Here is a 141451-nt window from a genome sequence, read left to right as displayed (position 1 = left end):
ATCCATAAAATCCCAATTTACACACTCACTGATCAAACAGCCCATCTACTACCCCAGGAGGTGGGGGGTGGCTCCGGGACCTCCCCCACCCCACAAGGTCCAGGAGAGCTGGGAGCTGGACACAGGGCACAGGCTCCCAACATTTTACTTGCAGACTCAGTCCTCAGTCCCACCCCTAATCCCCATGAGGGGCATCCATCCCAGGGCTTGGGGACCTGCCTGTACCCCTATGATATGGCTGCCTTTGAGGGGTGCGCGGCTCAGCCTGACAGCCATCTTTGTCCGCCCTCTGAATAACAGCTCTTTTTTGTCTTGTGCTGCCTGGGGGCTGCCAGGCCTGACTTCAGCCTCATCAGAGCTGCTAATCACTTTTCCAGCTCTGAAGCCCTACTCTCCTCCCCACCCCCTTCTTTCCAACAGCCCCTCCATGTTTTTGCTTGACCCTCCGCCTGGTGCTGTAGCTGCTGGGGGGGCTGTGCTCTAAGCCCGCTCTTTGCGACACCCCATCTTGCCCCTGAGGCTAGGCAATATCCAGGAACACAGGGTGATGGGAGCCTAGTTCTCTACCGCCAACCCATTTCTCCGTAGAAACCAGGCAGGTTGAAGTAGCCTAGTTATTACCCTTGTCCCTTCCCCCAAAGAAAACACAGTTTGTCTACATCCTGACTCAATTTTGTTTGCTTCACTTGGTTAGATTGCCTAAAATTTCAGCAAGAGAAACCATTCTGATTAAAAAGAATTTCTCTTTTAAACCAAATAATGCCTCTGGGAGGTTCCAGGCCATCAGGCACTGGCGCCTGCAAGGATTAGTAAGGCTGATGTGGTGCTTCCTCATGCTCGTGCTCGGGCAGCTAGAGGTTGTCATGGAGGCCTGGTAAGGTGAGTCTTTGGGGCTGGGAATTGCTCCAGGGGCAGCAAACCCTTTTCTCACTATACTTGAGCTACATTGGAGCAGGTTAGGGATGGACTTCAACTCCTGGGCCCTGGGGAAAGGGCAGAAAGGGACATAAGGGTAACTCTATCTCGCTGCTTCCTGGAGGGCTCCAAAGAGCAGGCAAGGGACTGGGGGCCTGACCTCCATGAACTCATTCAGTCCCCAGCATAGGCTGGGGGTGGGGGGAGATTACTTTGTGAATCCATCCTGCAGTAGGCCACACTCCTTCTCTTGTCCCCTTCCCTCTCCCTCACTGCTCCTCCTAGCCCCCCACCCCCATACAGCCTGGCCTCATTAGTGACTTGAGTGAGGCAGGTATCTGAAGCCCAGCCTGAAAGACTGACTCAGGGCTGGGGGTCCCCGAGCCCTCTATCCCAAGTCCAGGGGGGCCATCTGGAGGTCACAGCCTCCTTCCCTCCCATGGCTCAGATGTTTCAGGGAGTGAGCACTGACTTCGGAGTCAGCTTCTGAGATGTGCAATGAGCGTCTCAATCTCTTTCCTTCAGTGTGAAATGGGGGACCAGCATCCCCCTCATAGGTTGGCCTGAGGGCAGTGAAGGACAGGCAGTACTTTCAAGACTAGCTGGAGGGAGACCTGGGACTAGGGCAGGACACCAGGACAGGACCTGCGGTAGGCTCCAACTCAGCTCCTAAGAGGCTGACTAGATGCTTCAGCCTGGGAAAGAGGTGGTGAGGGTGGTGCTCTTGGGGCCAGAAGGATCCATTGGGTTTGAAGGATGACTCCAATGAGAGAAACACAACTTCTGAGCTGCCTGCTGGACTCCAAGAGACCCTGCCCTGCAGGAGCAAGTTCTCTGTCCTGCTCCTGCCTGGCTTTCTATCACTGAAAATGCAGCCTAAATCTCAAACCACAGCTTCCCAGGACGTCCTAGCCTGACCCTTGGCCGTTCTGACCTGTGTACTGGGACATGTCTCACTAGCTTCTCCTCTGCCAATAGGAGGGGCCTCAGGGCCCTGCCGTGACCCATCCCCCACCCCACCTTCTGTCACTTAGAAACTGCCTGGGCAAGGTCACATGCCCTCTTGAGAGAACACAAAACCCAGACCCAACTTCATCCTTAGCCACATTTTTCACTGTTTCTGGGAATCTTAAGAGAAGGTTTAGAAATCTATTGGAGAATCTGTAGGACCCCCTGGAGGTTCTACAGAGACTTCAGACTCAACATGCCCAAGGAAAGCATCTCTGCCTTCTCTCTCCAGAGTCCATCTATTCACTAGGCTGGAAACTTACAGCCCCTACATCTCTACCTCTTGTGGCCTCCACCCATCCAGCTGATCGCTAAATCCCATTGACACTCTCTGAAATGACCCACAACTCTCACATCCCCACCACAGCCAGCCCTACAGCTAAACTCACTGCCTCTGCTCTCTGCCCTCCTTCTTCTGCATAGCTGCCAGGGTGTCCTTCTGTCTAAAACACAGAATCAATTTCTCACCAGCCACAGAGCGGATGCTATACCCCTTGGCCTGGCACCAGAGGTGGATCAGTTTGTGCTTCCTGCCATTCCAGCTCTTTCTAGTCTCTCCAGCCACATCAGTCCAGTCTATGGGCCATACCTGCTCACACTGCCTGGCCTCTGCCCTAACTGTCCCTCCACCCAGAAATCCTTCTCCCCAATCCTGCAGCTGAGGCATTCTGACTCTGAGGCTGTTGCCAGCTCCCTCTTTGGGGCACCTCTGTCCTGACAAGCCAATGCCTTATTTAGAGGTGATATCACATGTTAATCTGGGCTGCCCATTCCCTGCCCTGCTCAGCCACTCTTGCCTGTGAACGTCTGCACAAGCCCAGCAACCCCTTTCCACTCTATTCCGATCCTGTCCTGTTCCCTCCCAAAGTCCTCTCCCTCAGAAAAACCTTTCCAGATACAATGACACAACGGTGGTGGAAAGAGCAGGGCCTCTGGAGCCAGGCTGATCTGTAGTTTTTCATGATAGTAATTACTTTTTTCAGTAATTAAAGATCGTTCACTTTTTCACTGAGGTACAAAGATCTGCAGTTGAATCCTAGGTGCTGCCCACCTTGAGTCAACTCCCTCCCTGGGGCCCAGTGAGCTGACCGTGCAGGCGAAGGTGCTCAGTGAAGGGGCTGTTGGCTGTCCTGTCTAGCTGGGCACCATTGTTACCTGGGACTAGGCGAGACCCTTCCAGTGTCTATATCATCAGGGGTCTGTACTTGGGGCTCCTCTTTCCTTGGGACTCGGCCCTGCATGGGTGTGAGATGGAGGATGAGGTCAGAACTCTTTTTACACCATAGACCCCTTTTGTAGTCTGGAAAACTTGTGGCCTGTTCTCAAAAATACTTTTTCAAGGCATAAATAAAAAGACATGTACTACTTCCATTTGATGAAAAAGAAAAAAAAAAATCTCTGTATATATTCTTAAGTAAAAAAGAAAAAAAGGCATGGGACTACAAAGGAAATTCATAACCCTGGGATACAACTCCATCCACGAAGTCCTGTGGGGTCCTGGACCACAGGTCTCAGCCCTGCAGCCTAGAGTCTCCTCCAGGGCCCCACATCGCCCTTCCACCCAGCCAGGCCTGGGATCCAAGGTTGACTTGAGTCAGTTTGGGCAGCATGTGGCCTCCAAAAGGCTTAAGCTTTAAATTCTGGGTGATGCTATGTTTCCTGGCCCCAAATATGTCCCCCTTCCTGTGGTTGGGGGAGGGTGGGAGACCAAACCCACAGAGCCAGGCCTGGCTAAAGGTGAGAAGACAGGCCCAGGCAGCCCACCTGGGCTTCCCCAGTGGCTGCCTCAGCCCCCTCCTATCCACTTCCCAGCCCTGGGGTGCTGAGTGGAGTAACTCCAGCTATGCAGCCTGGCCGGTCTACCTGGGCCTGAGTGGGCAGGGCTGTCCTCAAGGGGGTGGCCCCCCACACCTGCAGGGCCATAGGAACAGAGGGAGAAAGAGAACTGGGGGGAGGGTGCTGGGAAAGACTGACGACTACAGCAGCTCCTCTGTCTGTCTGCGCCTGTGTGGGAGTCTCAGCACAAGTGCCAAGTGCTACTCTAAGAGTTTTACACATATTGCTAGTTCTGCTAGTTCTGTTAATCCTCACAAGGACCCCAGGAAGTTATTTCCACGTTAAAGGTAAGGAAACTGGAGCACAGTTAACTTGTCTAAGTCCCCAAGCTAGGACAGAGTGCCACCTGCCTGGGCAGTCTGGCTCCAGATGCTTTTCTGTCTCCCATGTGAGAAGCAGATGTTGTTCCCATTTAATAGCTAAGAAAACAGAGGATCCATTGATTCCCACCCTCCTCATCAACCTCCCCTACCCCCCTAAGCCCACCTCCCTTAAACCCCTTCCCATACTTAGCCATAAACCCCAGAGCTTAGCACATTTCAAAGTTGTTTTCATGGGACCAAATAAGACCTTGCCCAGGTCTGAGGGGCTCTGGCCTCAAGATTAAGCCCCCGGATTCTGGCTAGGGTCACTGCCACACTCTGAGGAGAGTGATCAGAGAGACTGGGCAGCGAGCTGCTTGAGACCATGCCTGGAGGAACGGGGAGAGAACCAGACATGTGAACAACTGTCGGGTGAGAGCCTGTGCAGCTCTGCACGGCTGGTGCTCTCCCCACCCTCCACACCCTCCTTGAAAGAAGCAAACCCTCCATGAAAGATTTGTGGCTTAACAGAAGGATTGGCTCTGTCTGGGAACATGTGGGCTGTCTCTAGAAGTGCTGAGCTCCCCACCAGGAGAGGCATTCAGCATCAGAGGCTGTACTTTCTGGGAGGGACACCCCAAGGCAGGCGCGAGGGTTCTTCCCCTCCTCTCGGCAGTTTCCCTGGGCCATTCCACTTGGATGTCCAACCAACACTGCAAACTCAACTCCTGGCCTCACCCTACCTTGACCCCCACCACTGCCTTCCCCACCCTATTGAGGCAGGCCCATCTTTCTCAGTGAGGGCTTCAGACCCCAAAACTCAGGCCTGAAGAGGGCTACAGTGTGGAGGACGGCAGCATAAGAACGGCCACCCTACACAGGACATAGTCTGCTTTGAAAAGCCTCTTCCTGGAGGGGCAAGAGTCCAGCCACTAATGACATGCTGAATCTCTAAGGAGTTGGGTGCAAGGAGCAATTTCTCCTGGTGGCCAGTGAGTTCCCAGGGAGTCCCTCTGCCCCAACAAGAGCCAATAGACAGGCTGGGAGGGAGCCACATTACGGGGAGGCATAACGGGGTCCTTTTTCAGGTATAACCTAACTCCTACCAGTTTCTTTTCCCCACTGGCCTGGAAAGAACAAACAGACTCTTGGGTCATGGGTCTTTTTGACTCAGGGGTCAATTAGGACAGCTGCAGGTAGACTCTCCTTAATCAGTGGCCCTTGTCCCAGTTTCCTACTAATTCCCCAAGACACAGCCTCCCCCCCTCAAAAATGCAGTCTCCTCAGGACTCCACTGATGCAAAGCTCTGCCATCAAATGATTGGTCTTCCCCTTCACCCTCCGCCTCCAGCCCATCCAATACACTCTCCTCAGCACTGAACATGCCACTCCCCAGCTCACACACCCTCGGTGGCTCCCTTCTACTCAGGAATGCAGGGACAGTGGTCCTGAAAGTGTAGCCTGTCCCTTTGCCTCTTTGCTCTTGCCAAACATCTTGCAAGCTCCTTGAAGGTGGCATCACATCAGAAAATAATGGCTGTTGGATGAGTGGTTACCTGGATAAAATATCCAGGGCCTGGCACAGGGCCCCACCAAGGATGTGGCCATACTTTGTGCCAGGTGCCTGTGGCAAAGCAAACAATGCCGGGGCTGGGGACATCCTCTGGCTCTCCCTGGCCATGTGGGAGGCTGAGGATTGTTAATGGAAACTCCAAGAGTGAAAGCCCCAGCTCAGGGCCTTGTTCTGAGGCGCTCAGTGAGTGTACGGGAGTCTCAGGGGCTGAGGAATCCCGACCCTGGCTAGGCACCCCTTGGAGCCCGGCTGAGGCATACCCAGGACCTACCTTGCACAATGCTGGAACATGGTAGGTAGGGGCACACACAGACTTGCTAAGAGTACAATGCAGCCTCTTCCTCACATCTTCCCATCCATCTCTGATGAATCCCAGCACTGGGCTGGAGCCCAGGTGGCCTAAGTCTGCCCAGGCAGTGAGAGGGGATAGAGAAAGGTATGCTCCTCCCTCTGATTCCTGCAGGGAGCTGAGCTGGCTCTCCTCTCACCTAGCTCTTGACACCCCTCTCTGCCCTGACTATACTTTGGAAGTGGCTTCAGCAATGGCTTGGGCAAGCCCTGCCTGCCATGGGCCAGAACTTTCATACGCAAGTCCTCTTCCTCCTTACTCCTACACTGGGAGGTGGGTCTCTGGAGTCCCTGGGCTCTGAGTCACTGAGCAAGTCACCAGAGGTGGGAGTGTGTTCCAGAAACTAAGGGGCAGACTATTTGAAACCAAGGCCCATGTCACCATCATGTGAGGTTACTATCCCCATCTTGCAAATGAAGAAAAAAAATTTTTAAGTTTTGGATTCGAACCCTTGACCTTGGTGTTACAAGACTGCTCAAATGAAGAAATTGAGATCCAAACAGATAAAGTCATTTGTCCAGGTTACCCCTGATTATCAGCAAGATCACTGTAGCTCAGGGTTTGGTCTCTAGAGTAGGGGCTATGATTGGTTATCATAAAATGGGGTAGGGGGCCACAGCCCTACAGAGGCAGGCCTGTGGCCATTGCCCAACTCTCCCCACCCCACCTCCATCCCCTAAGATGAATTCCGAAGGCTGACGCCGTCCACGCCTCACTACTAAAGAAAAAGACAGCAAAGCAATGGGTGGTTCCATTGCCGTCTCCTTTCCTTAGCTGGGCAAACCAGGGAAACATCAGCAATCACAGCTCTGAGCACTTTCACCTGTGTTTTCGAGCAGCCCTCACAGACCCCCAAGTCATTCAATGCTAAAACTCAGGGCTCCCAGCTCCCCGCTCCTGCCTCATTTGACCCTTACAATAATGCTTATGAGGAGGACACCACTCTTAGGCCCATTTCACAGATGAGACAAAGGGTGTTTAATACGTGCTATATAACTGTGAGCTATGATTCATCAAGATTCTTATGAAAATGCTTGGAGAAGAAGCTAGGCTTTCTTGCCACTCAACCTTGTTACTGGGGACAAGTAGACCCTAAAACAAGCAAACAAAAATCCCTGGACAGCCTCTCTCCAGGCCACACAGTCAGAGACCAGACGACCAGCCCAGACTCCAACCCAGAATTATGAACCCTTCCCACTCAAAGGCTGGCTGAGCACCTCAATCACCTACCCCTGGTCCCTTGGCTCCTGCTGTCCCCCTGCCAGTAATAAGGCCATGGAGCAAGCACTGAGTGTGGAGGTCAGGAGACCAGGCTTCAGGCCTGACTGCCCTCAGCACATCAGAGGAGCCTGGGCTAGGATGAAGGTTTCTTGATGTACAGTCCCCATGGGCTTCTGGGGGTCCAACAACCCTCTAAAGCAGAATGTGAAGTCTGGTGTTGATTACTGGAAGTGCATTTTTCTGAGGATGGCTTTCATCAGTCCTTCCCAGGACTCTGTAAATCAAAAAAAGTTATGGACCCCCATTGTGGGTAATCTCGAAGGCCCCTTCCATTCCTGGTATGGTTATATGTTTAAACACAAACTCCACTCCCCATCCTTCAAGGCCAACTCAGCTGCTGTTCCAGGAAATTCTTGCAGATTTCTTGCTTCCTTGACTGCAGAGAAAGGCTTGGGACCCAATGCCACACAGCCTTGCAGGGTCTCTCTACCCTGATCTCCCTCACTAGCCCGCAAGCTCCCAGAAAAAGGCAGGGCCAGCCCAAGGCTAAGATTACAGAAGATGCCAGCACACCCATCATCTACATAGCGTGGCTCAATCCTGCCACAGCCTCCGTCCACTGGGAGGCAGGGGCTCTCAGTGTTGCAGACCACAGGTGCACCCAGGCCTTGAAATACTGCAGCCCTGGAAATGCACTGACCCATGCTCCTATGAGGAACCTGGTTTTCATTAAATCGGGTAAAGGAGTCGTTAACTGCCAAGTCAAGAAGAGGCAAAGTTCTGCTAGAAGGCACAAGGAGGGTGAGGGAGACCAGCCTTTCCCCCGCCCTCCCTGGATGACCAATGGTGGGAGCAGGGGGAGGAAGGGCTCCTGAGGGTCCAACAACTGCAGCAGTAAGAGCTGGGGGTGGAGAGTTGGGGGAGTCTCGGCCCAGATAATAAGCAATTGTTAATGTGATCCATATGGATCCTGACTGGCCTCTCTGTTTAACAGGATGATAATGGCAGGGAAAGAATGCTGGTCTGTGGGGAAGGGAAGGGGCAAAGTCCTCTCCGGACTTTGGGTGGGGGAGGGTCGAGAAGGAGGAGGAGGAGGAGGAGGAAACAGAGGAGGAGGAGGAGACCCACCCAGGGGTCTCTAACGTCCAGGGGTCCAGAGCTATTTGCCTGAAGGTGGCTGGATTTCATGCTTTGCAGGTTGATTGGCTAAAAGCCCTTACAAAACCTCTTTTATTCAGCCAACTAATACTTATGGAGCACCCACAAGCCAAGCCCTGTGCCAAGCCCAGTGGGGGCAGGGAGCAGGGAAGTATATGCTCAACCTCTGTCCTCCAAAGGCCAAGCCAAGTGTGGACTGAGCCACAAAGGTTGAAGGGAGGCGCAGGTGCAGGGCTAAGACCATGAGGAAGGAGCAAGAGACAAGAGCTGGGGGCTCCGATGAGGCTAGCTGCAAGAAGTGTGGCGTCTGAGTTGGATCTGGAAGAATGAGGAGGCCGTGGAAAGACAGAGACAATGGGGAAGGCATTTGACTGAGGGAACAGCAGGAGCAAAGGCAGAGAAGCGTGAAATTGCGTGGACAGTCTGAGATCTCAGCAATAAAGCTGCGGGTGTGTGTATGTGCAGGGGGAGAGACTTTTGATCCATAAAAAGCTGTGGGCATGGAGGACCGGGAGGAAGGCAGGTAAGGGCTCTGGAATAGCACTCTAGGGTCTGGGTTCCTCTCCCCTGCCTCCCTTCATCCTGTGTACTGTAACTGTCCAATCACTGCACCCTCAGCCCAGCCCAGGGCCACACGACAGCCAGAGCATCAGGTAGGGCCTGGGAGGCCAAACTCATCCCTGTGTCTCAGACCCCTCTTCTTCTCCTGAGAACGTGGGGGTACCCATGAGGAATGGGGGACATCTGGGCGTCACCAGGAGCAATTCCACTGCCCCACAAAACTAAATTCCCTTTGGCCCAACAGGGCTTCCCCCAGAACACTTTACAGCGAGGGCATCAGGGTCGCTCTTGTCTGCCGCGGACACCAATGAAATCAAGTGGAAATAAATGAAACGGTGTTAAAGATGGGAAAGGGGATTTACGAGGCCTGTCACCCGGTCCGGCACAGCCATCGCGGCAGGCCCCGCCCCTTTCCTCGCCCACCCCAGGAAGTGCTGCTCCGCCCCCTGCCCCGCAGTTCTCGTGGCCGCCGGGACCCGCGCCCCGCTGCTGGGTCGAGTCTGCACCGCAGCACCGAGCGGCCCGGAGCGTCAGTCTTTGGGGGGCTACAGCATCGCAGAGAACAGCGTTCGCTCCCAGGCTACGAGGCTCGGGGAGGGGCCGTTTCCAGGAGGATGCTCGGGGGGTTCGGTTGGATCTGGAAGGGTCTGGGACTCCCTGTGCAGGGTCGGAGGTCTTCGGACCGCGGCATCACCGGGCCCACTGCAAGGACTGGACGGCTCCAGAAGGACGGCTCCAGGCCCGGAAATCGAGAAGGCCTCCCAGGCCCTGCGCCCAGAGTGGGGTTGGGTCCCCGCTCCTCACTGCCCGGCTGAGGGCAGGAGCCCCCTCGCCGCCGCAGCCCGTGCGGACGACAACACAAACATTCTTTCGTCCTCTATTCTCCTCCAAATTAGGTATCCATGGAGACAGGGCCGGCAGCCTGACAGCCCCACGGCCTAATCCTGATTTAGTGACCGTCCCTTTAACAGCCCACCCACCCCTGCACTCCGGGCCGCTGCTGGGAGCAGGCTCCAGGCGGCTGGCACTCTCCCTCGCAGACCCCTTCCCAGGCTCCCTCCGCCAGTAGAGGCGCGGGGACCGCGGGGGCCGGGGAAGGGGCCAACATTTGTTGAGCACCTACTGTGTGCTCAGCACTTTGCGGAAGACCCTCTACAGGGGAGTTCCTAGCATGGGAATTTCTGTGTAAACTAGGAGAGGGCTCTTGGAGCGGGGAAGTTTAAGGGGCTTCACTAGAGAGCTGGGAGCCCCGGGGGGGGGGGTCTCCCTTGTAGCCTGGGTGAAAGTAAGTGCAGCTTCCTGCAGCACCCTGATTCTGAGATGGGGGCTCTGTTCTCCCGGGCCAGAGGAGAAGACATGAAGGGGTGAGCGTTAAGGGCGCAGGGACCCGAAGTAGCCCCAGTCTGCTGTCACTGGCCCGTCACGTTGCTGGGGAATCTCCGGGCCAGTAACCCAGCCCCCACCCCCTCCCACACACACAGGGGCCGCTGGACAAAGACCTGACGGAGTGGGAGGGGCCTGCGGGCCAGCCTCGGGCTCCGGACGCAGGATCCTTCTGGGACCCGAACCCGCGAATCCTGCTCCCTACCCCCCATCCCGCAGACTCCCCACAGAGCCAGCTGCTCGCGAATGCTGCAGCCTCGGCACCAGAGCGGGCTGCGAAGCGGGTGCCAGTCGGCGATCCCCTATTCTGCCCGCCCCCGTCCCCCGCGAAGTGACCCTCGGCTCCCACGCACCCGCTCGGGTCTCTCGACGGCTTTGCCCTCCGACCCCCGCCCAGGTGAGCCCCGCGCCCCAAGGCCCCCGCCCTCTCTGGCCCTCGTACGACCCTGCACCCGCGGACAAAGCTCCGAACACCCGGACCGAACGGTCACCACCTCCTGACCCCGGCCCGCCCGCGCAATCTCGTGTCTGCGCCCGTCCCGGCCCGTACCTCGGCATCCCGGCCGGGTCCTAGGTGAGCGTGCGCGGCCTGGGGTGGCGTCCGACCCAGGGACTGGGGCGGGGGCGCGGGCCGAGGGCGACAGGCCGAGGCTGGGGGGCAGCGGCGCTCACCATCCTGGAGCCGCTGGTGCTGCGGCTGCTGCGGCCACCGCGGCCGGGAGCGGGACTGGGCAGTGGGGGTGGCCGGACAAGGGGCGGCCCCGGCTCCCCCGGCAGGCAGGACCCCCACCCCCACCTCCCCTCGCCCGCCCCCAGCGCCCTCCCTCACGGGCCCTCGTTCCCCTCCCTCTCCCTGCTCCTCCCCTCCCCTAGTGCCCCTCCCTTCCCCCACCCCCGCCCCTTCTCCAGCCCTCTCCACCCCGGCTCCTTCCCCGCCCTGCCCCGCCCCGCCCCCACCTCTCCAGGGCTCGCCCAGCCCCGCCCCGCGACCCTCCAGGCTGGCCCCGCCCTCCCCCCAAGCTCTAAAATAAATTAGCCACAGAGTGGGAGAAAAGAGCAAATGACCCTTGGTGTGGAGAGTGTCCTTGCGCCACTCTCAGGCCCGCCTGCCCCGCCTCCCCCGGGCCGTCGGAGCGGGAAGTCGGGCTGGGGGTGGAGGCTGGGTCGGCCGGCAGGGGTGGGAGAGCGGCGGGGGAGGCCGCGACCGAGCAGCCCAGCCCGCCGAGCGTGTCCGCGGGGAGTGAGCGGCTTCCTGGGTCGAAGGGCAAAGGGGAAGGCAGCCGGCCCCGGCCCGCCCCGTCCGCCAGCCGCCCAGACCGCCTCTCCCGGGACTGCCTTGCCCCTTGGCCGAAGCCCTGTTGACTCACGCCGACCTCCCCCGCCCCCGAGTGAGCTGAGCGCCCACTGCGTGCCGCCGGCCTCCGCCGCGCCAGTCGGCCCGGGACGCAGAGCGGCAGGACGCAGGCCGGGCACGCACACGGCTCTGCGCGACGCCACTGCGGGAGCCGGTGGGTGAGGGGCGGGGCGAGCCCTGGACCCAGGCGGCGGGCTTCACTCGAGGGCTTTCCCGAGAGGGCGGCATTCACTCCGGGCCAAGCAGGGTGAATGGCGGGAGGCGAAGACGGAGAATATGTCTCAACCATGTAGCCTGCCTAGAAGGGTCCAGAGGCATTCATTGATCGGTGTGTTCATCCAACAGATACATATTGAGCGTCTGCTTTGTGCCAAGCATCGGGCTAGGCTCCGGGGATATTCAAGAGAGTCCAAAAGGCAGAGCCCTGCCCTCGTGGAGCCTCAAGTCGAAGGGTAGACAGACTTCTGCCAGATACACAACTCAACGCTTCAGCGGTGATAAAGGCCAGAAGCCCACTTTGCCCCAGAAGGCGGTAGGAGGAGGGGTTGCACTTATGGTAGAGGGACCAGAGAAGTTTCCTGGAGGAGATGTTGAGCATCCAGGGTGTCCCAAAGCCATCAGTGTTCTCACCCAAGAACAGCGCTTACGGGTCCTTTCTTTTGACGTGTTTGTTTCCTTTCAGGTAGCTGCCCAGCCTGAGTGTCAGTGCGGCAAGATTGGCTCTGTGCCCTTCACCCTCCAGCCTGCAGAGCAGGGCTCTAAACACTACCCTGTCCCTTCTTCTAATGACTGTTCCTCTGGAAGCTCTGATAGGCCCAGGGGGTACCCCTGTAGGTGCCACTCAGGGAGAGGGAAGGGGGAGGCCCTCAATAGCTCCCATTTTTTCCTGCAGCTCACGTTTGGAAGCAACACCAGCACCCAAGCAGGTTCTGGAATTCACCAGGGTCAGGGTCTTTTCCACACCCCCAGGATCATACCCTGGCACAGGGGAGGGATGTGTCAAAGTTCAGAGTGCTAGGGCAGCCCCTGGCTTCAGAATCAGAAAGGCAGGACAAAGGGTGCCACAGCCACCATCTTAGGGGAGCAGAACCCCTTGCTGGAAGGAGAATGCCAGGATAACAAGTCCTTGAGTATTTCTTTGCTGAGGGAGCATCTGAGACCCAGAGAGGGCATACAGCAAAGATGGATCTGGAATCCACTGCATTTTCCCACCCACCTGTCAGCCTCCTCAAAAGCCAGAGGCAGAATTTAAGGGAGAGGCCAATGTCTACATGAGCTGAGCGACTCAGCCAGCAGCAGGATTAGCGCATTGCCACTGGGTGTCCCTGGGAGCCATACTCCACCAGGCTCCAGGGTGGGGATGGATGACAGGAATGGGGTTGGACTGAGGGTCCCAGCTTGAGGAAGGAATTGATAATGTGCTCCCCTGGAGCAGGGATCTAGTTCTCCTTCATCCCCCAGGAGACCTGGAGAGAAGGACTTTCCTGTTCTGACAGGAAGGACAAGGTATAACCTAAGGAAGGCCTTGCTAGTAAGATAGTAGGATGGATCAGCATGCTGGAGAATAACTTTGCTGGGCTCCATGAAGTGAAGTCAGCATCTTGACAGTACTGAATTATTTCTGATGGGCAAACTGCCATGGGCCACATTAAGGGGTTTAGTTAGCAAGTTAGCAGGTGGGAGTGAGGTTGATTACCCCCGCACCCACCTCCTGCATAAGTTGGTGCTCAGGCAAGGAAGTGCCCTACCCCCTTCATTAGAGTCCTGTTAATACATCATCTAGCCTCCTGGGCTGACAAATGCTCAATCCTGGCAAATGGTCCTTCATCATATCTCTACCTTTTGCCCTCCTGGGTGGGGGTCTGATCTCTGAAGACTCTGGGCTGACCCCTCTCCTGGCTGTTCCCAGTTCAAGGGACCTGTGCCCTGAGAGCCCCCGTTGAGGTCTTTGTGGTTATCCCCAGGCAGGTCAAGTGCTGAGCAACGGATTAGATAATAATAGTGGTAATGATGGCAGTAATGCGAGGCTTCTGCAGAGAGCTGTCCATCCCTTTCCAGCCCTTTGCTTGTATCATACCCAAGGTGGAGAATCCCACCCATACCACCGTGCCCCAGGGGAGGCAGGTGCTGTGCTAGGGTGTGCAGTTATGCTGTAGGTGTATGCTGGGTGAATACATGTGGATGGGAGGCATAAGCGTAAACAGATAAGGGTATGTGTGACCTCCTTGTCCAGAAACTCGCAACAAGGGCTTTCTGAAAACATTAAGAAAAATAAGCTGCTGGTCTCTGGAGAATCAGCTCTGAAGGTTTCAGAGGGAGGGAGGAGAGTTATAGGGAGGAAGTGGAAGCCAGAGACGGAGGGAGGGAGGGAGGAGCAGGTGGGTGAGGAGGAAGGAAAGAAAAGGGCCCCTGGGAAGGATGGCAATGCGGGGGGGGGGGGGGGGGGGGGGGGAGGAAGGGAGAAAAAAATGGAAGAGAGGAAGAGGAAAGGGCAGGGAGACCTCTCTTTGTGGTGCTCTGGATCTGTCACTCAGGAGTCATTATGAGCAGGAAAGGAAGGAAATGTGTTTGGGCTGGGGGTTGGGGTATGTGCCCAGAGGATGCCACACCCGGCTGGCTGCTGTCCCCCACACAACCCGGGCTCAGGCTGCTCTCCCCACAAATGTAAGCACTACCTCTTCTCTTTCTGGCTGTTTGGACTAAAGGCCAACTTCCCAATGCTTCCCGAACCCTGCTCAAACCTTCCCCCACCCGTACAGCTCTTACTGTTTATGAATTTATACCAGTCTTGCCTTCCCGTTGAGCTACAAGCCGTGTCTAGGCCCAATTCCCCACCCCACATCTAGCCTAGGAGCCCATAAGAGCCTCTGTGGGAATTAGAAAAAGGGCTCCTTCCTCTGGACGAACACGGCTTTGTGCCAGACCATACAAGACTTGGGAGGAGGAGCTGGAACTGGCTATCAGCCCCCACCTCACCCCCTGGGGCCCAACATTTCCAAACCCTGATAACCCACTTCCAAAATCCTCACTCCACACCTGGCCTTGCTGTTTGGTCTGTAAGCAAAAGCACATCTATCTTACTCCTACCCTGCAGCACATCTGTTGGACTAGCACCCCAAATTGATCCTACCATGTCCCTTATAGTTCTACAGAACCTCTTGCTAAACACCATTTTAATACCTCAGAGTCTTTCTGCTTGGTGAGCTCCTTTTAATTGTTCAGGACCCAACTCAGATGTGCCCTGCTTTGTAAAGCCTTCCCTAACTGTCTCCCACCCTCAGCACAGCTAGTAGCTTCACTCTAGAGCCCTTCTAATCCTTTTTTCCCCCTAGTTTCCAACAGTGGAGCCCAGAACCCTGCTTTCTAAAGCCCATCCTACCTTGTCCAAAGTCAGAAAACTCCATCCAGTCCTGCCTGACCTACCCTCTAACATGCTAGCCATCTGGAACCCCACTGGGCTTCTCCTCTCCCTAAAGCTTACAGACCAGGGCAGAATGGAGAACTGGAAATCCAAGTGGCCCACAGGTCTCCCCACCCCCACCCTGCCCTCAGTGAGGCTGGGCCTGACAGGAGATTCCCAGCACATCTGGTTGTACTTAAACCATCCAGCACAGGACTGCCGGGGCAGGTTCGCTGCTTCTCTCCCCTCTGCCCTGGCCTCCTCGCCTTCCTAAGCCAGCCTTCCAGATCTCTCTCCTCCAGGATGCCTTCCCTGAGTGGCCCAGCCTCTGTATCCACAGCCCACCCTTGAACCTCCATTTCTCTGGGTCTGGGGTCTGTGAGGGTGTGGAAAGGAGGGCGTGTGCTCAGCAAGGCTCAGTGTGTGAGCGCCATCCTTCCCAGGCATGGGTCCTGGCTAGAAGCCCTCGCTAACCAAGGACCTCCTCTCTGTTCCCTTGGCCTCAAGGGTGGCTACCTCCTGTCACTGGTGTGTGTAGCAGCAAGGGGATGAGTTCCTGTCCCTTTGATGCTTGGTTCAGATCCAAACAGAGAGCTGTTTGCACAGCAACTCTTGCTGTCAGCCATTTTCCAAAAGGCTTTGCACAATATTAAAGAAAAAGGGGGAAATGAATGCAGAGAATATAGCAAGTATAAAAAGGCTACAAAGAACAAGTTTGTGGATCTACCGTGACCAGCTCCACCAGGATTCTAGGTTCAAATGTTCATCCATCCTTTCACTCAGTAGCATGTCTTGCTGCCCACATGTGCTGAGTTCTGGGACTAGAGACCTGCATAAGGGCCTGGTGCTTCCCAGAGACACTCAGCGTCAGCAAGGGAGAGGGGACGAACAAATGCTAGGTGCTGTGATGGCCATAAGTGGTGGAAGGTCACACACCCTGGGCTGAACCCTGGCTCCATCACTGTCCTGACTGTCCCTGAGGGAGCCACTTAACCTCTTGGAGCCTTTCTCCTCACCTGGAAAAGGGTGATGTGACCTCGCACGCATTCACATAAGTTAATGTGTGTGGAAGCGCTTTGTGAAGTGCTAAGTGAGTTGTTGCTATTATTACTAGGCACAGACATGGCCTGTCTGATGCTCATTTTTCTAATGCTTCCACAGCTGCCTCTTCCTATCCTCTGAGGGCAGCAGCCATGTTGGAGAAAGTTCTAAGAGAGACACCCAACGCAGAGCAACGGGCAATTAGGGCCCCCCCCCCCGACTTTTGTTATACAAGTAAAACACCTTTTTATAAAATTTAGAAAATATAAACACAAAACAAAAAATTTTTAAATCAAACACCTTTAATCCCACCATCCAGAGAACCACTGGTAACATTTTGGAGTCGGCCAGATATTATTACATATATATAAGAGTACTTCAAAACGCTTTTGGAAAACAGAATCAAAAGATAATACGAATCTTTCCATGAACTTTTTGAAGTAACCCTGGTGTGTATGTGTGTGTGTAGACAGAGATCTCCATACTGCTTTTCTGAATAGACAAATATTTGGAACATCTTTTCCTGTCCACAATACATTTATACCGCGTGTGTTAATGACAGCTTAATATTCCATCATGTGAACGTGCAAGAATTAACTTAACAACTTTCCTTTGTTGTCGATTTTTTTCCCAAAAATAAAAGCTTCATGAACAACTTTTTTTTTTTTTTTTTTGTGGCCCATTACTGAAACCTACCTCCCTCCCAACAATGTCCTTTCTGTTTGCTTGTCATATCACCTTCAAGGAATTGCAATTGTTATGTCTTCTTCCCCACGCCCGGTTTTTTTTTTTTTGTTTTTTTTTTTTTTTGTGTGTGTGTGTGTGTGTGTGAATTTATTTACTTATTTTTAGCTCCCACCCATAAGTGAGAACGTGATATTTCTCTTTCTGTGCCTGACTTGTTTCACTTAATATAATTCTCTCAAGGTCCATCCATGTCATTGCAAATGGCAGTATTTCATTCTTTTTTATACTTAAGTAGTATTCCATTGTGTAGATATACCACATTTTCCATATCCACTCATCTGATGATGGACATTTGGGCTGGTTTCAACTCTTGGCTATTGTAAAGAGTGCTGCGATGAACATTGGGGAACACGTATACCTTCAACTTGATGATTTCCATTCTTCTGGGTATATTCCCAGCAGTGGGATAGCTGGGTCATATGGTAGATCTAGCTGCAATTGTTTGAGGAACCTCCATACCATTTTCCATAGAGGCTGCACCATTTTGCAGTCCCACCAACAATGTATGAGAGTTCCTTTTTCTCCGCAACCTTGCCAGCATTTATCATTCACAGTCTTTTGGATTTTGGCCATCCTAACTGGGGTGAGATGGTATCTCAGTGTGATTTTGATTTGCATGTCCTGAATGCTGAGTGGTGTTGAGCATTTTTTCATATGTCTGTTGGCCATTTGTATATCTTCCTTAGAGAAATGCCTATTTAGCTCTTTTGCCCATTTTTTTTTTTTTTTTTTTTTTTCCGTGACCGGCGCTCAGCCAGGGAGTGCACTGATCATTCTTATATAGGATCCGAACCCGCAGCGGCGGGAGCGTCGCCGCGCTGCTAGCGCAGCACGCTACCGAGTGCGCCACGGGCTCGGCCTTTGCCCATTTTTTAATTGGTTGCTTGTTTTTTTCCTGTAAAGTTGTTTGAGTTCTTTGTATATTCTGGATATTAATCCTTTGTCAGATGTATATTTTGCAAATATTTTCTCCCACTCTGTTGGTTGTCTTTTAACTCTGTTGTTTCTTTTGCTGTGCAGAAGCTCTTTATTTGATATAATCTCATTTGTTTATTTTTCCTTTGTTTGCCTGTGCTTTTAGGGTCATATTCATGAAGTCTGTGTCCAGTCCTACTTCCTGAAGTGTTTCTCCTATGTTTTCTTTAAGAAGTTTTATTGTTTCAGGGTGTATATTTAATTCTTTAATCCATTTTGAGTTGACTTTAGTGTATGGTGAAAGGTATGGGTCTAGTTTCATTCTCCTGCATATTGATATCCAGATCTCCCAGCACCATTTGCTGAAGAGGCAGTCTCTTCCCCAGTGTATAGGCTTGGTGCCTTTGTCAAAGATCAGATAGCTGTAGGTGTGTGGGTTGATTTCTGGATTCTCTATTCTATTCCATTGATCAGTGTGTCTGTTTTTATGCCAGTACCATACTGTTTTGGTTCTTATAGCTTTGTAGTATAGTTTAAAGTCAGGTAGTGTTATGCCTCCAGCTTTATTATTATTTTTTTTGCTCAGAATTGCTTTGGCTATGCATGGTCTTTTGTTATTCCATATAAATGTCTGGATAGTTCTTTCCATTTCTGATAAAAATGTCATTGGAATTTTGATGGGGATTGCATTGAATTTGTATATCACTTTGGGTAGTATGGACATTTTCACTATGTTGATTCTTCCAATCCAAGAGCATGGGATATCTTTCCATCTTCTTGTATCCTCTCTAATTTCTCTCAGCAGTGGTTTGTAGTTCTCATTATAGAGATTTTTCATATCCTTGGTTATCCCAATTCCTCATGAAGAAACCTGTAACAATCACCTTTGTGCTTCTGTCTGATTATTCCTTTAGGATAAGGTCCTAGTAAAGGGAGGCTGGGAATGCATATTTTTAGCTTTGAGGAGCCACTGGCGCAGGCCTCTGGGCGGTACTCTCACCTCTCCTCCAGGCAGCCCTCCCTGACTGGCCTTCCAGGGTCGAGTACATCTCCCATAGCCCAAGCCTCTCCGAGTAGCTTCATCTTTTACAGACCTGCCCTTAAAGCCCTGGAAAATGCTAGGAAGGCCTGGCTGGTGAAGACCAGGAGGGGCCCTGGGAGGGCAGCACAAAGCAGGCTTGTCTGGGGCACGTTGGAGGCCCCGCCCCCCGCGCTGCTGGCCGAGCATTCCTCCCTGACAATGGCTGCCTGGGGAATCCCGAGAATGAAGGAGGCCGGGGCTTCCCGAGTCCAGACCCCCTCCACCCCCGCATCAAGTTGTCCCTTTCCCAAAATGGAAAGTAGGGGCACTTTGCGTTAGGGGCGGGTCGGGTCAGCTGCAGTCCACGCCTACAGCCCCCGCCCCCTGCTTTTACCAACGCTAATCCACAAGGGCCCGCCCAGCCACCCCGTCCCTGTGCGCGTAGGCAGGTCCTGTTCCCTCTGTAGGCCCCTGCTTCTTCAACTATATATTTAGGGGCTTGGATTCAGTGGCTGCTAAATTCCCCACAGATCTCAAATGCCAAAATGTAGTGGCTAAGACATGCACAGGCTTTTGAGTCAGATTGCCTGAGTTTAAATCCTGGTCTGCCCTTTACCCTGTGAACTTAACCCCCTGGGCCCCAATTGCCCCCCCGTGTGAAGCATGCTGGTGATAGATACCCACTCTCTCCCGATGAGAAATTGCTCGTGAGGGTAGTGGCTGATTTGTCAAAGTCTTTAAGAATTGTGATCCATTCTTTACTCAAAACACTAACTGGATCCCCAACCCCCGTCCCCTCCCCCTCGCATGCCCAGTGCAAATTTTGGCCCCGGACATTTACTCAACAAATGGCCACACCCTGGGATCTAAGAGCGGCCCCTGAGGCCCCTGAGGCCCCTGAGGAAGCACCCCCGTCCTCCATGTTCCCATATCCCCGTGTGTTAGCCATAAGCCATAAAACTGGAAAGACTTTTTGGGGCAAATGAAATTTAAAACATAGAAAAACTCTGTCAGGTCACCTATCCTTATTTTTGTTTGGGAAATGCAAGCATTTCCAGTGCAGCCAGCAATTGCTAGGCACCATGGGTGATGTAAGACTCCAGACTCTTAATAACCCATTGGAGGATTAGGCTGGACACACTTAAATAGTGAACAATATGAGTTTCCTACAAATATTTTTTATTTGCAACAAGCCCCTGCCCCACCTCCTTCCACTCGCCTTCTCCTTACACACCTCCTCCTCAGTGCTATTCCTATACTCCCCTAAATTAAGATCCTCTGCTGCAAGTACCAGAAAACTCCCCTCCCAATGGCTTGTACAATAAGGAAAATACATGATCATATTTCATCCAATTTAGATGGCACTGATGTTAAGAAGCACTGCTACTTTATGTACCATTAGAAAGAAAAAACACTGCCAATTAAACTGACAATTTTTTTTTATCACTTAGACCTTTTATTTTAGACTTACTGAAAAAGCTCTTTTAGACTTATATGGAAATACATTTTCAACATAAATTACCCTTGTATATAAGTAACAAGGAAAACTTGGGTGAAATAAATTGGTTAAGGTTTTCTTAAAACTTTATCATATTCAGTCTGATTCTTGGAATCATTTTTTCAGCTCCAAGCTGTCAGTGTCTGGTTTTCCACACAGAATCATCATCTGGGCCATCACACGTATTGGTGATAGAACATTTCTTTAAAAAGTGCTCTACTGAATTAATTATATATTGTTCTGTAAAAAATTACCCCAAATCTTAGCAACTTTAAGCAATAAACATTTATCTTATAGTTTCTTGGGTCAGGGATCTGGGAGTGGGTTAACTGGGTGGTTCAGGCTCATGGTCTCTTATGGGGTTGCACCGAAGGTGTCCATAGGAGCTGTAATCACGTGGGGATGGAGAACTACTTCCAAGTTCACTCACATGGCTGTTGGCAGACCTCAGTTCCTAGCTGGCTATTGGCTGGATACCTCAGGTCCTCTCTACATGGGCTTCTCTGTTGACCTCCTGACAGTCTTCTGGCCTCCCCCACAGCAAATGATGCAAGAGAGAGCACAGGATGCAAGACAGAACAAGACAGAAGCCACAATCTTTTTTTTTTTTTTTTTTTAAAGATGACCAGTAAGGGGATCTAAGCCTTGGCTTGGTGTTGTCAGCACCACGCTCAGCCAGTGAACTAACCAGCCATCCCTATATAGGATTTGAACCCCTGACCTTGGTATTATCAGCACCACACTCTCCCGAGTGGGCCACGGGCTGGCCCCACGGTCTTTTCATAACCTAATATCAGAAGTGACATATCATGGTCACACAGACAAACCCTGGAACAATGTGGGAAGGGTCTATTTTATAAGGATGTGATGAGCAGGAGGGGGATGTTTTGCAGGCTGCCTCTTTCCACTCTTACCTCCAGGATCTCCTTCTAAGCTGCTGGCATCCATTCTCGAAGTTCTGATGTTGAGAGATGATCTTGCCAGAAAATCAAAAGTTTCTAGTTATCAGCCAGGACTCAACAAGTCTTTACATGGTTTGTGGAACATAACATCATGGGGTGGCAGTTGTCCTGTCAAGCCACCAAGTTTGCACATGCAGGAAGGACAGCTAAATCATAGCTGCTGTCTGTCTGACAGAGATTAGGATACCATTAACTGTAAGATATATACTGATTTCAAAAATATTAAAATGCAGCCAAATGTGCATTTTAGAATTGATGAAATAGAGTATGTTTCATAAGAGGTCTTGAGAAATGGTGACTCCAGAATTGATTAATTCAGAAGCTCAACCCTATCTTCAGGGCCAGTTTCCTTCCACATTTGCAGTCCAACATCCTCATCATAACTGCTGTGTCCCTGGATGTATCCCCTCAAGGTCACAAAATGGCTGATGCAGTTCTAAGCACCCCATGTGGGCCCAACAATTCCTCTCATCTCAGATGCCTCCTTTTAAGAGCAACAAAACTTCCCAGAAACATCCAGAGGATTTTCTCTCTCATATCATTGACCAGAAATTGTGTTACTGCCTGTGTTAGATAGAACTGGGTTCAGTTGCATATGTTAGCCAAACTCAAAGTGATTTAAGCAAGATTGAAAACTATCCTTTCTCACATAAAAGAAGCCTGGAGGTGGGCAGGGCTGGTATGCGGGCTCCATAGTGTCATCTTCATCAGGGACCCAGTGACTACCCACCTCATGTGATTTCATTCTCAAGTTCACCTCACCTTCCAAAATGGCTGCTGGAGTTCCAGCCATCAGATCCATGTTGTGGAGCAGTAGGAGCAAAAGTGGAAGGGCAAAAAAGGTTGTTCCTCAGCAACGTCAGCTTCCTTAAGTGACCTTCTCAAATGTCGCATGGAACATTTCTGTTTATATCTTATTGGTCAGAACTTGGTCACATGGCCTGCCTAGCTGCAAGATATCATAGAAGTATTTTTTAGTTAGGTATTGTGTCATGCTAAATAAAATTTGATTCTTTTACTAAAGAAGAACAGAGCAGAATGGATGTTTGGTGGCCACAAGCAGTGTCTTCCGTTGTCCTCATGCTTAAACCAATCCCTGGTTAGAGGGTTAGGATTACCGGGATTGATCTAGATGCATCACAATTTACTCCTGGGCTGGACACAGGTTACATTCCTCAAGTGGTGAATCCTTGCACAAAATCTGAATTCTATTAACAAAGAAGAAGTAAGTGAAGCAGTCACTTACTGTTGGTTATTTCCCAACAATCACTGTCCTTCTTTCTTGCTAACAGAATGTTGATTTTGCTCAAGGACCAGGCTACCATGTTCTTCAGGGGAGGCTGAGCCCCTCCCCAGCCCTGGGGGATGAATCTTAATTAGTCTAAGGCGCCCCTAGGAATTCCAGTCCCTCTGCCAGTGTTTGGTTTAAGATGGACTTGTGACATGACTTTGGCCTATGAAACATGAGGAGATGTTGTTTGGGGGACTTCTGGAAAGATTTCTCAGGGGCCAAAGGAGAAATAGCTTTTCTTGGCCTCTGAATGTTGTGCCTACATGTGATCTCTGAGACTGCATCTGCCTTGTAACTTTGAGAGAAGTTAGGGTACAAGGACAAAAACCAACATGATAAGGATGGCAGAGAAAAGAGAGAAATATGGTGGAATATTTATAGAATGAAATCTTATTCAGCAATAAAAATGAACTGATGATACACACAACAAAACGGGTGAATCTGAGAAACATTGTTTAAAGCAAAAGAGCCAGACACAGAAGAGTATGTGCAACAGGATTCCATTCAGAGGGAGGTCTAGAACATGCAAAACTGATCTACAGAGATAGAAATCAGATCAGGAGTCACCAGTGGCAGGGTGTGAGGGAGAGACTGACTGCATATAGACATGAGGAAACTTTCTGACATAATGACAATGTTCTACATCTTGGGTGGAATGGTGACTGTCAGGTATACATTTGTCAAAACTCATCAAACTGTAGTTCTAAAATCTGTGCATTCTATTGCATATAAATTACATGTCAGTAAAGTTGATGAAAGAAGAAAAGAAAGAAAGAAAGGAAGGAAGGAAGGAAGGAAGGAAAGGAAGGAAGGGAGGCTGGCCAGTTTGCTCAGTTGGTTAGAGCACAGCCTTATAACACCAAGGTCATGGGTTCCGATCCCGCACTAGCCAGCTGCCAAAAAAAAAAAGGAAGGATGCTTGATAACACTGTTGAACCACTGAATTAACCAACAGCTGACCTCAAGACTTCTTGTTTTGTTACATAATAAATACCGTATAAGCCATTTTTAAGTTAAGCCTTCTATAACTCAAAGCCCAAAGCACCCTAACAAATAAAATCCTTTATATCACAAGGAGGAGAGGCACCCAGAGGCTGGGGCACAGACCCAGCCTGAGAAACTGTGGGCTCGAGGAACAGCTGAGAAGGGCAAGAGACTTTGAAGCTGTGCTTGGTCTGGTGGGGTCTGCTCTCCATCCCACCATCATGCCCAGCAGAGCTGGGGATTTCTTCTCACAGTCCCTTGACCTTCCCCACCCCATCTGAGCAATGGAGACCCTAGTAATCAAAGGACCCACTCCCAGGTCTCCAGTGAGGATTAATTAAGGGAAAATTCAGCAAAGCTGTTAGCACAGTGCCTGCATATAGTAAGGACTCAATAAATGTCCTGTTTACCCCACCTGGCCCTGGGGAGAATGACCTGGGCCTGAACCAAGCAGAGGCAATAGGAGAGGAGGGAATAGAATTTACAAACCTTTGGAAGCAGATTATAGGACTGTAAATGATTGATGACACTGAGGATTTAGGCTTGGGTGACAGTGTGGATGGGATCAGTTTTCAGTCTTGTGACAAAGGTTACACGAAGTAACTTTTTATTACCAGGTAGATGCTGGTAAAGGAAGATAAGAGATGTAGGAGGAGGAGCAGATTCTGAGGGTAAAAAGAAGCGTGTAAGTTGAGTTTGAGTACCTGTGAGCAGTATGGAGTGGTGGGAAAGAGCAAGGGCCCCGCCACCCATTAGCTGTGTGATCTTGGCCAAGTTACCCCCTCTCTCAGTATCCTCATTTGTAAAATGGGAATTCTAAGAATACTTACCTCATTAGGTTGCTATAAAGAGCAGATAAAACAATACATTTAAAGTGCTTGGCATAGTGCCTGGCACATTGTAGATGCTCAGTAAATAGCAACAACAATTTTTACATCCCTCACGCCCTGCCTTGTTTGCCTAGGCAGGCAGCCTCACGCTAGCTACTACTGCTACGGAACTACCATGGCCCACAAGCATTTAGCTTTTAGAGCTTCCACCTCACCCTCTCTTGCCTCAGACAGGATGTTCCCCTGTAGAGGGTTTCCTCTCCTTTTCTCTCTTTGACCTGCCCCTCCCTTCCTTTCCATCTCTGCTCTGCCCCACCTCTTCCAGGAAGACTTCTTTGACTAATGTCTCTCCATTCCCTGCCAACCTCTCCATAGCCTCCCTGTAGGGACTGGCCTCCCGCCTAGAGCTCTATCCACCCCCCTCCATTGCTCAGGCCCCCAGTGAAGACCACTTGGGCTTCCCTGATTACAGCTCGGATAAGGCCTGGACCCGTGGGGATGCTTGCCCAGGAAGGGAAGGATGCCCGCCCTCCACCACCTCCTGGCCGTAGGAGGGCTCAAAGGGGGTGGGGCTGGTGAGGAGGCGGCCACCTGCCAGAGTGGCAGCAGACCGGCCAGCTAAATCCTTGACCTACGATTTAAGGGGTCGGGCATAGTTCAATAGAGCACTCCAGGCTGAGTCCCAGCTCATTCACATAGGTCAGGGGGATGAACGGTGGGGAGGGGAGGAGGGCTATTTCTCCAGGAGCCCCAGGGCTTCATCACTAGTCCTGTAGGTCATAACCCAGCACCCTTAAAACCCGCAACCCCTGTCCCCATCAGTGCAGAGCCCCCTTTGAGAGGTCGGGGGGGCGGTGTGGGAGAAGGGAGGGGAAGCGGAGCAGGGAGGTGGGAGAGCCGTGGAAGCTCAGTGCCTGGCACATACTAAACCTCCTGTCTCTATGAATCACAGAGCCCATTTCTAGGTCCTGAGACTGGCAGCTCTGCCCGGTTTCCAGGTTGGCCCTAGCCTCTTCTCCCCTCCTTCGCCTTTGGAATTTTCCTGCAGAACTGCACTCTGCCATGGTATGGGGAGAAGTCCCTAGAACAGCGGGATTGTCTGATGGAATCCCACATGCAAAATGGAGAGAGGTTTTCCTGGTGTAGCCGTCAACGCTTGTCAGGCCCTGGGAGGAGGGCCAAGCCTGGGTCCAGCTCCCAGCCATCTAGCCGCCTCCTCCACCTTCCCCGGGTCTCCCCACAGCCACTGCTTGGGTTTGGCCACCCGGAGTGCTCTGCAAGGGAGGTGCAAAGGAGGCCGAGACAGCTGTAGGGGCTGGCTGCCGTGGCGCCGCTGTGTGCCCAATCCTGGGCCGCCAGCAGCCTGGGCCAGGTCCCATCCATAAATCAGCTCGGTCAGCTTTAATGGCTCCTGACTAATTGCCTGGACTTGGGCTCTGGGCTCGGGTCGCCCGCATTAAAATTCAATCAGGCCTATTGCTGAGCTATTAAATATTCATTGGGAAAGCTTCCCGAAACTGGGCTGGGGGATGGGGATGGGTTGGGTTAGAGGGACTACCACAATCCCCGAATCCCAGCTCCAGAAGAAGCTCCATTCCTCCCAGGCACTCTCTCATCTCCTACAACTGCTGCCTGATTTCCATTGTGCTGGGCCTGATTTCTCTCTGGAAGTCCCTGAGTCCTCTCTAGAGAATTTTGGAAGATTGAGCTGCCTAGCAGAAGGAATGTTAAGTCACGCCAAGGGGCTGCCCTAGTTCCCTTCTCTGTGTCCCCTCAATGTTTGGTCACCTCACCACCAGGAACACAATAGCTCCAGAGCACAGAAGCCTTCCTCCTTAGCAGAGGCCAGGAGAGGCCCCTAGATCCCTTTGCCCAGGGGCTTTGCTGGGGCTACACTGGCCATTGTCAGCATGGCTAGTGAGTGCATCAGTCTGGCAGCATGGGGTCTGGGCTAGAAGGGAGGAGGGGGCTCTGTACAGTCCTCCTCCCCTCTCCCCTTCCCCCAGGAATGCAGCCTGTTCAAGCTCCTGGGCCCCTGGCCTGATGCTGAGCAGGCTGCCTGGAAGTTCTCAAGGGGGTACCAAGGGGGAGGGGGCTAGGCCTGAGGGCCCGCAGGGGGCCCTTGGGAGTGTCAGGGACTTAAGCAGAAAGTGCACCCCCCACACACATACACACTGTAGTCAGAGGGCTATGAAGAGGGCTTAGAAGATGTGATGACAGCTATGGCCCAAAGAGTGGGTGAGCCACTCAAATAAGGACCAAGAGTTTTTTCTAGACCCTCTATGGTATATTGAGACATCTTTTCACACAGTTCCAGTTCCTAGGCTAGGAGCTGTTTGGGTTAGGGGGAAGAGAAAGTACAGGGAAATATGCTAGGAGAGACCCTTTCCCCTCCTGTTTTTACAGGGGATCCCTAGGAGCAAACTATCTGCTCATGGGGGCTCTTCCCCACCCTTTAGACTGCTCCCTGTTCCAGTGCCTGGGGCCAATGCAAGAAATTAACCCTGTGGGACATGGGGAAAAGCTCAGAGTGCCAGGGCCCATGCTGACGCTGCAGGGGAGGGATGGAGGCTGAGGGCCCCGGTCTCTACAAGGCCAGAGCAGCTCAGGGCTCCAGGAAAGGTGCAAGTCCAGGGAGCACTGTTCTGGGGAACACTGAATGAACATAGTGTTCTGTTGTCTTTGAGGGCATCAACCAACCCTTGGCCCAGCAGGATGCCAAGCCTAGAATTCTTGTCTGAGAATCCCTACTCCTCCAGGGCTTAGGTGCTCTCCTAGCAGGAAATGGGGCCCAAGAAGCATTCCCTTTCCAGGCCCCAGGCAGGCCCCAGGGCTGGGTGCTGGGCAGAATTCGTATGGCAGCGATTAGGAAGGGAGTTGGGGCTGGGAGGCCTCAGACTTCAGAAATGACCCCAGCCAAGTGTCTGATTCCAAAGCCAAATGTCACAGGCTATCCAAGATTCCAAGCTCACCCCATGTGTGGTTCCCATTAGGGCTGGTTAGGGTCTTCCTGAAGGCCAGGCCAGATTCCTGAGCCCCTCCCCCAGCAAGGCCCTTCCTTCTTCAGGCTATTTGGAAAGTCTTACCCAGCCTTATAGGATGGCCCGCCAGTACCCAGCCTTGGCGATTTTCAGGGGCACCCCACTCTAAACAGGCTTCCCCACCTACTAGACGACTGTTTTTGCAGTCTCTTAAAGCAGACAAAGGGATAGGAGACTTTAAACCTTTCACCCCACAGTGAGGGCTAATCCCTGAAGAGTGCCTGGGAGTTTTCCCTCTTCTGCAGGTCAGCTGCTTTTGTTCAGGCTTCAGCCCTTCTAGAAGACTGCAACTGCCTCCGCCGACCCTCTGCTGCCAGGCCGTTCCTCCACACTGCCCTGAGGTGGAGAGGCGTTCTAAACCCAGGCCTGTTATTCAGATAATTTCCCTCCTGCTTACAAAACTCCCAACAGCTTTCCAGCAACTCCACAGCTGGAAGACGGATGGCCAATGGGCCAATCTGGTCACTAGATACTTCTGCGTGTTTGTATATTGGGCATTCACAGTATTTTAGTTTTGAAAAATAGTTGTCAACATTTAAAGACCAGGAGGCAACACATAAAACTCTACTTCTAATTTTTCTTGAAAATATCTGGCAACACAAAGCTTGCCTCCCTGCATGGCAACAACTGGCTGAAGCTGAGTAACAATTGTGGCCTTCAGAAGGGATTCCTGGGACTTACCTGTGTGCCATAGTCCCCATTAGTCCCTGTTGTCTCTGGGTCTGAGGCTCAGGTGAGTGAATATTGGCCTTTTAATTTTACTTCCTGTCCATCCTCCCTGTGCAGATACTTAAATTTGCTACACCAAACCAAGTCTAAATTCCTTGGCCTGGTACATGTGTCACTTTAGCCTGTCTTCATATCCTTGTCTCCTCTTGATCCCAGGCAACTCCTCCCCTCCAACACTCTTGCTCCAGGCACATCAAACTTCTCTCTCTTTCCCAGACACAGCTGTAAGTTCACACTCCCAAGTCTTTGCACATGCTGACCCTTCTGCCTGGAATGCCACTTCTCCTCTTCTGCCCCTGGTGAACTTCTATTCCTCCTTCCAACACCAGCCCACAAGCCACTCACTCTGGGGCATCGTCCTGGCCCTGCAGAAGGCTGTTCTCCTCAGGTTGTTCAGTGGTCCCTATGGTTCTAGCATGTCTCACACTGCATCCCCTCCCTGTAGTAAGAGCCCCTCCAGGGCTGCGAGGAGGCCTGCGTGGCAGCCCCAATGCTCACCTGTGCTGAGGAATCAGGACATCGACCTGGTGGTGGTGATGGTTGTTGGGGGGTTGAGGGGTGTAGCTCAGTCTGCTGGAGCTAGCCTCTGTGACAAACACAGGTTTGTTGGAGTCAGCAAGCCCACAGGAGGGGGAGGCAGCATGCCTTCTGTGCCCCAACGTGAGGTCCTGGGCACTGGGCAGGAAGGACCTGGGTGAGTGTCTTTCTGTACCAGGACAGTGGGGTGCTGTCCTCTGCCCTGTGAGTACTCCAGTGAACATCAGGATTCAGGGAACTAGGCAAAAGTGTTCTTATGAGAAAAATGAGGCTCGGGGGTGATTCACAAACATCTACCGATCACCCACTATGCTCCAAGTACTGTCACCAGTGCTGGGATGGAAAGGTCAGACAGCGTCCTCACCTCCCCATGCTGATGGCACAGGAGATGGCCTTGATGCCAGCCTCCTCCCTAGCCCACTCTCCTCTTCCCCAGCAGTCTTTGCTTCCACAGGGTTCCAGCTCTGTCACAGCACATTCCACAGGGCCAGCTCAACCCCTGTCATCAATTCCCTTGCCCTAGGGGGCTCACCAAGACTAGGGACAGGCCCGATGGCCCTGGTCTCCCGGGACTAGCAACTGGCCCTCAGTTTATAGCTTCTGTGCCTCTGTGAAATCAAATCTTCAGGACACACCCAAGAAGCCAGAAGCAGGTACTGGAGTTTTCCCATTTTACAAATGAGGACCGGGAGCTGAGCGTGCTCAAGGCGCCCCAGGCGGGGAACAGTAGCTGGGCGGGAATGCCAGCCGGCTGGGCCTGACGAGCCGATGTGCCCCCCATCCCCCTCCGCCCCCACCCCCGGCTCCAGGCTCCGGCCTTGGCTCCCGCCCCCTTCCTGCCACACACACCAGCCACGACCTGCGGTTCCGAGATCGCTGCGTCGCTATCCAAGGCCCGTGATCACCACCGGCCAACGGGTCCGCAGTGTGGTGAGTTGACGCGGGACAGCCCCCGGGATCCTCTCCAAGTCCTGACGCCAAGAGGAGCAGAACCTGAACGTTGGGTTCGGGGTCCTGTAACGCTGTGTGACCCCAACCGGGACCCGCCCCCGATCAAAGACAGGCTGGTGGGGTGCTCTCGGCTCCTCGCCGCACTCGCCCCGCGGCGGGCTCACGGGCCACCCCGCAGCTCCTGCCCTCGGTGGCCCCGGGCGCGCGTAACAGGGGGCGTTGAGAGCGCTGGGGCTCGCGGCCGGCGCGCGCCTCAGACCCTCCCCAAAGCTGTGGGGGGAAGGGGAGGGGAGAGGGAGCAGATGGCAGCAATTACCGCCCCGACCCTCCCCAGCGCGTAGTCCGGGGCCGGATGGAGGGGCGCTCCGGCTGCCGGTGCGCGGGCGTCCCAGCTTCTAGTGGGAAGGGTGTGAGCGCCAGGTGAAGACACTTTCCGGGACAGGGGCTGGGAGATTCCCCTTGGAAAGGCCCGCCGCACCCCTCCCCCTCCTCCTGCTCCCAGAGTTGTTTCAGGCTAGTGCGCTAACAAGCCAGGGGCCTGCAGGTTCTCAAAGCTCTGACGATTTTCAGGTTGAGCCAGAGGCACAGGCTGGAAAGAGGGGAGCCCTATGGTTGTGCAGATTGTGATCTAAGCAAGGACCTGCAGAGAAGGTGAATGGGGTCTAAAATCCAAGCCATGGGCCTTGGCAGTGCCGACTCCTGGAGGAAGGCAGGAGACACCATTTCTCACAAAAGGCCCTCCCTAATGAGCTAGCTGTGGGTCAGGGGCAGGGCCAAAGAGGGCAGGAGGACTCTGCCAGCTCAAGATAGAAACAAGTGGACCAATATGGCTCCCTGGTCCTTTCCCTCTTCCTGAATTCCTTGCCCACCCTCACCCTGAATCTTGTCCCTTATGTCTCTAAGATAGATTGTGAATCAGGCCCTGACTCCCTACCCCCACTCCTCTACTGTCCAAGCCCCAATTACTTTCGTACACAACTTTAAAGGCTCCTGTCTGCTCTCCCTGGCTGGCTCCCCAACAATCAATTCACCCAGTAGCCAGAGAGACCTTTAAAAATTCAAAACAGAGCATGTCACTTTCTGCTTAGCGACCTCCCACGGCTTCACTTGGAAAAAAGCCCCAACTTCTTACCCTGGCTCCTGCCTACACTGACTTCTCTTCCTATCATTCTCCCTTCTGTCCAGATGCTGCTCACACTGGCTGCCTTTCTGTTCCTTGAACTTGACAAGCTTTCCCCCACCTTGGCCTTGCTGGTCTCTTTGCCTGGGCTGTCCTACCCAGATCCTTCACAGGATTGTCACTTTCCTATCATCCCTGACCACAATACTAAAGCAGCCCCATTTGCCTGATCTAGTCTGTCAATTAACCTTATGTATTTCTTCCATGGGACTCACCACATTTTGTAGTTATTTTCCTTATTCACTTGGTTTGTGGTCTGTTTCACTTACCAGAATGTCAGCTTCATGAGTGTGGGGACCTTGTCTTTCTGTTCTCTAGCACAATGCCTGCCACAAACCTACGAGGTGCTTAATACACACTCCACACATTAAAGGAATGAAGGAGTCCCCGAGGAACAAACTGGGTGCTAGTCCACCTGGTCACCTCCTAGAGCGCTGCTCCCTGGGAGGGGCCAGCTGCAAACCCTGTATCCACCTGTGTTCACCCAGATGCCTTGCAGACACAGGCAAGCCTATGGTTTACTATATAACAATAATCTTAGCAGCCAACACTTACTGAGTGCTTACTATGTGCCGGGCATCATTCTAAGTGCTTTAATGGTTTAATTTAATTCGCTCAACTCCCCAATGAAGTAGACACTTCCTAGACCTCAGTTTACAAGCAGATACACCACACACACACAGATCCATACCAGGACACACACGAGAACATGGGCCCATTCAGCAAACACACACATGCGTCATAAGCATGTAATTGATTATTACCCTACAGTAGTCATTTGGGTCAGATAAACAAATGTAAGGGTGAGCCTGGGGCATTTAATAACTACTACAGGAAGGTAAACAGAACACCAGGGAAGGATCAGCATGGGGTGGGTGGCATTTGGCACCGGGCAAATTTGGGCAAGAGAGTAGAAGAGGAGGTTTAGCTACAGCCCACGCCCAGACTCTAGGTCCCTACAGCACCCAGGGTGGTGCAGAAGGTAGGGCCTGGCTCCTGGTTCATTTACCCTCTTGAGGCCACATTAGCAAAATGGTGGGGAAGGTGTACGTATGTGATACCTCAACTCCCCGGCTCACCTTCAGAATGAAACTCAAAAATGCTTGTGAAAGTGCTTCACCAACTGTAAGGGGCTTGCCATGAAAGGGGTCAGGGAAGGGTGCTGGCTACCAGCCTGCAAAGCTGGGATTAGACTGTGCTTTGGCTCCTCTTGAACCGCAGCCTGCTGCAGTGTTGCCTTCCAGGGCAAGGGTGCCTGGGTCTTGCCGATTGTTGCCTCCTCTGTACTTGGCCTGACCCAGAGCTAAAACTCCATAGGTGTTTGTTGAGTGATTGCCTAAGTGATGGAACGACCAGGGGATGAGCAAGAGGAGAATAAATATGAGTGAGAGATAAAGTAAATGAACCAGGAGAAACCCTCTGCCTCTGAGCCTCAGTTCCTTTGTCTGTAAAGGACAGTGTGAGGCTTGGCCCTTCTTTCTCTCTGGGCAGCAATGTGGCTCAGATGAGATGGGGCGGGTCCATGGAAGCCACCCCTTGCCATCTCTGCAGGGCCCCCAGCATGGGTGGAGGGAGCTGGGGGAAATGAAGGAACCCGTGCTCCCCTCCCCCACATCCCTGTCCCCTGGAATTTATAGATTTCTCATTGTCCTGCACAAAGGCCTTCTTGGGGAGGGGGTGGGGTAGGTGAGGAGACTGAGGAATTAAAAAGTCAGAGGCTGAGTAACAGCCAGCCACACCTGAGGCTCCATCAATCTTCCTGGGCCCCTGTAAGATGGACTTACTTTGCCCTCACTCTGAGTGGCTCATGGGGCTCCTGCCGCTGGGATCAGCTCATCCTCCTCACAGCTCTAAGCCTTGCCAAGGTGGAGGTGGGGGGCATGAGGACAAGACGCTGGGGTGGGGGAAGGGGTACTCACGTTGTTTTATCCCTCTGACCTCAGAAAGTCCTTCCTCCCATCTCGCTCCTGTGTTGTCCCTGTGAAATGCTAGTCCACTGCTGTTGGTTCTAAGCAGAAAAATGAGCTTTCTGTGGATATTCTGGGCGCCTTGGTGGGAGGGGGCCTGGAGGCCCAGACCCCAGGAAAATGGCCTTCTCCCCCATTCTGGCCTCTTGGGTAGAGGGTGGGAAGTTGAAGATAGAACTGACAGATGGTGCCGCGTTAACAGATGACGTGGAAAACTGAATTGCTCAGCCGCTGTGTCCCTCCATTTTCCCCACCGAAGGGGATGGCCTTCGAACTGGAGAAAGACAATGAAGTCAACTGGGAGGGTCACAGAGGAGAAGGAAAGAGAGAAGCTACAGGGCATAGGGGACCGTGAACAGTCACACAAAAGACCTGACTTGGAATCCCATCTCCGCCCTCACCCGCTGGATGATTGCAAGCAGGTCCATTGACCTCTCAGAGTGTCTGTTTCCTCGTCTATAAAAATGGGTCAATGAAAAACTCTGCCTTCCTTTTCAAATCACTGGCTTTTTGAAGATAATGTGGATTTTGTGTTTGTAAATTGGTCTTTAAAACTTGTGAAAGTGCGAAAGTGTAAGAGGTCACTTATTATAAACTGTAAGTGCCAGCCCGTTAGTTGTTTGTAAAATCATTTAAAAAAACTTCTTTTATTTTATTTTAATTTATCAATATACAATGTAGTTAATTTTCGTGTCTCTTTACCAATTCCTCTCCCCCCATCTCCCCCTCCCCCCATCAACATCATATCTGTTCACTTGTCTTAACAAGTTCAAGGAATTGTTGTGATTGTTGTGTCTTCTTCACCCCCCTGCTGTAAAAACTTTCTTACAGCAAAATAGAATAAAAAACATCACAGTGCATCACAGACTTTTATAAAACTTTGCTTTTGGCTATATGTGTGTTCATGTGTCCTGGATCCAGATGTAAATGTATTTATTGTGGATAATAGAAATTCTTCCATGGTGTCACCAGAAGGGAATGGTGAATGAGTGGAGACTAACAACATGAAATGTACCAGGCTAAACATAAACGTAAAGGGTGGTGGACTGTGGAACCTGGCTCTGAACAGCTCAGTGTAACTGGTGGTGATGGTTACTTAGGATTTAACTGACTGCCCTCTTGGTGAGCAATGAGGCTCCTTTGCTTTGTAAGGTGCCCTGAGCCTGAATCCTGTGGATGCTGCCCCTGAATGCCCACTAAGCCATGAATGCTGCTCCCTCAGCATGGCCCTGAGCTGAGCTAGAGAGAATGGGCTAGTCACTGATAACCTTGAACCTGGTTCATGTTTTCATGTTCCTGGACCCCCACCCTGCAATCCACTATGAGTGCAGAAAGATCTGCAACAGGTATGATGTGGTGGTGATCAGGAACCCCCTGCCTGAACTTCACCTATGACCCTTGTCCCCGCCCCCATTCCAGGGGCCATAGTCCAGTGAGGGTGAGCTGGTCAGAGCAGGTCCTAAATCAATCCCAGACTTCCTTGGCCTGCTCTGAGTTACGAGCTGCAGGCTTTGTGATGTAGATCATGGCTGGGGAGTAGGGGGCGTGACCTATGGCAGGTCACATGGGACCCCCAGAAGGGGCCAGAGCTGGGGTCAGAGGCCACTCCTCCATTCTCTGCCCCACCCTGCTGGGTCCCATCCTGTGTCTAGTCCTTAAGCTGGTTTGGGCCATTTCCCTACTGACTGCTGGCTCTAGCTGTACCTGCCACCAAGCCTATAGGCTGGGAGTAGAGGGGCTTCTGCTGGAAAAAGATCCCAGAAGAAAGGAAAAAGATGATATGACAGTGCATTTGTTTCCCTAAAGGTGACTGGTCCATGTTCCAAACCAGACTGAAAAGTTTTCTGAGCTTCTTCTCTGTAGATTTGCTACTGTACCTCCCCAAACCTCCCCTCTTCTCTTCTTATTGAATCCACAAGTCAAGACTCTGGGCAAAAGCCCGGCCTGGATTAGATGGCTGGAGATGTGGCAGGACATCAGAGAGCAAGATAGAGAGAATCAAGCTGGTGCTCCAGACAGTATGTTATCAGGGCTTACGAGAGAGAGTTAGAGGGATAGAGAGATGGAAAGAGCCAGACAGTCAGATGAGAAAGATCAAAAGTTGGAGAAAAGGTGAAGACAGACAGAAAGAGGGATATCAACAGAAGACGTTGAAGAGACATTGCAGTGGCAAGCAGAGGAGCCACCTGGTGAGCTCCCGGCAGACCCCAGCAGCTAAGAGATCAAAAGGAGGATAACCGGTAAAAGTCCTTTACTTTTAATCCTTAAGGCCACCACACGGAGACTCCAGAAGGCCCTGACTGAAATGTACCTGTGTCACCAGGGATGCTCTCCATTCTTTCACACATTAACCAGCAACCTCCACTCTTCCACTGCCACAGCCATCTCCATCAGCAGAGACATGCACAGTGGGGTGGAGACCCAGCCTCAGGAAGCTGGGCAGGGGGTGGGAAGGGATCCGTATGGAGGGAGGCCTGGATGGGGCACCTCGGCACAGGACACTGATGCAGGTGGAAGGTAAAAGTAACTTCATACATCTTCTGGGTGCCCAGCCAGGTTGGCTAAAGCTGATCTACAGAAATAACTCCTCTGCCCTTTGTGCTATAGGCCGAAAATGGAACCCCTCCACGGTCTCCCTACACACTTGCCCCTGCTTCTAACCCTAGAACCCCCTGCTATTATAGCCTGTCTGTGGGGCGGGCACGCTCCCCCAATGCCTGCCCAGGACTGCCACCTGGTGGCTGAGAATGGCCTTGCACAAACAGGACCTTTGCGGAGGCAAGGGAGTGATTTCTACTGGACCAGAAGTAGCTTCTCTAGGCTTGGGGGAAAGAGAATTTGAAAAGCAGACTGTGAAATGCCCTTTCATCTAGCTAGGGGTCCTTGGGGCCTCTCACACAGTTTAATTCTCCCTACTTCTCGACAGACATTCCTGCGTGGTGCAAGGGGCGCAGGGGCGTGGGTGGGGAGGGCTCCTCGGGCCAGAGGAGAGACTGATGGGAACTCACATTTCCTGAGTGGCTAACACCGTTAGATGCAGGGGACACAGAGATGACCAAGGTGAGGGCAGCAGCCAAGAACGAGATTAATGATAACTAGTGTGAAAAGCACAAGAGCTGAAACATGTGCCTTACACAGCGCAGTTTTCAATTAATAGGTATTGAATGAATGAGAGAGAGCACCAAGGAATGATGAACTCTGTGTGCAGGAGAGATGGGGGAGGAGGAAGAGGAAACAGGGAAATAGTTCCGATTCTCCCCCCCGCCCCATGGTTATAAATAGTAATTATCTTGGTGGAAGATTCAAACATTATAGAAGTTTAAAAAGCAAAATATGAAGGTCCCCTTTCACCTGTCTTTTGTTCCTCTTAACCACGTTTTAATGAGCATCAGTCTGTCCGGCGGTTTTCCGCCTCGGCTGTGGATTAGAATCACATGAGGAGATTTTAAAAATCCTGCTGCCTAGGTTGTGTCCCAGATCAATTATCTCAGAATCTCTGGAGTGGGTTCCAGGCAGCACTATTTCTAAAAAGTCCCTAAGTGATTGCGTTAGGCAGCCAGTGTTGAGATCTACTGTTCCAGTTCTTCCTATGCATTTACAAAAAAAAAAAAAAAAAAAAAAAAAAAGAAAGAAAGAAAGAAAGAAAAGTAGCCAATCTCACACTCACACACACACACACACACACACACACACACACACACACACACACAATATATGTGTGTATGTATATACTATGTGTGTGTGTGTCTCTGTGCGTGCCATTACATTTGGCTTTTTTCCCCCACCAATTGACAACATGGCCCAGAGATATTTTCAGGGCAGCACAAATGAATCTATTTTATTCTTTTTAAAATGAAAGCATAATCATGTGCCGTACTTTCTCTAGCCCTTCCTCTACTGATGAACATTTAGTTGTTTCTATTTCTTTATTATTATTTTTACTATTACAAACAGTGCTGCCAGGTATATACAGTATATCTTTGCTCACATATGCTTTTGTCTTTTGTTTTTGGTGGCTGGCCAGTACAGGGATCAAACCCTGGACCTTGGTGTTATCAGTGCCGCGCTGTAACCAACTGAGCTAACTGGCCAGCCTAATTTTAGGAAAGATTTCTAACAGCAGAATTTCTGGGTCAATGTGTATGTACATTTGTTATTTTGATAGATACTGTCAAAATGCTTTTGTCAAAAATACTTCACTAATTTACATTCTCCCCACACTGTTAGCACTTAATATTATTAATGATTAATCTTTACTAAGCTGATGGGCCGAAAGTCTAATATTTCGTTTTTGTTTTAAATTGCCTTTTCCTGTTTGTGAGGTTAAACATCTTTTCACATATTCATTGGCTGTTTGTATTTCTTCAGTGAATTAATTGCCCAGACTTTTTGCCCATTTTCCTATTTAAAAAAAAAATTAATTAGGATTAGAGGAAATTCTATTTCCAAAAATACAACTGGCTGGATTCCAGACTGATTTTTCCAGGTAAAACAAGTACAAATGCTGATTAAAATATAAATGCAAACTATTTTAAAAACATAGAAGAGCTGGCCAGATAGTAGAGAAGTACTAAGTTAAAACGTGAGGGTAGGGGGCCGAGCCCGTGGCGCACTCGGTAGAGTGCTGCGCTGGGAGCGCGGTGACGGTGCACTCCGGTCACGAAAAAATAACAAAAAAAAAAAAAACAAAAACCTGAGGGTAGGCAGGAACTCAGGGAAACAAAACAAGGAATCTGCTCTTAGTCTGAGCACACTCATTGAATTAGACAAACCTGAGCTTCAATTTTCACAGCCTTTATCTTTGATGGATCCAAGGTAAGGAGTCTAATAGGAGATTTCTCTAAAAAGCTGTGACTCCAAAGGGTATACCCTTAAGATTGTAAGATTGCACCTGAAATAAATCTACCCCACTGCCACCTCCAGTGGACTTTAAGGAAAGCAGCCTAAGTGTTAAACTGATAGGGGACTCTATCCGTGAGCTGTAACCACTGGCTGGTCCTTGAGCTGATCTGCAGCCCAAGTTTGCATTACTTTGGGTGATTCAAAACTATCCAAGTCAGGTATTTAGTTAAAAATGGTTTGAGACTGGCAGAAACAAACCCACATTTTCTGAAGGAAGACACTGTCATCCTTAGCCTCAATATGATTTTTCAGGGAAAATAAGTAGCTCAAAGCAAAAAAAAAAAAAAAAAAAAAAAAAGTCACTTAACAGAAAAGAAAAAAAGAGACTATGAGCAAGATCCAGCAGAAACAATAAACAGTAGAAACAGGACTTGCAAGGTATTGATTCATAGGAATGATCGGATCCAGAATATAAAATAAGGCTGCCTGGTTAGCTCACTTGAGAGACCGTGGTGCTGATAACACCAAGATCAAGGGTTTAGATCTCCATAGCAGCCAGCCACCAAAAATAAAAATAATAAAGTAATAAAATAAAATAAAATAGCTGTGAAATAAGGATCAAGCTGGAAAATATCCGCAGGGAATAGGAAACTATACAGAATGACTAACAAGTTTTGACAAAGAACCCCCAAAAATAAAGTAACTGAGATCTATTAATTTACCATTTACTGTTAATTTACTAACAAAGAACAAAAAGGAAATCCTAAAAATAAAAAATAAAATAATCAAACTCAGTTCACACTTTATTTTATATGGTATAGGCAGATAAAGTAACAATGTATATTAGAGAGTCTTCTTTAAATTCAAAATCGAAAAACAATTTGAAAAATAGATATATTGAATTCTTAAAATCTTCATAATTTGTTACTCTAATTTGGAATGAAAAAACTGATTATTTTTTGTATACATCAAAATATCCACAAGTTCCAGGTCTTACATCTTGTGTAGTAACATGCAGCACAAAATTAATATTTTAATCCTTTTATTGAGAATGATATGTCGTTTTATTCAGTTTCATAAGAGAAAACAACTATTTATAAGTTTGGGTACTTCTGAACATCAATAGAATCTTTGCATGGTGGTTTTTATATTTAGGACAACTGCCCTCAAGATGTGTGTAGAATTCTGTTATTCCATTATCATCATATTTCATACGCAGTGTGGTGTTCCATTGCAATTCAGTAATATCCATTTGTAGCTCTTTATTCACATAATTCACATTAATTTAGAAAGGAAAACTAAGCAATTGCATTATTTTCCTGCTGCTGCTGCTACAGATTACCACAAATTTAGTGGCTTAAAACAACATAAATATTTTTCTTATGGTTCTGGGCATCAGAACTCCAAAGTGTTCTTTGGGCTGACAAAAAGTTGCACAGCAGGACTGTGTTCCGTCTCAAGACTCTAGGGGAGGATCTGTTTCCTTGTCCTCTCCTGCTTCTAGAGGCCACCTGCATTCCTTGGCTCATGGCCCCTTCCTTGCATCACTCCAACCTGTTTCTGTCATCACGTCTACTCTGACTCTGCTCTCAACGTTGCCACATCAGTTTCTCTCTTAGAAGCACCCTTGTGATTACACTAGGCCCAATAATCCAAGATAATCTCTCAATCTAGAAATCCTTAACTTCATCAGATCTGTAAAGTCTCTTTTGCCACGTAAGGTGCCATATTCACAGGTTCTGGGGATTAGAATGTGGACATCTTTGGGGGCAATTCAGCCTACCACAACAATGTTAGTTCATTTTCACAAAGCCTGAAATCACAGAACTTTAAAATAATTAAATGAATGGATTTAACAGCAGATTAGACACAGATTGAGAGAGAATAAGTAAACTGACTTTCAGACAAGTCAAAAGAAACTATCCAGAATGCCAGACAGAAAAAAGAGATGAAAAATTTAAAGAGGTGTCAAGAGACTTGGACAATAGAATGAGAAAGTTTAACGTATGTTTGACTGGAGTTCTAGAAAGAGAGGAAGGAAAGAATAGCACAGAGGTAGTATTTGAAGAGAATTTTTCAGAATCAATGAAGGGTGATTTCTAGATCAAAAAGCAGGATAAATAAAAACCCAAAGAAAAATAAATGAAAAGAAATTCATACTTAGACATTGGAGTAAAACTAGAATACCGAAGACAAAGAGAAGATCTTAAAGACAGTAAGAGAAAAAAAGACAATATCTTAGCTCCATAAGAGTTAATTCTTCTAGAATTCTCAACAACACGATGAAAGCCAGAAACCAGTGGAATATTTTCAATATATCACTGCACCTGACAACTGCAAAATACACATTCTTTTCAATCACCCATGAAATGTTTGGCAAAATTTGATCATATACTGGACCATAAAGCAAGTTTCAGTTGATTTTATCTGTCTGTCTGTCTGTCTGTCTGTCTGTCTATCTATCTATCTATCTATCTATTTATTTATTTATCTATATTTTTCTGGTGGCTGGCCAGTACAGGGATCTGAACCCTTGACCTTGGTGTTATCAGCACTGGGCTCTAACCAAGTGAGCTAACTGGCCAGCCCAACAATTGATTTTAAAGGGTTGAAATGGATGTTCTATGACCACAATGCTAGAACTCAGTAACAATATAATCTGCTGGCCAGTTAGCTCATATGGTTAGAGCACAGTCTTGTAACTCCAAGGTCAAGGGTTCAGATCTCTGTACTGGCCACCAACCCAAAAAAAAAAGAAATCAAAAAATATAATCTTCAAATGTTTGAAAGTTATTAAACACACTTGTAAATAATTCAGTGGTCAAAGAGGAAATAATAATGGAATTACTAAAGCAGTAATTAATGGGAAATCTAAAGTCTTAAATGATTATATTTAAAGAGAAGATAGGATGAAAATTAATTAGCTACAAATATATCTCAAAAAATTGGAAAAATAGTAGCAATTTCACTCCTAGGTATTTTCTCAAGGAACATTTTTGCATATATAATCATGCAAGAGTGTTCATAGAAGCACAATTTATAGTAGCAAAAACTTGGACACATCCCAAATATCCACTAATAAGTGCATGATAACTGTGGTATATCAACACAATGGAATATTACATAGCAATCAAAATGAGTGAACCATAGCAACACACAACGATGCAAATAAATCTTAGCAATATGATCTTGTAGTAAAAGTAGGTAGCAAAAGACTACATAAAGCTTTATATCCTTTTAAATAAAATAACTAAAACTACATATGTATATATACATTGTATATATATACTTTGAAGGAATACATAAAGATGCAGTAAAACAATATATAAAAGAGAGCAAAGGAATAATGGACATGACACTTAGGATTATAGCTGCCTTGGGTGAGGACAGGTGGGGCCATATTGAGGAAATCATGTTAAGCTGTAGAGTATTGCCAAGTTCTAGCTTTTGTTTGGGAGTTGGTATCATGGGTGATTATTGCTTTATTCAAAATAATTAATCAATAAACTAAACAAAAACAGACTATGTAGGGACTAATAATGAGAACACATCATGAACTAAGGATTGTGATTAGTCTAATTCAGCATATATGAGGTCTAAGAAAGAAAGAGAGAAAAAACCATTGTATCTACATCAACAATAAGTAAAAAAATACAACACTTGATTCACAATAGCAAGAAAAACTAGAAAGAATCTAGGAATTAACGTACCAGCAATAGTGTAAGACCACTCTGGAGAAAAAATTTTAACACTATTGAAGGATATAAAGGAAAACCTGAACAGTGGATAAATATACTATCACAGTCTGTCAGGCTGCTATAACAAAATACCATTGGCTGGGTAGCTTATAAACAATAGAAATTTATTTCTCATAATTCTGGAGTCTAGGAAGTCCAAGATCAAGGTGCTGGCAGATTCAATGTCTGGTGGGGTCCCACTTCCTGGTTCATGGACAGCCATCTTTTTGCTGTGTCCTCGCATGGTGGAATGGGCAAGACAGCTCTCTGGAGTCTCTTTTATGGGGGCACTGATCACTACCCCCAAGGCCCTACTTCCTTATACCATCACCTTGGGGATTAGGATTTCAACATATGAACTTTGGGGGGACACAAACATTCAGATCATAGCATATACCATATTCATGGAGGAAAAGATCTATCATTATGAGGGAGTCAATTTTCTCTAAATTAATTTATAAATTCTATGTAATTTCTACCAAAATTTTAGCAGAATTTAAAAGAACTCAACAATCCTATTTACAGTTATATAGGAAAGAATAAAAATCAACTTTGAAATCGATTATGGAAAATGCAAACATGGAAAAGGCACCCTATCAGGTGGGTAGACAGACTATAAAACTAGAGTAATAAAAACAGTGTTGCACAGGAATGGTCTAATAATATGAAGTAAGTGAACTCAATCATAGCATAAAACATAAAAGAGAACTCAAAGTTTATGTATGATAAAAATGACACCACAAATAAGAGAATTGTTTAATAGTTGGAATTATCTCACAAAATGAAGAAAAATAAGGTTGGAGCATTTATCGATTTGCTTGGGTTGCCATAACAAAATATACAGACTAGGTGGCTTAAACCACATAAATTTACAGTTCTGGAGGCTAGCAGTCCAAGATTAAGGTGCCAGCAGGGTTGGTTTCAGCTGCCGTCTCTCTCTTGGCTTGTAGATGGCGCCTTTGTGCTGTGTCTGCACATGGCCTTTCCTTATGCAGGCACAGACAGAGTTCTGGTGTTTCTTCCTCCTCTTATAAGGAAAACAGTCCTTTCGGATTGGGGCCCTACCCTTATGACCTCATTTAACTGTAATTACCTCCTTAAAGTTCCTGTCTCCAAACATAGTCACTTTGGGGGTTAGGGTTTTAATATATGAATTTAGGGGGGGGCACAATTCTGTTCCTAACAGATCCTTTCCTCAATATAAAAAGTGAATTCCAAATGGATTACAGACTAACTATTAAAAAGTAAATTGCAAGATTAAAATTTAAAAAAATTTTTTGTTTATTTCTTTTAAAAATGATAGTAGCTTTTTGTTGTTGTTGTTGTTGGGGTTTTGGGGGGAGTTGTTTTGGTTTTTAGTGGCTGGCCAGTACAGGGATCCAAACCAGTGACTTTGGTCTTACAAGGCTGCACTCTAATCAACTGAACTACCCGGCCAGCCCTAAAATTGCAAGATTAATAAAAAAATACAGACCTTTGTTGTCTCGGAGTGTAAAATTCTTCTTAAACAAGGCTCCAAAGTACAAAGTATAAGGAGAAATTTTGATAAATTTAGCCATATCAAAATTCAGTATTTCTTTCAGTGAAGATCGGCATGGATAAAGCCAGCAGAAAGGTTTACAGTACAGTTGCCACATCTAAAACCCATCTGATAAAAGGTTTTTATTATCTAGACTATTAAAGGAATTCCTGAAAAATCAATAAGAAAAGGACAGGAAAATTTGATAGAACATTGGGCAAAGGCCATGAACAGGCATTCATAGGAGGGGAAACAAGAGAGGCTGTTAGGCAGTTGGAGAGATGCTCACCTTCCTGATAACCAGAAAAATTTAGTGCAAGACAGCAATATCACTTTATATTTCTGTACTATAAGATTGACAAAAATTAGAAGACTGACTAATGACAAGTGTTGGCAAGCATGTAGGAAAACTCATGTACTGCTGGCGGGTATAGTGCAAAACAGAGAGCAATCTGACAGTGTCTGGTCAATAAGTGTGTCTGTGCCCTACGACCCAGCAGCCTCAGAGATGCTTCTGCATAGGTCCACAACTAGATGTGTACAAAGATGCTCATTGCAGCATTATTTGTAGTGGCAGGAAGTTGAAGGCAACCTAGGCATCCATCAGTGGAAGAATGGATAAGTAAAATGTCGTGGATGCACACTATGGAATTCTATGCAGCATAAAGAAGGGGGAAGAAAGAAAGAAGTAGAAAAGTGCACCCTATACCTTTTATCAACGGAGCAAAGATTTTTCCAGGAGACCCACCCATCAGACTATTTGCATTTCATTGGCCAAAATTAAGTTACATGATCACACCTAACTAAAAGGTGACTATAGAGACAGGGAGTTATTGATAGTGATTGGGTCAGCTAATCAGAAATATCTGACGTATAATCTAGTAGATTTCTTCTAACTGCTGCAGAGAATTCCACAGTGTGTACTATGGGTTTAAAGAGTCTCCCCAAGTTCATGTATTGGAAACTTAATCTCCATTGTAACAGTGTTAAGAGGGTGGGAAATCCAATTATCATATTTGAAAGGTGGGGCCCTTAAGAAGTGATTAGATTGTAAGGACTGTGCCCTTGTGAATGGATTGATCCATTCATGGAGTAACGGGTGTGGTTCTGATAGTTTCACAAGGAGAACAAGTGAGCAGGTTAGCTCTCTCTTGCTCTGTTGCCATGTGTTGAAAAAGGCCCTCACCAGATGTGTTCCCTGGACCTTGGACTTCCCAGTCTCCAAACTGTAAGAAATAAATGCCATTTCCTTTATAAATCGCCCAGGTTCTGTTGTTATAGGCAACAGAAATGGACTCATACAGTGTGCATCTACCACATTCTACTGTGATGGCTAGATGTATCACAGCCATCTTGTGACTAGGAGGAAAAGTCAAGAGAATCCCAGAGGAGGTTCTGACATCATCCAACAGCTTCCTATCCCTGAGTTATTTACATGTGTGAAACATAAATCCCTATTTGTTTAAGTTTTTGTGCATCAGAGTTCAATAGCAGACACCAGAATATATCTGGCTAGTTTAAACTGAAAAGGACAGAGAAGCAGGCTCTAGGTCGAGCTTTGGGAGTTGCATGACTTCTGCCTGTGGTTGAGAAAACAGCAGTCACTACTACAGGAAACTGATGAATCAGGAAGCTGCTCACAAGAGCCCCACTGCTGCTGTTATGATATGTGACAGCAAAACGGATGTCCCATGCCATGTAGCTTGGTTCCAAATTTATATCTTGCACAAGAGCAGAACCAAAACCACAGATTCCTAGCTGAAGGGAATCTGGAAAGTGTTTTAGCTTTCCAGTTCTGCAGTTCAGAAGAAACGCTAAAAGAAGTTTTGGACTGATGTTGAGCAGCCAGTCTATTACAGACATCACACGACTGAGGTCAGCTTTTGGTTACTTACAACCAAATGCACTTCTAACTCATGCACTGCACATAAAGTAACAAGGATAGATCTTAAAAACACAGTGAAAACAGAGTGAAGAAAGAAAACTGGAATTAACTTTGTAGCCATAATTCATAACATGTTAGTTAAAAGCACATACAGAAAGCAACACTACCTTTGTCAATGAAATGTACATTTTCAAGGATATATTATTGCCAACCGATAAATGGAGAAGGAGAATGGGGTGTGGGGATCAGGGGTGAAAGAGAAACTAAATGAAGTAAAATAAGAGTGAGGGCTTGTACAGTCTGATAATACAAATGGAGGCCTATGACTGGCTCAGTTTTCTACATCTATGGTCCAAAACCAATCCACTGAATTTAATATTTAATATTAATTTCATTTAGGGCCGGCCCGTGGCTCACTCGGGAGAGTGCGGTGCTGATAACACCAAGGCCCCGGGTTCGGATCCCATATAGGGTATGGCTGGTTAGCTCATTGGGTGAGTGCGGTGCTGACAACACCAAGTCAAGGGTTAAGATCCCCTTACCGGTCATCTTTAAAAAAAAAAAATTAATTTCATTTAAAGAATAATTTAACAATAATTTATTAAATTAATAAATAATTTAATTTAAATATTTATTATTTAATTTACCACACCAAAACTAGTCCATTAAACTTATCATAATTTCTGTATTTCTAATTGGACAATTCTTTATGTTTTGATTTGCCCAGAACCTCAAAAAATAGGTCTAGGTGACCCCTGGAGCCCCTCTCCCCTCACAACCTCTCCCACCCCGTCCCCCTCACCAAGCCCCGCTCCACCAAAGCTGGAGGGAACTTCAGGCTTTCAGAGCTGGGTTGTGGGACCCTGTAGCTCTCCCATCTGCGAAGGCTGTTTCAGAGTGCAGCTGGTCTCCCAAGAAGGCTGAAGGTGGGAGCATTTGGGGTCAGAGAGTCTTTCGGAGCCCGTCCCCGGCAGGGAGGAGCCACCCAGCTCAGAGCACCTGCCCCTCTCGGCCCCCAATCCCTTCCTAACCCGGCTTGATCCAGCTTAGCCCCGAGGTGTTGGCCACCATCTGTTACCTGCAGTGCTTGCAGGGGAGGGCAAGTCCACCACGGGCCACTGCAGAGACTAGATGAGTGTGCTCTGAGGAGTCTAGCGGATGCTATGGGCCGCAGCCTGGGCCCCAGTGATGACTACCTCATAGAGACCCGCCGAACCCAGGTAAGATCCGGTGGATAAGAAAAACCGACTGTGGTGCTGAGTTAGAATGAAGCGTCCCACTGGCTCAGGGATCCTGGCACACCATTTGTCCTCTCTCATATGGATGGGGTGAGACACCTGCCAGGACAAAAGCTTTCTCTGGGGCAAGGGTTGGGTGATTTGCCACTGCTCCCCCACTCCCATCCCAGGGGACACTGCTTCTCTCCGTTCTGTGTTGTAGATGCCAGCTGCATGAGGAGGAGGGGCTCGCCTTCTTGCCCTGGACTGGAAGAGGAAGAACTATCACTGTGCAGGGGAGAACTGGCCATGTCTGAGGCACTGCCTTGCCCTGGCAGTGAGACCCCTGCTCTAGGCTGCAGGCTGGGGACCCTGTACTGGGCCTGTGTCTACAATAACCCTGCCCAGCTCCAAGCCATACTGGATGGTGGGGTCTCCCCAGAGGAGGCCACCCAGGTGGACAGCAATGGGAGGGTGAGATGCCCTGGGTGCTTCCCAGGACAGCTGGGGCCACTGTGTATCCCCACCACACCATCCTGGTCTGACTTCCTGAGAGAGATTCAGGGTCAATACCCACTGTCTGGGTCCTTAGGAGGCAGAAGTGGGTGGGGGCGAGGGGTGGGTGAGTGGGTGAGGGTGGGTCTTGGCAGGGGTTGGGGCAGGCTGTGGGACAAATGTGGGTTTCAGGGGCCCAGGGGGCCTCAGGGAGACCCTGGAGGAAGCAGGGGCTGAGCTGTCCCCACCCCCAGACAGGCCTAATGGTTGCATGCTACCACGGCTTCGGGAATGTTGTGGTCCTGCTCAGCCGCTGTCCTTTCCTTGATGTGAACCAGCAGGACAAAGGTGGGGACACGGCTCTCATGCTGGCTGCCCAAGCAGGTGCGAGGCCGCCGAACCCCCCACCCCGACGCCGGTGCAGACAGGGCCACAGTCCTACATGCGTTGCACAGTGTTTTCCCATGCCAAGCTCTGCAGTGGAGGGTGGAGGGTTGGTTTGGTGCTTTCATCCCCTTAACTGGGGAGCCAAGCTCTGCCCTTGGTGCCCTGCAGGCCACGTGACTCTGGTGAGCCTCCTGCTCAACTACTACGCAGGCCTGGACCTGGAGCGCCGGGACCAGCGGGGGCTCACAGCGTTGATGAAGGCTGCCGTGCGGAACCGCACTGAATGTGTGGCCGCCCTCCTCATGGCAGGTGCATGGGGCCTGGACCCGCGTGTGTGGCTTGAAGTCTCTCCTTCAGATCTCCCCATCAGACATTAAGTTGCCATCATTTAGTTGCAGAGAGGAGAGAGGTAGAAATGGAGGATCAGGCTTTCAGGGGACGCAGTGATGTGTAATTGAGGCTTGTGGCCATGTGGGGGTGAAGTCCCTGCTGTTTGTGCAGTTGTGGACCCTTATGATTCCCTGAAGTGGCACTGCCCTCTGCTGGTAACCCTGGGGAACCCCAGCCTCTAGCTTTTCCCTTCCCCCACCCCACTGGGCTGGGTTTGGGTGAGAAGGGAGAGAGCCCCACACTCCTCCCTTTATCTCAGAGTGACGGCACCTCCCCCACCCCCCAATGAGAGGGGTGTGGTGGTGAAGAGAAGAACCAGGAGAGGAACCAGCAGAACACCCCCCATTTCACCCCAGAGGGTGCAGCTCCAGCCTCCGCCTGTCCTGGGCAACCTGCACACCACTCCGCTGGTCAGCTCCTTGAATTCAGGAAGTCCCTATTTTGCTCCAGGTTGGAGACCTACAGTAGGTCTCTCTGCAGTCTTTTGCCCTCTCTGGACTTAAATACCTTCATCTTGCTTAAACAGGAGGTTTCAATACCGGACTCCCAGATTCTAGCTTTAAATGGATGGGACTCTATGGGTTTGAATCTAACCTACATCAGTCCTCCTTCTAAAGAATCTGCCCTTCCACAAATCACCAATCCCTATCCCACCCCAAGTCACCCCTGTGCTCCCTCCCAGGTGCTGACCTGACAGCGGTGGATCCCGTTCGGGGCAAGACGGCTCTGGAGTGGGCCCTGCTGACTGACAGCTTCGACACAGTGCTGAGGATCCGGCAGCTGCTGCGGAGGCCCCAAGTGGAGCAGCTCAGCCAGCATTACCAGCCCGAGTGGCCAGCCTTGCCCCAGCTCGTGGCCCAGGCAAAGGCCCAGACTACCCCATCCCTCTTGGAGCGGCTGCAGGCCACCTTGAGCTTCCCCTTTGTCCAGTCTCCTCAGGAGGGGGGTGTCCTGGACCACTTTGTGACCATTACAACCAGCCTGGCCAGTCCCTTCCTCACCACTGCTTGCCACACTCTGTGTCCTGACCGCCCACCTGCACTGGGCACCCGCAGCAAGTCTGTGCCAGAGCTGCTAGGTACTGTCCCGCCCCCTCCCCTGGTCTCTGAGTCCCCCCAGGTAGTCCCTGGCCCCCGGGGCTTTGTCCCCTACCAGAGCCCTCAGGGCACATTGAGCATATGCCCTCGATGGCTACAGCCCAGGGATGGTACCAGCCCCAGGCCCCGAGTCCCCAAGATCCGCCTTTCCAGGTCACCCTTTTCCTTCAGCCAGTACAAGCCAAAGCCCAGGCCTACAGGGCATCAAAGCCTGGCCCTTCCTCTCTGGCGATACCAGGAGCTCAGGATGGAAAGGAGGCAGGAAGAGGCGAGATGGACACAGAAGCAAGGGAAGCTGGACTAGGTCAGGCTGGGAGCAGGAAATCAGGCCCCTCCCTAGGCTCCTGTCCCCTCTAGAACCCCTTCTACCTTCCCATCCACTTCTGCCTAAGTGAATCTGCTCCCAACCTACGTACAGGTTATTCATCACGGCATTGTTTGCAATAGTAAAAGAGTGGAAACAACTTAAGTGTCTATCAATCGGGGAATGGCTAAATTGATTATGGGTGTAATTACTGTATACCCATATAGTGTATTCTATACAGCGGTAAACCAAGAGTAAGGAAGCTGTTTGTATTCCGATATAAAACTATCTTCAAGATGTATTGAATGGAACAGCATGTGTGGCATGCTACAATTTGTCAAAGTAAAATTTTCACAAAGGTGAGCATGACTAATACAAATATATAGCGTAGTCGTACCAAGATTTGTTTAAAGACTTAAGTGAGTGAACCAGCAGGCTTTATCAAAGGAAGAAAAACGGTTATTGAAAAACCATCAGCGAAAAAAAGAATTCTGAAATAAGATTACAAAATTAGACATAAAAAAGTTAATTCCTACCTGGCATTCAAATCATAATTTTTTGTTTTTTCTACCAGACAAAAATAATTTACTATTTATCAATCTTCTACAGGTTAACTTCTTACTTTATAGAGTCTTGGCTCTAATCAGTGGTAAATAATATGTCAAACAAAGTTACCTTCCCCTAGATGACCCATAGGTGGGGTTATTAGCTGATGATCTAAAATATCTCTGAAAGTACACTTGGTAACTTTTGGGGGGCCTTATTTACAAGTTTTGTTTGCTTGTATATTCATAATAATTATAAGAACCACTCATCAAGTGCTCACTATATACATAACATTAACACACTGAACCCTTCTGATAATCCTGAGGATTTTATCTTTGAGGACTCGAGGCACAGAGGAGTTCAGGAATTGCCCAGGTCCCACAGTGAGAAACTGGCGGGGGTCAGGATTGAGACCCAGCTGTGGCCTCCAGGCTCTTAACAGTAAACCACACTGCCTCACTGCAGCATCCCTGGAGAGAAACACAGTGGCTTTCTCTGGAAGAGGACTGAACAGCTTACCCAGGGCGGGAGGGAAACTTCACTAAATATCCTTTTGAAACTTTTGACTTTTTGAAAAAATAAACTGTATTTTCAGAACAGTTTTTAATTTACAGAAAAGTTGTGAAGATAGTACACAGAGTTCCTGCATACCCGACACCTGGTTTCCCGTATTATTAATGTGAGTATAGTACAGCTGTTATAATTAATTAACGAATTCTAACACATTACTATTATTAACTGAAGTCCATACTTTATTCAGATTTCCTTAGCTTTTACCTACTAGCCCTGCTCTGTTCCAGGATCTTACCCAGGACACCACATTACATTTAGTCATCACCTGTCCTTAGACTCCTCTCGACTGACAGTTCCTCAGACTTTCCTTGTTTCTGGTGATCTTGACAGTTCTGAGTAGTACTGGTCAGGTATTTTGTGAATGTCCCTTGATTGGGATTAGTCTGATGTTTTTCTTAAAATTAGACTGTGATTATGGGTTTTGGGGAGGAAGACCACAGACGGAAGTAAAGTTTCATCATGTCATGTCAAGGGCACACACTCTCGACAGGACTTATCACTGTTGGGACTGGCCTTTATCACCTGGCTCAGGTAGTGTTTGTCAGTTTTCCCCACTGGAAGGTTATTCTTTTTCCCCCATTTCTATGCTGTACTCTTTGGAAGGAAGTCACTATATGAAACCCACACTAAAGGAGTGAGGACTTATGCTCCATCTCCTCGAGGGCAGAGGATCTACATGAATTATCTGGAATTCTGCACAGTGTTTTCACTTTTTAATCACATATTACCAAATTTTGGAAAATTTAAACATAAACCCACTCTTTGAATGGGGAAAGATACACACCACGCAAACACGCACACATACGCACACTGAGGTGAAATGACTAACAGGGTTGGCGGTGTGTGATGTTTCCCAGAGGGCTCTGAAGGCAACCATGGTGGACTGGACTGGGCTCAAAGCTGACTTTGCTATTTCCCACCTGTGTGATCTAGAATAAGGCACCTCAGTTTCTCCTGCCTCAGCTTTCACAGCTGGTAAATGAAGAAAACAGGGATACTGGATCCATTAGATGATATGGACATCAGGAAAGGGCCCTGGAGATTGAGTCTGACTGAGCTAGTTCTGGGCCTCCAGGGTGGAGCCAGAGTTCTTTCTTTGCCATCCACTGCTGAAATCACAGCACACAACACCAGTTTTGGCACTGGGCATCCCAGGCAGGGATGGAACCTACCTCTACGGTCTTGGAATGGCATGGTGGTGAAATGCTTCGGCCTGGGAGTAGGCCTGTGACCTTGGGCCTTCACCTTTCTGTGTCTCCCAGCTCTCATGCTAGGATGCAGGAAAGAATAACGTGTTCGTTGTCGGGCTGTTGTGAGGATTAAATGAGACAATGCAGCACTTAGCACCGTACCTGGTCTTATTAGTACCATTTTCTTGTTTAATAGTCACAACCTTCCTATTGCACAGTCGAGGAAACAGAAGCTGTGAAGGTTAAGCAGCTTGCCCAATGTCACCAACTTGGAAGTGGCAAAGTGGTACTTGGAGCTCACGTCTGTGAGACTCCAGAGCCTGTTCCTCTGTAGCACGTGGCCTCTGCCCACAGCCAGTTTCCTCTAATTCCTCGAACCTCTCCCCTCCACTTGCTCAGGGGTGACTGCGACAACTTCAAGACCAGGGAACTAGCCCTCTGTGGTTCTCTCTGCCCCTTCGGTCCATCCAGCTGGGGTAGATCTGGGGTAGGAGGCTGAATGGCCACTAATGCCTGGGCCCCAGGTCACAACGTTTTCCAGCAGAGGGAGCTTCTGCCCTTGGAGAAGACCCATGCCTCCAATCCCTGGCCATCTCCAACACAACTAGCATCCCATCAATTCCCCCTCCTAAGCCAAGCCATTTCTCCCTAATCCTCTAACAGCTCCTGACAGCAGCCTTCCCTCCTCCCCCACAAAGCCTTTCATGCTGATCAGAGGGAGAGGAGCCTCAAGGAGCCGCTCTGCCTGGGCCTGCCAAAGTCAACCTCTCCTCTAACATCCAAGCTCCCCCACCCTCATCCCAGCTCCTGAGTTTTCCAAACTCAGTCCCTGTGAACAGAGGCCCAGAAACCCATGACAAGGCCCTGGATGTGCAGAACACAGACCACACAGAGGACACCCTGCTGGGGCATCTGGAATCCCACAGACCTGGGTTTCAGTACTGACCCTGCCTCTCCTGACCTCTGTCTCCTCATTTGTAACATTGAATGATGATAATACAATAGCCACTTCCCAGGGGTACGTGGGTACTGAGCACCACCCAGCAGGGTCGGCGCTGACAGGAGAACAGCAGCCTGTTATTGTTCCTGAGCAGCAGCCAAGGGAGCAGCTCCATGGAGGAGGCTGGTGGATGTGTCCTTGGGACCTCATGGCCTCCCCTGTGATTCTGGAGTCCTATTCTGATGGCCCTAAAATGAAAACACACACTTGCCCCAGCCAGCCTCTCAGACCAGCTCCTGCTCATCTCTGCATCCCCAGCCAGGCCCGCCCCCAGCCCACTCCCTGTCACCGCACTAATGTCTGGCCCAGCTGCTGTGTGTGTGTGTGTGTGTGTGTGTGTGTCCACCGTCCACCCTGGCAGACGGGGGCTCCTACATATGGGACTGCAGGGTTGGCTGGCCTGACACACACTGATATGTCAGCCAGGCGGGGGGGGACTCCTGGGGGTCTTCTCCTCTCTCCTATGTGGGCAGGGACCATGTCTATAACTCTAGCCCTTGGCTCAGTATCTGGCCCATACAAGGCTCAATAAACATATACAGACAAGAACCGAGTTCAGGCTCCACTAAGGTCCGGATACTTAGAGGGGCCTTTCTCATATCCCCCTCCTCTCAGGGGCTGTCCTGGTCCTAGGACTGGCAGTGTTCGGGTTATTCAAAGACATCCCCCAGGAAAGCTGTTGGGTCAGGAGAAGGCAAGGCAGTACATATATGTGGAGAGGACAGAAGGACAGGTGGGGACCCATTGGTCTGTGTCCCCTTTTCCCCATCCTGGGGAACCTGGACTGGATTCACCCCTCTCCAGCAGCCATACTTTCCAAATGGTGGAAAACAGGTGTAGAATATCCACGCATCTTCCACCACAGCAACTCCCAGGCCAGTGTGCTCCTGCCCCACATTTCCTACATGTCCTGGGTCTGTTCCTCATCCTAGCCTGTCAGGGCCTTTCACCTATCAGATCTCAGCTACACTGAGGAACCCATCTGGCGGGGGTTCCAGCAGAGGTCTAGGCCTGTTCCCCTCTCCCCTTTCCCTCAGAGGGTCCACGGCTTTTCACCATTAAGGAAAATACCCAGATCTGAAGGGGAGGACTTGAGGACAAGACTTAGTCCTTCTTTAACAACCCCCTGCCCCTGACAACTCCTGCTCCAGATGGTTAGACAGACTCTGAAACTTCCACCAAGTCACACATGTTACATGCAGACACACCATCAGCCAGGGTCCCACAGGGACCTGCAGGCTCATCCCTGGGCCCGCAAACTCCCAGTCACACACAGAAAGCGCATGAAAGTACACGTACACACACTCTGTTACACAGGTACACAAACACATAGACTCACTGACCAAGAAAAAGTAAAGACAGGGTCTTCCCTACTCCTTGAGGTTCCTAGCCCATTCCCTTCTCCCACCCTCTCTGCCCCCATCAGTCTGCATCCATTGCCCCAGCCATCCAGCTCCATACACTGCCGGTGTGACTGTGGCAGGACTGTCAGAGTCTGTCTGACCATGTGGAGCAGGAGTTAGGGGTGCTGCGGGAGGCCGAAGCCTTGCCCTATGTCCTTCCTCCAGATGTGGGTGTCCTCCTTAACTGTGCGGAACCATGGTCCCTTGAGGAAAGGAGAGAGGCAGGGAGGTCAAAATCTAAATCTTCCTTTGTGCCTATTTATACCAGACCAGCCTTGGATACCCTCCTGACCCGCATTTCCTGCATCTGTGCCAGTGCCCTGCCTTGGGAGGACAAGGGGCAGAGGCCTGTGGACTTGGAGGTCCTGGAGACAAGGCTTGAGGGCCTCAGTCCTAGGCTCTGTGGTCCTGGGAAGACCACAGGGCAGAGCCTGGGCACAGACGCTGGAGGGGAGGGAAAGGGGCAGGATTTATGGCATTTCCCCTCCAGCTGGAAACAAAGGCAGATTCCTGTGTCCAGTGTGAGCAATCCGGTCCCACCCACCCGAGTGGTGGGGGCTGAAGGAAATCCCGCTGGTCTCTGGCCTCGCCCAGCCACTCAGTCTCTTCTTTCAAACAATCTCCCTTCTAGCCGGGCCATTACCTACTCTTAAATCCTGGGGACCCCTCCTTGTAGAAATACCAAGCCCTTCCCATTGGGAATGGTCACCTTAACCCCTCAAACTCTGTCCCCAGGCAGAAAGGGTCCTCTCAGCACCACCTGAGAGTCTGCCAGGCCCCTACCCCGTTGCCAGCCAACTCTGCCCTCCCTCACCCCAGCTCAGGCCCTACTTTTCGACACAGTGGGAAAAAGTCTTGATGCCTCTAGATGCCTGGGCCATCCAAAATTTCAGCAAGGCCCTCAAACATCTCTACCATCAGGAGTTTCAACTGAACATCCCCCAATAACAAGACGGTTCATCTCAGTTCATTGACATGTCTTCCCTTACTGCAGTTCCAGGGAAGGGTAGGGTGTCACTATCCTTAATTAATGAAGAGTCAAGAGACACTGTCTGATATTAATAAAACAGGAACTAAAGGTTTAGATATATTATTTAAATTTACAAAGTAATAGTATAATGATCAATAATTAGAGGGAGAGAATCTAAGTGGCCTAAATCCTGAAGCTTTCAAATCTAGAGATAGCAGTGAACACATATTATTGAGAGTTATTGAAGGAAATGTCAGAGAAACTAATAGCTGGAACTTTGAGGAGAGAGTTGGCCCCAGCAAGAGGGTCTGGGGATGGGTACAGCTGCTTCTTGTTATAAACTCTTCTGCAGAATTTATTTGTTTATTTTACCCCATGCATATTTGGGATTTCTTTAATGTTTTCAAAATGTTTGCTTCACACTTTATAGCCCTCTCCAGTGGCTATATATTCATCTGTGTAATAATCCCTCATGTAGCTATTAGTAGAACAGGCTATATTTATTAGCAGATAAGGAAATAGAGGCCACTCCACTGTCACCCAGCGAAGCCTCAGGTCTCCTAACTCCTCGTTCAGTGCTCTTTCTCCTACCCCACACCTCTGTCTCTCTCCCTCCAAACAAACCAACCATCTGTGTGGGTTTTGACTGCTGGTAGAGAACTGCTACAGATATTTTGCTTTTAGTCTGAGAACATGGTAGAGAACGAATTATTAACCCCTTCCTACAGGTAGGAAAACTGAAGCTCACACACGAGTGCCCCACCTCCAAGCTCAGCCTCTTGCCACTAACTCCTCTTCCTTGGTAACGAGGAGGTGTGTGGGGAAGGGCAACACAGAGGCAGCAGCACCTGAACAGCTTCTCAACAGATGCCCACCTATCCCCCGGGGCAGCGCGCAGCCACCGTATGACCTCAAGACTCTCGGCCCTAACAAGTTAACCCTTCCTCAAGAGGTTCCATTCTGAGGTGAGTCATCATGAGGGCTCAGGGCGGGCAGGGAGCAGACAAACCTATCTAGAGGAGATCTGGAAGAGCTGGGGAGGAAGAGGAAGATAACTTGGCGGCTCAGGGTCTGGGAATCTGGCCCGTGTCTGCCAGCCTCTTCCTGAGGTGTTGTGTAGAGTGCTGGCTACCCCCACCCCAAACCTCGGCACCAACCAAATTGCCTTTTTACCTGAGTGATAGTGACAGGGCCTGGGACCACATCGTTTCCTGAATCTTAGAGCCGAAAAGATCATGTGAGGCTGGGAAGGACCTTCAGGATTATCTGATCTAAACTCCTTAGCGGACAGAGGAGGAAATTGAGGCCTAGAGAAGTGATCTAGGCCTGGAACCCAGGCCCCTTGACCCACGGTTTACTGTCCTTTTCAGGACACCCTAGTGCTTTCTGCCCTGAGCTGAAGAAGACCTACAGAGGTCATTTCCTTTCCGTTTTCCTTCAGGCAAAACTTGGATTCCGTTTAGCCCACAAAACTGAGAATTTCTCCCATGTATTGAATAGATGGATAAATGGAAATTACAGGTAACTGCCCCATTTCTCCCTTAAAGGAGACCCACCATTCTCCCTCCTCGGGTACCTTGTTCTATTGTTTTCATGTCTCTGGAGTTGAAAAAATCCCTAGGCTGCCTAATCTAATTCTCCCACTACGATTTAAGTGGAGCAAAGTTTTCCTCCCTTTCTTTTTCTCTCTACTCACCCTGGTGCAGAACTGGCCACATAATTTGTGGGGCCCAGTACAAAATGAAAATGCTGGGTCCTTTGTTTAAACATCATTAAGAATATTATTCTGAATTTCAGGCTGGCAATAGCAGAGCATTAAACCAAGTGTGGGGCCCTATGTGTATGCAAAGGTTACACACTCCGCAAGCTAGCCCTGCCCTGGTGTCAGGAGCCATGCTTGAACTCAATACTCATAGCTGAAAGGTCAAGGTGTCCATTCCCTTGTCTTCACGCTGGTTTACATGTCACCCCTGCCTTCCATTTATGAGGAACTTCTTTTTTTTTTTTTTTTTGTCTTTTTCGTGGCCGGCACTCAGCCAGTGAGTGCACTGGCCAGTCCTATATAGGATCCGAACCCGCGGCGGGAGCGTCACTGCGCTCCCAGCGCCGCACTCTCCCGAGTGCGCCACCGGCTCGGCCCTATGAGGAACTTCTTGAGGTTTCACCCCACACACCCTTCTTAAGATGTCTAGGCCTACGCTATATGTGCTGCTGGGAAATCCTTCTGAATATCTAAATCTAAATCTTAGTCCTTTGGGCCTGTTTCCTCTTGTTCTGTCCTTGCTGACTATGGAGAACAGCTGGTCCTTCTGAGTAATTAATTCTTGTAGATTTGGACACAGTCTGTAATTCCTTTTCCCTTTCCTCATTGGGCTGAGTCTCCAGTGCTTTCTCCAACTCTGTGTCCCCTCCTCTGACACCTCCCCCAGGTTCTCTGTGTGCTTTGGAAGGCATGGGATTCACAAGAGCTCCAAAGAGTACAAGTCCGGTCCCAGAAGGCTGGGTGATCTAGGGCAGTGGGGAAGACTCCAGCATTGATGAGCAGCCCCCACTCCCATTCGGTCCTCTCTTCCTCCTCCCAAAACATACTCTACTTTTATCTGCTTCATGAACCCTGCCTAGACAAAGTTTCTCATCCCCGCCAATTCTCATCAGCCACCCTTACTTAGCTCCTCAGCTCTCAGTGTGTATCTCAGGCTGAATGCTTCCCCTGGGGAAGCCTCCTCTCCCCAGGAAAGAGATCCACAGATTGGGGAAGGGAGAGGTTGACCAGAGCCATAGCAGGGGCAGCAGGAGACTGGATGTGAAGGATGGTCATGCAGCCACTCCCCCAGTTCTCCCACTAATAGAGTGCCCAAGTGGCCGCTATAATCTGAAAGAGCAGATACCGTAATCCCATAGTACTTCCTATTAGCTGCAGGACACAGTTCTGCCCTGACACTGAAATTTGGGTGTGCCGGGGTTCTGGGAATTCACAATGCTCATAACAAGTAGTGAAACAGCTGCAGGGTGGGGGATGCGGAGGGTTCCAGCAGAGGAAGTGAGGTCAGTCAACAACTGATGCCTGTCTGAGCCTTTAGCCATCGTCTCCCCCGCCTCTATTCCTATCAAAGGGCAGGAGTCCCTGGCCCATCTTGCAGAGTTCCCATATTATAGCAAGACACCTTAGGTCTACTCCTGCTTCTAATACCGATGTCCTTCCACTGGGATCTGAGGCCACCTCCTCCCCAGCCTTTTTATTTATTAATTTAATTAACATACTCCTTCCTTGAGGGTGTACTCTGTTTCAGGATGAGCCAGCCAGTATCTTTGTTATGAACCGAGACAAGCATCATTTCCTTTCATCTCACAATGACCCTAGGAGGCTGGCACTGTTTATTAGCCCATTTAACAGATGGGGGGCTGAAGCATGGAGAAGTGTCACTTGCCTAAGGCAGCACAACTAGCCTGGATTCCTAGTAGGCAGTCTGCTTTCAGCGTCTTTGTGGATAACCAGGAGGCTAGGAATAAAAGTGGAGTCCTGCCTTCAGAGTGCTCACAGCGGCTGGAGCAGAGCAGAGCAACCAGGCAGGGTTCCCAGCCTGTGCAGGGGCATCGGAGGAAGGGTTCCTTTCCTCTGGGGCTGAAGCCTTGCTGCTCCTCTCCCCAGTTGCCTTGTCTTAGCAGTGTTCCAGGGGAGGCTCTGTTCCCCACCTCTAAAGCTCCATTTAGTGGGGTGGGGGCCTGCCTGGAAGGGTAAAGTCCATGGCAGTTCCCAGCGTCCTTGTCACAGAGCAGCACGGCAGCCCGGAGGCGCTCAGACCGTCCTCACCACTAACCGGGAGCCGCCTCATGTGGGCCTGTTTACCCCTGTGCTGAGCGCCGGCGGGGAGAGGCTGCGAAAGAGGGGAGGGGACGAGGCGAAGGGGCCTGAGGGAGGAGGCTGAAGGGTTTGGGCTGAGCGGGGAGCCCCCGAGGGCGGAGCCAAAATTTATCTGGACCCTGCCATCCCCAGACTCTGCCCTCGCTGAGCCTCATTGACCGAGGACCCCCGGTTGAGAGTGGGGTAAGGACAGGCAGCTGCCCTCTGCCCCCCACCCCCCGGCGTGTTCTTACTTCGGTGTCCCCTCCCTGACGCCCGGGGTTCCAGGCTGCTCCCCTCGGCTGCTGCGAGAGGGCCCCCACTCCCACCCCCACCGCTTACCCGGCCTCCAGGCTGTGCCCAGCGTCGCTCTCCGGCCCCCCTGGCTCCGGGCCGGACCCCGCGGGACCCCCACGGCCCGAGTCCAAGGCCCGCCCCCTCGGGGAGGCGGATGTGGGAGGCTCGCGGCCAGGACTCGCGCCAGCGATCTGGGGGCTGGGGGCGGCTGGGACAGGGCGGCCCCCGGGGGTCTGGGCGCGGCGCGGGGGAGGGACCGGGTCCCGCAGCCCCAGCGAGGGGCGAGCGGGCGGCCCGTCGGCGCGTTGGGCAATAGGAAACGGTTTATTAGGAGGGAGTGGTGGAGCCGGGCCAGGCAGGAAGACGCTGGAATAAGAAACATTTTTGCTCCAGCCCCCTTCACAGTCCCGGGAGGCCGCCGCGCCAGCCGCGCACAGAGACCCCCCCCGGCCCCAGCCCCGTCCCGGGCCTCGCCGGGACCCCGGCTCGCTGTCCAGCGCTCGTCGTGCGACCGTGGCCGCCGCTGGGACGGGAAGGCGGCCCCTGCCCGCTGCACCCTCGCGCCCCGCCGCCCGCAGGGCGGGCCCAGAGGTGAGTCCATGTCCGAGGAGGGACCGTGGGGGGGGCGGCCTGTCCCTTGCCCCCGTGGGCCCTTCCTCCGGGCGGATCCCGGAGACCCCCTCAGAGAGGTTGTGGTGGGATCCGTCCCAGCTCAGCAGGAGCGCCAGCTGCCCCTTCGCAGTCCATGCACATCTGCCCATTACCCGACCCGAGGCTGGGAGCGGGGCTGGAAGAAACCCGGGCTGGGATTCAGAAAACTTTGCTCCAGCTGGGTGACCTGGAGCCAGTCAATTCTGCGTTCTCCTATCCTTCTCCGTAACATGGGCAGAAAGATTCTCATCTTGCTTCACTCACAGAGAAAGGATCACAGGTCCCTCTAGGCTGCTGGGTTGACCTAGGAGTGAGTGTCCACTTCCAGTGCTGTGGGGCTCCTCCTTGGAGCCCACCTTTCCCCGACCAGCCCTTGCAGCTCTTCCTTAAGGAATCAGACACTAATATTACATCCCACAAACTTCACCTCCGACCCTGCATGGCCGCATAATCCCCATGCCACCGCCTTCCTTCAGGATCCAGGCCAAAGGGGTTCCCAGTCTCTCTCCAGGCTGGGACCCCAGGTTTTCAATCTACCCTGGACGCCAGTGCTGTTCAGTTCATCTCTGGGCTGGCTGAATACCCCCTTTTCTCCTCCCCAAGGACAGGGGCGTACTGGACAGGAGCTCTCACCCTCTCTATTTATGTGCACCTTCTGACTGAGTCAGGGTCTGTCTTCTCTGATCCCTACTGCCCCATTTGTCCCAATACCTGTCCTCCCACCTGTTGCTGCGCTGTTAAAAATAGCCACTGTTTATTGAGTAGTTACTATGTAGACACTTAGATATATATCTTTTCTGATGTAACATGCTGGCTACAACCTAGCAGAAGAGGGGTTTATTATAAACATCCTACAGAAGAGGAGCAAGAGATTCCTCTCGAATAACTTGTCCGAAGCTCCCTGGATGGCATAAATGGCATGGTTGGGGTTTTGGTAATATTTATTAAGTGCTTACTGTGTACCACTTAGTACTCTGCTGAATAATTTTACTACATTATACCTATGAAATAAGCACTATTATTATTCCCATTTTACATATGAGAGGAAGCATAAGCCTGAGAAAGTAACTTGCCCCAAATCTCATAGCTCTAAGTGGCAGAGGCAGGATTTGAATCCAGGTCTACATGATCCAGAGTCCATACCCTGACCTCTGTGCTATACTGTGCTGCCTTGACAGTCTGCCTGAGACTCTTAAATCCAGGCTTGTTCTGCTACATCACACTGCAGAGAGAGGCTAATGAAATGATGTGATGAATCGTAAGGGCAACCCGAGATGAGCAGCTCAGTCTGGTCCTCTGCTGTTTGAGTAAGACCTACTGAAGTGCAGGGTGAGGCAAGATGGATGAGTTTGACACAGCGCTTCTCCTCCCCGTGACAATCATGGTTGTGCTGAGCTGCTGCTGCTGAGGGGAGTGGGTTTTATCAATGCCTCAGGTGTGCTGGGCAGAAAAAGATTGACAGCCACCTTCCAGGCACACTCCTTCTCTGGGTTTCCCCACCTGAGGCTCAGACTTTGACTAAGCCCACGCCAGATGATTTCTGGGCAGCAACACCATCTCTGCATCTAAACAAACCCAAGTAGGGCACCCAATGATAACAACAGCAGTGGGCAATTTGTTAATGTCCACTGAGACCCACACGGATCTTTTTCCTCCTTGGAGAGACTCACCTAACTCCATACAATTGGAGGAATACGCTGGCCGGTTAGTTCAGCCTTATAACACCAAGGTCACAGGTTTGGATCCCAGTACCAGCCAGCCACAAAAAAAAAAAAAAAAAAAAAAAGACAAAAGAAGGATTTATTACTAGCAACTTAAGTCCGTCAAGACACACTTGGTGAAAATTAACATCACAGAGTCTCAGTTTCCCCTCTTGATTGTTGTGAGTATTAAATCAGCTAAATCGTTAAAGTAGCACATAATCAGTACTCAGAGAAGGTTAACTATCATTATTAAGTATTTCAAAGTGTTAAGCTAATGTTTGAAATTAGTTTAACATTTGTGATTTCTGGCCAACAGTGATGCTTCTGTCAGCAGGAGATCTTCCTGAAGTTTTGCTTAGAAGTGAAAGGATTCTGTTAGCCCCAGGACTCTGTCTGTGCTACAGTCAGATTTCAGGGCGCGTCGTACAGGGTCCAGCTCCGAGTTTGGACTGGTCAGGACCCAGCACCCTCCTGTCCTTAAAGCTACACTGGGCCCAGTTAAAAATTGGATGGTCCCAATTTTACTCCATCACATTCCCAGGATTAGACCAGAGGTGGGTTTTGCAAATGTTGCTAGGCCCTTTCCTGCACTGTAATGTCTAGAAAAAAGCCCCCATCGCTGCCCCCACTCTGAAGTGTCACCAAGTCCCTGGTGTTGGTGTTTAGTATTGGCTGTGCCTTCTTCCCCAGGAGATGGTAAGGTCCCTGGGTGTGAGTGAGAGTCCCCTCCCTCTGTATCCCCCTCTCACTCACCCTGCAGGGCCCCACACAGTGTAATGAAAGCACAGGAACCAGTCTTAGCATTGTTTAGGACACATTTCTCAAAGTGTAATGCCCATGAAAACTGATCCAAATTCTCTGGGGAGCTTTTTAAAGATGCATGTTTCTTGCTGGTCCCATATGGCCTGAATCAGAATCTACAGTGGGGGTGAGACCAGAGCATGTGCATTTCTAACCACACACTTCAGGTGATTCTGATGTGTAATGAAGTAGGTGAGAGGTGGACTGGTATGGTTTGAGAAGTGGAAGCATGGGTAGAGGATCCTAGAATGATGCCAGATTTTATCCTTATTGTTAGCCATTTCTTTCCTCCCTGCCTCATACTCTCTCCTCGGTTGCTTTCTGGGCAAGCAAAGGCTACCAAGGATGGCTTCCTGCCCATACCCCAGTGGGCAGATTCAGCTGTCCGGGGCTCTCCCTTCATCCAACCGCTGGGCCCACTGCAGATGCTTGCCGGAGTCCTCACCAGCTGCTGGGAGGGGAAGGAGGCAGGAGGTCAGGCAGAGGCTGGGAACACAGCTGCGGCAGCCCAGGACTCCATTTCCTCCTCCAGCTCAGGCCTCTGGGGCAGAGGAAGCCCAGGCAGGAAGGCCAGAGCTGCTACCAGTCAGAGAGGCCCATGAAGCCCCCCACCCTGCCAGCCATCCTGCCTCAGAGCCTCAGCATCTTGGGTCTTTATTTGGCACCATTCTCAGACCATGGATCTTCTGCAGCCTATGTGGTCATATGCTCAGCCCTGCCAGGCTCACCATGTTATGCCAAAGGACACTCCCTTCCTCATGTTAGCTGCCCTGCCTGGAGATCCAGTTCCCAGATACAACCTGCACACTCTCCACCATTCACAATGTCCTTGTGGCTGTCTTACCACAGTCCTTCTTGCTGCAGCCTCAACCTATATCTTCTGGTTCTAAACCTCTGAGAAATGAAGAGTGGGTGGCTTCTGAAGCACTAGTTGATTTGGAACCTGGACTGGGAACTATTGTAGACCAGAATTACTTCCCTTAACACTCTCCACCAAACTTCTGGAAAAGTTCAACCCTAGCCAGCCATGAAAGGTCAAACATTCAATGTTTAAGCGTGTTTCACTTCCCCTACCACGTCACTACCCTCTCCTCATCCTTTCCCAGGACAGCAAGAAGCGAGAAGGGGGTCAGGGAATGGCTCAGAGAAGCCATATTATACTCTGGTCAGGTTGCAGAGAGGTTCCTTTACACCTGGCATGACACGGCACTGTCCAAGCTTTTCATGATTGTTACAACACTGAGGGCTCAGACATAAGCTGCTACCACTGGATTGGGAGACAAATGGAAAGAGCGCTGGACTGGGAGTCTGGACACCTGGGTTCAGTACTCCTGCTACTGCCACTGAATCCTGTGTGACCCTGGACAAGTCTCCTCCCCTGTCTGAGCCTTAATCCCCTCTTCTCTAAAATAAGGAGCTGCACTTTGTGATTCAAAAAGTATCCTCCTGGGGCCAGCCCGTGGCTCGCTTGGGAGAGCGTGGTGCTGACAACACCAAGTCAAGGGTTGAGATCCCCTTACCGGTCATCTTTACAAAAAAAACACCAAAGTATTCTCCTAGGGTTCTGTCATGTGGGTTTCTCAGCCCATATGGCTCCTCCAGACCACGTAGCCCCTCCAGCCTGTCCTGAGAATGTGCCCTTAATTCCCTGCTGTGCGTGACTCCTGCCTGTTCTATCCAGACCCCAATCTAAACAATCTTGATTCCTGTTCCTGGCTTGGCGAGACCCTGAATGGCAGGAAGTGAAGACAGGAGCCTGTTTATGTTTGAGGCAGCCAGGGCTGGGGGGGTGGGGGCATTGGGAAGGGGGTGGGCATGGTGGATGCTGAGAGGCAGTGGGCAAGAGGCAGAGGACAGAAAGGTTAGCGGGGGAGGGGTGCTGAAGAGACATTCCTTCCTCCCCAGCCCTGTACCCTCTGTGGCCTTCCCAGCCTGCCTCACGTCAGAGCTCAGCAGCAGGGGTGCAGAGCTGGGGTCCCCCAAGCTCTCAGTCACTTAAACATGGCTCTCTACCCTTCACCCCAACAGGATGGTTTCCATGGGGAAGTGAACCAGGACTTCCCCTGCAGGCCCCACCCCAAAGCCCATTGCAGGGAGCAGGGAGGTGGCCTCCCTGCCTCTTCCCCCAAAAACTCTTAGTGATTTCCTCTGGGTGGGAGAGAGCCACAGCCTGAGGCCATCACATTTTGCAGATCTTACTGCACCTTGTCTCCTGCTCCTCTCTTCAGGGACCATGAACTTGGGCCCCCCCAGGAGGGGCCTTCTGATGCTGCTGATTGCCTTAGGCCTGACCCAGGGTGAGTATGGGGTGGGAGTTGGGGGGGGAAAGTTAGGGAACAGGGGCCTGGTTGGAGAAAGGGCTGTCTGGGCTCAGCTCAGCTCTTGCTGGAGCTGAATTTGAGGAGCTGGGGAGAGAGAGAGCTTAGGAGCTGGGCTGGAGGGTGGGGGACAGTGAGGCTTAGTTAGACTGAGCTCCCAGCTCCCCCACCCCTCTTTTGCTGTCCTCTTGATCCAAACCTGCAGGCTGGTGCTCTGTCAGGCTCCAAGGTGGGGACCTAGAACTGGGGTGAAGGGAGTGGGGGTGTTGGCAAGGAAGGCCTGGGAGAGCCCTCAGGGCTGGCGCTGGGGGCCAGGGCCAGGCCTGGAACTGGGAGGGAAGGTCCTTGGATCTCGGAGGAGACAGCAAGCCAGCCCTTGCTGGGAGTAAGACTCTAAGGGAAGGATGACCTGAGGAAGGGAGAGTAAGGGAGCAAGGCCTAGAGGGGGTTGAGGGGTCAGAAGAGGAAGGGGGATGTGGGACAGAAATGGGTGTTGGGCTCAGCCTGGGGGAGCTGGGCCCAGAGTGACTGGGCTTCTGGTGTGTCTCCCAGGCAACCCCTTGAAGCCCTCTCGGGGCCCGCTGGTAACCTGCACATGTGAAAGCCCACATTGCAGGGGGCCTACCTGCCAGGGGGCCTGGTGCACAGTAGTGCTAGTGCGGGAGGAGGGCAGCCACCCCCAGGAACATCGGGGCTGTGGGAACATGCACCAGGAACTCTGCAGGGGACGCCCCACTGAGTTTGTCAACCACTACTGCTGCTATAGCCCACTCTGCAACCACAACGTGTCCCTTGTGCTGGAGGGTACGTCCCCTGCCCCAACAACCCCTCCCCATCTTCTCGGACCCTGCCCTCCTGCCCTCTTTCCTCTCATGCTCTGACCAGTAAGGGAGGTGAGTGGGAGGCAGGACCCTGGGGTCTGACTGGCAGAGTGGTCTGGCCCAAGGTGGGGGGAGCTGGCCTGGCAGAAACTGGGCCTCAGTGTCCCCCTCCCCCAGCCACCCAAACTCCTTCGGAGCAGCCGCGAGTAGATGGCCAGCTGCCTCTGATCCTGGGCCCTGTGCTGGCCTTGCTGGCCCTGGTGGCTCTGGGTGCCCTGGGCCTGTGGCATGTCCGGCGGAGGCAGGAGAAGCAGCGGGGCCTGCACAGCGAGCTGGGCGAGTCCAGCCTCATCCTGAAGGCATCCGAGCAGGGGGACAGCATGCTGGGGGTATGGGCCTGGGGCAACCTGGGATCCAGGGTGGAGGGTGGGTACACAAGAGCTACAGAATCAGAGGGGGTCACCCAGAGATGTGAGCAGCAGGGAGCTGAGCGAGTGAGGAGCATGCAGTGACACAGCAGCAGGACCCAGGCTGAGGACGGAGAAGGGGCTGGTGGGGGCAACCTCTCAGTGGCCTTTTGGTACCCCCAGGACCTCCTGGACAGTGACTGCACCACAGGCAGTGGCTCAGGGCTCCCCTTCCTGGTGCAGAGGACAGTGGCACGGCAGGTCGCCCTGGTGGAGTGTGTGGGTGAGTAGTGGGTGAGCACAGGGCATAGAGACCAAGGGTTCCCAGGAGCCTGGAGTGGTGAGGGAGATCTTGACTTTAGAGTCATAGGTGGGGCCAGGCCTGGGTCAGAATGGGAATTCTGCTGGGCATGGAGTGGGCTGGAGATAGGCCAGGGCTAGGTTCTTCCAGGAGTTGGGTGAAAAAAGAGGCAGTTGGGGTGGCCTGCAGCTGGGTTTGGGTCTGGATCAAGTGAAGCATAAAGGTCAGAGGTTCTGCAGGTGGCGTCAGCACAGCATCAAAATGGGGACGGGCTCTTCCCGGGCAGTGTGTGCCCAGTTGTGACCCTTGCCCTCACCTCTGGCTATCGGATCAGGAAAAGGCCGCTATGGTGAGGTGTGGCGGGGCTTGTGGCACGGTGAGAGTGTGGCCGTCAAGATCTTCTCCTCGAGGGATGAACAGTCCTGGTTCCGGGAGACCGAGATCTACAACACAGTGTTGCTCAGACATGACAACATCCTAGGCAAGGGGTGGGAACACCATGCCAGGGCTGGGGCTCTCATCCCCCTGCCCTTAGGATTGAAGTCCACAGACCTCCCAACATGACCTAACCTCCAGCCCACCTTCAACCCCAACCTCTAACTCCAGCTAAGCCCCACCCCAGCCCCAGCCTTGCCTGACCCTGACCCTGACCCCGACCAGTCCAGCCTCCCTCATCCCCAGCCCCTTGGCTGAGTCGCCCGACTATCTGCGCACAGGCTTCATCGCCTCGGACATGACCTCCCGCAACTCGAGCACGCAGTTGTGGCTCATCACGCACTACCATGAGCACGGCTCGCTCTATGACTTTCTGCAGAGGCAGACGCTGGAGCCCCAGCTGGCCCTGAGGCTAGCTGTGTCCGCGGCCTGCGGCCTGGCGCACCTGCACGTGGAGATCTTCGGCACGCAGGGCAAACCGGCCATCGCCCACCGCGACCTCAAGAGCCGCAACGTGCTGGTCAAGAGCAACCTACAGTGCTGCATCGCCGACCTGGGTGAGCCGGGCGGGGCAGGGGCGGGCCTTCGCCTGTGGGCGGGGTTCGCGTTCGCGCGCTCCTTTGCCGGCTGGTGGGCGTCGCGGTGACTGGCGCTTTACAACTTAGGGATGTGTGCTGTCTCATTTCACCTGCACACGAGCCGCACAAGTTCTCTTAGCACCCTTCTCAAGCTCAGACTCCTTCTATCACACCATCCTGGCTCCAGCAGTTGCGAGAAAAGGGGCAGGGAGCCAGGAACCTGGGTTCCCATCCTGGCTTCATGGACTACATCGCCCCCCCTCACCCCGCCCCCTAGGTTCTGCTCTGTGAAATGGGCACAATAATGTCTGCTTGCCGACTCACATCTCGCTGGGTTCTTGGGAACCTAGAGAGTGCTGTTCAAACAAAGGGTAACTGAGACAGTGTTCTCTGTGGCCACTGCCTTCCAGCCCACCTCAGGGCAGCTCTGCATTTGCCTGCTCCTCTGTGTCCTGCCTGCTCCCTGGACTCCGGCCTTCAGGGCCCCCCTGGCTATGGGCTCGGGCAAGTGGCAGGAGTGACAGGCCTTGTACCCACAGGCCTGGCTGTGATGCACTCCCAGGGTAGTGATTACCTGGACATCGGCAACAACCCGAGAGTGGGTACCAAGCGGTACATGGCGCCAGAGGTGTTGGATGAGCAGATCCGCACAGACTGCTTTGAGTCCTACAAGTGGACCGACATCTGGGCTTTTGGCCTGGTGCTGTGGGAGATTGCTCGCAGGACCATTGTCAATGGTAAGGGCCCATCCTGCACAGGGCAGGGGAAGGAGAACAGGGCCGGTGGAAATAGGGGCTTCCTGCCATGGCTGGTGCCTATGGCCAGAGGTGCTTGTGGCCAGACCTCCTGGCATCCCTTCACCGCCACACACCAGCTGGGTCAGCTGAGTGACCTTTTAAGGTTCATTTGAGTCTGTGAATCTGGTTGTAATCTTGGGTAAGTGATAATAATAGAAATATTAATAGCAGCTAACATCTATTGAGCTTAAGTATGGGCCAGATGACATGCTTTATACTAGATATGTATTATCTTATTTAGTTCTCCTGTATTGGCAGGGCGGTGGTATTGTGCAGTGGTTAACAGCATAGGCTTGGAATTAGATTGCCTGTATTCAGTTCCTGATTTTGCCATGACGAAGGGCAGGCTGCTTAACCTTTCTATGCCCCAGGTTTCTTATTTGTAAAATGAGAATAAAAATAGCTTGTAGTTGTTGAGGTAATCCAAGTACAGTATTTAGAACATTATCTAGAGCTAAATATTGGTGGCCATTGTTGTTAGAATGAGTACTTGACCTAGTATTGTCCCCATTTTACAGATGAGGAGACTGAGGCATAGGATTGCAGCTGGCTAGAGGCAGCATCAGAGTCTGAAACCAGGCAATCTGGTTCTGGGGCCAGTGTTCTTTATCACTATGCCCACTTCAGCTTCTCTGGTCCTTGATTTCCTCATCCACAAAAATGCAGGGTATAATAGTGCCTGCACTTCCTGCTTATTGCTGCCTCATTATAACTGTGCGTTGCCACAGGGGACTCTGATTTGGAGGGGCTGGGAGCAGGTAGAGGGATCTGCCCTGTGGTTTACACCTTCTCAGCCCTCAGGTGGACAGAGGACAGGTGGACAGGTGGGAGGAATGTCAGCCTCTGCGATTGCTGCCCATGATGAGGGGCTGACAGGTTGGAGATAATCAGGATATGATTGGAGCCCTGCTCCTTGGGAACAAGGACATTCTCATTTCCTGAGCATCTACCAGGAACCAGCCCCATGCTAGACTTAATTTATCCTCAATGACTGACAGCAAAGGCTGAGGTGCCTCTAGTCCCCTCTGGGAGACTCTTGAGGGCCTCAGATTCCTTGAGACTCTGGGCATGAACTACCAGTGTGGGCTCTATTTAGGAGTCTGGGGTTTGGGGAAGGGGACATCTGGAAGAAGCCAAGGCCCCTTGGACCAGGCTGCAGGCAGGAAAGGAAGGGCTGGGAAGGAGGCTGGCTGCAGGCTCCTGGGGCGGAGGGGGAAGCTTCGTCAGCCCCACACAGATTCTCGGCGCATTATAAACACTGTAATCTGGTGTCAGCCCCGGCACTGATTAAGGGCCCATTAGACACGCTCAGGCCTCTGTACAGCACTGATTAGGGCGCGAGCGGCACAGGGGCTGGCCTGGAAGCCAGCCATGGGGAGAACAGCTGGTGAAGGCGCTACTGAGGTTGTGGCCTGTGTGGCCATGGCCCCCAGCCTCAGGCCGGGAAGCAGGACAGGGCATGGGGCTGTCTGCAGCCCCATGGGCATTGTTTTCAGAAAACTCCTACTGAGGGCTGGGCACTTGGGATAACCTAGGGAGGAGGGTGCTACTGGCTGTGGGAGTCAGTGGAGGCCTGTGCCATCCTTGACAGTGGGTGGATGTTATTTGGACCCAGGTAAAAATCCTTTTTTCTTAGGAGAGGTGTTTTCTGCCCCTCCTTGTCCTTGTTCCAATCCTCACCCAGCAATCAACCAGCTACCCTCCCTTAAGTGTAGCTTGTAGGTCAAGAGCACAGGTTTAAGACTTTCTGGGCTTAAATTCTAGCTGTCACTTACTACCTGTTACTCTTAGACAATTTTCTTAAAGTCTCTGGCTTATAAAGTGGAGCTAATAGTATTACTTATGTCATAGGGCTGCTGTGAGGATTTAATGCAGAGCACTTAGGACAATTCCTGGCACATAATAAGTGCTCAGAAAACATTAGGTGTCATTATTATCAGGTGTCTGTGATAGTCAGGGCCTGGAAGCAGTATGTGGGCCTGGGTGGAAGGCAGCTGTACAGAGACTGGAACAAGGTCTGGCCTTGGAATCCAATGAGATGGGTCTGAGTCTTAACTCCGCCATCACTAGCTGGGTGATCTAGGGCTCAACTTCCCTAAGCATCAGTTTCTTTGTTTATAAAGTGGGGGTAATAATAGTACCCAGCTGATAGGGCTGTTATGAGGACTAACAGGACAATGCATGTAAAGTGTTCACAGTACAATGCCTGGTGCATGGGAAGTGTGAAACAAACGGCAGTAATTATTATTAGTTATAAATATATTTATTACATTATAGTGTACTCTCAGGGGCAGCACAGCGAGGCAACTGGTTTCCTGGCCCCTGGGACAGAGGTTGGGTGGGGCTCTCCTCTGGGGGGTATTGGGCCTCCTTGGGGTCCGGAGTGATTGTCCTGTCCACCCTCCATCTCCAGGCATTGTGGAGGACTACAGGCCGCCTTTCTATGATGTGGTGCCCAATGACCCCAGCTTTGAGGACATGAAGAAGGTGGTGTGTGTTGACCAGCAGACACCTACCATCCCCAACCGGCTGGCTGCAGACCCGGTGAGGCCTCTGCTGTGGCCAGGATGGCATGGGGTGGTGGCTCACAGCTGGGACTTCTGGGCACAGGGGCTTGTGTCTGAGGCCTATGCTTCACCTTGGGTAGATTCTAGGTGTCCTGGGGTACTCCCTCCCACATCCCTGCCCTGTGCCCCCCACAGGACCCTCTGGTCATTCTGGGTTTTCAAAAACTCTTTACCTTGCCTGTGAAAAGTTAGAGGCTTGCGATGGAGTTTTTGTTGTTATTATTTGTTCTCAAAACACTCCACATACTTATAGGGAGACATGCACATGTGTATATAAACACATAAAAGCATGCATTTGTTTCTAAACCTATACTCACAGATACACACACATGAACATTTATGCCAGACTGTTGGCCCCATGAGGACAAAGAGCATGTCTCTTTTGCTAACCCTTATACCCCTGTTACCTGTCACAGAGCCTGGCACACAATAGGTGCTCAACAAATATTTACTGAAAGAATGAACACTTGTACACATGTACACACATATTTGACACATATACATTTCTATACAACATACATAGCCGCAAAAAGCCACATATATGCATTCCTGTGCACACACACTCACTCTCTGCAACCAGAGAAGAGTCTGGCTCATTCTAGAACCACTGAGCTTTTTGGGATGGGTTCCTCCCTGGACACATGCATTTTTAGGGCAGCACCCACCACCCACATTTCCACTTTCCACTGGGCCCAGCCATGGTTGGTGGAAGGGCTGGGAGACACTGCCCTCTGCACTGGGATCTCAGGCTGCAGGTGGGAATGCAGGAGCCCCAAGGCTTGCAGAGCGGACTTTGCTGTGGATCCTGGGGGAAGTGGAGGTGGGGGTAGGAAGTTCCACAGATACTACTCACCAAGGGGAGCTGAGTGCCCCTGAAGATCTGAGTTCTCATTCTCTTTCTGTCCTGCCTGCCTTTGTCCATCCACTATCTCACTCCACTCTCTTCCTCTTCCATTTTTTATCATTCCTTTTGCTTTCTTTTCCAACACTCTCATCTCCTTCTTCTCATCCTTTCTCTCATTACTGGTCCCTCATCCCGCCCTCCTCCTTTCCATCTTCCTTGGCCCGTGCCCCTGCTTCCTCTTCTCTGCCTCTCTCTCCTGGCCCCCAGCTCCTCTCGGGCCTGGCTCAGATGATGCGGGAGTGCTGGTACCCCAACCCCTCAGCCCGCCTCACTGCGCTGCGGATCAAGAAGACACTACAGAAACTCAGCAACTGCCCAGAGAAGCCCAAAGTGATCCACTAACCAAGAGGCGCCTGACTCCCCTCTGCCTGTGGAGCGGGGTGGTGGTGGACGGTGGCCTATCTGGGTAGAGGTCATGTGAGTGTGCGTGCTTGGGAGGGGGTGCCCCTCTATGGGGCAGCTGCGCCTGCCCAGCTCGGCCCCCAGCCCATCCAGCCAAAAATACAGCTGGGCTGAAATCCGATCCCCCGCCGTCTGGCCTGCTCAAAGCGGCAGGCTCCCTGACGCCTGGCTCTCACCCCACCCCCATGCCAGCAGGGTGCACCCCCTACCACCCCCAGGACAGGAAGCAAAAGAGGCTCTACAGCCAGGGTGGCCAAGCCAGGGAACCCCAGTCCCAAGCCCAGAGCCTGGGCCTGCTCTTTACCCCTGCCCTTGGTCAACCCCACTGCCCCACCAGAGCTGCCAGGGTGGCATGGGGCCCTGTCCAGCCTTCAGCAGACACACTGCCCTGCCAGGCCTCAGCCTCTGGCACAAGTCCCAGATACCCAGGGCCCATCAATTTCTCTCTGTGGGTTTGTATCTCAACTCCACGACACCTTGGGCTTTCTGTCTCCCTGACAAGACACTGGCTACTGAATGCCAGCTGCCTGGGAGAGCTGGAGTCTGACCCTGCCCCCTGACCCCCATTATCCCAGCTGACTTATTAGGACTTAAAAACCCAAGGGGTCCTGTTGAGGGTGTGGTAGGATTATAGGCCAGTGGGGAGGTGGCAGGTGGGATGCGTAAGGCCCAGGGCTTTCAGAATAATTGAGAGAATGTCAAGGCCAAGCACAACAGGGGGAAGGCTTGAGTGGGAGTCAGAGACCTAGGTATGATCCTGGGTGCTTGCTCCACGTGACAAAAGCAGGGCCTTCGGTGTCTCAGCACCTTTGTTTCTTCATCTACATATTGAAAGATTCGGGCCTTATGTCCTTTGAGGCTTTTTCCCCTCTAATTTTCTTTGAAATTTCAGCCTACATCAGAGCTAAGTGCATCAGTCTCATGTACTCCTTATGCCCCAGCCCCTGGCGATTTGCCTTGAGATGGGGGTTGAAAATAACTTTTGAGTCCAGGAGTTTCTGGAGCACCTTCTAGTCTAATTCTGCAAGCTCCAGTTCTTGCCTTAAACCATACCAGAGGCCAACGTTGGGCTCAGATAGCCCTGGGCCTTGTGGCCAACGAGCCGCCCCTCCCTCCTCTGTGGCTTAGTCTTCTCTGCCCTGGGGTTGAGGGGCAGCTTCCTCTAGGGCCTCCAAGCCTCAAAAGAAGTTTAGCTCCATACAAGAAGTCTCCAGCACCCAGGTTCCTGCTCCCCACTGGCCGCAGGCCAGGCCCACACCCTTGGTGAAGGCTCAGAGTACATCTGAGGAGAACTCGGTGGCTGAGAAGCACACGGAAGGCTTGGCATTTGGAAATGTCAAGGGTGTATATCCAAGTACTGAGCAGGTTACCCTGGACCCTGGATGGGCAGATGGGCTGGAAGGAGGTGGGCTAGAGGCAGAGTTTGAGGGGGTGTAAAGAAGCGAGTGGGGGTGGGTAAGGATGGGTGTGGCTCAGGCTAGGGACAAGAACAGCCCCAAGCTTGGGAAAGTCTAGCCTAGCAGGGCTCAGGCCTTAGGGCAGGGCAGTAAAGAAGTTCCCACCTCCCCCTCCTGCTGTAAATGACACAGCACAATCTCCCCAGGCAGGCTCCTTGTATGTGTCTTCCACCGTCCTCACTGTGGCACTTTCCCAGGCCTGTCTCCCAGGATTGTGCAAGGCCCAGAGGAGAACCAGGAAGTGAAACTGGGTAAAAACAGAAGGCTAAATGGACCAGCTGAGTTTCCAGATCTTTGGGGCAGAATTTGTATGTCCTCTGGTCACTAGAACTCACCCAGCCTGGGAATCAGTCTCCCTCCTGAAGGATTTTTTTCTCTACTGGATTTGAGGGCAGACTGCTCCTGAGGCTCCATAGCCAGAAACCAAAGGCAGCAGCTCCCCAAAGGGTGGGAAGTCCCTAAGAGAAGGTCTGAGGCAGGAGGTGGAGTGATAGGGAGAGGATTGAAAGAAGGGGGCCCAGGGGCCAGAGAGGGAAGGAGGTGGCACTGGTGTGAGCAATCTGCAAATGCTTCTGTCTCAGTGCAGGAAAGTGTTCCAGGGTGGAAATGACACTTCTCTTACCTGGAGATACCGTGTGTGGGAGCACTTAGAACGTGCCTAGCACATAGTAGTCCTCAATAAACACTGGTTTAATCCCGAGCTCCTGCAGAGACTTCCCAGGCTGTTGCCTCTGCAGTGGCCCATCTCAGAGGTCCAGATGGCACTGGAGGGGACAGATAAAGAGACAGGCCCAGAATACATGCCCCGCTTTGTCCTTACACAGGTCACAGTTTCCGCACAACCCTGCGCCCCGCGTTTAGCGGAGCCCCAAATCTCGGTCCCCTCGAGATTGGGAGCGGCCTGATCGCCGCGCCCTGCACGTCGCCCCCTGCTGGCCCACGGCTGCCCAGCGGCCGCCTCCCTCCCTCACGTCGGGCCCGGGCCTTTCCCGGCAGGGAGGGGACCTCCTACCCCGTCCCGGACGCCTGCGTGCGTGCGTGCGTTCTGCCGGCCGTCTATGTGTAGGGACTGTCCCCTCAAACACCACACCTAGCAAGGAGCTTTCTGAGTCCTCGCTCAGCGGCAGCTTGGACCCGCCCTCCTCAATTCCCTGTTCTCAATTCCCTCCTCGAATGGGGTCCCCACCTTGCCTGGAGTCAGTTCGCATCCCCAGAACGGGAAGATCCCCGTCTCCGGCATCTTGGGCTCAGAAAAGATCTCCGCCTTGGCATCTTGGGCTCAGAAAACACCCCACCCCCCTCTCCCCACCAACATCCCCCCATCGGGAAATTGGGGGCGGGGACATGCCAAGGGGTGGCAGGTACTGAAAGGAGCTGGGAGGGGCCTTGCCGGAGGGACTGCTCAGCCTAGGAAATCTGTGCCTCTGTATTGGACGCCCTCTTACGGAAACGCAGGGAAGGTACCCAATTCCTTTCACCGCTGGCGACATCGGCTACTTCCCGCAGCCCCAAGTCGACCGCGTACTGGAGTCTCCTACGCTGGGTTTACGAGTGACTCCACGACAGCCAGTGCCTTCCCAGAGGATTCGGACGCCGGGCCTCAGACCAGCTGGGGGGAAACAGGGGCGCTTCTAGCACCCGCATGGGCAGCCTTGCCCCTGCCCCTGCGCCTGCCAGACCCTGGTCCTTACATCCTCACCTTGATGTCCACACTGTGGTTGGAGAGTGGGGAGAAGGGCAGTTGGAACATTGCAGAGAAGGAGTTATGGGAAGGCCGGGAGGGACCTGGGAAAGGAGAGTTGGCTCACTGCTCTCCAGGCTTGGAAGAGTCCTTGTGAAGTCCCCTTGTCCAAGCCCCTGCCTCCCAGTAGAGCCTCAGGGAACCTGCCTGTCTCTGAAGGAAGAAAACCTATTGCCCCTTTGCTTCTTTGCAGCTTTGTCCTGATATCCTGGGGGACTCCAGGCTCTAATTTCTCTACCTACACAAAGAGGAGAAGGACCATCTGTGTGGCGAGGGCCCTCCCTGAGGGGTGATGGGTGCTATACTGCCAAAGCAGGGGTGAAGCTGGCCTTCCAAGAGGGAGGGCTACCCCTCCCTCCAAGCCTTCGTGGTACCAGGGCCTCAAGGACACTTGTCTCCACCTTCCTAGGGACCATCCTCCCTCAGCCTTCCCTCATGCCAGCCTTTGAAGAGGGTGCTCTGCCTCCTACATATCCTCAATTATGAACAGCCCAAGAGATGGCAGAGTCCTCAAGCCTAGCAGGCCCGGCCCTGGGGCTGGAGTGGGGCTGCACATCCTGAGTCCAGTCTCACAGGGCTGGGGCTCTTGCTAGCTGCGCAGTCGTCATTCTGGGTGGGCGACTCTTGGAACGAGCTGCTTCTACCAAGGCCACATCCAGTTTGCTAGAAATAGAGACAGAGGGCTTCTTGACTTTGCATATGATTTGCATAATGTCATAGACACAGTCTATTTTCAGGCAGTTTTCAGGTTAAAGTGTTGTCACTGCTGCCCTGTGGGTGTCATGTCTGGATGAGTCTCTGTTCTTTCTCACCCACCCACTCTTACTGACCTACATCCTCAACTGCAGGAGCAAATGGTGAGGTGGGGGGAGAGTGGGGCTGTCCAGGAGACACGGGGACAGGGCAAGAGGCACACTGGAATTACCTTCATTACCACCATCGCCAAAAGCAGATTCTGGTTGCTCAGTGGCAACTGATAGGCAGAAGGAAGGACGGGAAGTTAGGTGGGCCATCTTTCTACACAAACCTTTCCTACCTCTCCTATCAGGAGAACAGCCAGTTCCTGTACTCTCTTATTCAGTCTTCTGCCAGTTTGAAGAAAGATGTCTAGATAGATAAACCTGTTCTTCTCAGCCATCCATGAAACCTTGCTTGGCCCAGATATTCCTCATGGGCATTTATTTTCAGCACTAAGATTTGATCTTTGCCTCCTGGGACATCTGACCCTCAGTCTGTCCCTCTCCTGGGAGATGCATATAAGATCAGAATTCTAGTCTGATGATCAGTATTTTTAAAGCACCTGGTCGTTCAGTGCTAGAACCCCCTTCTCCCCTTCCTTTAGAAGTCTGTGCCAAGCACCTAATTGTCTCAGACTTGGATGCCAGACACAGGCACCAGCCTCTGAGGGCCCAGAGGCAAACACACTAGAAGGGCCAGTTGCGATGACTGTCACTAAGTTGTCTGTGACTTCAGCAGGTCACTTGGCCTCTGCTCACCTGGAAAGGAGGGGATTGGTGGAGATTAGGGGCAGACAGTTCTCCTCATTTTATATCTTGAGCTGTTTGGTGACCTATCCTTGTTCACAGAAGGTCAGGGCTGGAGCCTGACAAGGGGCCCCATCCTGCAGACCCTCTGGCCTTGGAGCCTGTCTGGTGTGCTATCTTCTTGTGTAGATCAAAGCCTTCACCAGATGCCACAGCAAAGAGCCTGGGAGTCTTACTGGGTCCTGGGAATCATGAGGCCACTCCGTCAGGCTGCCCAGCAGCAATGCACTACCCAGAATTCCCAGTCCCCGAGTCCAGTCCCGACCTGCCTCATCCCCTCAGGCAGGCGTTTCCTGTTGATAAGAAGCTCAGTCACAAACACTGATAAAGAGATGAAAAAAGGAAATCAACAGGCATGGGTATAATGGGCATTTTGTTTGCCTTTTCTACCCCTCTTCCTTCTCCCAGCAGCACCCCCTGAAACTGCTTCCCAGAACTGAGGAGAAAACATGCCTCCCACCTCCACTATGGGCCCTATTTTATAGTTTCCAGGAATTTAGCCTGAAGACTTACATAGCCCTCAGAAGCGGGGCCTAGCTCGGCCTGGGCTGGGATAGGAGCCCAGAGGCTGGAAGCACTGGGTGCCATAAGGCCACCAAGCCCAGGAAAAATGGCAGTGGCAGCAAGAAGGACAGTTTGGCACAGGTTGCACCTACAGCCTCCCACCCCTGCAGAGGACTGGATCCAAGTCATGGTTAGGTGGTCAGATAGACTATAATTAGCAGATTTTCCATAATTTTAGTCTTGGGCACATTACTGGAAAATCTCATTAATTTTGACTGTACTAATTTGGAATCTATGAACCTTCAGGACAAGAAGCTAAACTGATGTTTAGAAAAATAAACAAGTTTTCAAGGTATGTCCTACTGCCCTTCTTGGGTTTGGATTTGTAAGCTCATCTTGACAAAGGCAGTTTTTCTAAAGTGCTTGGCCTGCTGTTAAGGTAAGCTGCCACCATGCGGGTGATGAGGTTTTGCCTGCCACTTGTGCTTCAAGTAGTCATTGCTCAGAGACAGAGGGCATTTTAAAGATTTCATATTCAGTAATTCTTTTTCCATCCTCCCCGGAGATGCAATTCCTTAATAAAACAGTTAGCCAAACATAAAGAAATGGAATAGATGGTTCTAAATGGCCAGTGTTAAAAGAAAACCAACAGCCATATACAATGTGGAGACTCTGTCCTGAATTCTTTTTTTTTTTTAAACAAAAGATGCCTGGTAAGGGTATTTTAACCCTTGACTCGGTGTTGTCAGCACCACGCTCTCCCAAGTGAGCCATGGGCTGGCCCTCTGTCCTGAATTCTTAACTGTTTCCAGTCCTGGTTACCACCTAGCCAGAGCCTTATCCTGGCTGCAGGCAGAGTAGTAAAGAGCAAAAAGTTTTATCCCAGTCAAAATTCTAGCTGTTTTTTTTTCAAAGTAACTCAACAAATTTATTCTAATTTTTATATGCAAGAATATAAATTCATGAAGAATCATGTCAATGCTTTTCTTATTTTAGGTTATTCTTTGAATAAGTTATGCATTCACATGATTCAAAAACAAACCTGTCAAAGGTAGACAGTGAAATGTCTCCCTCCCATCCTTATCTCCTATCTGCCCAGGTTCTTTGAGCCCCAAAGAAACCACTAATCTTAATTTCTTATGCTTCTGTCCTTCCAGAGCATCTTTATATGTACTCAAGTGAATGTGAATATGGAACCTTGTCTCCCTATCCCTTATACAAAAGTAGCAGATTACATACACTGTTCTGCACCTTACTTTTTTTACTTAATAATATACTTTAGAGAACTGTTCATATCAGGACATAGACAGCTTTCAGGTTCTTTTACACAACTGTATAGTATTCCACTGTCTGAATGTACCATAATTTTTGGAAACCAGTCCTCTATTTTTGGAAGTTTTGGTTTCCAATTTTTGCCGTTATAAACACTGCCACAATGAATAAACTTGTACATGCATCACTTTACTTCATTTAAGTATACCTGTAAGATAAATTCTAAAAAATAGAATTCCTGGGTCAAAGGATATGTGAATTTGGCCAAGTCAATTTTGAAGAAGTGTGGGAAACTTGTTCTAGCAGATAATAAGACATAAGAGTCACAGAATAGTAGAATAATACCAGACCAGTGGAGCATAATAAAGAACTCAGAAATAGATCCATATACACCTGGGAACTGACATGTGATAGAGGCTGCATCGAAAATTAGTGAAGATGATGGCGAAGAGATACAGGTTTTTTTGAGGGGGTTTTGAAAGTGTTCTGAAATTTATTGTGATAACGGTTATAAAATTCTGTGAATATACTAAAAGCCATTGAGTTATACACTTTAAGTCGGTGAATTGTAAGGTTTGTTAATTATATCTCAATAAAGCTGTTGAAATATTAGTGAAGAAAGTCTAGATTGTTTAGACAGTGCTGGGAACACTGGATCACTGTTTGGATAGAAAATGCAGTTGGGTCTCTACCTTACATCATTTACAAAGATGGATTCCAAATGGATTAAGGACCAAAATGTAAAAGGCAAAACTATAAGGCTAATAAAGGAAAGTATAAGAGAACATACTTGTGACCTTCGGTTGGGGAAAAGAAAGAAGACACTTGAAACTGTAAAACAAAAAAAATATGGATATGACTATATCAGTTCACTCTTCACCTATATACAATAAATAAATTTAACATTAAAAATTAATCAAATTAATTGCTAGATGGTAGGCTGGAAGGAGATATTTACAATTCCTAAAACTTTTGAGCCATTAATATCTACAATATATAATAATATAAGAAACTACTGCAAATCAATAAGACCCAATAGAAAACTGGAGAAAAGAAGTGAAGAGTTAATTTGTAAAAGAGGAAGACCAGATGTCTAAGAAAGGAATGTACAAGCTCACTAATATTCAGAGAAATGTACATTTATTTTTTTTAAATTTTTTTTATTTTTTAAAAAGATGACTGGTAAGGGGATCTTAACCCTTGACTTGGTGTTGTGAGCACCACGCTTACCCAGTGAGCAAACCGGCCATCCCTATATAGGGATCCGAACCCGTGGCCTTGGTGTTATCAGCACTGCACCCTCCCAAGTGAGCCATGGGCCGGGCCTGAGAAATGTACATTTAAATGACATACCAACTAGCATCCATCAAAATGGCAAAATTAGAAAAGTGAGTAATGCCAAGTACTGACAAGGGTATGGGGAAATAGGAACTCTTGTGCAGCTCTTGTAGAAGTATAAACTGGTATAGACTTTTTAGCATTACTGTATTTAGTGAAAGTGGGTGTGCCTAAGCCATTTGACCTCATGGATTCCTGTGTATATATCTCAGAGAAATTCTCGTACAAGTCCATAGGTGACGTGCATGAGGGAGTTCGACACACTGTTGCTTGTGGTAGCAGGGAGTTGGAGCCAACCTTGGTGTCCGTCCCAGGGGGAATAGATAAGTAAAATGTGGATGAATCTTTTAGAATATGATGTCATCCATTGGAAGCAACGAACCAGGTAGATATATAGCAACATGGATAGATCTTAAAAATACAGAATTGATTGGCAAAAAAGAGAATGAAGTTTATAGCACAATGACTTTTATGTAAGTTTAGAATGAATACATATTCAAAACAATATCACATCCTTAACAAAGACATGCACATATTTAAAGACATGGAGCAGGCTCACAAGAGTGCCTGTGGGGTGAGGGGTGCAAGATAGATGGAGGTTGAAAGGGGGATTGGAGAAAGAGCTGGAAAATGAAATCCAAGAGAGGCCTTGCTGCTTTGCACGGGGTGAGGATGATAACGTGCTAACGTGTGATTAACCTGGGACCCACAGATGGCAAAACAACAAAAAAGACCAACAATCGCAGAGGTGAGTCCTGACTCAGCCACTCATGAGCTTGTGATCCTGGGCACGAAACAAAACAGAACCTCCAGGGACTCAGTTTCTTCATTGTTATTTATTTATTTACTTAGTTACTTTGGTGGCTGGCCAGTTCGGGAATCCAAACTCCTCAGTTTGGTTTTTTCAGCACCATGCTCTAACCAGTTTCCTCAGCTTTAAATGGGGATAATACATAAGGTGGTTGTGAGGAATCGTGATCACATTGGGCAAAGGGCCTGGCCAGACTTGTTGTTCAATAAATGATGGTAATAATACCAATGACGATATGCTATCCTTCACAGTGCTTGTGGCTTCAGTTCTGCAGAGCTGCAGTCCAGCGTGGTGTCAACACCTCCTGCTTTGCTCCCCAGCCCCGGCTCTCTTATCTTCCTGGCCTCCCCATCTGGGCAGCAGCTAATAAGGAGACATTTGCAAGACAAGTTGAAAGCCTACAATTACATGTATGTATATGTATATTTCTACATTTAATTTATTTATTTCAATTAGGAAAAAGCTCCTCATCCTCTCCTCTCTGGCTGCCCCCTTTGGATCAATACTTAGTTAGGTCTTTTGAGAAATTAAATTTATATTCATGTCCCACTGTTTCCTTAGAAACAATCTCTTGCAATCAGATCTGCTCTCTGGTGGAAATGGCCTTTGGAAAGCGTGTGCAGCCCACAGTTGCATAGTCTTACCTTTGCCAGAAACAGTTTTCTGCTGTAGCCGATATCTTTTCCAGAAAAAAAAAAAAAATTAACTACATTTAAGCAGACTTAACAAGGCCTTAAAATAGTTATAAAGTGGTTTCACCCATCGAGGGGAATACTTAAAATACTAAAGTACTGTTTTTAAGCATAGTCAAGTACTTCAGAAACACTCATTTACATTGCAAACAATTTCTATGCTAATTACAAATGACTCTTTCCCAACCACTAGGTAATATTTTGTGTTACTGTATGTACCTGAAATGAATAAAATTACTTCTCTTTCTTCTCTTTTCTTTTTAAACCAATATTCACTCGTTCAAATTGGCCTTTCCACAATTCTTCAGGTTTACACTTTTATTGTATTTCAGGATTTGAGAATTTGATTCCATAATACTGAGGTAAAAACACAAAAACAGATTTATCACACTTCTTTAAATAAGGTTGTGACTCTCAGATCCTCCAATAAGTCTCTTTTAAACTTTCTATACTTTGACAACTGAACTCCCCCTGCCCACTGATTTCGCTTCTTATTAGTAGAGAAAATGGAAGTCCTAGGATGCCATCAACTGTGAACACCAAACCTATAAACTTACCTGCATCTCCATCTCTCCTTCCTCCTCCCTGTCAGGTCCCCCTTTTAGGTTCCTCACGCTTCTGAATAAACACTCCACTAACCCTTCTCTTCCTTTTGGGTCCTTCCCACCAGGGTGTAAACTTGCTGCAAACAGAAACCCTCAAACCCACACCCCCTCCAACCACCTTGATCTCGCTCCCCTCTCCCCCGGCTTCATGGTCATGTCTATTGGGAAAGTCTGCTTCCTTGTCTCCCACTCACTCCTCAGCCCACTACCTTCTGGCTTTGCCATGGAAACTGATCTCTTAGAGGTTACCACTGGCCTCCTTGTTGCTAAATCCTGTGGCCCCTTCTCAGTCCTTCCTTATTTAACTGATCTCTCAGCAACATTTGGCACTGCCGACCTCTCCCCTTTCCTACCACCTCTTGGCCTTCCTGTCACATGGCTGGTCTCCCTCCTCCAGCTCCTTCTCCGACTTCTTGGCAGGCTTCTCTTCTCTGCCTCTCCCTTAAATGCTGGTGTTCTAGGGTTCTGGCCCAGGTCCTCTTCTCCCACTACACACACCCCCTGGGTGAGCTCATCGCACCTTGGCTTTGATGCTCAATGATGCCTTTCAAATCCTTGACTTAATCCTGAGCTCCAGACCTCAAGACCCAGCTCCATCTGGATGGCTCCTTGGATTGTTGCCATGCACCTCAAACACCTCATGTCTGAAACAGAGCTCCCCAAACCTGCTTTATCCCCGATATTCAGGGAATGGTATTACTAGCCAAACATACACATGAGATTCCTCCATGACTCCCTTCTCCCTATTACCAGCGGCCCCCCACCCCCAATCAATCAACTGAACACAAAGTCTGATCCATCCTAACTCCCAGTGATCTCTCAACTCCACACACCTCTCTCTGTCCCCACCCAGATCCCAGCCACCAGCACTCTCACCTTGGTTAGTGGGACTTCCTCCAGGTCTCCTGCATCTGCCCTGACCCCTCCAGTCCATCCTTCACACTGCAACTGGAGAAGTCCCTCTAAAACACAAATTGTTATTCCATAATGCTCTCTGCTGAATGTCACCGCTCTCAGGTTAAAATCCAGACTCCTTGTTCACAGGCCTTTATTGCTTGACCTGAGCTGGCCCACGTCTCTGGCCATGTCTCCCCCACAGCCCTCTCCCCCTTTGTGTTCCAGCCCCATTGAACTTCCTCCTTTCAGCTCCTTAGACCCCTGGTTTCTTTCTGCCTCCAGGCCTTTGCACATACTGTCCCATCTGTGTGGGACGCTTAGCCTGGCTGACTTGCATTTATCAGTAAATGTGTCGGTGGTGTGATGGAGTGGGCTTTGGAAAGAGGAAGACGTGGGTTTGAATTCCAGCTCTGTCCTTTCCAAGCTGTAGAACCTTAAGCCTGTCAACCAACTTCTCTGAGCCTGAGTCCTCATCTGTAGAAAGAGGCATAATAACACCTACGACATCTAAGGTACATTGATTTTTCTTTTCAGTCACCTGACCCACCTCCACCCATTTACTCTCAACGGAACTGCCCCTTCTTCCCTAATCATATGGGGACGGTGGTGTTTCCCAGCAGCCATGTTTGTAACCATGATGCAGCCCACTCCCCATGGATATTGGGCCAGAAGTTGGCACCTGACCCAAGCTGGACCATCAGTCCCTACCTCCCAAATTAAAGACTGGAACCTAAAGAGAGTCACACTGGACTCCTTTTCCCATGTAGCTAGACTGACTATAGACCCAATGGCTGTCAGTAGCTGTGTGTTCCCATGTGGCCGGGAAGCAGAGAAAGCTGGTCTGCATAACAGTAGATGGAAGCAGATACATGGATGAAGCAAAGGCCTGGAGAAGAGAGGGTGGCAACAGAGAAAGGGTCTTGTACATTTGACATCCTGGTTCCAGTGACTGACTGAGACCAGCTGCACTGAGCCTGTGAGAAACCGGCACCCTTAAACTGAAAAAGAAAAAAAAATTTCTCCTTAAATAGCTAGATTAGAGTTCTATTACTTGAAACCAACAACGTACTAAGTAATTTACCTAACTTGTAAAAAAGTTATTGTGAAAATTAGAAATGCGGTATGTACTTGTATAGGAGATATTCAATAAATAAAAATGGTATTATAAATACACAATCAATGGATGAATGAGGAGAGAACTCAGGAAGGGACGATGGAAATCTCTGCACTTGTTTCTCTGCAACAGTCACAGAAATAGGGCCAATCTTAGCACTGTATTATCCCATGAATATAAATTTTTTTTTTTAATTGAAAAGGCAAAGTATCAAACTTTGGTAATTTTGAAAAACAAGGAAAAAAGTACACATAAACTCACCCCACCAAATTGAAGCAAATATTTTCGTTACATACATACTTTACATACTTATAAACATAGTGTACATTCTGTTTTGTGTCTGGTATTTTTCACTTAACATATCATAAACATTTTAATATTTCTACACAGACTTTATAATCATTTTAACGGTTGTATAATATTTAATACAGAGTATTATGTAATTTATTAAGCCATTCTCTATGTGCTTAACAGATGTGCTTTCTGTTTTTTTCTGTCATGAATCATGCTGCTATGCATATCTTTGTGGATAAGGGAACTTTAAATTAGTTTTTATTGATTGTTTTAGTTACAAAAGTAATATATAGTCATCTTTGAAAATGTTGATGATATGATCAAGAAGAAAATATTTGTAATTTCACCACCCAGAGGGAACTCTTGTAAACATTTTGCTATATATCCTTCCAGATCTTTTTTATGCATTTTTTTTACAAATATTAGATTATATCACACATATTTTATAACCTTTTTTTCCCACCTTAACTGTATATCATAAACATTTTTTCATGTCATTAAATACTTTTCTATAACCCTTTGTATGGATGTAACTTACATGAACAATTCTCCATTTTTCAACATTTGTTTCCTGTATTTTACTATTTCAGGTGAAACTGTGATGACATTCCCAAGTCGAATTTTTATGCACATGTCTGTGTACAGTATTTCCTTAGGAAGAATTCTTGCAACTGGAATTGTAGGGTCAAGAAGCATACGATATCCTTGGGATAATTTCTGGGAGTGGAATTATGAGGTCCTAGTTGATGAAATTCTTTAAGGCTTTTGTTGTGCTGCTGTTCTGCTCTTTAAAATTATAAAAAAGGCTGCCTTAATTTTCAGTAGTGGAACTTCAGCTGTGGAGGAGAGGAGAGTGGCTTTTTGTCCTCCCAGAATCACTTCCCAAGGAGAGACAGAGGGAATGCACTGGGTTATCAGGACCAACTCTTGGCCCTCTTCCTCCTTCCCCACACCCCTGCAAGGCAAGCTCCCCTGTGATCCCAGGCATTTCTGGGTAATGGCAAAGATCAAACGACTTAGGTTCCAGGTGTTGGTTCCACATTTTACTGGTTAAATGACTCAGGAAATCACTTCGGTGCTCTGAGACCTCAGTTTCCCCACCTGTTAAGTGAAGCTAATTGTACCTACCCTGGAGATGCATCATTTGTCTTGAAGGTCGAGGAGTAATAAATCAATTAAAGCCCTATTCTAAGCCATGCATTTGTTCAGTGTCACACGGAAACAATGGTGTTCAGTACTGGGCTCTGTTTTTGAAAAGATGATAGAGAAATGGTGGCAGAGACTGTGGATCATGGGATTTTACCGACCCAGCCAGCAGCTTCATTTGGGGGCCCACTGAGCACTTAGCGGCAGGTGGGGTGAGGGCGGGAATGGGCCTCCATAGATAGACTCCCTCGCTGGCCCCTCACTGTCTGGCTCTATTTTGGGGCATTAAAATAGTGGCTAGCCACTATTGTAGTGGCTGCAATAGCAATGGTGGGATTCTTTGGCCCTAATCCACAACCCCTTTCTCCCCCAAACCCAGGTGGCCTCTGTAGGTTCCCATGACAACAGCAAGCCTGGGAAGGACCAGCCTGGGGAAAACCAGATTTTACTGTAAAAAAAACTAACCAGAAGCCACAGGCAGGGCAAGCTGAAACAGCGGCTCTGCAGTGGGGCTGGGTCCTGGGACAAGGACCACACAGGTGTGAGCACCAGCTCTACACTAGGTGCTGGCACGTTTTGAGCACCTACTATGGCCAGGTACCTTTAAGAGGGCTGTGTATATATTGACTCATCTGATCTTCATGACACACCTATGAGGTGAGGATACAGACATATGGGGAAGTTAGAAACTGGCAGTCTGACTTCAGCGCCCGCACTATTGACCTCTCGGAAGTTGTAACTCTCATTTCTACACCCTTTGGCAATTGAAAAAGGACAGTTTCATTCTGTTCTCACAAAAATTTTGCAAGGTTAAAAATTATTATTCCCAGGGGCTGACCACTAACTCAATTAGTTAGAGCTCAACCTTATAACACCAAGGTCATAGGTTAGGAAGCTTGAACAATTATATATATATATAATTCCCATATTACAGATGAGGAACACAAAGGTCAGAGAGGTCAAGTGATTATGCCCCAAATCACACAGTAGCAAGTAATAGAGCTGGGATTTGAACCCAGATCTGTCTGAACCCAAAGGTCATAGACTTTCCTCTACTAAGGTGCCTGCCAACAGGTTTGGGCCTTCATATCTTTCCATGGGTATATTTGCTCATAAGCCTGGGAGGAGGGTCATGGTTGCTTAGGATAGCGTTAGAGGTGTGAATGGGGCATGTTTCTGTGCCTTTAGTGCTGTGCCAACCCTTTTCCAGCACATACACACTCACACATGCACACGCACATGCAGGCATGCACATGCAGGCATGAACACAGGCCCTGGCAGGCTGACACTGCCCTTTTCCCAGCCAGGAATGGGCCCGTCTACTCACAACAGGCTTCCCAGGCAGGGGGGCCTGCCCACACCTGCTTGCCTCATCTGGGCGAGGCTGCCAAAAGACATATCTCCCCACCCCAACTTATTTTGTGTAACCAGGCTGGGGCTTCCCAAAGAGGGGAGAAACTTTCAGAGGTCTGTGAGGTTGTGAGGCCACTGGAACTTTTTTAAAAAATATCTTTTCTTTTTGGGGGGCAGCTACCTGGTACAGGGATCTGAACCCTTGACCTTGGTGTTATCAGCACCGTGCTGTAACTGAGTGAGCTAACCAGCCAGCGTGTTTTTTTTTATTTCTAAACAGAGTGGGGAGCCTACACATCAGAGCCAGGAGCCTAGGCTGCTTAGAGTAGGGAAGGCTCTGTGGTCCCTAATTGTTTCCTATCATTTTCCCTATTGTTCTTACAGTGTTTGGTTTTTACTTAACATATTTCATTACCTGTCCCCTGATGTGATTATTTTCTGGATGGTGGCCTTTGATTTTTAAAAGTCCCCCATTCCTGTGGCAAGTGCAGTGGCCCTCTGTCTAACTACGTCTTTCTATCTTATCTTTAACAGACTATTCTATATTTTCAGCTGGGAGCTACCTCTAAGGTCCTGGAGTAAAATCATGACATTTGCATTGGCAGATATTGATCCTATGGCTTCCCTCTCAAAGGCAGGGTATACATGGGCAACTAATGACACGTTTAGACTCACCCCTTCCCACCTCTACAAAGTTAAGGGAGGCAACAGAAGCCTCAAGTCCTGCCAAGTTCCCTTTTAAATGGTGGGCTGGATAAGTGGCAGACCCCTGAGGGCCTGTCTCAAAACAGAAAGCTTCTTTACAATTGGACACCAGAAGCAGAGTTAAGGTTCTCTCTCAATTCCATCAGTCTGACCATCTGCCTCCAGTTAGCTACCCTACAAGTACCTGCGTAACATCCTTGGGGAGAATTTGGAAACCATCCTAAGAGGATTGGACACCCCAGCTTTCTCCAGCCTCTGGCAGACCCTGCCATGCCTACACCTAAACCCCATTTCTCTTTCAGCCAAACTGCAAAGGACTGGAGTAGCACACTGAGCACACTACAGCTGGCTCCCAGTTTCCCACTTGTATAGAAACTAGCCTTGAAGACTTTCTTTGGAGGACCCACACATCCATCCACAGGATGGCCTGGGCTCCAGAGTGGATATGCAGAAGGAGGAGAGAGGCTACAGACTCAGGGAGAAGGAAGGCAAGAAGGTGAGGAGGTGGGTGGGGGCTGGTGGGAGAGAGAGCAGGGAGGTCAGGGTGGGGGATCATGGCCAAAACATGTCAGTACCGTGTTGTCTGTATTTCCTATCTTGCAGGGGAAAAGGGGAAGGGAGAGGATATCCCTGCTGTCTTGATTACCGAGCACCTGTGCACGCCCCCAGCCCCCTCTAACCTGGCCCAGGCAGGCGGTGAGCATTTACTAAGTGCACACTAGAGCTGGTGGTTATGTTGATGCGATGACGGCACAGTACTCGGTCTGTAAAGTCCAGACTTCTGTCTCTCCCACCCCCTGGGAATTTCATAAATAAATCTCTGGACCCGTTCCAAGAAGAATTTCAAGGCTTCTCTGCATGTGTGTGTTTCCAGAAACGCAACAATTTTACATGATGCCTGGTGTGCAAACTCCTAAGCAACTTGTGGAGAGGAATGAGGACTGGGCATGGCAAACAGGAGGTAGATGGACCGGGTTGGGCTGGGCCGGAGCGGGCCAGAAAACCAGCCGTGAAGAGCATTGGTTTGAGCTGAGGCTCTGCAGCTGGTGGCTGCTAACCTGGCTCAGCAGACGCCCAGTCTGCCCCAGGCTCAGATTGCCCAGCCTGCCCTCCCCCATCCTGGGGCTTTGGCAGGATTCTCCACCAGGTTTTTGCAAAGTGCTGGGGTCTTAAAATAGCATAAAGGCGCATGCACGCACACACACACGTACAGACTATGGTGTCAATTTCTGTACCACAAAAGGAAGATCAAAAAGGAGGGAGAGTGGAGGGAAGAGTGAGGACTCCAGGGCATCTTCCAGAGGAGACAGCAGTGAGAAGCCAGGCAGGAAGCAGGGGTGGGCGCGTGGTGTGAGGAAGCACATGGAGGAACGGGGAGGAGCAAACAAGATAGAGCCTGTGTCTGGGTGTGTGTGACAGTGTGACAAGGCGAAGAGTCATGTCCAGAGTGTGTATGTGTAGCTGGGGTCATGAAACCAAAGCCTGTCTTGGTGTGACCCATTTGTTTTGGGTTTTTTTTTTTGGTGGCTGGCCAGTGTTATCAGCACCACGCTCTACCAGCTAGCTAACCAGCCAGCCCCTGGTGTGACCAATTTGGCTAGGGGAATCTGGATTTCCCTCCTGAATTGTGAATTCCTGGAGGACAAGAACTAAGAAATTTTAATCAATCCCAGGGCCTAGCTCAGTGCCTGGCATAAGACACTCAATACATGTTCCAAAGATAAATAAATGATGGACAGATACATGGATTTGCTAGAACATAAAATGGTACCAATAAGGACAGTCCAACTTCAAATAGCAAAATCAGAAATGGGTGCCCCAAAGCTAGAAGATTTGACCAATCAACAAGTATGTGCTGAACACAGAGGTAATTGGAAGCAATGGCTGCCATGGTAGGGTTTATGATCTGTCTGGCGAAGATGAGACGACTGCATGGAGGAGGGGGAAAGGCTTCCTGGAGGAGTCAGGCCCTGAGCTGGTGGAATTACTTGAGCTGGTGTTCTAGCCAGGGCTCATGGACTGCAAGGACAAACACACCCAAACCAATGCAAGTGAAGAGAGGATTTCCTAGGAAGTCAGATGGGAATCTCAGAGAACCCAGTGGTGAACACACAGCCAGATCTCATGGGATCTGAGAAGACACTGGCCTGAGTATGTGTTGGGGATAATTTGGCTGTTAGAGCAGGTGAGGCTGGAAGGTGTGTGTGTACTCAGACACACCCACAGGCACACCTTGGTAAACTCTCACGCTCCCTTTCCCTCTCTCTGTGGGTCTCTGGTCTCTCCTTCTCCTGTGCTTTTGCTCCACTCTCCCACCCTGGCTCACCCTGGTCCAGGTGGCTTCCAGGCAGTAGTCTCCAGAGCCTGCCACCATCTAAATACCTCAGTTTCTGAGCCTTCTTAGTTCAAACACTCATGAGAGAGGACTTGAATGGCTTAGTCAGCCAATTTATTGCTTTCTCGTGGTTCAGGTGTCCAACCCTGGTGCAATCATCTGTGGCCAAAGGGCAGACCATGCAAACTCCCCTAGGAGAAGCTGGTGTAGCTGATGGGAGCGATAGACTCTTGTGATCCAGGCAGAAGGAAAACTATAAGTGAGGAGTGTGTGTGGGGGTGGGGTGGGGGAGAGAAGCTAGGACAATAGAGGAGCTTTCTGGACTGGGGTTAGCTGGGTGACCTTGGGCAAGTTACTTGATTCCTCTGTGCCTAAGTTCCTCATCTCTACAAGGGGGTTAACAATATTACCTTTCTCACTGGGTTGCTGTGAAAATTAAATACATAATGTTCTAATGTATAAAATTCTTAGGAGAGTCAGTGTCTGGTCTCTGTGTTTTCATGTATAGGGGAAGTCAGTCTGATGGATGGTAAGTTCTTGTCAGGTAGAGGTCTTGATTGCCTGTTTTGGCTTTGTTCTGGACAAGTGACTTATCTTCTCTGGGCCTCAATTTCTTCGTCTGTAAAACAAGGGGGTCAGACTAAATAATTTCTAAAATTCCTTCTGGGTTTAGAACGCCATGCTCTTGGCTTGATGTTATAGGTAATAGAGAACTTGTATGTTCTGGAGAAGGCAGATGACAAAATGAGGGGTTTCTTGGAGCCCAGGTATGTCACGGTGTGCCTGGTGGACTGGAGGAAGGGTGGCTAGGGGTAGGGAGGTTGCACTGCTAGCAGCACCCGAGATGTGTAGTATGAGGTTCCGAACTGTGCTATTGCTGAGGGCATGGAGAAGGGGGTGGGGACAGTCTTCTCCCAACAGGCTAAAGCTGCAAGGTCCACAACAAAAGGAGAATGACTGGAAGAACGATCCTGTTTGGCCGCTGGGCAAGCCTGGATAGAAACTGAAGTATGAATCATCAAAGCTGAGGGCACAGGGCCTATTTACCAAGGAGGCCCTGGGGTAGAATGAGGTCAGTGTGAGGGTTAAAGGAAAGAAAGGAGGCTTGCCTCTAAAATAATGCAATAGCCTCTGGAGTAGAAGGTGATCGAGAAAAGCCTGGGAGGGTTTTCTTCAAGAACACCATGGCTCAGTACCATCCCATGGGACTGCTGAGCACAAACTGTGAGCTGCTGACCACATCAAGTCCCTGACACTGACTGGGGCCTTTGGGCTTCTCAAGCCCATAGCAGTCCCTAAAACCAGTCCCCCATCTTTAGCCACCAGACACATCACATTCAAGTTCTTCCCATTGCCTAACCCGCCCCTCCCACTTCTTCCCTCAATACCCCAGCTCATCTGTCCCTACACCAGCCCCTATGCCCGTACCCTCACCCCTTCAACCTCCAAAGTCCTCTCTTCTGTTCCCACCTTATGCTGCTGAGCATTTCCAGAGGAAACTGTACCATAAAAGAAGCTTGTTATAACCTCAACTTTATGTTCTGCAATCCTGGTTGGGCCCCAGTGCCATGTGACAATCCCTTTCTGCTTTTCTATGTCCCTGGATCCCACCACCATTCTCCACAATGACTTTTACAAATTCTCAGTGCTCTTCTCAAGCACATTCACCATCATATGCCACCCCACCCCCTGCACATATTGTATCTAAAGAGAGGGCCATGAATGCACCTTGACTGAGAACATCAAAATGATCCTTTATGCCAATAAACTTTCTCTTTGTTCACCTCCTTACTCCACTCCTGAGAAGGTAATATTTTCCTCCAGGCCAAGGCTGGTTCCTGTACCTCTCAATTTTTTTTGGTAGGGGGCAGCTGGCTGGTACAGGGATTGAACCCTGGATCTTGGTGTCATTGGCACCACGCTCTAACCAACTGAGCTAACCAGCCAGCCTCCTGCACCTCTGAATCTTGATCCTGTGCTACCCATCTACCCTGGATTCTGGCTCAATCACTTCCTCCTTCTTTCTGTGAATTTGAACTTCTCTTGGCTCCTTTATTGCAGTCTCAGCTGCAATCTCGCTCTTCTTGTAAAGCAACAAAACAAACACACCCTTGACCTTGTATATCCTTCTGCAATCCTCTTTTCTCTCTTTTTTTTTGGCCAGTCTGGAAATCTTTATTTTTAAATTAGACTATTTGGTCCATTTATATTTATTGTAATCATGGATATATTTGAATTTATTTTTACCACCTTATTTTGTTCTTTCTATTTATTCCACTTTACTATTGTCCTTTTTCTTGCTTTTCTCATCTCCTTTTGGATTTTTTTCTCATTCTATTTCTTTCATCCTCCTAACTTGGAAGTTACACACTTTGTTTCTCTTCTATTAATAAACACCTAACAATTAGTAAAGTATGCATGAATTCATATGTAACATATATGTTTTTATCTAGCCTTCATTTTTTAAAGAAATTTTCTATGAGTATATAATTCTAAGTTGACTGTTATTTTTCTCTTAGCTATATTTGGTAATGTCTTTTTTAATTTTTGACTATGTAGATTGTATTTCTTGGAATTTTGTCTGTGGGAACTCCTTGTACCTGAGTTGAAGGTGGGTTCCTCTAGAGATATTTTCTCTTCTTTATTTATGGCACTACCAGGAAGTACTACCTGCCCAGGACCTCTTGGATCTAAATAGTGCGTAGTTTTTATACCATCCAGATAGGGAGAATTTGGAATGAAATTAAATCTTGGAGGCCAGCTTGCAGTTATGAATTCTCAGGGAAGATTTTCCTCCATTCTCATTTAGAGCCAAAGTTCAAGTCAGGAAATTTTCATTGTAGTCCCTTGGAGGAGTAAATTATTTCCACCTCATCCTCAGATTAAGTGTAGTACCTTTCACAGGTTACAGCTTTGTGCAGAGGGTCTCTTATTAGACTCCCCACTTTGTACAGGCCTGAACTTTGTCTCCTGTCCTCTGTATCCTGCTCATCTGCAAATTCAAAGTTCAGGTTCACCTGGTATGCAAATACTCTTAAAGGTAAAAGCCAACTTTGGTGATCTGCTTTCCTCTCTTTGTTCCTTAGTTTTGACTTGTCTTCTTCACTTTCTTGCTAGTTTACTGAGCATTTTAATTTATTTTCAGCAGAAAGTTTCCTTGACAAACCTGGTGTAACATTCTGAAGGAAATCCAAATCTCCCCTTCACATCACAGCTAAGTTCTTTCAAATAATATACGACACTCAGTCTTTTCAAGCCTTTACCTCCCATTCACTGGTAGTCCCTTGGAAGTTAGGCCTTCACCCCATCCTTCACTGAATCTACTCAGGCAAATGTCACCAATGGGATTCAAGTTATCAAATTCAAGATATTCTTGTTCCTCATCTTACTTGACCTCTTCTCCATATTAGACACTACAGACCTCTTGAAAACCTCTCCTGCCTTGGCTTCCATGATTCTGTTCTCTCTTACTTCTGGGACTATTCCTTCTCTGTCTCCTCTTTCCTGCCAGTGTTGCTGTACTACCAGAATTCTCACTCTCCCTTGAGCTGTTTGAACAACTTTAATTTGCAGCTGACTTCCAAATCCACGTCTCTGTGGCTCCAGGTACCTACAGAAGGCCCTTCAAATTCAGTATGCCTGACGGGGAACTCATTTTCTTTTTTCCAAACCTGCTCTTCATATTCTGCTGAATGGAGCCACCAGGTAGCCAGTCACCCAAGTCAGATTATCCTGGAATCATATGGGGCCACGCCCTTTCTTCACCTCCTGTATCCAATCAATCTTGTCATTTTTACTTCTTTAAAATCTCTTGAATCAACTTCTCTTTTCCACCTCCATTGCTGCTGTCTGGGGTCAGGTCCTCCTCCTATCTTGTCTGGGCTACTGGAATTGCCTCTTCTTTGGTTTTCTTACCACCAGTGTTGCCTTCCTCCAACCATCCTCTGTACAAAGTTCAAGTTCCCTTGGTTCAGCAAAGTGGTCTTACTAAAACACAAATATGATCGCTCTATCCCCCTGCTTAGAAACCTTCAATTATACCAGAGAAATGTATACTTCCAAGTGTACTTCCACATGTGCCTATGTCTCCAACATTACCTCTTGGGTCCACCACCAGCCCCCTTCAACAGCAACCCCCTGGATGCACTGCCATGCTGCCCACAGTGCCCCTAAATGCCGGGCAAAACAATCTCCTGCTATCCCCTGCCCTGGCCCACACAGGTCTGTCTAGGGAGCATTCTTTGATTTTCCAAGAATCAGCTGTAGTATGACCTCTTTATGAAACCTTTACCAACTCCTCTGCTTGTCCCTGCAGAGTTGAATCATCCATGCCCTCTGAGTGCCCCTATTGACACTTTACAGGCTTGCGCCATAGCATATATAACTTGTTTTTTCATGTTTGTCTCTATCAGATTTTAAGTTCCATGAAGACCAGGACCATGACTTATCCATGTCTACGTGTTATGCCTGGTGTACTGTAGGTGCTCAGTAAATGCTTGTGGAATGGATGAATGAACATGATGCCTTCTTGGGATTAATGATCCTGCTGGTCACCAAGGCAAACCATGCTGAATCCCCTAGGTAGCAGTGTCTTGGTGCATTGTGACCAACATGGCAGCTGCAACACTGGGTGGTGTAATCATTGGAGACTGGGGAGTAAGACTTTTTCCTGAGGAAGTGACTCCTGGTAGCTCTGGGGAATCTCATGACAAAGGGACAGAGCAGAGAGGATAAGAAATTCATAGATCATGGTGTGGGTCCAGCCCTAAGATTAAGGAAGCTTATAAAAATGGATGCTTTGCTGAGGCTTTCAGGGATTGTGAGGTGAGCTAGGAGGACGCATCCTTGGGCCAGGCTGTGGGAAGCAGCAAAACAGCACAGGTATGGATTGGGCAGTCTATCTCCTTGCAGCTCTGGACCTAAATGGGAAGATAGATGCATCACCTAGGAAAGCTCTGACTTGAAAAGATGTCCCAAACTCATGAACAGGGTGCCCCATCAAGTCTCTTTTCTCAACTGCAGCTGGGTCCCTAAGACCCGTCCCTGGAAGAGCATGAGATGCTGCGGTGTTGAAGAAAGCATAGGACCAGTAGGCAGGGGCTTTAACAATTAATTATGTGCAAGAAGTTGCTTCCCTTCTCTAGGTCTCAGTTATCTCATCCATAAATTGGGCACACTCTGACATGCCTTAGCCACTTCACAGGATGGCAGTGAAGGCCAAATTGTAATAATAACAGTAACTATTCTTTTTATATGGCTTCCTATGTGTAAGAGACTATGCTAAGTGCTTTACACACAATATCTTAATCCTCTCAAGTCTCTATGAAATAGAACTATTATTAGCTCCACTTTAGGTTTAGAGAGGTAAAATATCTTGCTCAAAGTCAAATGCTATCAAGTGAGCTGACAGAGGTGGCATTTGGGCTGAGGATCCAGCATTCTGGTTCCCTGGTCTGTATATTTAGGTATGTGGCTGACCTAACTGTCTAGGGACCTCTGCTCTTGCAGTCACAGTGGCAGCACTTAGCAAGGTGTGAGGAAGGACAGCTCCTTCCCCCATGGCCTCAGAGATGTGCTCCTAGAGGCCAGCTTTCCCTTCCTAACCACAGAGGTTGATGAATGTATTGGGTTGGATAGTGTCCCTCCTAAATTCGTGTCCACCTGGAACCTGTGAATGTGATCTTGCTTGGAAATAGGATATTTGCAGATGTAATCAAGATTACTTGAACACATACTGGATTAGGGTGGGCCCTAATCCAATGACTGATGTCCTAAAAAGAGAGATACAGACACAGAGGGAAGACAACCACGTGAAAAGGAAGGCAGGGATTGGAGTTATGCTTCCACAAGACAAAGAACACCAAGGATTCTGGGAAGCACCAGAAACTAGAAGAGGCAAGGAAGGATCCTTCCTCAGCGTCTCTGGAGACAGCATGGCCCTGCCAACACCATGGTTTCAGATTTCTAGCTTCGAGAACTGTGAGAGAATGAATTTCTGTTATTTTAAGTTACCCAGTTTCTGGTACTTTGATACAGCAACCCTTGGAAACTAATACAGTTACCTAGTGCTTTTGTCAACAACAGCTGGGAGACCTAAGGATGGATAGAACATAGTTTGGGAGACCAGTTAGATGGACTGGGGTGTGGGGGGAGGGGGAGGATGAGGGAGAGCAGAATAAAAGTAAGGTATTTACTTATCCAGCTACATTGACCAACTTGTAGACAGTGACTCTGTGTAACTTTGCATGTGTGTGTTTGTGTGTGCACCGTGTCTGGGGAGTGTGACTGCACTCTTGTTTTTTCTGTATATGAATGAGGATAAGAGTTCTTCAGGCTGGTGACAATTTATAAGCTGAGGATTCTGTCTGAGAAACTTTTCCCCCCACCAGTTGGTCGTCTTCTCAGATGATGAAACAGTGCTTAGAGAGGTTCAAACCTTGCCCAAGTTTTCTCATCCAGTTAGTAAGAGAAATTGAATTCAGACCCAGAACCCTCTGGCTCCAAAGATCCTGCCCTCTTCATGATGTCAAGCTCTTTCTCAAGCTAAAGAAAAGTGAACTCTTTTTTAAAAGACATGGGGTGATTTGGTTTACCTTTTATAAGCATTCCCCCCGCTGAATTTGAAAGTAATGTTTATCTGGAAACTATTACTGAAACGTTTAAAGAAAAAGTAAAAAATTATTCCTGGCAATAAATTCTGATAATATTGGGTAGTACCCTTCTAGTATTTTTTCCATGCAAATACATATTTTCAACAAGATTGAATAACACGGTCTACAGTTTTGTATTTTTCTTTTCCATTTAACGTTATCTCACTAACATTTTCTTCATGTCATTAGTTTTTGTAAACGTGATTTTTAATTACTAAATAATGTTCCATCATATAGATGGGCCATAATTAAATTAACAGTTTTCTATTATTGCCTACTTAGTTTCCAGCTTTTTACAGTGATATATATGCAAGTTAACATTTTTCATAAGTATTCGTCCTCTTCGCTTACTATTTCTTGAAGACATAGACGATAATACCGGATAAATGGGCACGAATATTTGAAGGCATTTGATATATAATGCCAAATTTCTTACCGAAAGGGTTCCACCTACCAGCCAAATGAGAGTGCCCCGCACACAGCACCCTCACCGAGATTGAGTATCATCATTAAAAAGCCTTGCTATGTTTTGAAAAGCAGCATGCCATGCATGATTCGATCACACAGGTTGCTGTGTGTCCAGAGGATTGCAGAGGGCAAGACCCGGCAGGGAAACCAGTTAGGAGCCGGTTGCGATGATTCCGGTGGGATGTGGCAGGGACTTGACGCTAGGCAGCAGGGCTGGAGGAACGGGAACACGCACGGGACTCGTAGAATAGTCGATGGGGGCGGGGGATCGGTGCCGATAAGATAATTTTCCGCCGCCTGGGGTGAAGGAGAGGGAGGAGGCTGCCCGTCCGGCTCGGGCCTCCCCCGCGCCTAGCTCGGCATCCATCCGAGAGGTTGGCCGAGGAGCGAGCCCCTCCCACCCCTTTAACACTGCCCTTTAAGGCGGGCGCACGCGCGCACCCCGGCCCCGCCCTTCGGGGGCGCGCGCGCGGCGGCGGCGGCGGCGGCGCCGGCTCTGCCGGGAGCGCACGTGCCGGAGCCGGGCGGAGGAGAGGGAGGCGGGAGCGGGGCCACGGGAGGAGGGAGGCGCCGGGGGCGCGCGCGCGCGCGCTGGGCGCTGCTGGGCTGCGGCGGCGGCGGCGGCGGCGGCGGCGGCGGTTACTATGGCGGAGTCGGCCCGAGCCTCCTCCTTCTTTCCCCTTGTTGTCCTCCTGCTCGCCGGCAGCGGCGGGTCCGGGCCCCGGGGAATCCAGGGTGAGTCCCGGGGCGGGGGGGCGGGGGCCGGGATGGAGAGGGCCGGGCGAGGGCGAGGCCTGGACCCGCGGCCCCTGGGCAACAGCGCGCCCCCTCCCCACGCGCACAATATGGCTGGGCGGGGGGCGCGGAGGAGTCGGGGTGACCCTCAGTCGGCTTTCCCCCTACCTCCGAGGCGCGGCCGCCGAGCCGCGACTGAGCTCACGCCGGGCTCCTGAGGACCCGAGCTCTCTTCCAGGCGGAATTGGATTTGGGGAGCTCTCGGGGGTCGCGCTCCCAGCACCCGCACGTTCCACAGAGGTGCATGGTTTCTGCCCTTCAGCATGTCCAGGGTCGGGGGGCTTTAATTTCTCCCTCCAGATGCTCCTGGGGGCGCCTTTTCTCCCGCCAAGATTGTGGGGTTCGGAAGATGTGGTCTTTGCTTCTCCGTGGTATCCTTGCGCACCTTAGACTATAGGGGAACGGGGTCTCTAACCTTTCCTTCAGATCCTGCTCTTGGGGTGTCTCTTCTCCTGCCTCCCTAATATTCCGGGAAAGGGTGCGACAATTCCCCTTCGCCCAGTCCCTTGGGTTCATGGGGTAAACCCCCACACCCAGTACACATGCCCTGTGGAAGCTATTTGGAGGAAGTGGGACGAACAGGCCCCTAAACCTTTTTGGAGCTTGGCTTTGGAAGCTCTCTAACCCTGTGAAACCTAGTTCCCCAACGGTTAATCTGAATCTAGGTGTATTTGCTTTCCTCCTCGCCTCCCCCACCCCACCCCAGGGGGCCCATTCAGTTAATCACTTTGTGGATGCCTTTCAGGTGAAATCCTAGAACCTGCCTCCAACCCTCAAGATTATTTAAAGATCCCACCACTAGACCATCTCCCTGGCCCTTGGACTGTACTTATTTACCTTCCCACACAATCTCTCTTCCCAGCCCTCACCCCCAGCTGCCCCAACCTCACACACCCCTTACCTTCCAACCCCCACCCTTCCCACTTTCTGTGGACACTCCACTGGATGTGTTGTTTATGAAGCTTTGGGGGCAGAGAGGAGCAGATGAAACCCTAAAATATTTAAGAGAGTTGTCTCAAGTGTGTTTTGGCATTGGGGTAGCAGAAGAAGGTTATATTTGGCAGTTATATTGAAATGATTATTGACCCACAGATGGATCTGGGAGAGACGATCAGGATTGTATTCGCTCCCGATGTACAAAGCCTGCTGCTTTGACTTTTCAGCAGCCCCTAACCTTCCAGCAATGGGAGATCACGTGTGTGTTCTGTGGCTCTCTTCTCCACTAAAAATAATGATTCTCAGGTGGGTTCAGGCTTCTTTAATAAATCGAACAATCAAGAAAAGACACCATGCCACTTTGGAGTCTCAAAAGCAAGTTCATTATCTCCGGCTTTGGTATTTGTTCCCAGTGTCGCCTGTGCGTAAGGTCTTTGTTCACTGGCTAATGCTTCTGTTAAGCACCTCGTGTGTGTTTTTCTGTCTGGCTACTCTGTGGCATAGGTAACTGTGCCGTGGGGTCTGATAGAAATGGTGAAGGTGTAGGAACGGAGCCTGATGTTTGTGGTGAGATAATGATTTTCATGAATAAGGATGCTTGCCGGGCCTTATGGGCCATGTTTTTGGAATGTGTAACATAATGTTCTCTAGTGGGTAGTAAAAATAAGGAGACTCAACCTTCGGGTTTGTCATTTTATGTGTGTATGAATAAATCTTTAATTCCTCACATAGGAATTTTTATCCTGCTCATAATAAATCCAAGATTTTTTAACAGTCATTTCCCTGCTGATTTGATGTAGCATCTTGTGGGGTTTTTCTTGTTGTGAGCCTAGTTAAGAATGTTTAATTGATAATTCAACTGATTCTGAATGGAGCATTTTTTGTAACCTTCCTAAAATGGATATTTGTTGGGGTGAGGGTGGGTGGGTATAATAGGGAATTAGTTTCTTTTTTTGGTAAATTGGAAATTAGGTTGTGTCCAGCAAACATTCTCTAAGGCCTTTAAACTTCTTGGCCAGACACTCCAGTTTTTTCCCGGATACATCTAGTTGCCAATAGTGCATGCTACAGAGACCACTGTTGCAAAAGGCTTAAAGTAAAACGTCAGTTCTGGGAAAATAGAGGTTATGAGATAACAAGAAGTTGATATTTTTTTTCTCCCTGCATTTCCTATATAGTGCTCCCCTATGTGGGCTGGAGGAGTGACAGAGCCAGGCAGCTCTGTTGCCTGGTATTTGGACATGATATGAGGGCAGTAAGGGATAGGTGTTTTCTATTAATTAATGAATTAACTCGGACTTAGTAAAAGGCCAGTGATAAGGAGAATGAGTTTCAGGTTAGAAACAGTATCCATTTGATATGTGTACCATGTTTTAAGGCCTAGTTTTTGAATTTTCACTGTTGGGGGGTGGGGAAGGGGAGGGAGGGGGGATTGGAGAGAGGTTGGGTGGGGGACGCCGGGAATAATTGCAGTTTGAGGTGGTGGGCATGCTGATGGTATTGATCTGCTCACCACATCTTGGACACAGTATCTTGGGCACAGGTGCTGATGGTCAGCTCTGTGCCCCATGAATATGTATAACCAATAAAAATTTTAAAAAATGTAAAATTGAGTTAGCAAAAGAACATGACATTCATATCTTAAGACAAAAGCAACAAGAGAGACATTTGAGGTTCTGATAGGAACGTTTTGAATTTCTGAACCTACTAAAAATCTCATTTCAAGCCAAGTCTTGTACTTTTGTTGAGTGGACATGGATTTGAAGTGCAGTGGAAGTGAGCTCTTGTAGAGGAAAAGAGAATCTGTGATGAGTTTTGTTAAAACAGCTCCTGGAACAGAAGTGATAAAACATATTAAAATGGCTACTCTGGTTAAAGGTTAGAGCCAGATGGAGGGAGGAGGCTGGTTGTCATCCCCAGAGCTTTGCTCCCTTACAGGTTGTCCTTGAACAAGTAACTTAACCTTTCTGTGACTGCCTCAGTTTTCCCTCTGTAAAGAAATATTCTGTCACTCTTATTGGGACATTTGTGAGACTGACTTACTGATAGCCAGTTGGCAGGGAGGTATTTTTAGACACAGTTTCTGACTTCAGTGAATAAGCAATGTTGGGTTACTTTTTATCTTGTGGGGCAGAATAACATACTCTGTGATTGATAGACTCACCACATGTCACAGTGTGGTTAATTTCTTCTTATTCGTGCTTTTTTGTAGACCTGTTTCAGATTTCCTCAAGTTACTTTCTGTCTTTGGCAGGCTTGTAGGCCGGGCAGCATACCTGTGCTAATCAAAGACAGTCTGAAGGGAGTGACCTGCTTTAGGCTTTATTGGTTTGGCAACGTTTTAATTCTTATGCAACTCTGGATATGTTTATGGCACTATGTAAATGTTACATAAGAACATGGAGGCTGAGAGGTGGCCAGAATGGTGACTGTGAACACAGGAAGGTTAGACTGAGGACTTCATCGGAAAGGACCTTGGGAATTTACAGTCAGCACAGGAAGAGGCTGCTTTATTTTCCTCTAAAAACCTTTTTAGATGATTGTGTCTTTCAGGTGGACTCCTGTGTTATAAATAGGTTTATTCTCCATCGGTGAGCTAATTGTAACCTTGCTACCAAAATATGAATCAGTAAATGATGAGATATGCAGCTTCTTTCAGCATGTCCCATGGAAGCTGCTTGTTGCATTTTGGAGCATGAGTTGAATTGCATTGCAGTCTGTTCTTATAAGAACTCAGGAGGACAGGGTGTTGAGGTGGAATGGAATTCACAGTTCGTGGTGCTTTAGTCATCTTTATTTTATTTTTGAAGGTTAAATTAAAATACCAAAGGGGCTCTTTTTGTTTTTTTTTTGGCGGCTGGCTGGTAGGAGGATCGAACCCCGGACCTTGGTATTATCAGCACCATGCTCTAACCAACTGAGCTAACCAGCCAGCCCCTCTTTTGTTATAATATTGAAATCTTTGTTTACTGTTCAATTTTTGCTTGGAGCAGCAGTGAACATTAATTTGGGAATCCTGCCCCTTTGTCTTGAGTTCTTGTGTTACTTGACTGTTGTTGTAGGAGTTGATCTAAGAGGTTCTTATCTTGTTTTTAAAAATCCTGGAGTCCTCTTTTTCATCAGTTCCTCTGATGCCATACATGCTGCAGGCATCTCTAGCTCCGCCGGCAGTCCCACCTGGACTGGGAATGCATTCTCTTACTCTGCAGGCATTGCCTCATGGCCAGGTTTGAATACCTGCTCTTGGTTTTTGCTCTTCTCAGTTTTTCTGTGTCATGCATGGTTTAACCTGAGCTTGGGCTTCAGAGGCATCATCTCTGCTCTTGTCTATTCTCTCTGCCTGCTGGCTTCTCCATCATGGAAAAATGGAATGCCAAGCAAAAATACAATTTCGGAGAGTATCTGTCTTTCCCTTACTCTGTAGCATTGCCAGAGTTTGGTTTAGCTGTGAAGTTTCCATCTCAGGCAATCTTATCTGCTCTCTAGGTTTTAGAAACTGCCACTTTTCAGGCAACCCTGGTCATTTTTTGGGTTTTCTTCTCACTTCACCCAGTCTTAAGCCTGCATTTGTCTTGCTAGATATTTTGAATTTAACAATGAAAGTCACTGCCTTTCTCTTTAAAGTATCGTGTCACCCCTAGTATTTCACAATTACATATAAAGAGATTTCTTTATTCGTTTGGTTGGGTGTGTGTCTGGAACAGTTTTTGGCATGGGGAAATAAGTTAAACAAAAGTCCCTAAATTTCTACTGTTATGGAACTTATAATAAATAAGTAAACAATTATCAGTCATGAGTGCTGTGAAGAAAAGCAGATAAGAAGATGTGCTATAGTGCGGCTGGAGCTCCCATTTCACCTCTCTCAGCCTCACTGTTTCCTCTGTAATGTGAGCTAATATAGTCAAGTCTCATTGTTTGTGGTGGTTATGTTCTATAAAGTTGCTGCTGACACTGAATTAGTGAATACTGAAGCATTGCTCCTAGGGGATATATGGGGTTAGGTTCCTTTGAGCCTCTCGTCGCAATGTTTTCATCAACTGATCAATACATAACCTTGTGTTATGTGTTTCTGTTTAAAGACACCTTATTTGATACATATTGTTGATTCATTAACATTGAACTCAACTAACAACAGCACTATAACTCATGCCTGAACCAAGCTTATCCTTTTTGTCTGCCCACCCTTTTCTCCCCCAGGATCAGTAGCTATTGAGCAATTTTTTTCTATCTTTTACCAAGCCGAATGCTGAGAGGGATACCGAGGAAAGAATCTGTCCTTGCCCTTTAGAAGTTTATACACAGATTGACTTTTCTTCTGTTAATGTTGAAACTACACTAACTATGAAGAGCTCAGTGGGAGCTCTTCTCATTCACTGGGATGACAGTAGTAATAAAAGCATCTGATTTACTGATTGCTTACTGTATACTCAAGCATTATGCTAAGCACTTGTATTCGATCATTTACTCTGTACAGCTATTCTCTGAGGTGCTCTTATCCCCGTTTTACAGATGGAAAAACTGGAGCACAGGAGGTTAAGCAGTGGGTGCAAGATCTGTCTCACTCCAAAGCATGTGCTGTAAATACTGTACTGTATGCTATGATGACTATAAAAGTGATTTTCTTTTTTTTTTTTTTTTAAAAGATGACCGGTAAGGGGATCTTAACCCTTGACTTGGTGTTGTGAGCACCACGCTCAGCCAGTGAGCGAACCGGCCATCCGTATATGGGATCCGAACCCGGGGCCTTGGTGTTCTCAGCACCGCACTCTCCCGAGTGAGCCACGGGCCGGCCCTATAAAAGTGATTTTCTAACCAGGCTCTCTGTTACAACCTCCTGTTTGTCCCCTATCCTACTGCCGGATTTAACTTTGTAAAGTGCACGTTGTCTGTCTGATGGTTCACTGCTTTTATGTGGCTTCTAGGATCCACTACAGACCCCTTAGCTTGGCATCACGATCAGTCTGATCTGGAGCTGGTCTTCCTTCCTGCCCTTGTCTCTGGTTGGAATCTTGGCATTGTTATTGCGTCTGTCAATTTGCTGTGGACCTAATATGCCTTGTTTTTTTGTTTGGTTTTTTTCCTTTTTTTCACAGCTGGCTGGTACAGGGATCAAACCTGCTCTAACCAACTGAGCTAACCGGCCAGCCCCTGTGCCTTTTATTTTTCATGGCCCTTTGCCTTTCCTGTTCCTTCTCTCTGGAATGCTTTCCTCCTGTCTTGTCTTCCTGTCTAAACCCAACATCTCCCAGTGTGGTACCTTTGTCCTCCTGTGTTCCCCCAGTCAGTGATTCCGTCCACTCTGCTCTTCCCCTTGGTTGTCTGCTTCTGCCACTCTGCCATCCTCCACCCACCAAAAGTTGATGCTAGGATGACTTATTCTTTAAAATGGCTTTGGTCTGTGACACAGCCTTGCATATTTTAAGTACTTAATAAATTTGTTTAATTGAATTCATTCTTTTCCATCCTCTCAGTAAAATCCTAGGTAAATAATTCCAGTTCTGTCCTGGTGTGATTTTATTATCTCCTTGTATATGTAGCTCCTTGTACATATAGTTTTTTTATCCAGTCACTGAAAAATGGTGTGAACATTTCTGAGTTACTTGGAACATCATAATTTCTTTTCCTGCCTCACCTTTTCATCTCTGTTTATTCTATCACCTACCCGCTTTATTCCAGCTAAATGAACTTGATCTCAACCTCATTAGTTTTATTCTCAGTCTTGGCTGATTTTTATCCCTCCTATATTGTCCCAATTGCCTGAAACAATCATTCCTATCTCTCTTCTCACTCAAAACCGTGACATACACTGTCTCCTTTCTACTCATCCATAGTATAGTAAATAGGTTAGGAAGAAAATAGTGGTGATAGATATCCTCCCCTGCCATAATGAGCCAGAAGTATGTCTATTTAAATATAACAAAGAAAACATTGATTTTACATGTCCATTACAAACTATAAGGAAAGGAGAAATACCAAATTTCTGGTAGATAGCTGAGTCTGTACACTTAGGTCCTAGGAACACTGGACACACTTCCTCATAATGACACCACTCATTCTAGTTTTTCTTTGACATTCTCCTGGGCAGCAGGTGGGCCCTTGCTAGATGTTCAGGTATTTACAGTCAGCCATAAATTAAGTTGCAATGACAGGTCTCCTTAGCATAAACATCAAACAGCTCCTTTGAGTGAGAACAAAGCTTTCATTCTCTAGACCTGAGGCTTAAGGTTGAACTTGTTGAAACAGCTCTCTAGGGTTGGGTTTGTCTCCAAGTAGAATGTCAGAAAGGCAAGTTTGTAGAATGGATGTAGTGTGGAGCCGGCTTTTCAAACACCTTTCTCTTATGCAAACCTCGTTCTGAGACCTTTTCCCAGAGTGGAATGAAATGCCAAGCTTATCAAGTGTCTTATTGTTAAATCTGGGTTTTTTGGCTCCCCGCTTCATACAAATAGCTTCCTTTAAATCAGTTATTTTTTCCTAAGTGCTTTTTACCAGTACATTTTTTGTTTTTTTTTCTAGATACCAGCAACTACACATGTAAAATTTGACATAGTTATAGCTCTTGGGTACTTGAAAGCTTTTTGTTTTGTTTTAATGTATTTTAAAATCTAATTTTGATGATTGCGAAAAGTGAAATGTAACATCATTTTTACAAGTAGCATGTGGTTGCTTTACTGCAGCAAGATTTTTCTACTTAGGCTAGTTAGAACTTTGGCTGCTAGTACGTTATCAGTTCCCAGTTCTGCCTGCCAACACTTTTCTCTCCCAGGAGAACCAAATATTACCTTTATTTTGTGACAGTTTAGTGCCAGGCACTTCCATTTTCTAACCTGATCAAGATTTTTATAAACATTCTGGCAGTTGTCTAGATCAGTATCTATTGAACAATTTTTTTGTATCTTTTGAAACAGTGAAACCCTTTTTAAAAAGAAAATGTAGAAATGTATATGAAACCAGTGAAAGCTGAGCAACTCTGGCAGACCCCCCTCCCATCCCTTAAATTATTAGACTAAGATATATTAAGTACAGTGCTGTTTGCCAGGCACTGTGCTAGATATAAGTAAGGACACTGGTTCCCACCTTGTGGAGTTCAGAGTTTCCTGAGATGTTGTGGAGAGCCTAGGGATTCAGGAAGAACACAGTTTGAAAAACACTGTGTACTCTAGTTTTTGTTTTTGTTTTTTTTTCCCCTGTGCACGTATTTGGTTTTTTTGTTCTCGTAGTTGTGGTTATTTTATGCATATTATTTTGCAAATATGGACTTATGGTAGTTTTTAATTGTGGTAAAATATATATAACAGAAAATTTACCATTTTAACCATTTAAAAGTGGCGTTAAGTACCTTCATAATGTTGTGCAAGCCATGTATGTAGTTCCAGAACTTTTTCATTATCCCAAAAGAAAACCCTGTACCCATTAAGCTGTCACTTTCCCCCCATCCCAAACTCCTGACAACTGCTAACCTGCTTTCTGGATATTTCACATAAATGAGATCATATAATATGTGGCTTCTTTCACTTATAATGTTTTCAAGGTTCATCCATATTGTAGCATGTATTGATAGTTTATTTCTTTTTATGGCTGAATAATATTCCATCATATGAATATACCACATTTTGTTTATCCGTTCAGTATTTGATGGACACTTAAATTGTTTCTACCTTTTGACTGTTGTAAATAGTGCTGCTATGGATATTCATTTACAAGTTTTTGTTTGAACACTTGTTTTCAATTCCTTTTTGTATATACCTAGGATTAGAATTCCTGGGTTATATGGTAATTCTATGTTTGACTTACTGAGGAACCATCAATCATTTCTCCACAGCAGCTGCACCATTTTACATCCTTATCAGCAACATACAAGGGTTCGGGTTTCTCTAATCTTCACCAACACTTGCTATTTTTCATTTTCTTATGGTCTTCCTAGTGGGTGCAAAGTGGTATTTCATTGTGGTTTTGGTATGCAGTGGAATTTGAAATGCATTTGAGATGATGTTGAACATCTTTTCATGTGCTTGTTGGCCATTTGTATATAACTTCGGAGAAATGTCTGTTCAAGTCCTTTGCCTAGTTTTTAACTGGGTTTTTGTTGCTGTTGAGTTGTGAGAGTTCTTTACATATTCTGGATTCTAAGCCCATTATCAGATATATGACTTGCAAATATTTTCTCATTCTGTGGGTTGTCTTTTCACTGTCTTGATATTGTCCTTTGATGCACAGAAGTTGTTAATTTTGATGAAGTCCAGTATATCTATTTTTCTTTTGTGCTTTTAATGTCATATCTAACGGACCATTGCCAAATCAAAGGTCGTGAAGATTTACCCCTGTTTTCTTCTAAGAGTTTTATAAGTTTTAGACTATAAGTTTTAGCTCAAATATTTAGGTCTTTGATCTATTTTGAGTTAATTTTTGTGCATGGTGTGAAGAGTCTGACTTCATTCTTTTGCAAGTGGATATCCAGTTGTTTTGTACCATTTGTTCTCCCATCCAAGTACTAACCAGGCCCGACCCTGCTTAGCTTCCGAGATCAGACGAGATCGGGCGCGTTCAGGGTGGTATGGCCGTAGACTTGTACCATTTGTTGAAGAGACTTTTCTTCTCCCTGAAAGTTCTAGGCACTCTTGTTGAAAATCACTTGATCACATATGCATGGGTTTATTTCTGGACAGTCAGTTATGTTCCGTTGATCTATATGTCTGTACTTAGGCTGGTACCACACAGTTTGATAATTATAGTTTTGTAGTAAGTTCGAAATTGGGAAGTGTGAGTCTCCAAAGTCAGAGAACTTTGTTCTTTTTCTTTCCCCCCAAGATTGTTTTGGCTATCCAGGCTCATTTGCAATTCCATATGAATTTTAGGATCAGTTTTTCCTTTTCTGCAAAAAAGGCCATTGGGGCTGGCTGGTTAACTCATGGTACTCATAACACCATGGTCAAGGGTTCTGATTCCTGGACCAGCCAGCCACCACAAAAAAAGGGGGGGGGGGAGGCTATTGGGATTTTGATACAGATTGCTTTGAATCTCATTTCTTATACAATTTATATATAATATATAATCATATTTAACTAGTATATATTATGTATAACTTAACTAATTTGTGTTGGTGGACAAGTTGGGCTCTCAACTTTTCATTACCCAATTTGCAAAAAAATTCCTCTTAAAAATATATTAGTAGAGCTAGAAAACCCTGGAGGAATATACATCAAACATGTAATAGTAAATATTTTCAGGGCAGGAATCAAGAGGGCTCTCAATCTCTACATTATATATTTCTATGGTGTTTGAAAAAAATTTTTTAACAAGGAAATATGTATTACTTTTGTAAGCGGAAAGAAAAAAAACCTAGTAAAGTACATAAAACCCCCCAAAACCTGGTATACAATATTCATAATAGCATATGTAACATTTACAGTGATTGGACCTCCCTACCGAGAAGAATTCCCCAAAATGAAATATTAGAATTGGAAAGCTCAGTAGAAAGTGAGGACAACCAGTAGGTTGGAGATGTTAGACTATAGACCTTTGGCGAGGGTGGGGCCTCATTAAAGTGCATGAGGTAGGAATTTTACTAGATAAAGATAGTACCGTGTGAGATCTTTTCCTTATGTGGTATAGTTGGGCTAGGAGAGGGATGAGATGCAGACCACCAGAATAATGAGATTGGAAAAGCCACAGAATGGTCAGACATTAGAGACTGTAGACTTTATCCAAACACGAACAAGAGAGGAACATAGTTTTGGTTGAAAACCCATCCTTAGGATAGGTGGTCTTAGAACTACAAAGGAAATACACTGACTCTGATCTTGAGTACGAATGGAATCTAGTGCAGAAGTAATTGCATGTAGTTTTGGAAGAGGGATTTCCTAGTGTTTCCTAGACTAAAAATACATGTGTGCCAAAGACTGTCTGTAATGGTGGTGGTTTTGCAGGAAGGGAGTATTGAGGGGGACAGAATTCCTACTCAGGGCCCAAAAGTAGAGAAAAAATCTCTAAAAAAAAAAAAAAAAAATTGAGAGTGAGAACTAACATGACAAAAAGAGATAGCTGAAAATTATGTGCCTGGTGAGGTGTAAGTATTCATCACTTGGGAGTATTCTAGCCAAAAATTTGAACCTGAATCAGATCAAGCCTCTAGATCTAACTATTAGCTTATACAAAATACAGAGGAGAGAGGAACATGTTAAATGACACCACAGGGAGTCAGTCAGCAAAATCTGGAACATGGGAAACTATAGGACAAACAGCCTGGTTTGTTCAACAGATAATTTGCAAGGAAAAAAATAACAGAGTAAGGGGGAAATCTATAGATTAAAAAAGATGTAAGAGACCTCTCAGCTAGTGAAAGGACCATATTTGGATTCGGATTTGAACAAACCAACTGTTAAAATGTTTTTTTGAGGTAATAGAGGGCTTTTGAACATTTACTGAATATTTAATGATATGAAAGCTAACGTCAATTATTTTACATATGATAATGAAATTGTGGGAATCTGGGCAATTTAAAATATAACTTGTAGAATATTCCAGTATCAATAATGAAAAACTAAATGTTTTTAAAAACATTAAAGGTTGGGGGAACATGCTAGAAAATCAATGGCTGAGAATCATGGGAATATTTAACATTCAGCTGTGCACTTAACTGTATAGGCACTTTGTTAAGAGCTTTATATGCTGATTATCTTATTTCTCAGAGCTATCCTATGAAGTAGACTCTGTTATGACCATTTTATAATTAGGCAGCTAAGGCCAGTGAGCTTAAGAAAGCTTACCCAGTGTTGCTCAGCTAACAAGTGATGGAGCCAACATTCAACTGAGGCTGTCTGACCTAGAACCTGTTAATCACTATATTTATATCTCCTTAAAGGTGTTCTCGATAGTAGAGGAGATAGCAGAGAAACTGAAAGAATTATTTCTTCCATTTTGTTGAGACGTATACTAGGGAAATACCCTGAAATTCTTTTAAAGTGAACAAGCTGTAGATGTTAGATACCCTTCAGGGTGGTTAAAGGATTATAGTCTTGTGTTCATAGCTGTTTGCAGTAAATTTTACTTTATTTTGAATTTAAATAGTGATAAATGTATGGGATGTTTTAGACCTAATTAAAGAAGCAGGTCTTTGTGGCAAATTGTATTTCCGAAATGACTGGAGCTGCATATCCCATCTCAACGTGTTTTTCTTACAGTACAACTTTGACACTCCTCTTGCCAACAGGGGTGGGGGGGGGTCTCTCCCTGCCCCCCCTTGAATTTGGGTGGAGGCTTGACTACTTCGGCCTGTAGCTGAAGTACATGGTGGACATGATCTCTGTGACTCTAAAGCTAGGCCATTAAAAAAATAGTTTCTGCCTGGTTCACTCCTTTTGGGACCTTGCTCCAGGGAAGCCAGCTATCATGCTGTGGCCTAAGTTAGCCCATGCAAAGGGCTACTTGGAGCAGACCGTGTAAAGAAGAACCAAGGCCCCCATCCAACAGCCAGCATCAACCGCCAGATGTGAGCATGAATGAGCCTTCAGGTGACGGCAGCCCCCAGCCTTGGAGTCTTCTGTCTGAAGGTCAAGGCACTGCGGAGCAGACAAGCTTTCCCTGCTGTGCCCTGCCCAAATTTCTGCCCCACACAATCCATGTGCAGAACAAATGGTTGTTTTATGCCACAAAGTTCTGGGGTAACTTGTTACACAGCCACAGTAACTGGAACAATATTCTTTTTTCCTCCCATCTTGAAGGACTTTAATGTTGTCATAAATGGCCATTTTTTGAGCACATATTTAGTTTGGACCTAGTAGAATTCAACCCTGGAAATGCAAAGGTGAGTGAAACACAGTCTATTTCTTTAAATGTCATCTCAGCCAGAAGACTGTTTGATTGATCTGTTACTCCTGACTGTAAAGAGATTTCCAGAGAAACCCTGGTTGCTATGCTGCTGGGACCTATAATAAGAGTTAGGGCCACTGAACCCAAGAAAACATTATTATTCACTTGAGGGAAGGTGACAGTATGGTTTCTCTAAGGCCCAGGCACTTTTAGGAGGAATTTTTTTAGGAGGTAAATATGTGTATGAATAAAGAGAAACTAAAAGACTTAAACTAGACTTTCAAAGACCTTAATAAGGTCTGTACAAGGGGTTATTTTAAAATCACAACAGAATTAAAGGAATTTACACTGTGTAAAAAGAACTGTCTTGAAAAATAAAGTGGGGATAAAGCACCACTTCTGTAATGCTGGTAGAGTCGCGATATGAAGTAAGGAGGTCATAGTGCAACCTTGAGGGTTTCAGTGGCACTGTTATCTCAGGCCAGGACATACCAGCTCCCTGGAGGTAAACTGCAGGAAGACAGGGTGAGGCTCTCTGGTCAGAAAACCAGCTGAGTGAACTTGATGTTGTGCGGGTATGATGCATTTGGGGTAATGTGAATAATATTTGCAGGATGATAAGTCTAATCCTCCTGAAGATGTTCCTAGTGCAGTTGTGGCCCTGGAAGGCTAGGAGTGCAGGACTCTGTCAGAAAGGACGTTGCTGAATGTTGTGTAGTGTAGTGGAAAAAATACTGGGCTTAGAGTCTAGAGACTTGAATGGGAGATGTGGCTCCATCATTTACTAAGTTTGCCACTGTGAGCCCTTTAACTTCTCTGTGGCTTTACTATCCATAGTGTGGGACAGCTGCACCTGCCTCATACTGAGTTCCAGTGGGGATCACGTGAGAGAATGAATGTGAAAACTCTTGGTAAAATAACACAACAGATCTATGCAGTGTTTTCTTATGGGAAACAAAACTGAAACATCATACCATGAAACAAAACTGGTGTCTCTGATCCTGAAGTCAGAGTTTGTAGAGTTGTGGTCTTTGTTCTATCCTGAGGAAACTGTAGGAGGTTTAGATAAGGTCCAAGGAAGAATAATTAAAATAATCAAGGTTCTTTTCAATCTGACCTGTCTGATGGATGCTCTCATCTGCAAGCATGAGGGCTGAGAGAGAGTTTATGACAAAGTTATAAAACCGTGAGGCATGAGGGCAGCACAGGCTGATTTGGTCACCAAATCTTGCATACTCTAGGACCAGATGGTTGCCCAGTGAAATTTGAAAGAGGCAGGTTTAGTGCACCTAAACAGGACAGTGCTCCACCACTAGTGCTAAATTTGTGAAATTTGTTATCCCCAAGAAGAATTAATGTAAGTTAAAAATCGTAATTACTGTAACTTCAAGGAAGTGTTAGATACATTCATGGACCTTTATCTGTTAGGACAGGCTTGGGGTGTTGCAGCATGCCTCTTACCTTTTGAGCTTGCTGCCATTACACTGTGTCCTCCCACACCTGTTCCCTGGTGATATGGTCAGAGGCAGAGTATTGGGCTGAGTGGCTGTGAGTCCAGCCCTGTACAGCAGTTCTTGGAATTGCAAGGTGAGCCACGGCGTCACTGAGTCCCTTGTCTTTTCTCAACCTGGCTGTGTTGGTGCCTTTGTAAGACGCAGCTAGATAGAGTCTGCCCAAGTTGGGACGTGTTAACCTTTCTCAAAACACAACCTCTTTCTTGAATCAAATTTGCATTTATATCCTGCCACAAACCACCTTCTAACCGTACTTTGGAACCATGTTCAAGTCCTGCCATGGTGGTTTTGTCTTTAGTCCAGGTTTGACTAACTTGCTAATGACAAAAGCCTATGCTAGTGAGGCTTTTGTTCTGACCACTTGTTTATGTGTAGAGTGATTTTGTCACTCCCCTGTGATTTGGTTTTCCAAATTGTGTTATTTTTACTATGTCTCTTTAGTCATGAAATAAGGAGAGTTTTAGGTATGTATTGTTTATATACACGTGTGTAGACTTTTTTACCTGATGAGTCATTATGAAACAGAGTATAAGGGGCTGTTATCATTAGTCCAGATTTAGCTTTTCAGAGAGAACTGAGTTTAGTCCCTTTCTGGTTAGTCATGAGGAAAATGAGGTTCAGAGAGGCTTAAGTGACTTGCCCCAAGTCATACGACTGGTCAATGGCAGAGCTGAGATTTGGGCAGCAGCTTCTTGCTGAGATCTTGCTGTGATTTGCCACTTCCTAGTTAGTGGTTAAAGAGACACATTTTACTTAGGTGGTGTTTTTTGCTTTGTTTTTAGGTTTTACATTGACAGGAGGGATTAATATTTATTGAGCATCTACTATTTAAATAACTTTTTAAATATGTTATTTCATGTAATTATTACATAGTCCTGTGAACTGGTTATTAAAAGTCCCACTTTACAGATTAGGAAACTGGGGTGGAAGGTTAATAACTTGCTCAAAATCATGCGATTAGTATTAGAGCTGGTATTTGAGCCTTAGACCTTTCTGACCAGTTCCTGCCATGAGACCCACTGTGGCCCTTAGTTATGGTAATTCAGACTCTTTCAAGGGCATAGGCTGTAGTGATGGTTTTCTTAAAAATACATCTTTTGCAGACTTCTCACTCTGTAAAATATGTAGATGTACACAGATACGTGTAGAACAAGCCTTTCTCACGGTACCCACAGTACTCAGCAGATGTTTGGCTAATCTTCATACCATCTCTGTGAGGTAAATGGTGTTTTCTGGTTGGGCAGTTGAGGCACAGATAGGCTCAGGGACTCACCCGGTTCCTTATCGCAAAGCCACATGGCCCAGCTCCCAGTTCCGGTCTTGGTCCTGTCTAGCATAGATTTCACCACTTTTGTTCTTTCCTGTCTTACACCAAGATTGTTTAAGTACTTCCCAAAAATAATGAGCCACGTGTGGGTGTGTTCATTCTCCAGAATGAATCACTGTGAAAGAGGCCATGAACCAACGAAAGGAGAATAAATATCTGAAATCAGAGAGACTCCTGACTCTTCTGCCCCACTAACTGATGGACTCTGAAGTGAGCTCTTTTTTAAAAAGCGGCTGTGGGTTTGGCCTTGTGTGTCTCACTGCGCTCAGAATAGTCCTCTCTTGAAGTTGTTAATTTTCCCTTTCTTGCTTCCCAAAATAGACCCAAGGCTGTTCCCTTTGCCGGACATCACAACACATGTATTGAGAGGTGTGCTCTCCACGGGAAACCTGTTTTGTGCCTGAATGTACATCCCCTCTCACACAAAGGGGAATGGAAGTTGGCTTTCTTGGATTAATGGGATTCTGGCATGAGTAAAAGAGATTTGGATCAAGTATTCTGAGAGTTGCAGATGTAAATTTAAGTTCACAAGATGAATAAAAGAGGAGCAAATAAGGGTATTTGGGGGGAAAAACAAGATTGCTTAGTCTTTCTGTCTAAAAGGGTTGGAATTGAAGTTCAAGAGAAATTTACTTTTAAAATTCCTTTTATGATTTGGATCCTAGTCTAACAGGTACCTACTTTAAGCTTTCTGTTTTTAAGAAATAGCACTACCCAAGCTCTGCAGCAGGTAGCTGCATGTTTTGGAATTTCTCCCAGAAGAAAGGAATCTGATCAAATGTGGAAAAAAATACAGCAGGCGTACAATGGAGATCTGCACTGTCTGTCTACCTGTCAGTACTGCCTCTCCTTTGTTCCCTTGGGTGGGAATGGCAAGGCATTGTCTCACTTATAGAAAGCCTGAAGAAGGAGGGTTGGACACTTGAGATATTTAGAATCTGTCTTTGGATTTGAAAAAGCCAAGAGATGCCTTCCAGACTATTGGAGGAAGAGACAAAGACAGACTATTTACAGCCTACACGGGTGAGTTATGACAGGCTAGCTTTTCATGGGACTGGTCATAAATGTCTCTTCTCTAGGAGCTTACCGAGAATGCACTCCCACTTGGGATCCAGACAGTATTCACTGTCTCCCATGCGATCTGGGACTCGGGTGGGTCCTGCTACCTCCATCCCAGATGAGTGAGGGCTTCACTCCATGCTGTGAATCCCAGCTTCATATCCTCAGTGGCCAGAGCCCCAGTCCTGCCCATCCTGAGAGGTCAGGGCTAGGTTAGGCTCATGGGAGACACTGTTGGGGAGAACCAACTGCTGCTGTCTGTGCTATTCTTGTTGGTTGGATAAATAAAGGATTTCAGATTCCAAGGGCTGCTGAACTGGCTTTCAGAGGCGCCAAATTCATTTACAGTCGTTTCCTGTCAGTGGGACACACTTGTGTTTGATACATACCCAGCAAGACCCGCCAGTCCCAGAGGCGATTGTAGACACTGCCTATGTGAAAAGAATCCAGTGTGTATTTGCGTGCACACACACTCACTATCCAGTGGTCTTTCAGGATGGGTTACATTTATTGAGCACTTTTTAGGCACTATCTCATTTAGTCCTCACAATAATTTTATGAGGTAGGCACTAAAATTCCTCTCATTCAAGGATATCCTTTTCGCCCCTCATGAGAGGTGCACCCAAAATGGGCTAAAGGGAGGAGGACAGCAATGGAGTGGTCAGGGAAAGCTTTTCAAAGGAAGTGACATTGGAGCTGAATTTGAAGAATCTGTAAGAATTGGGCAGGGGTGTGAGAGCAGGCCTGCTGCATCTGGGAACCTGCAGGCAGGCCTGGTGTTGAGAAAGGTGATGGGGTCAGTAACAACTCCAAGGAACCCTAGGTGCTTTTGCATGGAGTGTGTGTGTGGAGGGGGGTGTCCTGTGTTCTCCTTCCTCTCATCAGGCATCTCAGTTTGAAGGGAATAGTAGTTGCTCCATTTCTTACAGGCATGAAATAGAGCTTAGAGGGAACCAGTGAGGCCTTGAAAGCCTTGTTTGTGAGCTGGATAAACAGGTGACAAGGTTGTGTCCCAGTTGAAGAAATCTTTCTGGCCCCGTCTCTATAAAAACTCCTTACTTTGGAACATCAAGTATGCTAAAGGATTATATTTAAGTTTGGAAGGGGACCCGGCAAAGATCTCACCGTCAGTGTCTGCTCCCAAATTTCCTGCAGCTCTGTGGTGTGCATGCACTAGCTGCCTGCAGGCCAACTACACGTGTGAAACAGATGGGGCCTGTATGGTTTCCATTTTCAACCTTGATGGGATGGAGCACCACGTGCGCACCTGCATCCCCAAGGTGGAGCTGGTCCCCGCTGGGAAGCCCTTCTACTGCCTGAGCTCGGAGGACCTGCGCAACACTCACTGCTGCTACACTGACTTCTGCAACAGGATTGATCTGAGGGTGCCCAGTGGTGAGTGCACACCCTCGTGGGGCCAGTGGCTCATCTTGGAGGCAGGCAACCCCTGTCATGTCATTGTTCTCTACTTTTCCCCAGTCCCTTGGTTTGATGATAGGTAAAGGTGTCTTTTGGGTGGTCCCTAGGGTAACAAGGGATGGGCTTTCTCCCACGTCAGTTTTGTAGATTAGAGGATGAGAAGGCAGATTTTCAAGTTAGTCCCAGAGGTGCCAGCTATTGTTGAGTAATGGCTGAGCAACCATAGGCAGCAGTGAACAGTGGAAGAGCCAGGCAGGGATCCCCATGGGAGGATGTGGGGGACTGCTCCGAGAGGATGACCATCAGAGGAACGGGGCCAGAATTGGAAAAGGATGCTGATCAAGGATGAGAAGTACGACATACCATCCTTTTGCAGGTCCACCGTTTAGGAAGTATTACTGGGGAGGTCAAAGGAGTAGGGAGACTGGACCAGAGCTTTGAGGGGCTTTTCTAAGTTGAAGAGAAGAAACTGGCGTATGTCTTGGAGGCTGAGCTAGGAGTAGTACCATGGAACATTGTGAGATTGCAAAGTGGGTTGTGAGTTTGACTGTTGAAAGGGGCACCTTAACTAAAGAACCTTGGAATTTGAGAGCATCTAGGTAGACAAACTAGCCCAGTAAGACCAGAGAGATCAAAGGAACCTGAACACACCAACAGGGAGAGGGTCTTCTCCACTTTGGGGGAGGTGCTGGGGATGAGTAAGGCCACGGCTTTCCCTTGTTTTTACTTTGTTCTTTCCCTCCCCTCTCACTTGACCCAGGTCACCTCAAGGAGACTGAGCACCCTTCCATGTGGGGCCCCGTGGAGCTGGTAGGCATTATTGCCGGCCCGGTGTTCCTCCTCTTTCTCATCATCATCATTGTTTTCCTGGTTATTAACTATCATCAGCGTGTCTATCACAACCGCCAGAGACTGGACATGGAAGATCCCTCATGTGAGATGTGTCTCTCCAAAGACAAGACGCTCCAGGATCTTGTCTACGATCTCTCCACCTCAGGGTCTGGCTCAGGTACTGAGTTCTCCAGGCATCGTGTTTGTTGTTGGCTTTCACCACTGTTTCCCAGGTTAGAGTATGCTGAGGAAGGCCGGGGCCTAGTTTGTTTCCACCAGCACTGAGTCATTTGATTTCATAATTCTGCTTCTTTTGGAGTCTGACTTGTCATTAGATAAGACTATGGGTTCACAGAAAATCTTTCATTCCCTGGGATTCCAAAGGTCAAGTGCTAAACTCTCCACTGCAGAAACCCTGCCTCTCTTCAGGTCTTGCAACTGTACATCTCTTAGAATTCAGCCAGTTCCACCTGAGCAGCGGAGTGCTCAATTTAAGGGCCCCTTTTGAGAAACAGGAGTGTGCCGGATTCCTGTGAGGTGATGACAGCTAATCATTGATCTCTGAGCAACCACAAGGGGAGTTTAAGGATACTGAGTAAAGCTTAGAGTAGGGATTTGGTGAATCATTGACTTGTTCCAGTTGCCCAAGGGTTTTTGGTGGGGGTTAAAATAAAGGCAGCTTGGGCTTCCAGCATAGCATCAGCACCACTTCCTGTACTGCCTGTTGTTGACCGAGTCTTTCTCAGATGAGGGAACTGAACCGAACACTGGACCTTGGCGTGAGACCAGAACTTAGGATGAAGGGAATTTGGCTTGTTCAGGTCTCAGGATATAGCTCAGCTAGCTATGAGATGTGAACATGACTGCAAAAGAGTTTTTTTTAATGAAGATAAACCATTATTTTAGTGACAGTGGTATTCCATTCTTATAAAAGAAAAATATCCACAAAGATCACTATGGCCATTCTAGCTAAAACACACAGGATCTTATTTGTGAGAATTTTGTGTGGGGTTTTTTGGTATGTTTCCTTGCTGTGGGACAAGACTATTGTTCTGTAGGGAAATTGTGCCATTAGTCATGGCCAGACATTCCTCCTTGACACAAGGAGTACTTTGAGCTGTGACATCTTCCGAATTTCAGTGGTTTTGCCTTTATTAAGCTCTGCAGTAGAGAACATCAAAATGATGGATATATTTTAAAGCTGCATATTTTTAGAAACAGAAAAGATATAGGACTTGTTCTTTGCTGAAAGAGTTAGGGCAGTGGTTAGAACTGCCTGGCTGACTGTGTGCCTTGATTTGCTGCTAGAGGAAGTAGCTTGGGTTTTCTGGAGTCTTTTTAAGGTCAAGACCAGCTGAAGCTAGGGAAGTTATCATGGTGGTTCTTTAGACTATTTAGTCATCTGGAATAAAATGGTTAATAACTCTTTCTCCCTGGGTGGTTTTAATCCATTCTTCATTCAGAATATACAGTGCTTCCAAGGTGTTGTATTTTTAATAATGTGGTTTTTAAAGTAATAAGTCTATGCTGTTTATGTGACTTTCAATTCATTTTAATAAATATATGCTGAATACCCTCTGGGTGATATAGGATAAAGAAAGATTAAAAAGAGGCTCACCCAGGATTGGATGGAAAAGACAGGGGTTGTCAGGAAGAGTCTCACAGAAGAGGATGCACTTAAAGGAGTCTGAAAGAGTGAATTGGAATTTTAAGAGAGGTGAGAGGGCATGGAATAAGCAAAACACTGTGAATAAGAGGACAAAAAGTCATGAAGAGTCACAGTATATTTAAGGAACTTATGGTAAGGAGACCAGCAAGGTATGCTGGTGCTGGGGGATGGGGGAAGACAGGCTGGCCCAGGTGTAAGGGACCTTGGGGGCTGTGCCTTATCTTACAGGTAAGAGGCAGCTACTGAAAGTTTTCATGTGGGAAAATGAATGTTCATTTTTTCCTTTGGAAGGAATTCTGGCCGTGGTGTGGAGGATGAATTCATTCACCAGCCTCCTGATAGGAAGAGTGGGATGAGGCAGGGCTGTGTGTGGTGTGCAGAGCAAGAGCAGGTGAGATGACAGACCAGTTGGAAGTCTTTTAAAGAAGGGCCAGAAGTAGGGCAAGTGCACAGGGGATGGAGAGGAGGGGTCTAATGTGAGAAACATTTTGGTGGATCTGTACTGTTGTAGTTGAAAGCATAGATAATGGAGACAGTCGTAGATTTTAATCTCTGCTTTGCTACTTATTGCTTGTATGCATTTGAAAGTTACATAACCTTCCTCTGAGCCTGAATTTTCTCGTCTGTAAATCGGGGATAATTTAGGTGGTTATAAGGAAATGAGGTTATTTATGTAAACCCTGTAGCGTAGAGCCTAATGCATACTAAGCATGCAGTAGATGGTAGTCCACAACTGCCAGACCTAGGGATTGATAACACATTTGATTAGTTGATCGGGGGAGGGAGTGAGAGTCAAGTCAGTCATGATGGTATGGGTGATTAGATATATGGGAAACACTGAGTGAGTCAAGTGAAGCAGAAGTGAATCCTGTAAAGACAGTAGAATGATCTTAGGCTGAGCATGGGTGGTCCCCCATTCTGCATCTGGAGCGCCACCTGTGAGCAGAGCTTTGCTCACTTTGGGTTTCAGTGGGAGCCTATGGGCCACACAGCACCGCCCTCTAGTGGCTAATGAGCAGAGTGGCAGCAGTGTCTCAGCACACTGGGACACTTCGTTTTCTCTGCCTTCTTTCCTTCCATCATAATGAAGCGATGGGAGTTTATTGGCCCACATGTGGCTGGCTGAAGACTTGGTAAATCTGGTCAAACGTTTACATTCAAATGTCATCCCTACTGAGAAGAGAAGTCACATAGATAAGCAACAGCTAATCATACGCAGTTCCCTTTCTGTGCTCACTTACTCGTGATCGCACCTGGCTCAGCCTTCTGTAGATTACCTAGACATAGTGCAGGGACAGCTGCAGCTCTCCATGTATAACGGACCAGTGTAGAATGGAGACACAATTTTAAGGACCTTTCCAGTGTGGCAATGAGTGTGGGGCTTACAAAGTTTAGCAAATTTTTTGCAATGTCAGGTTTCTTTCCATTCTTTGGTCCACAGGGTTACCCCTTTTTGTCCAGCGCACAGTGGCTCGAACCATCGTTTTACAGGAGATTATTGGCAAGGGTCGGTTTGGAGAAGTATGGCGTGGACGCTGGAGGGGTGGTGATGTGGCTGTGAAAATTTTCTCTTCTCGTGAAGAACGGTCTTGGTTCCGGGAAGCAGAGATATACCAGACGGTCATGCTGCGTCATGAAAACATCCTTGGATTTATTGCTGCTGACAATAAAGGTAAGGGGCTGGTTACAGGGTGTCCCAAAGACGGCAGCATTTTCAGATGGAGTGGTGACTAGAGAAATGGGACAGCTGTAGACACACAGCTCTGTTTGCCTCCATAGTTATTTCTCACAGAAAGAGAATCTGAATAAGGCCATAGCGCCCAAACTTTTCTTGAGATGTGGAGCCTTTTATTACGTGAAAAGCTTATACAGAAACTTTTATTCTGTGAAAAGCTTATATAGAAACCTAGGTTACTGAGGAAATAAGCAGTTATTAAGCAGGTAAACAAGATATACCCCCTCACCCTTCCTGCTCATTTCTTTTCCTGGACACTCTCTCAAATTCACCTCCAGCGTTGTCTCTGCAGGGCACCAATAAGTTTATTTTGAAAATCGCTGGATTGAGGAATTGTGGCCTTAGCACTGCCGGGAAGGGGTAACCACAGCAAAACATGTAGTCCATGTTCTGGATGTAACCAGCATTGTAGACACTTTACAGTGGAGCAGCCATAGAAGACCTACCTCTCCCCGAAGAGTCACCTAGTGGCCTTCAGGCTCAGCTTTTGGTCTGGCCTGTACCTGGGGTCTCTTATTTCCTCCTTCCTCTCCTTTTTTTGCTCTAATTTTGTAGTATCTCTTGTATGCCCAGGCAGATCCCTGTTTTTGAGGACCTCACTGACCAGCAAAGGGACAAGTGAACTAACAATTATAGGAGGGAAGTGCAGGCTGTTCTAGTGAGCAGAGCTTGGGGGTGAGTCACACCTGAGCTTGATTGAGACAAAGGTGGCAAGAGGTGCTTAGGAAGAAAAATCCATGGGAAGGCCACTGCAGACATGTGCCAAGGAGAGGTGTGTTTGGGACCCTGCAAGTAGATTGCAATGGCTATGTCACAGCAGAAGTCAGGGATAGAGAGAGGTAGGCAGAGGCCAGACTATGAGGGGATTGTATTTCATTCTGAAGATAGTGGGTAGTAATTGAAATTTCATTTATTAATAACATTTATTTGCTACTGTGGGCCAAGACCAGCTGCTTGGATCATCTCATGTAAGAACAAGACACAGTTCAAAATAGCTAGAAGAGAGGATTTTGAATGCTCTCACCACAAAGAAATGATAAATGTTCGAGGTAATGGATATGCTAATTACTTTGATTTGATCATTACACAGTGTTACAAGTATTGAAACATCACACCATACCCCATAAATACGTATAGTTATTATGTATCAATTAAAAACAAAATAAAAAAAAAAAAAAAAAAAAAAAAGAACCAGAAACAGTCTGTGCCCTCACAGAGTTTCCAGGAGGAGGGGACAGCACATGGTAGGTAGTACACCTGGCGTGCAGAGCGGGCCACGAGGTGCTGGGATTCATGCTTCAGAAGACTCTCTGGCAGCTGTGGCTGTTCGCACCCGTGGCACAGTGAATTTTAGAAGTTAGAAGATGCTAAGTATTTGTTTTTCATTCATAAAACACCAGCAGACTGCTCATTCTTCACATTGCTGTGGGGGTTTTTAATGGCCTCAACTGCCCCCGAGCTGAAGAGTCTCGGACTCGGATACAAGGGAAGAGGAGGAAGGGAGAGTTTCTTACTCCCTCTGAGGAAGCTGTTCCTTTTTAAAACAGCCTCATCTTTTGATGACATTTAAATCTTATGTACATTTAAAGGATCAAAAGATGTCTTCCCTTTTAACTTATTGGCAAGGTCTGCAGGACTTCGGGGCTGGTTAGAGTGAGAACACTGTGTTGGGTGGGCCCCTCATTTGTGATTAGAGGAGGGAAAATTTGTACGCGTCCGGGAGCCCTTCCTTTATTGATTCTGATAGCTTGTGTGAGTAGGGAGCTGGCTGTCGGAACCCACATTAGGGCCAGGGAGGGAAAACACCGGCCTCCTTCCTTCTTGCCTTTTTAACATGATATATATAGTATGGTGCCCTGGAACTAGCACCAGCCTGGAAATTGGGAGATCTCAATCCAATTTTTAGTCTTTCTATTGAGAGCAGCATTGCTTAATTAGATTACCAGCTTTTGGCATTTCTTTTCATCCCTCTCCACTGCCCTCCCCTTCCTTCCACTGCCCTATGCATAAAAGAGAGAAAATGAAGGGTAACCTATCCACTTTCCATTGCGCTTCTGAAGGATAAGGTAGCCTCTCTGGGAATACTTGGAAGTGGTGGGCTATTCATGCATTGAGAAGTGTTTTTTTGGCCTGGAATACAATATGCATAGAGGAGATCTTTTCTCCTCTCACAGAGAGCTCACAGCCTAGTAAGAGCAATAGGCTGAAAAGAAGCATTACCAGTGAGATAGGTGCTGGGGTCAGACTGTGTTGAAAGGGCCAGGGAGTGCAGAGGAGGGCCTTGGAGGCGTTCCCCCCTGGCAGAGGTGCATGTGGTTCCAGCACATAGATGAGCGAGTCCGGTCAGGATCAAAAGCAGCCTCACAGACAAAACTGATGATCCCTGTTACTTCCCTTGCGCACATGCTTTCTCTTTCCTGGATTCCTCACATTTCACATGTGGCGTAAGGTAGAGAGGTATGCAGAATGCTACAGCCCGCCTAGAAGAAATAAGGGAGCAGGTCTAACCAAGAAATGCCATTCCTGTGTCCTTACTGGCGCCTAGACTGGTGACCACTGCAGATGAGATGGGCATCAGGAGCTGTGGGTCAAAGGTTTGAGTCTAGGTGGCTATTAGGCCTTGTGTTGTACACATTCTTCCCTTCCAACCCTAAGCTTTTTGCTGAGGGTATGCCTTTTCTGGAACTCGTGTGTGGTTCTCCACAGATAACGGCACTTGGACACAGCTGTGGCTTGTGTCTGACTACCATGAGCATGGCTCCCTGTTTGATTATCTTAACCGGTACACAGTGACCATCGAGGGCATGATCAAGCTGGCCTTGTCTGCTGCGAGTGGGTTGGCACACCTGCACATGGAGATCGTGGGTACTCAAGGTGAGTGGACCCAGCCAACAGTGGCGTGGGCTGAACTTTCAAGTGTGTACGGTCCAGAGGTGGTTTTTACTGAGAAAGTTGGGGCTGGACTTCAGGAACTGTAGACTGATCTTGAGCTTTATTCGCATGAAATCAAGAGCGATCTCTTCACTTCTGTTTTTAGAACTCCCTCAGAGAACTCTGTGACATCAGTGTTCAGTTATTTGTTAATCAATGGCTTAACACAGTTGTTATTAAGTAGTAATCATCTCAGAAGCCCAGGTATGTATGTAAAAGAATGGAACTAAAAAGATAAACCAGTGCAACAGCAGCATCAGTCCAGTCATTTCACAAATTCATTGTTGGGGCAACTGGCTTAAGACTGCTTGGTGGATTAGACATTGGGCTTTACTAATCTAGGAAGGCTTTCCTGGAGGAAAAAGACCCCGAGCTCCACTGCTTGTTGACCAAAATATTGGCTCTTTGGGAGATCATGGATCTTGTCACAGTGGCAGGTATGATCTCTGATGCCTGGTAAACCAGGACAATAGCCCCGCTGGCCACAATGGAAAACCAGCCATGAAAATTGGATCCTGTTCCTAGCCTATGCAGTGAAATTAGTTAGCCTCTTCTTCGGGCCTCTTTGATCCTGAGAAACTAGCCAATGCAGCAACTTCTCTTTGAATTCCCTTCAGGGAAGGTGAGTAGTAGTATTAATAGTAATATTAGCTAATACATATGCCTTTGCAAGGTCTTTACTTGCCTGTAAGATTGCATTTAATCCTCACAATGTTCCTATGAAGTGAGTACTGTTGTTCTGATTTTATGGATTAAAAGACCAAGGTACTAATGGGTTAAGTCACTTTTTTGGGTCATGGGTTAGCGGGAGGCAAAGCCAGGACTTGAACCCACACAGTCTGGCTGTAGAGTCTGTGCTTTTAACATTTATACTATCTTTCTTCAAAGATCCCTGGTTTTTTCTCTTCCAGGGAAGCCTGGAATTGCTCATCGAGACTTAAAGTCAAAGAACATCCTAGTGAAGAAAAATGGCATGTGTGCCATCGCAGACCTGGGCCTGGCTGTCCGTCATGATGCAGTCACCGACACCATTGACATTGCCCCAAATCAGAGGGTGGGGACCAAACGGTAGGAAGGCCCTGGCTCTGCCCTTGCTCAACAGCTTGTCCCAAGTATCCACATGTGCCATTTCCCGTATGCGCAGGAGGAGGAGGTGTGGTCCTTGCTCTCAGACAGCTGAAGGTTGAATTGAACATCCACTCCCCGTACTGGGAAGCTACACAGTTGCATCTAACATACACGAGTGCTGAGAGCACAGCTCCATAGAACCGTGCACACATTGGTGGTATTTGAGGTGGGGGCAGCAGAGAAGGAGAATCTAGAGCAGGATTTAGAAGGGGATAGGCACCAGGCTTGGCTGTGAGGGGAGAGGGAAAATATTGCAGTCCAAAGGGGTGGCTTGTGCAGAGACCCCTCAGGAGTCAGAGAGCGTGTTCTACTTGGGATTTGGAGAGCAGGTTTGCCAAGCTAGACAGAGCAGAGGTAATCTAGGGTAAAGCTTGGGGGCCTGCTTTCCACCTCACACAAGGGCGAGGGAAGAAGTAAGGAATTGTGATTGCAGACTTTGTGACCTCATGAATTGGAAAGGGAACTGCCTTGCGATAGGACCGAAGAGGGGGTCTGTTTGCTGAATCTAAATGGATTTCATTAAATTGTGCTGATTTTTTCTTTCCTTTTGCCTTGAATGATTTGAATGAATGACCCTGGTAGCAATGAGGTATTATGTACTATTACTGCCCATGTGACCTACAAGTACCTCTGCCAAGAAATCAAAAGTTGCTTCAAATGAACAAATAATCTTGATGGTTAAAAAATAGAGATGTGTACTGGCCAGCTGCCCCCCCCAAAAACACAAATGCCCATAAGAGTCACCTAGTGAAGACAAATCATGCTGAAGTATTTAGATTCAAATCCAAAACATGGGGTTTGCAGTGAAAAGTGCTCACTTTCTCCTCCCCAAGGGACTTTATTGGGGTGATGCTCTCCCACATTCAGAAGGCCCCTGAATGAATACTTTGATATAAAGAGAGCAATCATCATTTTCTACGCATGACCATGTTTCTTTTTCCACTGCAGATACATGGCCCCTGAAGTACTTGATGAAACCATTAACATGAAACATTTCGACTCCTTTAAATGTGCTGATATCTATGCCCTTGGGCTTGTATATTGGGAAATTGCTCGAAGATGCAATTCTGGAGGTATCTTTCTATTTTGCTTCTCTTGCTCCTACCTCCCGGTTCCAGAATGCTGGATCACCTGAGGGTGCTGGTGTTTTACTGCCCCCTTTCCTTTTACAACCTGTTGGATGCCTGGTGCCAGAGCCGAATCACACTGATGGTTCTCAGCAAAGGTGTGGAACATTGGAGGCAGCTGTGCTAAGGGTGTGTTTACTCCTCAGACCACCTTGTTAAATAGTGTTTTATATTGGGGTAACCGTTCTGAAGGCTCATTTGGCTTTTTTTTTTTTTTTTTAATAAAAAAACAACACATTGTCTTTATTAGCCCATGGAGGTGGGGAATGCCCTGGGTGCAAATAGCACAGGACTGGTACAGGGGTCTCCTTTACATTAGAGGCATATATTCTAACACACTGGCTGTCACCATGTTCCTTGAGAACCCTTGTATTTCATTGCTGAAATAATGGTAATTTCTCAGTTTGCAGAAGTGCATAGAATTTTTTCAAAATGAGAGTTTTTCCCCCATATTTTTTAAAAAAATCTTTGGCATTTGCAACTGCTTATTCATGTCAGAATCCAGGAAAAGATAGTATCAGCTTTAGCAGAGAATTTAATCATCAGCTTATTATATCAGTATTTTATGATGATCTCCAAGTATTCTACCACATGATCAAGGTCCTGCTCTCAGCCATTTATCTCTGATGTATGAGATTCCAGGGCAGTAGAAGTAGGCAGACTGGAAGGGCTGGCTGGTTAGCTCAGTTGCCTAGAGCATGGTGTTGACAACAACAGTGTCAAGGGTTCGGATCCCTATACGCCCAGCTGCCAAAAAAATTTTTAAAAAAGAACTGGTATAAGTCTTCCAGCAGGATCCTTTTGTGTGTTGCTACCCTTTTCTATCTATGATATGTTTGGTAAGATCCACATTATGGAGGAGGTGTACAGGTATTATTCATGGAGTTGTACCTCTTAAATTTTGATCAGTATATACAGAGAAGACAGAAAAACCTGGTCACATAGGTCTTAAACTGTGAATAAGTTTATTTCTTCTTTCTCATGACATCTAGAAATTGGGGCTAAGTATATAGTATTACTAACATTTATTCACCACTTGCTATGGAAAAACTCTTTTAATCTTTACTACAAACTTATGAAGTAGGTACTGCTATTTTCACCATTTTATGGATGGAGAAAATGAGTCAGACAGGTTAGGTAATTTGTCCAAGGTCACACAGCTAGTATACTAGGATTTAGACTCCAGCAGGCTGAGGCTAGAGCTTAAGTGCTAAACTGCCCCTTAGATAATTAACAAGTTAAACTCTGTTTAAAAATCTTTCCCATTAGCTCAAGACAGCAGGGTTTTTTTCTGGAAAAAGGCATGAGAAAAAAAAGTACATTGGAGTTTTTAAGCTAACTTTTTATTATGAAATCTTGCCATTTGTAGCTCTAAAAGATAAGGACTTGGGGGCTGGCTGGTTAGCTCAGCTGGTTAGAGCATGGTGTTATAACACCAAGGTCAAGGGTTCAGATCCCTGTACTGGCCAGCCACTGAAAAAAAAGATAAGGACTTAAAAATGCAATACTGTTACACTTTAAAAAATGAATATAAATTCTTAATATCATTTAACATCTAGTCAGTGTTGAGATTTCCCCAGTTGTCTCCTAACTTTTTTAAACAGTTTGTTCAAATCATGGTACAAATGAGGTCTGTCCATTGTGGTTGATTGATACACCTCTTAAGTCTTTTCTAATCTACAGCTTCCCTGTCCATTTTCTTCCTTCTTCACTTTATCTTATTGGAGAGTCCAGATCATTTGTTCTGTAAAGTTACCCAGGATAGATTTTGCTGATTGCTTCCTGAGCAGTTCATATGTTCTACTTTTCTGGTATTTCCTATGAAGTTAGCATTAGTGGCAAAATCCTTCATAGGTGTTATTCTGTACTTTCGTTACAAGGCACATAATGTCTGTTATCTCTCTTTCTGCGATGTTAATGCACAGTGATCATTGTCCAAATCCAAATTCATTAGAGATTGGAAAATGCCAGTGTTCTGATTCCATTAATCTTCCATGTCTTAGCTGGATTTCTCCTTTAAAGTGAAACTTCCCGTAACTTTCTGTTTGGTTACTTAGCTATCTAGTTTGAATAGGAAAGGCAGTAAAATTTATTTACCATTTTTTAAAATAATGAATTCATTCCCTAGCATCCTGCAAAGGTGACTGAGGTTTGTTTTTTTAAAGAATCATTATGAACTGGTAGATTTAAAAATACTGGATTCCATTGAAGTTATTAGTCTTCTTATTACTTAAATGTTCTCATCTTTGGCCAGTTGGTGCCTTTTGAAGGACCCCAATAGACTTTGATAGTTTTCCTTGCTTTTTTGGTACAAAAAAGATGTTCCCAGCCAGTCTTATATATTTTTTGTCCCATACCTAGAATCAACCAGCTTATCCAAGGAATCCTAGTTCATCTTAGCAAGAAGTGATAATTACAAATCACAATGTAGGTGTTGTCATTGGCTTTTGAGCAATTTCTTCCTTCTGTTGATAACTCAGGTAGATATTTTCTTTCCTCCCAGGAGTCCACGAAGAGTATCAGCTGCCATATTATGACTTAGTTCCCTCTGATCCTTCCATTGAGGAAATGCGAAAGGTTGTATGTGACCAGAAGCTACGTCCCAACATCCCCAACTGGTGGCAGAGTTATGAGGTAGGAAGCTTCCCTGCCTCCTGTGGCTTTTCCATTTGCTTGATTTCTCTACCTTAGAGAGGGGTTTCTCGACAATGGGCCCAACCCCCAGGGGTACCCCCTAAGAGTGTCAGTTATTATATACTGTTACATCTTACATACTGTGCCCTTTGAAGATGACAGCCTAGTAGAAGAAAAAGGCTTCATCCCCAGGGTACGGATAAGGGAAGTGGTCAACGAGAGATAGAAGCAAAAGCTGAACCAGAGTTATTACACCTATCAAATCAGAAGAATGGCTCTGGAGCCACGGGGATGAGCTTGGCTCTGTAGAAGAGTGAGAAAGAGGCATCCATAAAAGAAGCTCTTAGACTGGGCGGAGGAGAATGAGGGGACAGAGAGGAGTGTCTGTCTCAAAACTAATACAGAGGGTGATGTGTAAAGGGGTTGGGATTAGGATGGAGAACTTGAATTTGGGAGCGATGGCAGATGAAATGTGGAGGGGACAACATTTGGTGGAAATAATTGAAATGAGGACGGATTTGTCACATAGATTCCTAATGCATGTGGAGGTTGGGTCTTATGGCCTTTGGGGGAGCACAGCTTGCTTAAGCTAAGTGCACACAGGCTTCCTTTTCACTTGTGGCTCTGCTTTTCTTTTTACTTATTTTTTCCAGCTTTATTGAGGTGTGATTGAGAAATAAAATTGTCAAGTGTAACAATGTGCTGATTTGATTTACGTATATATTGTGAAATCATTACCACAGTCAAGTCAATTAACACATCTGTCACCTTACCTAGTTACCTTTTTTGGGTGTGTGTTGAAAAAGGTTAAGATCTATTCCCTTAGCAAGTTTCAAGTATATGAGGGTACTTCACAAAGTTCTCGGGAAATAGGATTGAGATAATATGAATGTTTCCATGAACTTTGTGCAGTACCCTCGTACAGTACAGTACCGTACTGTTCATCCTAGTCACCATGCTGTCCATTAGGGCCCCAGAACCTATTCATCCCATGTAAAATGGGGAGAGGCTGGCTCCACTTTTAAAGTGTAACCACTAGAGGGCGCTTCGGCAGTTAAGAACAAAACGACTCAGCTCAGCTTTAGCTGATGCCTTACCATTGTGTAAAGGAGCAGCACGTTCCTGAGGATAAGGGTGAGGCTGAAAGAGCTAGTTTCCAGCTGCAGCTTTTTCCTTTCATCTGTACAACCTGTCCCCAAAGGAGGGAAGAGCCAAGGAAGAGAAAAGCTTGCAAAGCATTGCCCAAAGGTGGTGGGAGCTGTGAGGGTGCACACTCTGTGCCGAGGGAGAGGTGGCACGGTCGGGTTGATGGCCTCTGGGTTTCTCTTTGCAGGCACTACGGGTGATGGGGAAGATGATGCGAGAGTGCTGGTATGCCAATGGCGCGGCCCGCTTGACTGCACTGCGCATTAAGAAGACCCTCTCACAGCTCAGTGTGCAAGAAGATGTGAAGATCTAACCTTGTTCCCTCTCCCCCTACACGCAACCCTGGGCAGCGAGAACTACACACAGCTGCCATGTCGAGTGTACGACGGAGGCCTACCTCTCGTTTCTGCCCAGCCCTCTGTGACCAGGAGCCCTGGCCTGCAAGAGGGACAGAGCCCGGGAGACTCGCTCACTCCCATGTTGGGTTTGAGACAGACACCTTTTATATTTACCTCCTAACGGCATGGAGACTCTGAGAGCGAATTGTGTGGAGCACTCAATGCCACAACTCAAACTGGTTGCAGTGAGAGGTCCCGCAAACCCGCTGTGTCTGGCATGAAGCCAGGAGTGGTGAAAGGGGTGGCCTGGAATGGCCAGGAGGAACCGAGTTGCTGCCAGTGCTGAGCAGCACTGAGGGTGTTCCTCTAAGGACCAACCCACGGCACACCGAGGTGGCCCAGAGGAACCGAAGTGCAGCCCCTCTCACAGACAGCGCTGAGCCACGAGCTCCCCTCCTCTCTCACACGGACATCTGGAGGGACTGCCAGTGGAAACGGAATCTGCCGCCTGTCTGTCCAGCCGTGTGTGCATGTGCCGAGGTGCGTCCCGTTGTGCCTGGTTCGTGCCACGCCCTTATGTGTGTGTGTGTGTGTCTGTAGGTGTGTACTTACCTGCTTGAGCTTTTTGTGCATGTTCAGGTCGGGGGGTGGTTGTCATGCCGTCTCTGTTTGCTGGTGCCTCTGTTCAGTAGTGAGCAGCGTCTAGTTTCCCTGGTGCCCTTCCGTGGAGATCTCTCCCTCCCCTCTCGCTCCCCAGAGCCCCCCATGCCACGGTGGTGTTCCCTGCCCTTCCTTGTGTCAGCACAGTTCTCCTTCTCCATTTCAGACTGTGAAGCCAAAGCTGGCCCACTTGTCCATGGCAGAAGAGGCTTTGGGGTCACAATGTGAGGGAGGGAGGTAGGATGGGCAGGGAAAGAATCTTGGTGGAAGTCTTGGGCAGTGTGATCAAGCCAGCCCAAAGGCGGCATCCTCAGCAGCATCAAGGAAGGGCCAAGGAATTTGAAGCAAGATCTTGGGACTCAGATTGGAATGTGACATCTGTCTTTCATATCCCAAATTCTGGAAACAGCAGTGTACATGTTTGGTGGTGGTGGGTTTGGGGTGGGGAAGTGAAAGGGGGGACAAGGAGTCGGGCGGGAGACTGGGGTGGGAGGGAGGCATCTGCATGGGTCTTCTGTTACTGGATTAACTGATCAGGGTGGAGGGAAAATGAGATTCGCATCCACTTCAGGGGCCCTACTAAAGGGAACAGCCTGAGCTGAACATGTTATTTAACCTGAGTATAGTATTTAATGAAGTCTAGCAGCACGGTTGTAGGTGGTGATTTGGTCAGCATATCTTAGATATATAATAACTTTGAAGCCATAACTTTTAACTGGAGTGGTTTGATTTCTTTTCTTTTTTTTTTTTTTTAGTTTTATCGGGAGGGTCTGGATTTTAACTTTTTTTAATATTAAGTTTTGTAAGGAAAACCATCTCTCCGTGATGATTACCTCTCAATCTATTTGTTTTTAAAGAAACCCCTAAAGCAAAAAAACAAAAAAAATTTCCAATCAAATGCACATAGCTCAATCACACTGGAAATGTTTGTCCTTTTACCTGAGCCTGTTCCCACTCAACGATGAGATTTCCTCTTTCCCTGGGGGCTCAGCCTCTCTTACATTCTGTCCCTACCCCAATTCCCTGAGTGGTTTTTGCTCTAGGGCTCTAGCCTTTTGTGCATTGTCCAGCTGGTGGCACCCTCTCCAGACGTTTATTCAACTGATGTGTATTGAGTGCCTGCTGGGTGCCAGGTGCTGGGAATACATCTGCCAACAAGACAGGTGCGGGTCCTACTCTTGGAGCACTGGAGGAGGAGCTGATTCAAGTTAAGGTTCTAAGAGCCTTTTGAGCCTGGAATTATTGTTCTTACATAAGACCACTGAGGAAAGGGGATCCCCCTCCAAAGAGACCAGTGGTGGGCAGTGAGGCCTGGGGTTTAGAGTCCCAGGTGAGACCCCAAATCACTGCATTCATTCTGAGCCCCCTTCTTGCCCCCAGGGGAGGAACATCATGTGTACAGCCTTAGAGCATCCCTTCCTCGAGCCTGAGAGTCTCTGCCAAAGCCTGTGGAGGAGGGAGAGCCCTCTCCCTGCCCTTGGTCTCCCTGATGCTCCTGGCCTTTCTATTTATTTTCCTGATGCATTGCTTCTTTCCTTGATTTAAAGGAGATCTTCCGCTAACCCTTTGGGCCAATTTACTGGCCACTGACTAATTTCCCTTGATTACCAATTGTGTCATTAGGGGGACCTTCTTATCCACCCCTGCTGACTTCCTACCTGTCCATCAGCCCTGCAGCAGAACCCTGGCCGTTATAGGTGATGATGGAACTTAGACTCCTCTGCCTTGAGTCACAACTAGCCTCTGGGATCTGCCAACACGTGTGTACCCAGCGACTCCCAAGCCGCTAGCCCACTCCCCAGGTGGCCCTTCTATCCTCACCACGTATGCAATCCAGCTCCTCCACCTCTGGAGAAGACAGCAGTTTTGGTGAAGCTCCCATGCCCACCCTTGCCACTCTTAACACCAAGTGAAAGTTGGGGAGAAACTAAAGCTGTCCTTTTGGCCCCCAGAGGCTAAGCCTGGTCCATAGGGCTACCTGCACCTCTGGATCCTGGATTCACCGACCAAGTTCAAGCCCGTTCTTATGTCGCCATCGAGGCCCCCGAACGGCATTCTCGGTACTTCTGTTTGTTTTTGTACATTTTATTAGAAAGGACTGTAAAATAGCCACTTAGACACTTTACCTCTTCAGTATGCAAATGTAAATAAATTGTAATATAGGAAATCTTTTGTTTTAATATAAGAATGAGCCTGTCCAATTTCTGCTGTACATTATTAAAAGTTTTATTCACAGAGCTTTTCTGGTGCCATCTGTCTTACATATGTGAAATGACCACCAGCTTTGGGCTGGCAGTTGGGAATGGGGCAGATGGTTCTAAGGTGGTTTCTACCTACCAGTGGCCAGGGTCTTGATGTTAATGCCAGTTGCAGCAAGTCACATTCAGAAGAGGTGCTGATCTGCACGTCCTGGGTCTTCCTGTGACGGTTGCTCTGTGTTTCACAGGGAGGGTCTGGCATGTAAGTGAGCGGAAGACAAACCGAGCACCCTTTTCTTGGGCTTCTCTTTGTCTTTCAGCTTTTTTCTCTACTTACAAAAGAGGGTCTTAATCCTGGTTAGTCACACACCACTGAGTTTCAAAGACAGCCTAAGAGCTCACTTCAGTTTGCTTCCCTCCTCCTAAATTATAGTATAATTGTGAATTTGAGGATGCTTAGGTGGCTTTTAGATGGGAGTCGTCAGTGGTTATCTGGCATTTTCAGTGTGTGTGTAGGTGTGAGTGTCCTCTGTTTCTAGGCTGAGGGGGATCCAAAATAGCAAGTCTTCAAGTTTAGATGGATCCTAAAGCTCACCTCGTCCACTGCCCATCAGGCACTTAGCTCCCCTGCAGCACCCCTGCCACGTGGCATATGGCCTCGTGCTCTAACACAGGACCACAACTGCCATGTGCAGGCCACGCCACTCAGTAGAAGGCTCTTCTGTGTGTGAGAATGGGCAGCCTCCATGTGACTTCTGCAGGCTTTTCAAAGCAGTTATTCTCTCTTCTCTGTAAGGTCCCTGAAAGTATTTAAAGGCAGCTGTCATGAATTTTCTTTTAAAGTTTCTTCAGTTAATATTAGCAAATACTTCTTGAAAACTTACTGTGTGCTAAGTAATGTGTCAAGATTTGCTTTACATATATTAAGTAAGTGCTTTAGTCCCCAAAACAGCCATATGAGGTGGGCATTATCTTCTCTTTATGGATTAGGAAGTGGAGGATTAGAGAAGTCAAATTGCCAAAGATCACTTAGCTCATGGGTGGAAAAGACCTTGGCTCTAGGATGTTGATCACAAACTTCAGTCCCTCAGCCTCTACACTGTCCTGCCTCCATGGTTCCATGTTTTCCACCCAGGTCAGCTGCTCTCTTTTGAACCTAGCTAGAGCCTGGGACCAGAGCAGGTGAATAACTTTCCATCCAGGTATTAAGTGACAGCACAGACCAGAACAAGAATCCCACAGACTGTGCTTGATAACCACGAGTCACATCCCAGGCCTGCATTGCATCTCAGGTTGAGCAAAATCCAGCTACCTTCTTCCTCCATCCTGCAGTAATTTCACTGTAGAGCCTGCCCATTGTTCTAGCCTGTTGCTATTTTTAAATCCTGAACATCCAAAGTTTTCTATTGTTCTTCCATCTGAGACTGTTGGTCTGGAGAAAATCAAGTAATTTACCTTTAGAAGTTTGCTTTAAGTTTGGCATATATCCCAATAACCTGATAGGCTGCTAATTAAATTGTCCTTGTGTTCTGGCCTTAATCCTATCAACAAAGACAACAGCAGAAGCCCAAGTCTCTTGCTGAAGTATTGTGGCTCTTGCGTCTCTTTGTCTACGTATTTGTCAGAAAGAATGGCAAGGTGGATTGTAGTGAATCTCAACCCCATTCAAATGAAGGTCCTTTACAGGCCATCCTGAGAACAGTCAGTCATCTTGCCAGGCCTGGACCTAAAATTCTCTAGGCTATGGATTACGGGCCCAACTTTACCATTTTGAAAATTAGAATGCTAACCGTTCTTCTACCTCTTGCTGTGTCCTTGAAGGTTACTAACAGTGTTTCACTGTTTTTTTGTTGTTTGTTTTTAGTGGCTGGCTGGTTTGAGTATCTGAGCCCTTGACCTTGGTGTTACAACACCTTTTCTAACCAACTGAACTATCAGGCTAGCCTGTGCTTCACCTTTGTAAGGTCCATGACACAGGAAACCTGAATTCATTTGAATGGTGTAATCACTTGGGTTTTTGTTTCACGTGTCTTAATTTTTTTGCCCCCCACCCCTGGCTGTATGCTGATCTTCACAGTCTTGGTAATATGCTCACCAAGTACAACCAAAACAGAATTAGGCGTAAGAGTTCAAGAGACTGACTCAGGAACATAAGAGGGCTGCATAACAGAGGTAGGGTTAGCCAGCTAGCTCAGATGGTTACAGCACAGCCTTGTAACCCCAAGGTCACGGGTTCAGATCCCTATACCAGCCAGCCAAAACAATGGTGGGGGAAGGGGGAAGGGGGAAGAAAGCTTTGGAGCAAGCCTGGAATGGTGGTGGTAGTCAGGGTTCTCCCGAGAAACAAAACCAGTAGTATGTATATATAGATGTATAGAGAGATTTATTTTAAGGAATTGACTCATTATTGTGGGGGCTGGCAAGTCCAAAATCTGCAAGGCAGGCCAGCATGCTAGAGACCCAAGGAAGAATTGGTGTTCAGTCTTGAGCCGGGAGGCAGAATCCTTCCTCGGGGTACCTCACTCTTTTCTCTTAAGGCCTTCAATTGATTGGATGAAACCCACCCACATTATGGAGAGTAATCTGCTTTACTCAAAGTCTACTGATTTAAATTTTAATCACATCTAAAACATACCTTCATAGCAACATCTAGACAAGTGTTTGACCAAACAGCTGGGCACTACAGCCTGCAAGTTGTTGGGTGTTCTGTGGTCAGTGAGGATGGGATTTAGGGAATATGGCAGATAGTCCCAGGTAGGTCTTTCTGAGAATGCTCCTTGGAAGCCAAAGATGGGGGCTCATGAGGTAGGAAGGTTTAAGGAACAATAGAATAGACTGGGCTCTATTTAATAAGTATTTGTTGAGCAACCTTAGTGAATAAAGCAGTAGGAAGAATACAAAGATAACAATCCATGGTCCCTGCCCTTTAAGAAGTTTATAATGCAGACAGAGAGATGGGACTTGTACAGAGATAACAATAACAGTAAGACAGATTTTGGCAAGTCCCATTACAGAACAGCACATAAGGTGCCATGGAACCACAGGTGAGGTGTCTAGGAAAAGAAGGGACATGTCCCTGCCCTTTATGGGCTCCCTACCTGGTGGAACGGGCTAGTAAACAACCATGATCTAGTGAGGTAAGTACTATGATAGGAGTGTACGTAATGCCATGGGAACACAGGAGAGACAGGAGGTTGGGGTCAAGAAAGGTGACATCTAATTTGGAGTTGGCATTGCCCTGCTGCCTGAGGAGAGGAGAGGGTTTTAGTCAAAAAGAGTGTTGGCACTCAAGAAGCACAGATGTCCAGTATAGCTGGAGCAAGGGAGCAGTGGCACAATGAGGGAGTCTGTTGGAGCTGTTCACATGCTGGAAAGTCAGAGCTCCGTGCTGGGAGCCAGCATGCAAACCTGCAGCACCACTGCCGTCACTTGCTTTGTGACAGCTACTCAGACTGCTTGGCTATCCTCCTGAGTCACTGTAAGGAAAGCTGGAGAGTTAACCTCCCTTCCTTCCGCCACTCTAACCCGTTCAAGCCAGAGACACCTGCCATCCCCATCCAAGAGGCAAGGTGGTCCCTGGCCTCTGGGCAGGACTAGACCCAGAGACCATAGCCAGTGCAAACAAACCGCTGCATCTACTTACCCCTTCTCCCAGACCCCCTGGAATTGGGTCTTTGGGCTGTGCTGGAGCAACCCTGCTGCTGGATTCCCTCCTGTTAGCCCCAGTACATACATAGACACTATCCCATGAAAATTGTTGGGCAAGAGGAGCTGTTGACAAAAACAGCTACTCCCTGCCCAGTCAGCTGCCTACTGGCTGTCTGCACCTCCTACAAGAGGTGATGTCATGCAACTGGGGGCCCAGCCCCTCATTCCTGACAGACCAGAGAGCCAGCTGAGCCCCAGGCCCTCTCTCTCCCACCTCCCCAGCTTAGAAGTAATGGCAGTACCCAGAGAGGAGCCCCAAGCAAACTCTTCATGCCTGCTAATTCTGGGCCCTGAAATGACTCCTAGATCTCTGAGACTTGAGTTAGACTCCACAGGGGCCTGAGCTTCTACAGCTCCAGTCTCAAGTGCCCTGGCTTCCTGAGGGTACCTCAGAGCTTGAGCTTGAGCTTGAGCTTGAGCAGGACGGGGGGTTGGGAGACAAGATTCAGCTCTCCCCATTTCCTCCACAGGGGGCTGCTGGTGGTTAAATATCTGGGCAAGGGCTTGTCCGGAAGAGAAGGGATGTGAACTAGGCCTTGTTCATCAGCCAGGCCCTGGATGTCTAAGCCCCCACCCCAGCCAAGCCCTATCCTGAGTGCCAGGGGTCAGGACAACCAGAGCAAAAGAAGGAAAACCTGGGAGCTCATTCTGAATGAGAGAGACTTGCCTGGGGATAAGGTACAGATTGAGTACAGATGTCTGAGGAGCCAGAGTGAAGAAGGTTTTGCAAGGAGGCTTCCCAGAGGGAAGAGTATAGACGGGGAGGTGTCCTGGCATGAAGTTGCAGGCAGTGTGCAGAATGCTTCCCCTACCCCTAAGCTTTAAAGGGCTGCAGAAGATAGGATGAGAAGAACTGATGCCAGACAAGAGACTCAGATTTAGGAGGAAGTTGTGGAGAGCTAGAGAAGGCAAAGCTTTAGGGGCCTCATATACACTGCCTGGCATGTGACGCTAACTGCACCAAGAAGGCCCACCAATTGTCTGTCTTCTCCCTGATGACCTTCAGCTGTAGCAGGGCTGCATTAGCTTTGATCAAATAACTTCCACGGGACTGGTCAGTTAGCTCAGTTGGTTAGAGCATGGTGATGATAACACCAAGGTCAAAGGTTGGAATCCTGTTACTGGCCAGCCGTCCAAAAAATCCAACTTCCTGTGACAGGTGTGAGATACCAGGACTCAGTAACCAATGTGGAGCTTGGTGTCTCAGCTGAACACAGATCCTCTTGGGAGGGAGAGGGGCTGTGGGGGATCCTTGAACAGTGGGATCGAGGTGCTGGGATTCCAGGTGGAGTCTGGTGCAAGCCAGCCTTTCAGTCTGCTTTGAAGATTTTCCACCAAGAGATTCATGGCCACCAGAGGGCATCACTAGTCCACAGTGTGGCATCCTGGGCTCCCATTTCTTCCCTGGAGAAACTGAGATTGGGAGGAGGAAGCAGGCAGGGATCTCTGAGCTCTCAGCAGCTGAATTAAACAGTCGGGAGACCTAGGCTCTAAGGGGTTCTTGCGCCTGCTTTGCCATCATCTTTCCCTTCCTGGCCTCAGTTGCCTCTGTTTAAATGAGGGCTTGGACCACGCGGCATCCTTTCCAGACCATAAGGCCCTTTCCAGCTCTGAAATTCCAGTATTAGTGGAAATCATGCAAACAGCTTGACAGAAATTGCATTTCCCAGACCCACCCTTACTTTGGGGTTCTCTAGGACTTTCTGCCTGGCAAGAGGAGGAAATTTGAGGTGTGAACTTCATTTCTCTGATGGTGTCTCTCACTTGGAGGCAGGGAGGCAGACTGAGCCTGAAGGAGGAATGTCTCAACAGGATGTTGGACCCTGGTGCTGTGTGATACCCTAGTGTCCACTTCTCCCGGTTTCAGGCAAGGAGGAGTCTTCTGGGATAGGCAGGGTCGTTCGTTCACAGAAGAGGTTGTGCAAGATGCCTTTTTGAGGGTCCCTTCAGAGGTGGGTGCTGGAATGAATAGAAAAGAAACCATTGCCTCTCCTGCTTTTGTGCCTCCTCACCCCACCCCCGCCACAGATGCCAGCTGTCAGGAGCAGGCAACAGACGGTCCAGGGGTCCATCTGTGCTAATGCTTCACAATAGAGTCCCGTGTTTCCCCACCGACACACTCTCGGCCCCTCAGCTGATGGCCACTTGGTGGTGCCCAGGGGGGAGGTGGGAAGGAGAGGAAGATGGTAAGGGAGCTAGCTCTCAGCTCCTGGCAGCCCCCAATCTACCCCTACCCCCCACCCAACATGCATCCTGCCATCTGGGCTTGTACAATCACTGAGGGGTGGAGAAGCACCCTCTTCCACCCACAGTTCCTGTAGGGGCTGGGAGACCATGCGTCTGAGGGTGGGAAAAAGACAGAGTCAAGGAGACAAGGAGGCAAGAGGACTGAGACAGATAGCGAACTGAGATAGGCAGACGACAGAAAACCTTTCCTGGCCTCCCTAGATGGATGTGGCACTTGCCCCTGTGTACCCCTCATGCCATGTATCTAACATGGCACAAGTATAATGTGCCACTCTCTACCAGCCTGAGAGCCTCTATAACCCCAGTGCCAGGCCAGTACCTGGCATAGAGCAGGGCATAAGTGTTGGATGAATGAAGAATCGAAGAAGACGGCATCACAGAGTGGTTAGATTGCAGGCTCTGGAACCAGGCTGCCTGGGTTTGAATCTCACTTCTGCCAGTGAGTGACCTAGGGCAAGTTACTTACCCTTTCTGGGCCTCAGTTTCCTCATCTGTAAGGGATGATAATGGTATCTATTCTGTAGGGTTGTTACGAGAACCAAATGAGTTAATACATGTTAATAATGCATACAACAGTGTGCATAGCACATGGTAAATGCTTAATAAATGTTAGCTAAAGGCATAATCCAGATTTGGGAAGACCGGAGGAGAAGGGGACAGACAGGGACAGATGGGGACAGTGCATCCCCGGCCTCTGTTTAGTGGCCAGTGTTGAGATGTGGAGCCCCAGCTCGTGGTGCTGACGCCTGTGGTGACTAGCCACTCTTTAGACACCAGCCGTGGCCTTCCACTTCCTCCTCTCACTTCTTATTCGGGCACCACTGACGACAGAGACTTCGCTGGGCCATCCCCGCCTCTCCTACAGCCTGGCAGCCATGGTAACAAAAACAGCCTGGGGGATGGTCCCTAAGAGAGGGTCGGAGAATGGCTGAGCACCGCCCCCCAGCAACACTGAGCACCCACTCAGCTTGGGCACATCCCCAGCCCCATGAGTCAACCCCGTAGTAAAGGTCTGTGCTGGGAAAGGGAGCTGAGGGAAAGTGTATCTAGCAGGGACCAGTCCAGAGACCCTCAGAGGGGCCAGGCCAGCATTAAGCCTACTGCTTTCAGGGTTTTCCCTTTCCCCTCTACGTGGGAAGAGGAGGCAGCCTCTTTCAGCTCTTCTAGGGCAGCTGTGTAAAGGGGAAATCCTGGGCCCTCTCACTCCCTAGGGGCTTCTGCGCAGTCAGGTCAGGGGCGTCTCCTCCTTCCTCCTTCAGGGACCCACACCCCTCTCCCTGCACAGTCCCGCTGCCTCTTTTCCCAGGCCTAGAGTCTCCTGCAGCCCCCTCGAATCCTCCCCCAGGACCCCCAAACTTCCTTACAGTGACCCCTAACTGTGCACCCCCCCCACGAATCGCTAAAGCCATCATCCCTGAATTTCAAATCTTACGCAACGTCCCTTCACAGACCCCCTGCAGGTATCACGCAGACCCTCTAGCCCCGCCCCGGGGTGCCCTGTCCGTACCCCTCTCTTCCGCGACTAGATTTCCCCACGGTACCGAGCGCCCTGATCCTCAAGAGTGTCCCGAGCCTGGACGGCCGTCGAGCGCGGTGGGCGGGGCTCTGGGGCAGCGCCCACGGGGGCGGGGCCTGCGCACCGGGGGCGGGGCCACCGAGGCTTCTCCCCGCCCACCCCCAACCCCGCCCCGGAGCCTATAAAGGCAGGGGACCCGCGGCCACCCCGGCTGGCATCCCCCAGCCGCCGCCACCGCCGGCAGGGCCGCCTCTGAGGGGCGCCGGGCGCCGGAGCCATGACCCTCCGCCGACTCAGGAAGCTGCAGCAAAAAGAGGAGGCGGCGGCCGCCCCGGACCCCACCGCCCGGGCTCCCGATTCGGAAGTCGTTCCCTCCGCTCCGGCCCCGACCCCGGCCTCGGGCTCCCCTGCTGCAGCCGCCACCCCTGGACCCCCAGGGGACGAGCTGTACGCGGCGCTGGAAGACTATCACCCTGCCGAGCTGTATCGCGCGCTTGCCGTGTCCGGGGGCACCCTGCCCCGCCGAAAGGTGCGTCCCCTACCCCCAAACTCCGCGTCCCCCAGATCTCAGTCCCCTCCCCGTGGCCTTCCTCAGGACTTGCTCAACCCCGCTACAGCCCCCATCAGTGCCTGCTGACCCCACAGCACTCTCTCCTCGAGGTCCACCGAATCCTCCACCTCTTGCCCAGCCCGAAGACTCCCACCGACTCCCCTCGGCCCTCTCCAGGGAAGGCGCAAACTCCGCGCCCGCGGCCCCCGCCTCCGTGCCGCCCCCCAATCTCGGTGGCTCTCCACTCCCCGCGAGCCGTCGCCTCAGCTCGCTCCCTCCCTCCTTCCTTGACTCCTCCCCAGCACCCCCTTTCTCCTACTCGCTCCATCTGGCTTTCTGCCCCCCAAGCCCCGCCTCCCCGTGTCCAGGTGTCTCGAAGTCCCCAGGACCCCCTCGTCCAGGCTTCTCCTCCAGTTGAAGCGGGGAGGGCTAGGACTAGGGTCCTACCGCTCACTCCAGCCAAGTTGAGGGTCCGAGAGCCCTGGGTGGGAGAGGGGGGCCGGCGGCCGCGCCGCGTGCGTTCTCAGCCGAGGAGGTGCGTGAGGCGCAGTTGACTCCGGAGAGCACACTCCTCCGAGGGGACGCCCGGATTCCGGGGCTCGGGGCCTGCCGCCTTGCCCCGCGTCTGATGTACAGGGTTCAAGGGCCACCGCTTCCCTGGACTTCAGCCGCGACCGGACGCGTTGGGAGGGGTCGCAGGGCGCCCGCGGGGCAGGAAGGATGCGGGCCGCGCCCGCTCCTGAGTCTCCCCGCTCCGGGAGGCTCTTCCTTTAGCCCGAGGGGACCGGAGCTCTCAGAAGCGGGAACTTAAGACCCAGGTTAAGGAGAGGGGGTTGGTGGCCTTTCCCCACTCAGCTCCCCCGTCCTCCGCCTCCTTCCCGAGTCCCCGGCTCCCCCCCACACAATGAACAGCTTGTTAAGAATTTGCATTTTATGAAAATCGGGTTGAAAGACAAAGGGGTCTCTCTGTGCTGCCCAGTCCTTTCTCCCTGGCCCATTTGGGGACTGTCCCTACCCCTGAGGCTAATCTTTGGATCTGGAGAAAGAGGGCCCCCTTCTCTTCCTTGCCTAGGGGCAGCTTGGGGGGGAGGGTTAACAAGGGCACAGACCAGCTTAGGGCACGTGGAAAATAGGCTGGTCTGGGACTGGGGTTCCTCCAAGCACCAAAAATTTAGGGAGATGGAGAGAGTCTGCTTTAGTTTATCAAGGCCCCTGAAGAGGCAGGAAACCTCAGCTCTGTCACCCCTTCCTCAAAAAAGAACTCCCAATCAGTCTCCTTAAGTATAGTGAGACTTACTGACCAGTTTGACATCTAAGATTTTTTGTCCCAGAAAGCAACAAAATATATATATGGCAGTGTCAAGAGACCCAGGTGTAGCACAGGTCGTCCCTGAAATAGCCTGTACTTTAGGAGATTTGGCATCTCTGTCCACTGTTCTTCCACATTCAGGCTAGGATTGCTGGCCCTCCAGGTCTGAGCCCTGACCCCAGCTCTCCCAGGCCACTGTCTGTAACTGAGAAATTAGGTGGAGAGACCTGACTGGCAGGGGGTCCCTGGAGTGCCTTGATACATGAGCCTAGGGGCCCCCTGCCCTTCTTTGAGTTCAACTGGGGAAGAGCCTCTGCCTCAGCTTAGGGGTCTGTAAGGCTTGAGCCTCTACAGTCATGGGCCCTGGGGGTAGAAACCATTCTAGAGTAACCACCCCACCCCCAGCCTGGAAACCAGCAGGGGGCTTAGAGGTTCATGCATGTGGAACCCAGGACAATTGTGCCCCCACTGTCCCAGCTATGGGGGTAAAGCCTGGGGAGAAAGCTAAGGAGTGACACTAATAATAGTGGCACTTGGCAAATAGTTACACCAGCTCCACAGCAAGTGTGGAGCTGGGAAGGGACAGACAGGCAACAGGAAGTGGGGTGCAGCGTCCAAAGCTGGAGCCCAGGTGAGGGACCTCCTAGAGTAGGGCTCTCAGCATCTGCTCCAGGATAGCCCCCCTCACCTGCTTCTTCCTGACTGCCTTCCTGCCCAGGGCTCAGGATTCCGCTGTAAGAATCTCAGCCAGAGTCCTGAACAGCAGCGGTGAGTAACTACCACCCCAGCCCCTGCCATGGTCCAATAG

At 48.4% G+C, this 141451-nt stretch overlaps 4 protein-coding genes and 2 non-coding genes across 8 annotated transcripts in view; 4 read left to right on the top strand and 2 right to left on the bottom strand.

Moving 5' to 3' along the window:
* Window positions 1-46263: 46263 nt before the first annotated feature.
* ANKRD33 (ankyrin repeat domain 33) lies at window positions 46264-48627 on the top strand. Its single transcript, XM_063076398.1, has 4 exons — window positions 46264-46428; window positions 46704-46833; window positions 47005-47145; window positions 47909-48627. The coding sequence occupies exons 1-4, from the start codon at window positions 46264-46266 to the stop codon at window positions 48625-48627; spliced, it is 1155 nt and encodes a 384-aa protein (XP_062932468.1).
* A 10170-nt stretch (window positions 48628-58797) lies between these two features.
* ACVRL1 (activin A receptor like type 1) lies at window positions 58798-73310 on the top strand. Its single transcript, XM_063074899.1, has 10 exons — window positions 58798-59038; window positions 63795-63899; window positions 64473-64724; window positions 64919-65130; window positions 65332-65431; window positions 65784-65930; window positions 66166-66441; window positions 67002-67199; window positions 69673-69803; window positions 70938-73310. The coding sequence occupies exons 2-10, from the start codon at window positions 63836-63838 to the stop codon at window positions 71070-71072; spliced, it is 1515 nt and encodes a 504-aa protein (XP_062930969.1). The 5' UTR covers window positions 58798-59038; window positions 63795-63835; the 3' UTR covers window positions 71073-73310.
* Window positions 73311-90812: 17502 nt separating this feature from the next.
* Window positions 90813-90886, bottom strand: TRNAI-AAU (transfer RNA isoleucine (anticodon AAU)). Its single transcript has one exon. It is a non-coding gene; the product is annotated as a tRNA-Ile (tRNA).
* A 5845-nt stretch (window positions 90887-96731) lies between these two features.
* On the top strand, window positions 96732-131321 carry ACVR1B (activin A receptor type 1B). 3 transcript variants are annotated; one of them, XR_010025009.1, is made up of 10 exons: window positions 96732-96793; window positions 114653-114892; window positions 115677-115925; window positions 118858-119088; window positions 121858-122025; window positions 122994-123150; window positions 124159-124283; window positions 126841-126971; window positions 128305-128995; window positions 130785-131321. XR_010025009.1 is itself a non-coding variant. In XM_063115526.1 (9 exons), the coding sequence occupies exons 2-9, from the start codon at window positions 114718-114720 to the stop codon at window positions 128428-128430; spliced, it is 1362 nt and encodes a 453-aa protein (XP_062971596.1). In that variant the 5' UTR covers window positions 96732-96793; window positions 114653-114717; the 3' UTR covers window positions 128431-129536. The 3 variants fall into 3 exon arrangements, 2 of the variants coding, with proteins under 2 accessions (XP_062971596.1, XP_062971597.1); XM_063115526.1 differs by lacking the exon at window positions 130785-131321 and having other exon boundaries at window positions 128305-129536; XM_063115527.1 differs by lacking the exons at window positions 96732-96793; window positions 130785-131321 and adding an exon at window positions 98039-98095 and having other exon boundaries at window positions 128305-129536.
* TRNAI-GAU (transfer RNA isoleucine (anticodon GAU)) lies at window positions 100648-100721 on the bottom strand. Its single transcript has one exon. It is a non-coding gene; the product is annotated as a tRNA-Ile (tRNA).
* A 7701-nt stretch (window positions 131322-139022) lies between the features above and the next one.
* The window catches only part of TAMALIN (trafficking regulator and scaffold protein tamalin), a 7468-nt gene continuing 5039 nt past the window's right edge, over window positions 139023-141451 (top strand). The window contains exons 1-2 of the mRNA XM_063075975.1: window positions 139023-139313; window positions 141362-141411. Coding sequence (XP_062932045.1) covers window positions 139062-139313; window positions 141362-141411 — 302 coding nt within the window. The 5' untranslated portion in view covers window positions 139023-139061. The remainder of the gene's footprint in view (window positions 139314-141361; window positions 141412-141451) is intronic.

Source organism: Cynocephalus volans, chromosome 12 (genome assembly GCF_027409185.1).
Source record: "Cynocephalus volans isolate mCynVol1 chromosome 12, mCynVol1.pri, whole genome shotgun sequence".
Taxonomy (NCBI): domain Eukaryota; kingdom Metazoa; phylum Chordata; class Mammalia; order Dermoptera; family Cynocephalidae; genus Cynocephalus; species Cynocephalus volans.
Note: the sequence above shows the minus strand (reverse complement) of the source record. Positions and strands in the feature narration are given on the sequence as shown.

Coding starts and splice junctions, on each gene's coding strand:
- ACVR1B (XM_063115526.1), top strand. CDS start 114,718: ATGGTTTCCATTTTCAACCTTGATGGGATGGAGCACCACGTGCGCACC. Junction 119,089..121,857: donor TATTGCTGCTGACAATAAAG/GTAAGGGGCTGG, acceptor GGTTCTCCACAG/ATAACGGCACTTGGACACAG. Junction 126,972..128,304: donor ACTGGTGGCAGAGTTATGAG/GTAGGAAGCTTC, acceptor TTCTCTTTGCAG/GCACTACGGGTGATGGGGAA.
- ANKRD33 (XM_063076398.1), top strand. CDS start 46,264: ATGTCTGAGGCACTGCCTTGCCCTGGCAGTGAGACCCCTGCTCTAGGC. Junction 46,429..46,703: donor AGGTGGACAGCAATGGGAGG/GTGAGATGCCCT, acceptor CCCCACCCCCAG/ACAGGCCTAATGGTTGCATG. Junction 46,834..47,004: donor CATGCTGGCTGCCCAAGCAG/GTGCGAGGCCGC, acceptor GGTGCCCTGCAG/GCCACGTGACTCTGGTGAGC.
- ACVRL1 (XM_063074899.1), top strand. CDS start 63,836: ATGAACTTGGGCCCCCCCAGGAGGGGCCTTCTGATGCTGCTGATTGCC. Junction 64,725..64,918: donor CGTGTCCCTTGTGCTGGAGG/GTACGTCCCCTG, acceptor CCCCTCCCCCAG/CCACCCAAACTCCTTCGGAG. Junction 66,442..67,001: donor GTGCTGCATCGCCGACCTGG/GTGAGCCGGGCG, acceptor TTGTACCCACAG/GCCTGGCTGTGATGCACTCC.